The 108,930-nt window shown below is 36.6% G+C and overlaps 3 protein-coding genes and 1 long non-coding RNA gene across 7 annotated transcripts; 3 read left to right on the forward strand and 1 right to left on the reverse strand.

Moving 5' to 3' along the window:
• The first annotated feature begins 3,486 nt into the window (after positions 1–3,486).
• On the forward strand, positions 3,487–61,547 carry rmdn2 (regulator of microtubule dynamics 2). 4 transcript variants are annotated; one of them, XM_055170347.2, is made up of 11 exons: positions 3,487–3,637; positions 8,536–8,966; positions 27,087–27,261; positions 27,339–27,441; positions 30,384–30,444; positions 52,360–52,435; positions 53,627–53,704; positions 53,956–54,054; positions 56,658–56,711; positions 59,747–59,827; positions 59,943–61,547. In XM_055170347.2, exons 2-11 carry the CDS (start codon positions 8,545–8,547, stop codon positions 59,988–59,990), a joined length of 1,197 nt encoding a protein of 398 aa, XP_055026322.2. In that variant the 5' UTR covers positions 3,487–3,637; positions 8,536–8,544; the 3' UTR covers positions 59,991–61,547. The 4 variants fall into 4 exon arrangements, 3 of the variants coding, with proteins under 3 accessions (XP_055026322.2, XP_055026321.2, XP_055026323.2); XR_008635165.2 differs by lacking the exons at positions 3,487–3,637; positions 59,943–61,547 and adding exons at positions 5,426–5,566; positions 56,332–56,447 and having other exon boundaries at positions 59,747–59,828; XM_055170346.2 differs by lacking the exon at positions 3,487–3,637 and adding an exon at positions 5,429–5,566.
• Positions 61,548–66,367: 4,820 nt separating this feature from the next.
• cyp1b1 (cytochrome P450, family 1, subfamily B, polypeptide 1) lies at positions 66,368–70,561 on the reverse strand. Its single transcript, XM_055170808.2, has 3 exons — positions 70,375–70,561; positions 69,204–70,196; positions 66,368–68,019 (listed from the first exon to the last, which is right to left on the reverse strand). Exons 2-3 carry the CDS (start codon positions 70,190–70,192, stop codon positions 67,428–67,430), a joined length of 1,581 nt encoding a protein of 526 aa, XP_055026783.1. The 5' UTR covers positions 70,193–70,196; positions 70,375–70,561; the 3' UTR covers positions 66,368–67,427.
• An 8,445-nt stretch (positions 70,562–79,006) lies between these two features.
• LOC129415700 (uncharacterized) lies at positions 79,007–89,129 on the forward strand. The gene is made up of 3 exons (XR_008634953.2): positions 79,007–79,249; positions 79,633–79,709; positions 88,810–89,129. It is a non-coding gene; the product is annotated as an uncharacterized lncRNA (long non-coding RNA).
• Positions 89,130–106,350: 17,221 nt separating this feature from the next.
• nanp (N-acetylneuraminic acid phosphatase) lies at positions 106,351–107,877 on the forward strand. The gene is made up of 2 exons (XM_055169791.2): positions 106,351–106,517; positions 107,007–107,877. The coding sequence occupies exons 1-2, from the start codon at positions 106,428–106,430 to the stop codon at positions 107,643–107,645; spliced, it is 729 nt and encodes a 242-aa protein (XP_055025766.1). The 5' UTR covers positions 106,351–106,427; the 3' UTR covers positions 107,646–107,877.
• Positions 107,878–108,930: the final 1,053 nt, after the last annotated feature.

A 108,930-nucleotide genomic window follows, 5' to 3' on the forward strand; every position in this document is an offset into this window, starting at 1 on the left:
TTATGCAAATGTATGTTAACAACAGCCTGTTTACATTTTAACAGAATCACCAGCCATTGTTTTGTATATGAATTTTCCTTTCAGAAGATTTTTCTTTCTCCATTTTTGTTTGCTGCTGCATCATTTGTGACATGTGCTGGCAAATTGAGTCGGAATTAGCAAATTTAAAAAAAAAATAGTTGTTCATATTTTGACATTCTCTATTAAAACATAGAACAATGCATGATTTGTTGAAATATAACAAAATATGACAGAACTACACGTGTTTGAAGTTGAAAGAGTCAAATTACCACAAACATTTCCACATCCATACATTATATATTACCACATCAATACCTTAAAATCACTGGTAAAACTAATAGATTTAGCACACACAAAGCAAAAACATCATCAATGTATGTTCAACTTTTTTCCCTTTTGTTTGATTGACATTGAGACAGACTGCTTAAAATCTAAGTGATCTAATATAATGTTACACATCAGATAGTTTTACCCAACAGTTAACCAAACATTTACTTAAAACATAACAGATTATAGAGCCTACCTGCGTAAATTCTTATCAAAACAGATATTTGTAAAACTGTAAATTTGTGTAGATGTCTATATATCCGGGTCGCGCACGCGCTTCAGATATCAGTCAGTCAGCGTGAGGGGATCGCTTTTGAGTCTTGTCGCTCTTAATAACTCTTTAACATTGATCAGGTACCGAACTTTATCTCTCTTAATGACTCTTTTAACATCAAGCAAGTCCTGTAGTCTATTTTCTAAGTCATGCATAAAAGCGAAACCAAAATGAATTGAGACGCATTTTTGTATTAGATTAAGCATTAGGAGGACGGTAACGTTACACCTCTCAGACGTATAAATAAAGATCATATCAGATGTCCAACGAGCATTTAGAGCATTGGATTTGGTAGACGATTTGCTTAATGTTCTTATTTCTATGAAAACCTTTTACTCATTTAAAGAGAGTCACATTTGTCTGCGTCTCTGTTCATTCAACTATGGGCTGGACCAAGGGTCAAACAGAAATTGCGCGTTGCGTTAATCTCCGTTAATAAAATTAGTGGCGTTAAAATGAATTTGCGTTAACGCGTTATTAACCCGTTAATTTTGACAGCCCTAATATATATATATATATATATATATATATATATATATATATATATATATATATATATATATATATATATATATATATATATATATATATATATATATATATATATTAGGGATGCACCGATATGGAAATTTTGGCTGATACCGATAACCGATAACTCTTTAAATTTGGGGGCCGATAATAACCGATATCTATAGACCGATAAATATTCATATTATTTTCACAATTAAAAACTCGCAGACCGCGGACATTTTGTCTTTGCGCTAGACTAGCATACTCTTCTTAAGCCCGCAACATGTGTCATCTTAGTGCTATGTCACAGAAATCAAAACTCCACATGGCCAGCAATGAGCAAGTGAAGTGGTTCAACAAACCAAAATAATCCATAATTTATCGACTTTCATTTATCGGCCTAATTTTGCTATCAGACCGATAACCGATAATATTAAAAATAATATATATATATATATATATATATATATATATATATATATATATATATATATATATATATATATATTAGGGACCGCATACGTCATCACATTTCAGTTAAAATACATTTGAAAATTAAGATTTACTTCTTTTAAGACATACAATCATTGTATTTTCATTCTTACCTTGAAATGTAACGGTTGCTTTTCTGAAATTAAAACCCGAAACATTAAACCTTGATGACGTATGAGGTCGACCAACGCGACTTCCGGAGAACGAACCCGAAAACATGTTCGGGACGTGTCCGGCGGAACTGGCACGAATGGCCACCCTGCTGATGTAACATGGCTGCAGTAGGCGTAGTGATATTACGCACTGCCCTAAAATAGTCCCCTTGGTTACTTTCAATAGCAGGGGACTATTTTCGGGCAGTGCGTAATCACTACGCCTGCTGCAGCCATGTTACATCAGCAAAGTCCTTGGTTATTTTTTAGCGCAATGCAAATGGTCTAATCAGATTCAAAGGATTGTGCTAAGCTATGCTAAAAGTGCTAGCGCCAGACCCAGAGACCAGAATGGATTCCAAAACGGTAAAAATCAAACGCTTAACACTAGGGGAGCTGGAAAATGAGCATATTTTCAAAAAAAGTGGAATGTACCTTTAACTAGTGGTGGGCAGAGCGAGGCTTCGTGAAACACTGAAACAGTTGAATCAATTGTGCCGTATGTTTCGGAGCTTCGAAACACCAATCCGAAATTGCCTCCACAGTGACACTTAGCGGTATTTTTCATGTCTTTACATGAAGCAGCCTTGACAAGATTTTAGACGAGCGCTGACAAATTGTATCCCACATGTTGTTTGATAGACACACAAGTGATAGAATGGGAGAATGGATAGTGCTCTCGACTCTCATGCGTAACTTAGATCTTAGGATCGAACCCGGGAAATGCATGCGCTGCACAATCATAATAAAGTGCTTTTTGTTGTTGTTTGACAACTACATGAGCTTTTACGCTCACAATTGTCGATAACTATAGGCTATTCGGGTCTATTTAATTAAAAAAAATAGAATAGAGATATACCAAATAATAAGAGATTCATAAAATATATCAAGCCATAATATGCCACATTGTTTACATATAAAGATCTTTATTTAAATATATAAATCGTTGATAATGTGTTGATAAACTCAACCAGCTTCTTTTTTACATATAATTTCTCCAGCCTTTGAAAACATTCTCACACAAGGGACACTTGTTGCTGGCATGCATTTTTTGTAAGTAGCCTAAGTGTTACATACCTATGAGGAAAAATTACTTCTTTTCAGTAATTTATAGTATTTGATCTGGCCAAAAACGCATCTATGAGGTATTGTCAGATTTGTTTCATACCCTGTCAGTTTAAGATTCGACGCAGATTCGACAGGTACGCCACCTTTCGAAATACTTGTTTGGTGTTTCGAATCACTTCATCACGTGACATTGGTGTTTCGAATCACATTTCGGAGCAGTGTTTCGAAACATTTACGCTTCGGGATCTCGACACAGTGTCGAAACGTAGTTTCGCGGGAGCCATCCCTACCTTTAACACAAATCAAAGGGGCGCTGCAAATGTGATTCAATTCCAGTTATTTGTAAACACTGAACAAAAGTTGGCTAATTTGTTTCTGTCTTTATTTTTAAAATTTCGTGACCACGGTTCGCAGGGCAAGCAATAGCATCTTTTCAGCATTGTAGCAATACTAATCCAGTGTACTTCAGTTATGTAAAAAAAGGTATTTTAGCAACATGCAAGACAATATACATGCTTTATGTTTAGCTAAAATCTTTAAGTTTAAATGAAGTTTGTCTGTATAGTAAAACCTATTTGGATGTACTTTGATAAGTCGACCCAGCAGTTTAGTTTTGTGCTTGCTCTGGCAATTTTTTTTAAACATTTGCCCAAGGTTGCAAGAAGCCAATCAGAGCAGCTGACACTGCTATCACAGTTCAAGGTTGATCAGATACTTGTGTTTATGGAGTACAGAGAAACAGACAGAGTACAGAGATCCACAACTGTGAAGGCCACAGATCTGATTCACGACAGTAAGTTTCCAACACTTCCAACCAATGACATTGTTTTTATAGGTTTGCAGGTTTGTTTAATCTTTTTTTATTTTAAGGAAAAAGTAAAAATCATCATGTGTGCCTTTTATGGATATCATACAGTTTAAGTATATGGCAATTTGTTATTGTTAGTTGTAGACTACCACTTTTAAATACAAAAATTGGTTTTGAATCTGTGTATTTGTAAAGCATTAAGCTATGCTATAGACATTCCGAGCAGTTTTGTGAGTTTATTAATGATTGATTTGGATGAACTTTGGCTCTTTGCTTTGTTGCATATACGGACCAACCTGTATTATCAGGTTTTTACTTCTCAATCAATATATGCCCTATTGAAAAGACCAGTAGTCTTTTAGGTTGTTTCCCAGCTGGTTTAAGCTTGGCATGCCAGCTAACCCACCAGCTTGATCAACTAAAACAGCATTGCCTGGCGGGGAGGAACATCTTAAACCAGCTACTTCCATCTTAAACCAGCTAGGACCAGCCAACCAGCTAAGCCAAACTGGACAAACTTTGAGCCTGGTCAAGGGTCTGCTGGTCTCCCAGTCTGACCAGCTAAAAGTGTCCAAAACCCCTCTAAAACCAGCCTATACGAGCTTAGTCTGGTCTTTTCAATAGGATGTGAAGGTTCCCTTAGAAAAATTAACCATGTTTGTTTGTGGTAAAAGTGTAGTAACTATGTTTTTTTTTGTGGTAAAAGTGTAGTAACCATGTTTTTTTTGTGGTAAAAGTGTACTACTAACCATGTTTTTTGTGGTTAAAGTGTAGTTACCATGTTTTCTTGTGGTAAAGGTGTAGTCCCTGCTGAAAAAAACAGCATCAAACCAGCATGGAAATTATGCTGGTCTATGCTGGTTTAGCCGGTGGTCACCAGCATACCAGCACCAAAACACAACATATGCTGGTATGACCAGCATGAGATGCTGGTGCTAATGCTGGTTTAGCTGGTGCTAATGCTGGTTTGGTGCTGGTTTAGCTGGTGCTGGTGCTGATGCTGGTTTAGCTGGTGTTCACTTGCAAACCAGCACCAAAACACAACATATGCTGGTCTTGCTGGTATACTGTTTTTTTCGGCAGGGGTAACTATGTTTTTGTGGTAAAAGTGTACTAACCATGTTTTTTTGTGGTAAAAGTGTAGTAACCATGTTTTTTGTGGTAAAAGTGTAGTACTAAATATTTTTTTTGTGGTAAAAGTGTAGTGACCACATTTTTTTGCGGCAAAAGTGTACTAACCACGTTTTTTGGTGCATTGATTAGGCTACTATTAGCAAAACCATGGTTTTACTAGAGCATCCATGGTTTAACTATGGTTATTGAAAACCATGTTGTGGTAACCATGGTTTTATTTCAGTAAACATGTTTTTTAACTGTAGTAAAACCATGGTTAATTTTCGTAGTGATCACTAAACAGACATTAAAAAATAATTCAATATAATACACTATTTTCCAGTGACTATTTCTGTGCAAATGTTATGTACCATAGTATTGTCTGGTAGGCCTAACATTTACGTTACATGGTAACTGTCAACGTTTGAAGTGGATCAAAAAAGTTAATTTAAGCTGTCCTATGACAAGAATGGGTACACATTTTGGTTTAAGGACAACTTTAATAAAAGGTTTTGATCCACTTCAAATGTTGACTAGTGTATTATAGTCATGGGCAAAATGCTATTATATTTCTCATAAATAAAGATTTTTTATCTTTCGTTTACAACATTTTAATAGATAATCGTTAAATAGTCATACCGGTATGTGCTCCCGCTGGTAAACGTATTAAGTTCTTGTCTTTTTGTAATGTTTTTTTTTTCTGGAGCTGTAAATGTTGTAAGCATCAGGTCGGAACCTTCAGTGTTGTGCGCTCGTGCGCCACGGACTGTTTTTGTAGACGCACCGCTGCGCTCAAGAGAGGTTAGTTCAGGTAAGAGCAGATTTTTTTAACGAAATAGCTGCTTTGTTATGTTTATTTCAGTTATTTGTGATTTCATACGATTATTTCTAACGGGTGTCGTTTTCTTTAAGTCATGTTAGATGGCTTTTCAGCGCTGTTAAGTTATATGAATATATGTGTTGCTGTAGAGACCTTGACAGTTTATTACTGCTGCTGGTTAATATCAGTTTTGTACTTTGACACTTAACGTTATATTCTGTGTAAATGAAGATTCTGGCGGATCCAATAATGATTTGGTATTTTATCTTTTCTGCTGCTCGTCTGAACATGCATGTCTGATTTGGTATGTGATGGTCATCTTGTGCATGTATATGATGATAACCTTGTGTTGTGTGTTTGTGTCTGCTCTCATGTAAAAAAATTGTCAGTAAGTGCTTGTGTGATGTATTTAAGAAAATTCTCTATAAAAGTATTTATATGCTCTGGTCACTCTTGGGCACTTATAACTATTTACACAAAGGCATTGAAATAAACAGGATTGATAACAGGAAAATATAAGAGGTAAAGTTAGGCGTTGCATAGTGAAAATAAGAGCTATATAATATGAAAAATATTATATATTCCATAATATAAATATTCAGTTTTATTTATCTTTTATTTTTAAATTATATTGAACAGGGATAAAATGCCTTAAAGTGAAAAATAAGATTACTTACTTATTGATAGGGACAACTGTATAAAAAAATTATATAAATAAATGGCTGACAATAAATTATATAAACCATTTAATGTCATACTCCATTTTTCTATAAGAAATCATGTTTTGTTCAAAATATTTCTTCATCAGACAAAAGATGAAACACTTAAACTATTACTTATTAAATTGCATTCCCAAAGCATTATGGAATGGCAGTAATGGCCATGATGCAGCTCACCACTGTGTCAACCTAACCGTGATAAGAAAACTAAACTGTGAACTCCAAAACTACAATGTCAAGGGTGTACCAGTGTATGCGTGTAGCAGTTTACGCAACTCATTCAGTGTTAGTTATTATTGTTTCAACAGAGAGTGTTGTTCTTTTATATTTTAGAAATGAGTAATCCAGAGACTTGATTATTGCCAATGGTTTGAGGTTAACCCTGTTAAATAGTTATCTTTGAGTTGAGTTAATAACTACTTTGTTTGATTGACACATTACAGTGCATGTGGGAAAGTTAGTTAACAACTTGTTATTTAACAATTACTTTGCATGTATTTAACTGCACTGCAAAAAGTAAAAATCAGTAACAACATCTAAAAATATACTTTTCTTTATGCATTCATTCTCTCAAAATAATCTCATCTTGATGATTAGAGTTTATGACCATCATCATTTTTAAAGACTCATGCAATGTTTTTGGTGTTTAAATAGCTGTCATTTATGACCCTTTGGAATTTGTTATCATTTTTTTTATTATGATCAACAACTGCAAGAGACCATCTGATTATATATATATTGTATATCTTTAACATATTTTCTTCAGCGATTTAATAGGCTTTATTACATGATTATATTTTAATTTAGGAAGGTGCTTATGTGAAATAGAATATACTACAATAATAAACCAACATGGAACCAAAGGCTGCCCCCTAATAGTCAATAATCATTAGAGGATGAAAAGAGGTTTGGTTGACCAAAATATAATTCATTGCAAAGTGCAAAGTGAGGAAGTCATGCCATCTGTGATGGACATCAGTGAACATTTTGGGTAATGGATGGCCCAAAAAAGTTAACATCCAAACACTGTAGGCAAAGGATCATGTGTTATTCTTTAACCTCATTTAAAGGCATAGTTCACCCAAACATTAAAATTTTGTCATCATTTAGGTAGTGTGCACACAAAAGTGTTTACAGCGGTGTATGTTTTCAATAAAAGTGAGGCGCTTTTCAAAAACGCCAGCAGCTGGCAACTTCGGGTGAAAAGCTCAGCTCAGCTCGTCAATGTCACTTTTTACTCGGCAGTCCAATCACAGTGGAGAAGGGCTGGGACAAAATATCAAAACAACCAACTGGCTTGTCGTTCAATGATTGATAAACAAATCAACCAAAGTGCTCAGCTGAAAAAATCTGGCAAGCGTCTACAGTCGACATCCGCCTGGCGTTTTCAGCCGTGCTTAAAGGGACACTTCACCCATTTGCATTAAGCTTCGTATTGTTAGAACCCCAGTCATGTTTTTAAATGGTTGTGCATCATTTCTTCAGTTGCTGCTGAGTCAGGAGAAATACAGATTTCAGTGTTGCACTTCCTTATTTCAATGATGTAAAAATTATAATTTTGCATCACTAAAAGCAGGAAGTCCAATATCTTTGTTGAGGGGGTGAGACTACAAACATCCCTTTTCTCGGTCAAATAGGCACCAAATTCTAAATGTATGTTACATTTCGACTACAAATATGACACACTTTCAATAAAGATGAATGTTTCTACGGGTGAAATTCTTATTTAAATGCTTTGTGTACATGCCCCCTTACTCATCCTCATGTTGTTCTATACCTGCATGCATTTTTTATTCTGTTGAACACAAAATAAGATATTTTAATAAATAATGGTAATCACACAGATGACATTTACCTCCAGCTCTTGGGTTTGTCCATTTTTGACCCAACATTTAGTTTTCCCGAGGGGCATATTGCGATATAAGAAAACATTCACCGGATGACTTGAAAAGCTCAGTTTGGAAAGAATTAACTTCTGCCTTGCATTTCTTGTATATCTCATGAGAAATCTGTAATGTCTCTCTGTCATTTAAAAACATTTTTATATAGTGTAATACTGGCAAATGCATCCAAAATAGATTTGCTTTTGAAAAAAATTATTTGCATCATAAAGAATAAGCAATACCTTAACATTAGCTACTTTCCGTGGCTGCTAGCACTGATGCTAACTTTAACTAACATGTGTTATTTATAACGAATGTCTCTCAATCATTGTGTTCTTGTCTCCTCAGTTGTTTACTATGGCTCAAGCAGACAGCAAGGCTCTGGCTCTCGGCGTTCTGGCAGGAGCTGCAGGTATCAGCCTGGCCGTCGTCTGCTACAGGAGAGCTGGAGCTGGTGGTAGCAAAGTCCTACAGCGGACCAGGAATGCAGATTATGTAGATGGTTTTCTGAATCCGCAGACTGGTCAGGCAGAAGTGCTGGATCGGCTGGGTGCTCTGATCCAGTGCGTTTCTGAGCTCAAGGACGAGGTGAGAGCCCTGAAGGATGCGCTTCCACATCTGCAAGACAATGTCAGAGATCAGCTGAGGGGTCGGAGCGGGGAATATGTTGCTGCTCGCAGGGCAAGCCCCGTTCACAAAACTCCCACCCGGAGAAAACGAGCAGGTGCCACAGCTAGAAGTGAAGGACAAAGTTCAGAAGAGGCTGAGAGTGAAGGAGGGTGAGTTCCCAATTGAGTGTTTATTGAAATGTTTGTATTTTATAGGACCCTATGGTTTCCACAATGCAGTAAACATGGATGGAATCATGGAATCCAAGCATAAAAATGGAATTTACTGTACAACGCGGAATGTCACTGAATTTGGCCAGTCAGTCCCATTAACTTTTTCCCCGCCATTGACGAGTTATCTCGTCAATTAGGAGAAAATATTTCCCTGCTAATAACGCTTCCCTGGGGAGTTTTTACAGTAATCTGTAAATTCGCTATTATCCACTAGATCAGTGATTCCCAACCGGGGGTACAAGATTTACATTTTGCTTTGATCTCATTTTTTACTTTTAATAAAAATGTCTGTCGTTTGTCCAGTCATTGACCTACGATTGATTTTTGTGAGGAAAGCATTGTAAAAAGGACAACTTTGTAATTTTAATATATATCATTAATATAATTAGCCGTCAAGAGTAAATGCGCTGCATGATCCAAAACGCAATAGCGATGTCCAACTCAAGAACGATCCGACTATTTTTAATGAACCTGAATAGTTTCTAAAGACACAAAGTTTATTAACTATAATTAATGTTTAAATAATGTTATAATATTCATTCCCGCTGCCGTTGCATTTTTAAATTATGCAAAAAAAAACGTTTGCATTGTTTTTGGCTAACATATTTTGTCCCGTATGATGTCTTTTGTATTTATAGAGAATGCCTTAACACATTTTGTTTCTCTTTATATTTGAACAGAATAATGTAACTTTTTTGCACTCTTTAATTATCAGTAACTTAAATTGAGATTTTAGTAAATTTAGGGCATTTACTAAAAAGGACGTGAGAGCTCAATTCCAAATAAGCGCCAGAGTTGAAAATTTGTGTGTGATTTACTACAAAGACGCAAATAAAATACACAGGCACAATAATGACATAAGCACATTTCTCTAATGACCACTGCAATCTACTAAGAGCAGCGCAAATAAGTACAGGGACGCAAATAAGAGACCTCGGCAGGACATCGCAATGAAAATGCGGACTGCGGAGTGTGAAATTCCAGCTAAGTAAAAGTACAGTATGAATCGGAGGATGAAAGATAAAGGGTAAAATAAGTTTTGAAATACCTGATTTTACTTCTCCTCGTGACTTCTCATCTTTTCTCCAGCAAATTAAACATAGCATGGCTTGGCAAACTATATATTTATTTTAAAGTATGTTCCTCTGGCAAAATGTAATACTCTCCTCGCATTAATGTTAATGTAGGAAAACTTCCACAAATGCATATGCAATAAGGTCCCAAAAATAACACCTTTTCAGAGCTAAATATCTATTGCGTGTCTTTAGTAAGTTCAGTCATTATTTAACGCCAAAATAATGGTTTGCGCAAGCTGTTAAAGAATCTGGCCCTTAAAGGGGTCATATGATGAATTTTTTTAATTTGTAAAATAAGTCTTTGGCATTCCCAGAGTCCATATGTGAAGTTTTATCTCAAAACACCCTACAGATAATTATAGCGTGTCAAAATTGCCATTTTGTAGGCCTGGTCTTTTAAAATGCAAATGAGCTGATAAAATGCACTAACACTAATCGCAATGGTAGTGGTTTGTTGAAATAAACATGCTTCATCAGTCAGTGCTTTTTACTTTAATGTTTAAAATTAATTAATTAATTAAAATTACTAATTATTTGTCTTTAAATCACAACTTTGGTTTAGTTTCGATGAAGGGGTACTTGAGCCTTACAGATAGGGCTGTGGGGGGTACTTAGGGCTAAAAAGGTTGGGAACCACTGCACTAGATAAACCAATTTATAAAAAACTGAAGCAAAAACGAATTTTAAACTCTGTATGTTTTGATTTTCGCTCTGAATCTGATCTCTAACAAAATTCCTTTACAAAAATGCAATGACCTCAAAATTTGGTATTTTTGAAGAAACCTACCCATATTTAAGAGGTTATAAAAAGAGAACAAATGAAGATGTTTGTTTGAAAGCATAGGGTCTGTTCTTTCATTTGATCTATTTGTATGTTTATATATTTATACACTCTTAGAACGAATGTGTTAAAAACAACACATTAGTGTTGATTGTGGGACGACACACTAAATGCGTTGTCCCAGAATTCACCCATCACTGTGTTATTATTGAAACAACACATTTTGTGTTAATTTTAACACAACATGTGTTATATTTTAACACAAAATCAACACAAAATGACACATAGGGCTCTATCTTACACCCGGCGCAATGCAGCGCAATGCGCGACGCAAGTGTCTTTCGCTAGTTTCCACCCTAATTTTCACGTTTAGCGCCGCGTTGTTTAAATAGCAAATGCATTTGCGCCCCCTTTGCGCCCATGGGCGTTCTGGTCTGAAAAACGAGGTGTGTTCATGCGCATTGTTGGCGCGTTGCTATTTTGAGGCAACTAAAATAGACTACGCCATTGACCAACAAAAACCTGGTCTAAAGTCTAAAGTCAATGGCGCAATATGTTTTATGTTATTTAAAGAGCGCATTAGTAATATGCGCCTATAAACGGGAGGACAACGCGGGTTTGCTTATCACAAAGTACGTAAATGCGCAGCAGCACAAAAATGCTTTTAAATATGAAAGATTAAAGGATTGAATTTAAGAGATTATTATTGAGTCTCTTGGACATATTTATAAATTAGGACTGATTATGAGACGTTAGAAGGCGCAAAGAGCTGCTTCACCTGCAGCCTGATAAGTAAATAAATGCTTTGCTTTAAACAAATGCGTCTGTTTTTAAATGTTTTTTTTAATGCTACCTCACGGATTTATTGTATATGATGTAGCTGTGGATATGGCGAGATGAGAAACATTTGTAAGTAATGCTTAAAAAAACTCTTTGCTAAAAAAAACGCTGTCCAAAGTGCTGAAACGTGAGGAGAGCCGTTTGTAAATTCTTTATCTCCTGTTTGTTACAAATAAAGTATTTTTAGAGTACAAACCTTATCTTACATACTTGTAAATTATGTTTTGATGATATTGGATAGCCATACATTTAAAGCAATTACAAGCCTGCTTTTTACTTCCATGACTAAAAGAAAACGATTTTTAAAGGTTTTAATAAAAAAATAACAATTTCAATATAAGGGAAAAACAACACAATTATTTAACATTAATCTTAAACTGGGGATCTTCTACCTCCGCTTAGTTTTTCAGTGTACAAAGTCCGTCATCTAAATAGGGATTAGACATAGCGCCAGCGCAACATGCTTTTAAAGGGAATGAGAACTGAGACTCTCATTGGTTTACTGCACGTTACGCCCAAAATACTCCCATTACAATAGGACCAACCCTTTTCGACCATGCGCTCGACGCAAAAACGATTTTTCCCGTCGTTAAATTAGCAAAAGTGGATTCGGACACGCCCATTTAGACGTTGCGCTGTGCGCTTTAGACAATGCGCTTAGATCGTTAAAATAGGGCCCTTAATGTATTAAAATTACACATAATGTGTTGAAAGCTTAACGCACAAAGGTGTGTAAAAAATTAACACATCCTTTCTAAGAGTGTAGAAGAAAATTTTCCTGGAAGTCATTTCGTGAAACTTTTGTGGAAATCACAAAAAAATGCTGGCGGGCAACTTTTTTGCAGCGGGGAATGAGTTAAAACCCATTATAACTAATTTTCAAATGCTCGTTGTTTGACGTGGTTTCATTAATCTGCAAATAAAATGACAGAAATGCACAGCAACATTTTCCATTTGTGTAATGTTGGATGTTAAGAAAGGTACGTCCGTTTCTCGTCATGCATTGCAAACAATGAGAAGCGCCTCTGCCGAGCGCAAGCAGGTTTCGTCAAAGCCCGGGACACAGCAGACAAAAGAGGTACAGTTTACTTTCTTTCCGCATCCACCTTGTGTGCGCACACGTCCGCACAGCTTTGAAAGTATATTATGGGATCATTCACAAAATCAGGATTTTATTATCAGAGCAGAACAGCTGAACAGTGCATCAACATTTTGCACAACTTAAAGGCACACAACTTTAAATCGGATGCATTTAGTGACGTACAAACATTTGCACTTTTTAAAAGAAAAATTAGATTTGTGAATAGAAGGCTTAAAGCCCTTAATTGTTTTGGATGAAAATTATGTATCTGCTTCTCATGCAGTTGAAATCATGTCACATCCATATAAAGGAGTTGAACTCCGCTGCCTCCAGTCATTCATTTAAATCATTGTTCACTGATTTTTGGCATTAAGCATTTTCAAGTCTCTTCCAGTTTTAAATTCTGTTCCTGAAGCAATTTACAATATATCTGTTTTGCTTTTATAGCATCACTGCTTTTTAACTTGGCATTGAAGTTGCCTTCCTAAGCACTTTGCATCCCAAGCATTTTGTATCCAGAATGTGTTGTGTTAGGTAATTGGTTTGTGCATCTTTACCTCTGTTTTTATAACTTGTATTTGTCTGTGTGTTTGCAGCATTTTACTGTATTTTTATAACACGTATATGCTCTACTCTTTACATTGCATGGCCTAGTTAGCTCCTGCTAGTTGATGTTGTAGCAACATCATCTTAGGCCAAATTACAGAAACATCCTATATTAATCCTATGATTGTACTAAAAGTGGAAAAGTTTTTCTTTTGTGTTTTGGAAAAATTTCGTATACTGCACTCCTGTTTACATGCAGGATCCACTAAAATGACCAAAATGCTGTATTTTGCATGCCAGGCAGTAGTTAAAGATATTACTTTGTAAAGAAGCACTACATATCTGAGCAAATAAGCAATCTTTTCCAGAGTGATAAATACAAACTATAAAGATGGTCAAAAGCAAAAAGTTTAGTTTGGACAAACAATGAGGTAGGTTTACAAGGTAACTACACGTGACCCTGGATTTTAAAGTGTCAACATTTTTGTAAACTCTGTTGGCGAAGTGATAATAAACTCAAGATTTTAAATAGCATTAACACAAAATGGTTGTTATGGTTGTGAAATATGCATGCCTGTAGACTGGACACGTTATATTCATGTACTTTCACAGATCTGCATTTTGTCATTTACACAGGAAATGATAACGATGTCATTTTTTAAAATGTGCACTTTGAAACCTCCATTTAAAATTGATGTTGTTAGGACCCCAAAATATTGTTGTATAAACGAACAGCCAAAGCGCACAAGTTGGTTGAAAAAATATTGGTTGAAAAACGTCCTGTAAACGGCCCCTTAAACCTAAGTTAAAGGGATAGTTTGCCCAAAAATGAAATTTCTGTCATCATTTACTCACTCTCATGCGGTTACAAACTTCTATAAATTTCTTTGTTTTGATGAACATGAAGGAAGATATTTTGAGAAATGTTTATAACCAAACTGTTTATGAGCCCCATTCACTTCCGTAGTATTCTCTTTTCCTACTATAGAAGTGAATGGGGCTCATGATGAGTTTGGACACAAACATTCCTTAAAATATCTTCATGTTCATCAAAAAAAAGATACGTATAAGTGTGTGTATATATATATATATATATATATATATATATATATATATATATATATATATATATATATATATATATATATATATATATATATATATATATATATATATATATATATATATATATATATATACACACACACACACACACACACACACACACACACACACACACACACACACACACACACACACACACACACACACACACACACACACACACACACACTTAACGGCCACTTTATTAGGTACTAGTGCTGCCGCGAATAGTCGACGTAGTCGACGTAATCGACGATGAAAATTTGTCGACGGCAATTTTTTTAGTCGAGGAGTCGCATATTTATTTTTTTCCGTCTCAAACGGCCCACTGTAATTCTGTCTCATGTCTCAAATGGCTCAATGTAATTCACCTCCACACCAGTCTGTGCGCTGTGTGCGCCCTGCTGGTTAATCTGCTACGCTATCATCTTTCTTCCCTCTCCCCTGCCTTCACTGCTTTAATTTTGAAAAATTGGCGGTGGCAGGTGAGTCTATGGAATTATGAGTCGGAAAGCTTCCGAAGTATGAAAGTATTTTAAGCCAAGTTGTGATAAAAGAGTGGTCTGTTACACCGTGCCAAACGTCGCTGGTTTATCACGGGAGCACAACGACAATGCACGAGCATCTCAAACGAAAACACTCGGGAGTTATTGACGATACACCCACAGAGAATAGGACAACGTAAGTAACTGTTATATGATTATTAATGAAACGGCGAGCTAGTCAGTACTGTTTTATTAACTCTTTTGAGAAGTACAATGACTCTGTCTTTGGATGTTAAAGGCTATCAGTGTTTGCTCGTGATTCCGCCACGGAATCAACACTGGACGCAACAAATAGATTTTTCATGATTCCCATTTACATTTTTATTTTACTATTTTAAACGGCTCAATTCATTGTTGCGAGTGTTCAGCGCGTCTCTCTCTCTCTCTCTCTCTCTCTCTACTCATGTTGCTTGCAGTGCCTCGACCGCGCGCGCCTCTCTCTTACGTGACAGTGAAAAGGTGGCAGTGTTTTTAATGTACTTTCTTTTTTGCGTAAACGTCAACATTCACAGATGTCTCTGACAAAGACGACTGATCGAGTTAACATGACTTGAAGAAAGATTAGCAGTAGTGTGAGTCTGTGTGCGAGCTTTCTCCCTCCCTATGATGCTGTATGCCGTGTTCTGTAGTCTATGTAACAACAACAGTGTATTCTCTTATATTTCTGAATTTGCACCGAATTGTCTGCGCTATATCACTCGGATTTAAAATCAAGAAATGGCTCAAAACACAACAACAATTATGAGAAGAGCAACAGCAGTAAAGCTACAATGTAAATGTATGGTGATTTTTGCATATCTAAATCAGGATTTTAGCAGCAGTTAAAGGAACAGCTGGTTGGATAAAAAACGAGGTGATGGGTCATGTTTAGTCACTATTTTATAGGCTACAACAGAACAGATAATATGTAAAATAGCATTCAGTTGTGTTAAAATGCAATATAAGATCAAAGAGTAGAAGTGAAACATTTCATATTTCTGTTAAGCATCTACTTTGCACTGGAAGTTTTTATTATTATTTATATTGTTTACATTGTAATTTTTTATTTGGTAACATTTAAGTTATTCATATTGTTTGTGACACCGGTGGGTTCAAAATAAAATGGACACAATGAAATAACAAACACTTGAGTTTTTTTTAATAAGTCGTTTAGAATAGTCGACTATTCGAAAAATTAGTCGAAAGATTAGTCGTTAGAAAATTAGTCGTTAGTGGCAGCACTATTAGGTACACCATTCCAACTGCTTGTTAACGCAAATTTCTAATCAGCCAATCACATGGTAGCAACTCAATGCATTTATGCATTGTAGACATGGTCAATACGATCTGCTGCAGTTCAAACCGAGCATTAGAATGGGAAAGAAAGGTGATTTAAGTGACTTTGAACGTGGCATGGTTGTTGGTGCCAGACAGGCTGATCTGAGTATGATCTATTGGGATTTTCATGCACAACCATCTCTAGGGTTCACAGAGAATGGTCCAAAAAAGATAAAATATCCAGTGAGCAGCAGTTCTGTGGGGGCAAGTGCCTTGTTGATGCCAGAGGTCAGGGGAGAATGGCCAGACTGCCTCGAGCTGATAGAAAGGCAACAGTAACTCAAATAACCACTCGTTACAACAGAGGTACGCAGAAGAGCATCTCTGAATGCACAACACGTCAAACCTTCAGGCGGATGGGCTACAGCAGCAGAAGACCACACTGGGTGTCACTCCTGAGAGCAAAGAATAGGAAAATGAGGCTACAATTCACACAGGCTCACCAAAATTGGACAATAGAAGATTGGAAAAACATTGCCTGGTCTGATGAGTCTCAATTTCTGCTGCGACATTCGGATGGTAGGGTCAGAATTTGGCGTCAACAACATGAAAGCATGAATCCATCCTGCCTTGTATCAATGGTTCAAGCTGCTGGTGGTGGTATAATGGTGGGGGGGGGTATTTTCTTGGCACACTTTGGGTCCATTAGTACCAATTGAACGTTGTGTCAACGCCACAGCCTACCTGAGTATTGTTTCTGACCATGTCCATCCCTTTATGACCACAGCGTACCCATCTTCTGATGGCTACTTCCAGCATGATAAACCATCTCAGACTGGTTTCTTGAACATGCCAGTGAGTTCACTGTACTCAAATGGCCTCCACAGTCACCAGATCTCAACCCAATAGAGCACCTTTGGGATGCGGTGGAACCGGAGATTCGCTTCATGGATGTGCAGCCGACATATCTACAGGAACTGCGTGATGCTATCATGTAAATATGGACCAAGATCTCTGAAGAATGTTTCCAGTACCTTGTTGAATCTGTGCCACGAAGGATTAAGGCAGTTCTGAAGGCAAAAGGGGGTCCAACCCGGTACTAGTAAGGTGTACCTAATAAAGTGGCCGGTTTGTAATAGCATGAGAGTGAAAAAGTTATGACCGAAATGTCATTTTTGGGTGAACAATCACTTTATATCTACGTATCAACAAGTGTACATCAAAATTACCCTAAAATGTACTCAACCTCAAGCAATCCGAGATACATGTCCATCAACCTCTAGACGAACAAATTTAAAAGTTATTTTAGTAAATGTCCTTGGTTTTCCAAGCTTATAGCGGTAGAAAACAGGGATCAGGAAACAACTTCTGACTTTAAAGCCCAAAAAAGTGCATTTATCCTTCACAGAAGTAATCCAAAAGGCTCCAAAGGGGTTAATAAAGGTGTTTTGCAGTTCGTCAATGCTATTTTGTAAGAAAAATATCAAGATTTTAAACTTTATAAACTATAATAACAAGCGTCCGGTAATGACAGCATCTTGGACGCTAAAACTCCTATTTGAATCGCATTGAGTCTAAGATGGCACCGTTAATAGAAGCTAGTTACTACAGTTTATAAAGTTTGAAATATGGATATTTTTCTTACGAAATCCCATCGAATACCCACAGAAGACCTTTATTTACCCCTTGCAGCCGTGTGGATAAGGGCTGTCACAATGAGTAAATAATCGTCTCATCGCAATTGTTTGATGATTTCCGATCACCGCAATGATTGCACATCTTTTAAAAAAACACAAGGGGGAGCTGCCCCGCCTGTATAAACGAGACCATATCAGATTACTTTTTATTATGTGTTATAATATTTACTGCCAGATAAACTTTGCAAAAGATTTAATTTAAATAATCACAACAATGTGTGAAAATTATTTTATGAACAAACAAAAAATGTATGAGAATTAAATGTCAAAGCAAAAACAGACAATTAATCATCATAATCATCAAAGCCCTAAAACAGGAAATTAATTGTAATAATCGTCACAATTTATTAGGCAATTTACCGTCAGCCAAATTTCATAATCGTGACAGCTCTAGTGTGGATTAACTCTGTGAAGGATGAATGCACTTTTTTGGGTTTAAAGTCACAAGTTGTTCCTTGATGATGGACATATGTATCTTGGATTGCTTTAGGGTAAGTAAACCATGGGGCAATGTTGATATTTGGCTGGAGTATCAATGTTCACAAGATGTAAATGGGTTCCTAATTCACAGTGATTACTGAAACGATAAGATTGATTTCAAAGTTAGGCCATTTATTTATCAAATCTTTTCCACAGGCAGCATACAAATCACCAATATTTTATTCTGAAAAAAAGTACATTTCAATAATAAACTACTTAATTCACTGTATTGTCCGATAGTCCCTTATATCGAAGGCCTTGATGCACATAGCTAATGCATGATTCAGAAAGACAGCGTGTTATGGTATATGAGGAGGAACCCAAGTGCAGACAGAGGTTGATGAACACAAACACTTTATTAAACAAAAAACAGAAAACAAAGGCCCACGAGGGAGCAAAACAACATAAACCGGATAACTAATACACTAAACACAACTGGAAACAAGACTAGACTAAGACACTAAACTGGTAAATACTTCACAATAAACAGACAGAACACTCTTCTACAAAACACTGAATATCACTATACTTAACTGAGAGTATACACATGAAGGGACAACAATGCACAAACACAAGGACCTAAAATAGGGGAGAACTAATGAGGACAACAGGTGACAAGGGTTAAACAATAAAGAGGAGGATGACAAGGGAGCGGGGTAAAAGTGACAAGACAATGGGAACACGTGCGCTGCGTCCGAAAACTCAAGGCAGTGACTCGTTGCCTCGCTGCCTCATGAGAAAATGACTTCGGAGGCATGAAGGCAGCTCAGAGAAAGACACACTTCAAAGGCAGCGTGTTTGAAATTTAAACAGAGAGCGCCTTTGTGATAACTAATCACATATTTGAAAAGTACAATACTAATTACTTGCTAGAAATGCAATCAAAATGTGTAAAAAGTGAAAATCTACCTTTATTTACACTAAATTGGTGGTCCAGTCGCGTCCTTGGCCGCCATTTTATTTTTTCGAACTCGGCCGGGCTCGACCAATCACATTCTTAATGTACGTCCACGCATGGGTATCTCAGGAGACAGGAAGTAAACCAAACATTGAATTCGGACATGCCTTGATGCCTTCCTGCTTGGAAAGCTGCCTCAGAAGACAGCAATTTAGAGTTTTCGGACGCAGACGTGGTTTAGTAAAACCAATACTGAGCCCACGTGATCCCACACAAAACATGGGTCTGTCATGATTCTGCCACAAGATTAGATTAAACAAAGGACAAGATGGCAGAACCATGATACAGTGAGGTAATATTTGTAAATAGGAGGTTTTGGATGAAAATTATGTCTTTCTTGCATGCTGTCCAAATGATTTGTCATCTGTATAAATGTGAACTCCGTTCCCTCCAGTCATTCGTTGTAATGATTGTTTACTAAATCGAGCATTTAGCTCCTACAAGTCCGTTCCAGTCTTAATAAATTTTTACTCCTGAAGCGATTATCATTATATCAGTTTTATTGTTTGTAACTTCACCGTTTTTTTTTTTTTTACTTTTCAAGCACCTTTCATATCCAAAAATGATGTTATTTTAAGCATTTGTTTTGTGAAGCTTTTCATCCAGATAATTCCGTGTATGCCTTGGCAATGCCTTAAAACTATATGATCGTTTTTCATGAGTTTTGCTTGTCTGAATGTTTGCAGCGTTTTTAGACCATGACTGGCTTTTGTGTTCTGGTCGATTACTGTGTTTATAGTCAGCGCGTTCAGGATGTTTTAACACCACAACGCGCCGATTTACAGCTGAATGTTGTGTAGTTTGGTCCCAAAGCCCCTCGGGGTTCAAAGAACTATACATCTGTCAAAACAGTTTCCTCCTCGCTGTCTCTCTTTAAAGCACCGGGCGATCAATCAGAAAGCGTGACTGCTGAGTTATCACTGCCTAATTTTTGCAGCATCGTGCAGAAACTTGTAATTTTTGTCACTGTTCCCATGGCGCAGTCCCGGCTCGCCTTCGTTGCTGAAGGATGTTAAAACTTGCACGTTTTAAACGATACCATTTATTATGTGTGATAGTTGTAGATTTACAAGAAAATGGTTATTGTTTATATAGAGGCAGACAGGTCATATCATTCACGCTTGGAGGAGAAAAATGAATAAATGCTCTGTTTAATAAATCAACGTGGAACACAGTTCTGCTCGATGGACTGTGACGTTTGTTTGTCAGACTGTGCAGTGTTGCTGTATAGAAATTGTTTGTAAAGGCACAGACAGGACATTTTTGTGTGTCAAGTTTGTGTAAGAAAATATGTGCAAACTCACAGAGGCCCGAGGCATAAATGCTTATGGATGTAACAATAATTTTTGTAAAACCTTATATTTTGGCCTGCAAATAAGTGCCTACACTCAACCAATCAATGTTTATTGTCTGAAAGCATATGACCTTCCAGGTAATTCATTGTAACGACAAATTTACATTATGATTTTATCCAATATGCAGTTGATGAGTAGGGGTGACCGGGGCACAAACTAACGCAGGGTTAATTGTAACACAGCTACTTTATGTATTTATACAAGGCCGAGCAAAATGTTTCTCATCTCACCATATCCACAGGTACAGGGTCATCATATTTCCATAAATCCGTGGGGTAGCATTAAAAAAAACTTTAAATTTTTTTTTAAGGAAAAGCATTTTTAGCAACGCGCCAACGATGCGCCTGAACACACCTCGTTTTCAGACCATAACGCCTATGGGCGCAAAATTGTGCGCAAATGCTTTTTTGCTATTTAAACAATGTGGCGCTAAACGTGAAAATTATAATTGCGGCGGGTTGAAACTAGCAAAAGACACTTGCGTCGCGCATTGCGCTGCATTTTGCCGGGTGTATGATAGGGCACAAAGTGTTTATTTGTAGCAGAGATGTCTGTGTTGATTTGGTAAAAAAATTTGAAATCTAACTTAAATATTTTTTTAATGATAGAGCCAAAGCCAAAAAGGATTACTTTGTGCCCTGGGATTCGAACCCACAACTTTTGCAATGCTAACAATAGAGCTACAGGAGCATATGAGGGTTAGGAGATTTTTTTGGGTTCTGCTGCTCTTGATGAAGTCACTTGAATGTGTGCACAGCCCGTGACCGTTGTGATGGAAACCATGTTTCCTCTGAACAATCCTCCATTTGAAAGTGCCTGTGATTTGTCATGCATATTAAAGACTAGAGGCTCGAGTTTTAATCTGTCCTGTTTACGTACTTTGACATACTTTGGGCAGTGAAGGTGTTTCACCGTAACAAAACTTTAGGGTCTTGCTGAAGAAATGCTTATTTAATGCATCTAATTTATAGGCGAGATATAACTTGGTTCACTGTGAACTGCTGATTTAGTTTTTTTTTTCTCTTTGTCAACCTCCTGCTTTCCACCAGTGTGCATTCAGCAGGATAAATGAAGGACCATTGTCTGGGATGCTGACTGGGAACCCCTGTAATGATGGGGTTTCTTGAATGGCCCCAGAGGTTTTTCTGATTTTCTTCTTCTGATTGTTTTGGAAAATACAATGTGATTGAGGAAAATGTTTCTATTTTGGGTCAGGCCTCAGAATCTCATCTGTCATGTTGTTGTAATGTAGCTCTGTGGCTGGTTACATAAACATAGCCATAAGGTTAAGCCTGTCTTATGTCTTAAGAATCTGACCAACTAGCAATTAGTAAGGATTTAAATATAAATACCTTTATATGTTATGGCCATTCTTGAAGAAGAAAAATACATGACTAATGTTGTTGTTTCTGCAATTGGCCTCTGGTCAGACAGTATAAGACTCTCTGTCCCCTTATGAACTTCAAGTAAAGTATTATAAGTTTTAAGTTTATAATAATAACCTTCCTTTTGTTAAAAAGGACACCATTAAATATGTTCCACTTTTCTTTGTATTTTTTCAACCCAATAAGAGAACCCAGATCTCAACCCAATGGAGCATCTTTGGGATGTGGTGGAACGGGAGCTCTGTGCCCTGGATGTGCATCCCATAAATCTCCATCAACTGCAAGATGCTATCCTATCAATATGGGCCAACATTTTTAAAGAATGCTTTCAGCAACTCGTTGAATCAATGCCACGTAGAATTAAGGCAGTTCTGAAGGCGAAAGGGGGTCAAACACAGTATTAGTATGGTGTTCCTAATAATCCTTTAGGTGAGTGTATATCGTTTTTAAAACTATGAATAAAAAATATGAATTTTCATAAATGATTAACTTTAAATTAGTGTTGGGCGATCTTCTCCATAGTCAGATTGTCCTGTCGTCAAAGTTTGAGATTTCCAATAGACAATTTTATCGGAGATCAGGCAATAGTTTACTTATCTAATTTATCTTAGACAAGCCACTAGATTGGTTTGCTTACTTTAATGACAAAGTTAGAAAAATAAATGTAGATGTGAAACTATGACGTGACCATAGTAATAATATGCAAAATAATAATTTAAAGAGCACCTATTTTATTGCTAAAATAATGGTTAAAAAAACATAATTTTCCACATACCGTACATTTTTATAGCTCCAGATTCCACTCTCTTCCGGAAATGCAAGGATTTGAAAAGCTCTGTGTCCCTGATTGGCCAGCTAATCTGTATGTTGTGATTAGTCTGAATACCTCTGACGTCAGCTGGAAATGTGACGCTCCTTACCATGTTTGAAAGATTCGCTCACAATGCAATGCTAATAGACGTTAACTTACAGGCTGTGAGTCTGAAGCGGGAGGAATTATAATAAAGTCGGTCTTGTCTACATCACCAATCCCAGGAAGTAAACTGTTGCCTACAATCCGTGTGTTTTGTTGTAGTCCAAGAAAAGAGATTTACTTTGGAGATGATAACTCATGTTATCGTTTACTTTGGGGTTTGTACATTTGCATATCGTTATTATACGTACTAATACACACTTACATACCAAAGGAAATGTTCAATTGAATCGGACCATTGGTGCTCTTAAAACATTCATGGCAAAAATTGTCATGGCATCATCAAAAGCATCAGCGATTGGTGATTAACCTAATGTTTTATCGGCATAACCCATCTGAATATAATTTTTTTTGGTTTTGTAGTGTAAAATGCAAGTGCAATGGTCTACAAAATCTCTTTCAGTTTGTGTTTTCTGTTTGTTGAACAAATGACTAGAACAGTGATAATAAAGTATGGCCGTCAAACATAAACAGAAGTGGAGACGCAGCTTTGTGTTAATGATGTTTGCTAGTCTTCTTTTTTTACTGCGGTTGCCGAGTTGATGCTTCAGATTTAAGCCTACAGCCAGATACTTGACAGTTGTTGATCTTTGCTGAGGACAGATTAAGACATGTGCTCTTAAACGAACAGATTGCTCTTGAACGTATAGTTCTGCACAAAGAGGCAGATAAAAGATTCCCATCGGAATAATCCCTGCGGAAGATTCGGCTTTTCCTGGGCGCGGTTGTGTCCTTCGATCCAGAACTCAAGATGAGGGCTGGGTAATATAGATTATATCTCATGCACCGTAACATTTTCAGCCTTTTGAATGATGAAAGTACAGAAATCTGACCTTTTGTGCAAATGCGTTAACGTCACACATTTGCTTATCCGATTAGTGACCTAAACTTAAATACTTTTATGCAATATTAAACATTAAAGTGCCAAAACCTTTTGTTTATTTCCAGATATCGCAGACATTCAATGTGCATCACATATATTATGGCACACCTCACTACTGAACCTTCTGCTGTCCTGTTTATGTTTATATGGATCGCTTTGAAGACGCCAGCGTCTGATTACGCTGTCGGCCAACTTACTTGAGTTTTGGGATGCAGTTCAACTTATTTTGCAGAAGAGGAGTGCAGACTTGTGTAATTTGTGCTGAATTAGGATGTGAGAAAGATACCGTTGCACATTACAGCAGACACGCAGAAGAACCGGCCAAAATGACTCACATCTCTGGCAGTCCTTTTGTAACTGTAGCACCAAAAATGAAAAACATACCGGCACAGCTAGATTTGAGTGTTTACGATGGTTAGAAACTCATTCACCGGCGTTTTCTAATTCCTGGGGCTGTAGGTTATCGCTGATTGTCGAGCGACCTCATTGTATATAATGTGCCCTCGGAGGTTCCAGCTCCAACACATCCCTCCAGAAGTATCGCTCGAAGTCTCAAATGTTCTCACAAACCGCAGATGACGCACGTAGCGTCTGTGCCAGCTCTTAATGGAAGCCTTTTATGTCTTTACTTTTGCCCATTCAAGTCTTTCATTTATAGTTTAGCCTGTAATTAATGTTGAGTTTTTACACACTCCTCTTGGCCGAGGAGAGCACAGGGTGTTAGTACACACTTGGGGTTATTGAAACGGGACTTTTTTTGAAGCCTGTAAAGTTAGGCAGGTATTGCGTGCTTGAGAGCGAGTGAAATAACCAACACTTAAAAGTGTTTGTACATAAAAGCCTTGAGGTGTCTGAAAGCGCCAGTTCCAATAAACAATAAATTGGCCTGCTTCACGTGTACTCCGTGGATGTAAACATTTTTATGAACGTCTACCGTTAGCGGCTGCATCCGTTTGACCTTCCTGTGAAAACACCTTGTTAGGTCTGGATGTTGATTAGCTAATTTGTGCTTGGCCTTTACAGGGAATTCCTTCATCCCCCACACTTTTAAGGAAACACACACGATGAAAGATTATCTTTCAAGCATGTTTTTCATATTTCTCTTTCATTAGGACTGAGCCAGGCCCAGTTTTTTTTTTTGTGTTAAGGAGATATTACAATATCTATGCAATATTTATCTTTATCTAAGACTAAATAAAATTGTTTATTAAATAAAATTGTTTATGTAATTTTAAATGCACAAAGACAAGCTTTCAAATAACGATTACTAATTTGTTTAAAATAAGTCAAGCAACATAATATACAAAGATAAAGTAAGTACCATCTTTGTTTGAACTGAATTTTGTTAACTATCAACAATACTTATACAGCATTTATTAATATTCGTTTGTTAATTTCAGCATTTACTAATACATTTTTAAAATCAATATGTGTGACTGACTGTTAACATTAGTTTTCGCAAACACGAACTAACACGTTGTATTTGGCAATGCCATTAACTAACATTAACAAGATTAATAAATGCTGAAAATCTATATTGTTTATGGTTAGTTCATGTTAGCTAATACATTTACTAATGTTAACATACAACCTTATTGTCATTTATTTTATACCAGGCAGGTTTACATAAACAGTGTAGTATAAAACTTGATATGTAAGGCCCTATGATATCTGTTTTTTTCCAATTTCCGTTTTATTTATTCTCAAATTCCGTGTTTTCCGTTTTTATTTTTCTGGATTATGCTTTTAATGGTTAAATTTAATTTTAGTAACCAAAAAGCATATCTTATCAAGTGAAAACATTAAACAAATACAATTTAACATCAATTTATTGAAAGTTTTATTTATAATTACAGTGTATTTTGTCTGTCACTGTAACTGCAATGTACTACAACAATGGTACTGACAATTAGCCAAATGTTTATTTTTTTATTTTTATCATAAAACTATACTCATTTTGTTTAACCTTTCAGTATTAAATGTAAATATATCAATTATTAAACTGTCTTTCAACAATCTATGATCACAAAAGGAAAATGTTTTGGAAGAGCTTGTCAAAAAACTATCATTTGAAAATGAATTATAATGGGTTTTAAAAATGACTGAATCAAATATTTGCCAAATTCCGTGGCATTCCGCGTTGTAAAGTAAATTCCGTTTTTATCCTTGGATTCCGTCCATGTTTTCCGCATCGTGGAAAATAAAGAATAAAATAAAATAAAATTTCAAAAAAAAATGGAGTTAAATTTTTTTTTTTTTTTTTTACTTTTTTTTTAAGCCAAAGTCCTTCCACACGGCTTTGAAAGCTGCAGGTGTTTAAAAATTTTCTGCCATTTTCTCACATGCGCTAACTTAAGACATTGGCCAAATGGCTGTATATAGCAGACAACTGGGCAGCGACAACTACAGCAGCGGCGGAGGAGGTCGTTTGACGCACACAACGGGATTTGATGGGTTTTTAGAAATACCGACAGTAGAGTTTGAAATATCGATACACTATCGTGAAAAAATTATCACGATAGTTAGCTGTATCAATATTTTGCACAGCCCTAACCAGAAGTTATGTTTGTTCCACGAAAGCCGTTTGTTTATGTTGTTACTGCTGAAACTTTCTATAATAGACAGGAAAAGACACATGAAAAAATACAAACATGTAATCATTTAGCAGTAAACACAGCTGCGGCAAAGAGTGATATATTTCATAAGGTGCTATGAGAATTACAATTGAACTCAGACTCAGTTTGGCGGGACAGTCCTCTTCTGTCTAACATTATGCTTCTGACTAGTTAGTTTATTGTAGGACTGAGTGATATTAACCAAAAATCTAGGTAATTATGGAATAGATTGCAATATATCTCAGTTTTTTCTGCAAAGTAAAATTAATGTTTACATTCAAGTCAAAGCCTTATGTAAGATTAAACTGTCACAATCACCTTTATTAAAACAATGCATGATAAAAATAAAATTCACTGTTTAAAGAGGGAGGGTCAAATCAGACCACACCAATATTCTTGTTGTCCCGCTGGGAATAAAGGCCAATATATTCCCAAAACTTACTCAGTCCTAGTTCAATGACATCTTTGTGTTGTGCTGCAGGTATATAACCGCGCTGACAGATTCAGAGGAAGACCAAAGTGATGAAGATCTGAAGACAGTGAAGGAGCCAGTAGATGAACTCACAGCCCTTCTGCAGAAAGCCGACCGTCTGCACAACCTTAACGGGACGGAGAAAGCAGAGGGCCTGGACATACTTCTAGAGAAGAAAGACGAGGTGTGTGACTTCGGGTACATTGATATTTGTAGATTTTTAATAAATGAGTGACATACATATCATGTATTTGTTTACAGTTCGATCAGAAGTGCCAGTATCTTTGGCGTTTGTCCAGAGCATACTCGGATGCCCACGATTTCGCTGTGGACCTTGCTGAGAAAAAAAGTTTTGCTGAGAACGGTAAGCTTCTTTCACACAAATCTAACCTGAGGCCACACCTACTGATGGCACTTAAACTCAAAATTTACAGCATGTAAATAATATTTCTTGTTAGAAGACAATTAAACGATGTTAGTGTAGTTGCCCACATGTGATCCTGTCTGTGAAAATCATAATCAAATTGGAGTTGGAGCATCAAAGTTTGATTTCAAGCAATTATTTTACATCAATTTCAATCTTTGACATGACCGTACTCAGTCAATATTAAAGATATCAAGGTTATATTTTCATTGAATTTTTCTTACATTACTTACAGTAAGATTTTATGAAGAAAACAGTAAATCTCACAAAAAAAGTTATCAGTTATCAGCTCCATGTAAACAACTTACCGTAATCGGAATTAAAGGAGCCAACTTGCATAACTTCATACAGCACCAGTGGCAGCAGGTGAAGTGCGCAAATTAAAAATATGTGTTCGGAGTGTCATGTGAACCATGTGCATCATGTGTCTTGTCAAAATAAGTGCCTGCTGCACACGCGTTGAAACGGTTTATGATCAAAGAGACGCTTACGTTCACAAAATACTCGCAAGACACTCACTTAACACTAAACTCTGATTACACATGAGATTGAGAATCTGACAAATGCAAGCGTCACTTTTATCATAAACCCTTTAGACGCGTGTGCAGCAGGCACTTATTTTAACAAACCGCATTATGCACATGGTTCACATGACGCGCCGAACACATATTTTGAAATGATGACCCACACACACATGACTGGCTAAATACACGTTGTGACGAACTTTGCATTGTGCACCTTCAAAAAAGAAGTCACCGGCAGCCACTGAACAGCGGCAAACTTTATATTTGTAAAATGTGTGCATGTCAGATGATGAAATCTGAGTTGAAACTCACGTATGTCCAAAACGGTTACTTTTCAGGAAGTGGAAAAAAACACAGTATTTCAAAAGCAGTTGAATGTGGCGTTGTCAATCTTGGTACGGCATCTTTACATGTAACCATATTCTTGCCAGTGTAATGATATAATCCACATTTGACCAAAATTGAGTTTAAATGGACATACGTGCATATTTTACAGTAACGGTGGTCGATACGCGTTCTTCCGATCATTAATTAGAATGGCCAAGTCGCGTTTCATATTGACAGTTTAAAACGCTCAGTTTATTAAATAGCCTACGTCTTAGTTAAATACGCTTAGTTTATTTAATATTAATTATACATTTATTAAATGTCTCTTGCAAACTATGAAGGGACAATGAATCAATACACTGACATGGTAATGCTAGACAGATACTTTGTTTGCACAGTCCTACCGTAATTTTGTCACTCCTAGACGTACGTCTGGCGTCAGGGGGAAACGTTTACCTTGATGAAGGAAAGTCATTGTCTCAACCGGCTATGTTTATTTGACTATATCCAGTGCTGAGCTTCGATGAAACTTCACGAGACCGGCAAGATGCCTCCACAGGGCGGGAGATACACGGCGTGATTGACAGCTTTGACACCAAATGGATATACGTGAAAATCAGATGACATGATTTCACAACTTTTCATTGGCCATTTAGATATGTGAAGCATACTGTATACGGAAATGAACCTGTACATTCAATCCGTCGAAAAATCACAAAATCTGCAAAATGGACATACGTGGTTTTCATCGGACAGTGACGATATAATCATGCACATTAATCTGATCACATTCGTTAAGTTTTCATGTAAACACTATAATAGGATTTATCAATCAGAATGATATCATTCCGATTGAGGCAAAATGTGTAAATGTAAACGTAGCTAGTCACATAAACTTTTTGTTACTAATATTTGGTGTCTAAATGCTAACTAACTAACCAATTCAGTAATTTTAGATTAGTTTCTTTAAAATTTCTTTACAATAACACCTCTGGCTTAGGAAAAGTCGATTTTAGAGTAGAAATTGAAGGGAAAAAAGACAATTTCTTAATAAACCATAAGATTTGAGTTATCTTTGAGAATATACATTTAAGCATTCAGCACAGCAGATGCTTTTATCAAGGGATGCACCAAAATATCGCCTGCCGAAAATTTTCGGCCAGAAATGGCATTAATCGTTTTTTCTGCTGAAAGTAAAACAATTGGCCGAAATAAATGGCACTTCGCTGCATGTGTTATCATAGCGCTACACAGTAAAGCGCGATCGGTTTGTAGTCCAACTTAATTAAAATAATAATGATTATTACTTAAATTATTATTTTATATTAAAATTATATAATTATACAAAAACTTGCAATCCAGAATTTTCGGTACAAGTTTCTTCCCAAAATGTTCATTTTGTTTCTTCACTACTTTTATCCTAAACGACTTACATTGCAATCAAGCTCTTCATTACTTTTGTCAAGATGTGTGTTCTCTGTGATCAAACTCATGACCTTTGATGCTAATACAATCCCAGTTGAGCTGCAGGAACTTATTGCTTAAATACAGTACATACATTTAGACAGAGGCAATGTGTTGACAGTTTTATAGGTTATGAAAGTCAGCGTGCCTTGTGTTGAGCTCTTCATTTCTGTTCATCTTTAAATCACAGTGAGATGCGAATCCCAGCAATTAAGTGCAACACAATAGCTGCTCATTCTCTGTGTGTTTGGAGGGACAGGATTAACCTGTTTAGTTTCAGATGCGCCTTAAATCACTGATCTCCACTCAGTTCTCTGTGGGTTTGAAGGGACAGGATCAACCAGTTCTTGATGCTTCTTCAGTAATGCCACTTTAATCACAGATCTCCAATCAGTTCTCTTTTTGATGGCTTCAAAGACAGACAAATGATCACTTCATGTAAACCTTCAGGGTTCCTAAAAATACTCTTAGTAACAGCAGAGGAAGTGTTTTCTCATTTGTACAGACATGATATGTGATCACCTCATCTGCTAAAACAATATTATCATGTTTCTTTATTTTTTCCAGGGAAAACGATTGGCGAGAAGGCAATTTCCATCGATCCACTGTGTGCTGAAAGTCATCAGTGGTGAGTTTGTGTGTATGTATATATAAAGAGTTCAGATGCAAAACCCCCAAACCCATTTTACTCCTTATGGTGCATTCACACGGGGCGTCAGCGTTAACGCTTCCCATTCACTTTTAATGGGTGACGTCATGCGTTGCCAAACTGATTTTTCAATAATTTAACGGCCCGGAGTCAACAAAGATTTTTTGGGACCACTTCAAGCGAAGGGTTAAGAAATATCCCAACATGACTGCTCATGCGAGTATAAGTAAGGTCTTTATTTTCGCATTAATAAAGTTGACAAAAATAATTTGTTTTATGTTACATTCAATCTTGTGTTCATATTTACGATCATGTAATTTAAAGAAACGTTTGCAAAAAAATACATACACTGCGTTAAATGCAATAAAGTAGCTGTAAGTGGACTGGCCATCTGAAGCACCAGGAGTTGGGCTTTTATCCAAATCACACAAATTTTGGCTGAACATCTAGAGTCCCTCATAAACAAACCTTATTCAGTGAATTGGATCCACATACTGTACATTTGTAGCTGTGGATTTCAATACAGTACGTGTATGTGCACATGTGGGGATGTGGGTACGTGCGGATCGCCTGCACCGGAGGTTTTCTTTTGGCCTGTTGCATTGCTGGATAAACTCACTCATCTTACAAAACTCTCGTGATAGCATCACCACACCCCAGGAATGTAAACACATGCAAAGACAGCCCCAAGCTAACATGTAAATACAGATGCCTGTTTAATTGCTTCAGGTTTTTCTTTGCATTACCCAGTGCATGTTCATCAAATGCAAAGGCATGTTTACAGTTTTTTCCGATTGCTTACACACGAAATCTTTTCATGTCACACGATTTTTGAAACCTCTCACTCAAAGTGCAAAACTACATGCCAAATCTTCAAAAAGCATAAGCTATTTCTCAGCCTTTGACTCAGTTTTCAATTGCATAAAACACTTTTTTCAAAACACTACACACAATTCTCTACCTAAAACAAAGATCTATGAAGAAGTGACTTGCTTTCCTTTTCCAAACACAACCAATCAAAATGCTACACTTATTTACCAGGTCACACAGACACACTTCTCACATGTGCAAACACTAATTGCTTAAAGGAATAGTCTACTCATTTTCAATATTAAAATATGTTATTATTACCTTAACCAAGAATTGTTGAATCATCCCTCTGTCGTCTGTGTGCGTGCACGTAAGCGCTGAAGCGCGCTGCGGCGCTTCGATAGCATTTGGCTTGGCCCCATTCATTCAATGGTACCATTTGGAGATAAAGTTAGAAGTGACCAAACACATCAACGTTTTTACTATTTGAGACGAGTAGTTACATGAGCAAGTTTGGTGGTACAAAATAAAATTTAGCGCTTTTCTAAGCGGATTTAAAAGAGGAACTATATTTTATGGCGTAATAGCACTTTTGGGAGTACTTCGACTCGGCGCAGTAACACCCTCCCTCTCCCATTATGAAAGTGAGAAGGGGAGCGGACTTTTCAGACAAGTCGAAGTACTCCCAAAAGTGCTATTACGCCATAAAATATAGTTCCTCTTTTAAATCCACTTAGAAAAGCGCTACGTTTTATTTTGTACCACCAAACTTGCTCGTATAACTACTCGTCTTAAATAGGAAAAACGTTGATGTGTTTGGTCACTTCTAACTTTATCTCTGATTGGTACCATTGAATGAATGGGGCTAAGCTAAATGCTATCGAAGCGTCGCAGCGCGCTCCAGCGCTTACGTGCACGCACACAGATGATAGAGGGATGTATCAACAATTCTTAGTTAGTTAGCTAGGTAATAACATATTTTAATATTGAAAATGAGTAGACTATTCCTTTAACTGATCACTAACCAATCACTGCTTTACTTTACAGTAGTATAGCCTATAAATAAGTCAAAGGTCAGATTACCTGTTTTGGCAATCTGCACCCCCCCCCCTCCAATTCCTGGATCGGGACCCCACACACAATTTACTGTGTTCTACTGAAAATAATATACTTTTGGTTTACATGTTTATAGTTTTGTTGTATGCTAATGTATACAACAGTAATGTTTGGACTTATAAATATTTTCTGTTTCTACATTGCATTGCCGTTTCCGATGTACTTGTTCCCCTCTCAGCAGATTACTTTTACTGTAACAATGTATTGAAATGTATATATAAGCCTATGAAAGATTAAAGAGCTTTAGATTTAGAACAGCAGTGTTTACATGGTATATCCAAAAATGTATTATTATGAAAGATGTGTTTGCCATTTGATGCAAGTGCTTCATTCTGACGTATTTATGGCATTTTGAATGCAGTGTTGCATTTTGAAGGAGATGTGAGCTACTTTGCATTTTGTGTGTGCAGTTTTGAGAATTGTGTGTAGAGTTTTGAAAAAATGAGACTTAGTTTTGAAAACGGGTGTAAGCAATTGGCAAAAACTGTAAACCTTTTTAAAGGTACTTCAATTTTGCGACACGTTGATATAAATTATTTTTATAGTTGATAAAGTTCTAAAACCCTAAATGGTTTAGATGATTGGCAGACGAGGCCTTCATGTAATTTATCATCACACCATGCATTTCAAAATATTGCCCTTAAAGAAAACTATAACCTAGTGCAGATTTAACTCTTAAACTTAAATACGTTAGTATGCAAGAGAAAGTTATATTGTTTATTACAGATTTGTATTTCGTTTGACCTTTGATGCCTTGAGACGTTTTCGTGTTAGAGATGAATGAAAGTTTATATATGCAGGAATGTACTGTACTGTATTTCTTTCAGTCAGCTCCTGTCTTATCGCTTTTTGTCAGATGAGGAAAAAACTTATTGTAAGTTATTGTAAATATGTCCATAAAAGAGTTTGTTTGATTTTTTTAAATCTTGTCTGCAACAAATATTAGGTCTTGGTGTAAACAGGCCTTTGGATGGTGATATGCATGTGTTTTTTTCTCTGTGTCTTGTTTGTGCAAAGATTTCTGTAGCCAGAGAGCAGGATTAACAGTACAAAGTGCCGATAGGAGATACTATCGTCTATTGACCTTTGTCCTTTTGTCCATCGTCTATTGAGTCTTCATGACGCTAGTTGGCATTTTTGTCCATTCATAGTTTTAATTATTATAATTACCATTATAGTTTCACAATAACATTCTCATTGCATGCTTTTTCTTGAATGAAAGTGCTTGTGGACATAACAAGCGAGAGAAGCGATCTCACAGGCTGACGATAGGAAAATCTCACTATGGGGAATTTCGCGCAACACTAGTACAGATATGAATAAACTTTACAAGCGAGCGTATTAATAATGTAACATATAGAAGAGGGTGCTAAGTTAAGCCAATGTCGGCTGACTCTCTGGGGTTTAAAGAGAGAGTTCGGCCAAAAACGATATTAAACCCATGATTTACTCACCCCCAAGCTGTCCGAGTTGCATATGTCCATCGTTTTTCAGACAAACACATTTTCGAATATTTTAGAAAATATTTTAGATCTTTCAGTTGATTAAATGTAATATTACGGGGTCCAGCCATAGTCCACGACCTTCAAGTCCAAAAAAAGTGCGTCCATCCTTCACAAATTAAATCCAAACGGCTCCAGGATGATAAACAAAGGTCTTCTGAGGGTAATCTGTGCGGTGTTGTGGTAGAAATATCCATATTTAAAATTTTATTAACGTAATTAACTACCTTCCGGTAGCGCCGCCATCTTAGACTCATCCGGATCCAGGATGAGCGCTTACGCAGCGTACAGCGGTTTCTCTGCTGCTGCTCTGTCCCCCGCCCTCCGAATTTGTCATACGTCACTAAGAAAAGTGCGTACACTACGCTAATACTCTCTCCTGAGTCTAAGATGTAAATATTTATTTATTACATATTTTTTAATTAGTTTGGCTTCTTTTAATGCATGTTAACATTTTAAACCATAATAAAACATATCAACAAGTAAAATTTGTAAAAGAAACATTTTTGAGTAGACTGTATTAAGAAGTAGCCTTCCAAATTGTTTTATCCATTGTGGTAGCTCTTGCACACAAAAAGGTTGGAGACCCCTGGTGTAGCACAATGACTTATGCCTCGCACTTTTGTCATTATATTTGTATAAATTCCATTTATAAAGTTGCTGACAGTTTTCTGTATGAATCAGTGTTATAGACGGCAGAACAGAGTCTCGATTCACCTGACAGCCTTTATATTTTTTGCGATTATGTTAATTTTTTCATCTCTCACATTTTACGTTGAACCGTATCCATCTGCCTAAAGATCCGGTTTTCAGTAGTGAGACTGAATGTTCACCCCAAGGTGTTGAGACAGAACTTTCTGTTCTAAGCGAAGAGGTGAAAGCAATCTCTTTTGTCTGTCGAGCAGTTAGACCTTTTTGTTTGTGGCTAGTTGCTCAGGGGATTTCTGAAGCCCATGAGGAAAATACTGATTAACCTTATATAATCCTCTGGCAGCCACAGCTCTTAAGTTCTGTTGTTGTTTTTTTCTTTTCTTTCTGTGTGGTAAGTGTCTGTGTTTGTCTATGAGTGTACATGGTTTCTAGGAATTTTGTAATGTAGGTCTGTATAATATTTCAACTCATTAAAAGACAACCCACTTTTTCTTATGCAAATCCTTGTCTTCATCTCCTATAAGGTCGCTTACTTTCTTTATTAGCTTGCTTTCTCTTTCTGTCGGGAAACTTGGCTAAAGCAAAGATCAGGGAGCTCATTACTATCCTCATTGAGGCTGAGATCATTCACCAGCATGACAGAACACTCAAAAAAATGAACTTGGTTGGAGTCAGTTTTACTAAATAATTTCTTGTTCACTTTACTTAACAAACAAAAGTAACGGCATATGATTAATTTAACTTAGTAATTTCAACAAAAGACTGTGTCTTGTCAGCTTTACTTCAAAATTATTTGTTCAGCCAATATAACATTGTTGCGTAAAAGTAACAGATTGATAAAACCAATACACACTTGCATCTCATTGGCTGATGATGCTGCAGTGTATTATGGGTAAATTGTTGTTCTGGCAGAATTGTTGTACCCTCTTGCAAAAGTGTAGCACGATTAGATAGGTACCTGAGTAATAAGTGGCCAAGTATAAGTTAATTAACTTGTTCTGATATATTTTAGAACAAAACAACCCAACAAACGGTTTGAAATGTAACATTGCATTTCAAATTTGTTTGTGATATGTTTGATAAACTGTAATTAAATAAAGGTTGTATTGAGCAGCTGCACTCTGATTGATTGATTTATTGTTATGGAGATATTAAATCATTATTTTTTTATTTTGTTTTCATCAATTAAAAGTTTCATAATAGTGACATTAGTAGGATTTCTTTAGTCCATGCAACATTTAAATTGTCAATTTTACACAAACTTTTTTAGTAAATACAACTTTTTTTATTTTATTTGTTGACATTACTTAACAAAGCTATGTGGAACCCACTTGACAAAGTTTTTTTAAGTAAATCCAACTTTTTATTTTTTTGAGTGAATGTGCAAGGTTTCTCGAGAGAAGAATACGGATAATTAGCAAACTTCCGATGTTGTAGAAAAAAAACTACCAAGTGCAGGACGATAAATGCGTCATGTGTCTTTACCAGGGCTGGGTTTCCCGATAATGATTGAACTTAGGACTTAGGGGCGCTTTCTAGAAGCTACTTAACGAACATTTGTTGTTAATTTACGTGCGTTTCCCAAAGATGCACATAAAACGATCGCTCGCAGCTGGGTTTTAAGTGCTACACTGTAAAAAATAAAAAGTTGACTTAACTTAAATTTTCAAGGCAACTTGCTGCACAGCTTTTTTGAGTTTACTCAACTCTTGGATGATGTAGGTCACCTTACTCAATTTACTGAGTAATGTCAACTTACACCAAAAATTAGGTAATAAGCAAATTTCTATGTTTACTCAACTAGTAACTAAGTTGGGTAAAGAGTAATTTAGTATATCCAAATTTAAATAATCTACATGTTTTGGACTGTACACAGAAAGGTCTCATAAACAAAGCCTTTGTCTGACTTAAACCAGAGACCTTTTTGCTGCCCTAACTCATTGTGCTGCGCTCTACACTGAACACACAATTCTCAATCATGGTAACAATGAACAAACATAATTCTTTAAAAAATACTCTAAATACAACATATAACTAACATTAACAACATAACAACATAAATAAATCCAGCAAACATTAAAACAGTCATCTTTTTTAGTGAATATAAACCAAAGAAGTGAACATGTCGCAATGCATGCTGGGAACCATTCCGACCATAGTTTTTTTTAATTGCTTGTTCAGATTACTTAGTTTGGCAAGTTGGGTGAACGAATTGAACAAAAACTTATACATCTAAGTCCAATCAACAAAATAATATTTGTTAGCTGAATGATTATGCTCTTTTCATTCAGTGAACACAAAATAATCAATTGACGCCCTTCAACAAAGAAATCTTTGTTCAAGTTACTTAATGTTCTTTGTTGAATGAACATTTTAAAGTTGGATTTTTTTACGAGTCGCTATCCATTTGTCAAGTGCTGAAATGTCACCAATAGAATACTCGTAATTGTAGCAGAAGCTTGTTTAGGCTACTGATCTTCAGCCGATGTGCATTAATTTTTTTTTAAATATTATTAATTATTGTTCAATGACTATTAAATGTTTTAATAATTTGTGCATCATGAAATATTCTTTTTTCATATTTAGTTAAGACTCGTCCCACTGCGCAATGCCATCTGAATTTTATATTATAGTGTAGATTATTATTTTTATTTGTTTTTTATTGTCTTTGTTCATTTATTATTATGGATTTCTGCATTGTACCGTACATATTTATATTTAGCACAACCTTTTGAACCGTCTGAGAATAAATTCAAATTTAGAGCCAAAAAAAAGGCTACAGTTTTTCTACAAATCATGTGTTTCTTCAAGTATTGCCTTCTGAATTTAGAAAAGATGAAAGGCAGTGTGTGATGTGTGAACATTATAAAAGCCTAAAAAACTTAAATAGTATGGTTTCTTTAATCAGATGCCATTTCCCTTCAAAAAAATTTTTTATTGTTAATGAAATATAGCAGCAATTGGTAGGAACCATTTATCAATTTGCTAGTACAAACTTTTACAAAAATTGTACCAAATACGTTTTCTTCATTTATTAATGTATATGTTCAGTTATTGAAATTTGATTTCTCATTTGAATTTATACTAAAGCAACACGTTTTTTTACCTTAAAATAACGTTTCCAAAAAAGTCGTTCATCCACTCGAAATAGGGTGAATGACACTTTCACATTCGCTTTGCAGCCCTCTATCGGCCAAAAACGCACGAAAGAAGTTTCCAACCGTCGTGTCGCAGTCCTGTAGTTCGAGTGAAAACTACAAAAACTTGACCTAAAGACCTACAATCCAATCAGAGCCAGCTTTGCTGCAGTAGGCTAAATTATTTACGACAGTGGTAATGAACAATTCTGCTTCCAACCTGTAGGGGGAGCAAAGAGCAAAAACTCTTTAGTGTTGCTTTAAAGTAATTTAAACAAATAAACAAAGAAGAACCCAATAAATAAATATACATTTAAAACATTACATTATCGTCATTGCAGGAGTGCAATTTGCTGGTTGTCCTGCAGATGACCTTGTAACTTTGTTGTCTTACGACGCACTTATGAAGCAGAGCACTCTTAGATCTACCATGATTTTCAAGTGCTACTTAAAGGAATAGTCTACTCATTTTCAATATTAAAATATGTTATTACCTTAACTAAGAATTGTTGATACATCCCTCTATCATCTGTGTGCGTTCACGTAAGCGCTGGAGCGCGCTGCGACGCTTCGATAGCATTTAGCTTAGCCCCATTCATTCAATGCTACCATTTAGAGATAAAGTTAGAAGTGACCAAACACATCAACGTTTTTCCTATTTAAGACGAGTAGTTATACGAGCAAGTTTGGTGGTACAAAGCAAAACGCAGCGCCCCTCCAAGCGGATTCAAAAGAGGAACTATATTTTATGGCGTAATAGCACTTATGGGAGTACTTCGACTCGGCGCAGTAACACCCTCCCTCTCCCATTATGAGAGTGAGAAGAGGAGCGGACTTTTCAGGCGAGTCGAAGTACTCCCAAAAGTGCTATTACGCCATAAAATATAGTTCCTCTTTTAAATCCACTTAGAAAAGCGCTACGTTTTATTTTGTACCACCAAACTTGCTCGTATAACTACTCGTCTTAAATAGGAAAAACGTTGATGTGTTTGGTCACTTATAACTTTATCTCTAAATGAATGAATGGGGCTAAGCTAAATGCTATTGAAGCGTCGCAGCGCGCTCCAGCGCTTACGTGCACGCACACAGATGATAGAGGGATGTATCAACAATTCTTAGTTAAGGTAATAACATATTTTAATATTAAATATTAAAGTTTTAATATTAAAGTTACGAAGCTTTTGGGAAACGGTCCGTAAGTCTGAGTTGATTCATACAATCGTTTTTACGATCTATTTAGCCTTATGATGCTTTGGGGAAACCCGGACCAGACCTATACAGTATGCACACACAGACTCTGGAAAATTATTGGCAGTGTGAATGAACCAAAAATCAAACGATCTTTGACAAATCCTGGATGCATTTTCTGTGTATTTTCCACAATCTCTGTGTGAAAAGGGCTTTTCTTTATTAGTTCTCTCTCTCTCTCTCTCTCTCTCTCTCTCTCTCTCTCTCTCTCTCTCTCTCTCCCTGTCACAAACACACACACACACACACACACACACATTTTCAGATAGAATAAACTTTACAGAAGTTTCGCTGAAAAAAAATGTGGAAACTGCCTGAAGCTCTCAAACTTCCCCAACCTGTTCTAAGTAGGGATGCATATCAATTAATCGCGATTAATCTATAGCAGAATAAAAGTTTTTGTTTACATCATATATGTGTGTGTACTGTGTATAATAACTTTGTATAGTTAAATGCACACACATGCATGTATATATTTTAGCAATGTTTACATGTGTATATACATTTGTATATTTGTGTATAATTTATATTATATATAAAAATAAATACTTAATATATAAATATATTTTTTTCTTAAAATTATACATGCATGTGTGCATATTTATATTTACATAATTATTATACACAGTTCACACACATATATGATGTAAACAAAAACTTTTATTCTGCTATAGATTAATCGCGATTAATTGATATGCATCCCTAGTTCTAAGCATGAAGAATTAATAGTGACAAACATCTGCTTGTTCCCTATCAAAAGCTACTCTCAATGCTGCGCTGCTAAGCGCTATGGGGAAACGTCTTTATTGTTGACCCGCTGAATATAGTGTGCAAACACGTCAATGAAATTGACCCGGAGGTATTTATAGTCTCGGTTGATGACGACATCAAAGCGCACGTGAAGCGAGACTATAAATTAAATGAAAACAGCTGTGATACTCAGGTCTTTTGTCTTCAGACCGACATCTGTGTATGTGTGCTACACGATCTAAAAAATCATCAAAAACTATCTCTTACCTTTTGAACTCCACTCGAGATCTTTGTTAGGAGTTAGATTCCAACTAGATAGAGTGCAGTCTTTCTCTCTTTCCGATATTACAAGAGTTTAAGTTAAAAGAATGAGTAAGAGGAGCCACAAGCAGTCTAAGGTGTGTGTTTGTTCTCGCGCTATCGCTAAGGACGACACACACACTTACTGCTTTGTGTGTCTGGGGGAGGAGCATGCGGTCACGGCTTTACAGTCAGATGAGTGCGAGCATTGCGAGTCATTCTCTATAAAAATGCTTCGTGCTCGCCGTGATTATTTCTTAACCGCACCTAAAAGTTTAGGCTCATGGGGCTCCCAGATGGATTTGGCTGATGAGCAAGAGACAGGCGCGTCCTCTTCTCTTGCTTTATCTCCAAATCCATTTATTCCTTCACATGATCTTGAAGCGCACCCTGGTGCTTCTTCGGTTCATGTGGGGGGAAAAGATGATGATGATGATTATGATGATGATTTTTCTCTCGGTTCTGCGGACTTTGATAAACCAGCCTCCGAGCGTTCCTCGCACGATCATAGATCGGTCGAGGAACTTCTCGAGGTGGTAACCCGTGCGGTGGCCAGATTACAGATTGACTGGCCTCGCGAACCAGAGACGCCCAAAACAAATAAATTAGGTGATAGGTTTCTGTCTGTTGGCAAAGAGGAGAGGACGAAACATGAGCCTCTCCCCTTCTTTGAGGATCTCCACGGTGAATTAGATAAATCGTGGAAGAGACCATACTCTTCACGTGTTTTCGTGCCCTCGACGTCGGTTTATTCGACTATCGTGGGTGCAAAAGCACGCGGATATACTGAGATGCCACAGGTGGAAGAGACGCTAGCTAGTTATCTCTCGCCTGGCTCGGCATCAACATTAAAGAAACCTTCCCTTCCTACAAAGCCGTGTAGAGTAACCTCAGCTTTAGTGGGTAAAGCCTATCAATCTGCAGGTCAGGCTGGTGCTGCGCTGCATACTATGGCGGTGTTACAGGCGTATCAGGCTGACTTATTAAAGGATTTGAGTGCGGGCGAGACTATTGACAAAGAGGTGTTTGATGAGCTGCGTAGGGCTACAGATCTGTCTCTCCGTGCGACCAAGCAAACGGCTCGCGCTATCGGCCGTTCTATGTCCGCTTTGGTTAGCACGGAGAGGCATTTATGGTTGAATCTGTCTGGTATAAAGGAGAAAGATAAAGCGTTTCTCTTAGATGCTCCTGTTTCCCCGTCAGGGCTGTTTGGCGATGCGGTTGACTCCGTCGTCACAAAATTTACAGAGGCTAAAAAACATGAAGAGGCTTTTTCGCAGTTCTTGCCTCGCCGCGCACAAGGGGAGGGGCTTTCTGTCACGGTCACCCGACCTCTTCCCGGTCCTTCAAAGCGAAGGGACGCGAAGAAGGAGAGTGTGGCGAATCGTGTTCCCCCGCAAAGAGCTTGGGGTTCGACTCGCCGCCCTCAGCAGCCCCCCAGGGCAGACCTCAGGACTGTTATTAATAGGAAAAAGCAGTCCTGACGGTTGCATCCACTCTAGGGCTCATCGGCGGGGCGGAGCATATCGCTTTACATCCGATCGCTCCGTCCCGTTGCCCTCACGAAACCTCCCCACCTCCGCCGCCTCTGGGCTTGCGGATGGCGGTGGTTTCCAGCCAAAAGTTAAAGGCCCCCTGTTCTCCTGCTGTCATTCAGGAAACAGGTCTTTTAACATCCCCCCAAGAAAAAATATTAAAGCTAATACCATTATCAGAGAGTCTGGCAGCGTGGGAACTTCTGCCAGGTATTTCTGGTTGGGTAATAAGCACAGTACACATAGGATACAGAATCCAATTTATTCGTCGTCCTCCGCGCTTCAACGGCGTGATATTTACTTCCGTGAGACCGGAGCGGGCACATGTACTGTTGCAAGAGATACAAACTCTGTTGATGAAAGGGGCCATAGAACATGTTCCCCTCCCAGAGAGAAACTTGGGTTATTACAGCAGATACTTCCTGGTTCCCAAGAAAGACGGGGGGTTGCGTCCAATCTTAGATCTTCGAGGTTTAAACAAAACAGTAAAAACTCTCAAGTTCAAGATGTTAACAGTCAAGTCGGTTGTGGCACAAATTCAACGTCACGATTGGTTTGTCACAATCGATCTGAAAGACGCATATTTTCACATAGAAATATTGCCACAACACAGGAAGTTCCTGAGGTTCGCTTTTGCAGAAGAAGCATACCAGTTTCGGGTTCTTCCGTTCGGCCTAGCCTTATCACCCCGCACATACACGAAATGCATGGATGCAGCACTGGCTCCATTGAGACTCCGGGGCATCCGCATTCTAAATTACATAGACGATTGGCTAATACTAGCGAAATCACAAGAGGTGGCGCTCCAACACAGAGACATTGTGTTAGCGCATCTACTTTCTCTAGGGTTGAGACTCAACACCAAGAAAAGCGTTCTTTCTCCTGCCCAGAGAACGACATATCTAGGGATAGTCTGGGACTCGATTACGATGCGAGCACATCTGTCTCCCGCACGGATCGCGACCATTCAGCATTCCTTGAGCAAAGTCAAGCTAGGCCAGGACCTCACGGTAAAACAATATCAAAGGATATTAGGGCTCATGGCTTCAGCATCCACGGTGATTCCTTTGGGGCTGTTGCACATGAGACCATTTCAGTTGTGGCTCAGAGCCAGAGGGTTTCATCCAAGGGCCAACCCTCGGAGGCTAATAAAAGTGACGCGCCGAGGGCTTCGTACACTAACTATGTGGGTAAGACCCCGGTTTCTTGCCTTGGGTCCCACGCTAGGGGCGACTTGTCGTCGCAGGATGCTAACGACAGACGCCTCCCTGACGGGCTGGGGTGCGATCTTAGATGGTCGTCCAGCTCAAGGGAAATGGGAGGGTCATCAACTCAGTTGGCACATCAATTGTCTGGAGCTGATGGCTGTATTTCTGGCCCTGAAATATTTTCTCCCCCAACTGAGGGGCTGTCATGTCCTAGTGCGGGTGGACAACACAGCGACAGTCTCGTACATAAATCACCAGGGAGGTCTGCGCTCGCGCAATTTGAACAGGTTGGCGAGGCGGATCTTACTCTGGGCTCAGGACAAGTTCCTGTCGCTCAGGGCAGTCTACATACCGGGGAACCTGAATGTAGCGGCGGATTCACTGTCCAGAGAAACGTTGTTGACTGGGGAATGGAAACTCCACCCAGACATAGTTTCTCAGATATGGACCAGATTTTACAGAGCGGAGGTGGACCTCTTCGCCTCTTCTCAGACAGCGCAATGTCCCCTTTACTTCTCTCTGAGTCCCCCAGCCCCCCTGGGTCTGGACGCAATGGCGCATATATGGCCCAACAAGCGCCTCTATGCGTTCCCTCCAGTTGCACTACTCCCGCAGGTCCTAGCCAGAGTTCGCCAACAAGGCTCGTGCCTCTTATTGATAGCACCACGTTGGCCGAACAGAGTATGGTTTTCGGAGATAATATCTCTCCTCAACGGCTCGCCGTGGGCGATTCCGGAGAGGAGGGACCTTCTGTCTCAGGCGGGGGGCACGATATTTCATCCCAGGCCCGACCTGTGGAATCTTCATGTTTGGCCCCTGAAGGGCACCAACTAAGAGGCACAGGGCTCTCACCTGACGTTATTGAGACCATTTTAAGTGCTAGGGCCTCCTCCACTAGAAAGTGTTATGCCCTTAAATGGGGTGTCTTTGAAGCATGGTGCATGACACATAATGCAGATCCTGTTAACTGCCAGATTGCTACAGTTCTGAGTTTTCTGCAGGAAAAGTTGTCAGCAGGTTTATCCCCATCCACTCTCAGGGTTTATGTGGCCGCTTTTTCGGCTTGCCACGCCTTAGTGGACGGGGCACCACTCGGGAGGCATCCTCTGCTCGCTCGCTTTATTCGTGGGGCAAAAAGATTAAGGCCTCCAACAAGAACTAAGATTCCTTCGTGGGACCTAGCTATAGTCCTTGAGGGTCTGGTTCAGACCCCTTTTGAACCTCTAGAGTCAGCGTCTGATAGACTTCTGACACTAAAGATGGTTTTCCTAATCGCAATAACTTCTCTTAAGAGAATTGGGGATATACAGGCTTTGGCGGTCTCGCCATCCTGTTTAGATTTTGCCCCAGGTATGGTGAAGGCCATTCTGCATCCTCACCCTGATTACTTGCCTAAGGTTCCCTTCTCGGCTGCACATCCGGTCATTCTTGAGACTTTCTGCCCGCCGCCATTCGTTACGTCGGAGCAGGAATTACACCACAAATTGTGTCCAGTCCGTGCTCTCCAGGCCTATGTCCGCCGCACTAGCCAGTGGCGTAGGTCAGAGCAGTTGTTTGTCTGTTTTGGGGGCCGCAACAGAGGTGCAGCTGCCACCAAGCAGTCTATATCTCACTGGGTTAGGGATGCTATTGCTCTCGCTTATGAGGCGCGCGGTCAGGTTTCGCCAACGGGGCTGAGAGCCCACTCCACCAGGGGGGTAGCCTCCTCTACGGCTCTAGTAAGAGGTGCCCCCTTACAGAGCGTTTGTGATGCGGCAGGCTGGTCCTCTCCGCATACATTCATAAAATTTTATAGCTTGGATGCTCATGTCACTCCAGGTTCCCATGTCCTCGAGTCAACATCACAAGCTACTGTCTAACTATTTGCTCTACTTATAGGTGTTAGTGAGGCGGCAGGAGTATCCTTTCCGCACACACCCATGACTTATAGTTTGGCTACTTATGTCTGAGATTTCCTTGCGTTCTTTGTGCGCACACCTACACACCCGTAAGGGGTCCAGACATCTCCAAGCACGGCAGCGTGGGTATTGTCGTTCCCCATAGCGCTTAGCAGCGCAGCATTGAGAGTAGCTTTTGATAGGGAACGTTGGGGTTACTTGACTGTAACCTTGTTCCCTGAAAAAGCGGAACGAAATGCTGCGCTGTCTTGCCGTGCAGTAGATGAACCAGGACTGGTCTTCAGACAAAAGATCTGAGTATCACAGCTGTTTTCATTTAATTTATAGTCTCGCTTCACGTGCGCTTTGATGTCGTCATCAACCGAGACTATAAATACCTCCGGGTCAATTTCATTGACGTGTTTGCACACTATATTCAGCGGGTCAACAATAAAGACGTTTCCCCATAGCGCTTAGCAGCGCAGCATTTCGTTCCGCTTTTTCAGGGAACAAGGTTACAGTCAAGTAACCCCAACGTTTTCTTTAACACTATTGGCATTTGTGTAACTCAACATGATATTTCCTGGACAGATTAAAGTAGTCTTTGAGGAAATTCAAGGTGATCTGCCTTTATTGGCCTCTTAATTATGAAACTACATTGTATTTGATGTAAAAATGATCAATCGAAATTTGCAATGCTGCAAAAGTTCAGCGTTAAATCGGAAACTTTGCCGTTTTTGTGAATCTCGACATGTGTTTTATTTTACATCAGCTGTGTCATGCAAAACCACACCATCTTTACTGTTACTGTATAGAATATATATATATATATAATTTAACATCGGATATGATTAAATGTGGCGTTTCGTTGTTAATTATTATTCACCCATAATGCCCCTGCAGAGGGAAACCCCAGATTCCTGAAACGGGGCGATGTGTCAGGTGTGTGATGTGCTCAATCAGTCAGAAGATGTTCTTCCATCAACTTCCATTGCTTTACTGTGGTTAAATATACAGGCCTCTGGGTATTGCCAGAACATGACAGCTATGAATAAAAACATACTGTGATAGGAGGAGAAAAGAATTAGCCGCGGGAACATTGAGCAACATTCTCCTCACCTGAACAATCTCTGCCAGGCGTTCTTATTAGTAATCACTTCACTTATTGTCCTTATTTCCCCGTGTTGCTTCAGTTCACGTTTATTCACAAACAATCATATTTACCATAGACCCATTAAGATATTTTTAGTGCAGATTTCCAACCTGCTGTCCATGCAAAGCCACTATTACTGTACGTCTGCTTGCATACTACAGTACAGTAATCAGGTTTGTATCATGTTTCGTTTTGGCTGTTTTAACTCCGTCAGCTCTGTTCCAGAATCTGTTTAATCTTTTACATAGGCATTTGGCTTGTAAAGCAGTATACAGACTAACAGTTCATAATTTATTGATTTGGCAAAATAAGCTCATTTATATAGCATAGGAAACCATTTGTTTTAGTGATATTGATTTTGGCAAGCTTATAATCTAAAGGTTTGATACGTTAAAGGTAGGGTAACAGATTTGATCCTGAAACATTTTTAGTTATGCTGGTTAAAAGTCTCCTCACATCCTGATAGCAATCACTGTGTTAAGTTGTTTAAATGTATTTGTAGAAATTTATGTCATATGTGAAAGGCGTAGGACCAAAAAATGTTCAACAAATCATAGACTTCGGTCCGAAAGGACGTTTCCTTTTTTGTCCCTCATACGTAAGCCTAATTTGAATTCCCACTGCGCAGCGAGTCCACGCAGACACCATACGTCATCGGCGCGTTCACGTGCGCTCACCTCCTGTCTGTAAACAACGAGAACGGCAAACTTTTCTGCTGAAATGACAACCTGTACAGGAGGCACAAAACTAAAGGCATCTTTTATAACAACAACAGCAAAAACTGCCTGGATCAGCAAGAGCAAAAACCCAAATGAACATCGGCAACTTTACTGCTTTACCGCGAGATGCAAACAGCTGCAGGAGGCAAAGAGTCTGAAAGGGTCGTTGAACTGTTTATTTTGGTAAGGTAGGTACGTGATATGTTTGTATTGAGATGGATTCAGATATTCTACTTTGATGAAACATTGTGTTGCTTATGAAATTTGTGTTCGTTTACGAATTAGCGTAACGATATAGTTACTACATCTACACAACCGAACGTGTGCTTAAACTAATTCTGATGTAAACCAGTTGTTTATGTTGGTTATTTTGGAAGTGTTATTAACTTTGTACTGCAAAGTTTTCTCACTGGTGAATGAGACATGAGACGTGACCGTCTGATCTGTGCGTGTTCATGTGTTTTGAAAGAGGCGTGACTTTGGATGGCGGTTTGACTTGAGGGTGGGATCGAGATTTCATTGCTAGGCGGCTACCGTTAGCATTTTTCAAAATGTGTTACCCTACCTTTAATTAGCATGCACTGAAATACCTTTTTAACTACAAAGAAACAGAAAGGTTTTTAAAGAATTTTTGAAGGTTTATGTAGCCAAAAATGGTTCTTTTGTGACTCATAGAGCATCTTTTTTTAAAAGTTTACACAGATTACATCAAATTTTTAAGTAAACCAACTTTTTTAAACCAAATATTGTAAGTTAAGAACATTTCTAAATTACAATGAATCTAAACTCAAAAGTTTTCACTTCATTTTATTTAAAGCAACACTATGTAGTTTTTTACCTTTAAATAATATCTCTAAAATTATTTCAGTGATAGAACAACTTTTAACTGGACAAATTGTACTGTTGCTGCAACCTGAGCAGCCTCCTAGCTGCTACAAACACACTCTGAAAGTGGTGGTGGAGGGTAGAGCACACAGCCCCGCCCCTCCCCCTGCCTGTGTTTATGTTTCACATGTAAAAAACGTGGTATTTTTACACAATTGACTTCTCTGTATACCGCTGTTTTCAATGTCCTCAATACGAGCTGATGTCTTCCTTGTTCTATGAAGTCCCTCCTTCAGAAATACGTAACAAGTTCTGATTGTGTAGTTTGTTTAGTGTTTTTTGATTCAATAGCAGCTTAGCTTGCCGTTAGCTTAGCTGGCGACTGACGTATTCCTGTGGGCGGAGTTTAGTCAACAAGCTGTTCTAGTGACGTCATTAAAGCAGGAAGTAGAGGGCTGTAGTCCAAACCGGCCGTTCACTGTAGGCTTTAAAAGGCAAATTCTGTTAAAGAAAATATATTGCCTGGCAGTGAACATTGAGCTTTATCATTTTACAGGTATTATTTATGCTATTATAGCAACATTACACACAAACTAGGGTTTAAAAAATGGGATCAGAAAGAACGTGACCTTTAAAACTACTGTTTACCATATATTTTTTGTATACTATACAGTACTTATATACTACTTTTTACCATTTAATTTTTGTTCACAAGTCACAGAAACACATTATGTTTTGAGTTAGCTAAGTTCTTTGACTCATTTTATTTGAGTTTGTGGAACTCAAAATGGTGAACTTGTTGAACACACATAAAGCCTTTAGGTTTAAAGGAAAACACCACTGTTTTTCAATATTTTACTATGTTCTCACCTGAACTTATACAAATTAATACATACCTACAGTATCTTCAGTGTTGTATAAAGTACTAGAAAGCAGTACTTGAGTAAAAGTACAAGTATTGTACTAGAAAAAGACTTTGGTAGAAGTGAAAGTTGTCTTTTAAAATATTACTTAAGTAAAAGTCTTAAAGTATCTGATATATACTGTACTTAAGTATCAAAAGTAATTTTCTGATATTTAATGTACTTAAGTATTTGAAGTAAAAGTAAAAAGTTTTTTTTTTTAAAGCAAGCGGTTAGAACTTTGATTGTGAACTTTATTGTGGCTTTCTTATAGTAAAGCATATTCAGGGTTCCCATTATCTTCTTAATCTCAATCATCAAATAAAAATCGGACTTTTTAGGCACAATTCTCTAATGTTCAAAAAGCAAACAGCATATTTTTAGAGCTGACATCAAATAAAAAAGCAGAAATTTCACTTTTGTATGAACTTCAGGTAAAAATGAAAAATACATTATAACTTATTTCTTTCGAAACATGAGCATATTTTTGAAAAAAGTGGAGTATCCCTTTAAGTTAGCTGCTCTACTAAGAAAAAAATGCCAACTTGTTGTGTGGTAATGAAAGCACTGGGACTTTGATCAACAATGCAAGTGTACATTCACAATGTATAACATTAGCACAACATTATCCTATAACCACTGAGTTTTGAGTTAATTAACATAAAAGGAAATCTCAAGTTTGACAAAACGTATGCTTTTGAAGACGTGAATACAGTGCTTAACACTTTCTTTCTAACCTGCCACTGATTAACATGTTTTTAACAAATATTTCTCAATCTAACATTAGCCTACCGGAGGGAATATTCGTCCGGCAGTTATGCTATAATGTTACCATAAACAGTTAAGCGTGTTTCAGTTGAGAGTTCTCTGTGAATTAAATAAATCCATGGGAAAATCAGCGGTGTAACGTTAACGTTGACGTTTATTAAACATGCGCCTGGCCATCACATTAGACAGATAATTATCTAATACGGCTTATGATAACTAATGTTTAATCACATTGACATTGGGGCTTTACTTAATAACTATTATTTTAACGTACCTTGATTTGATTCTTCAGGTTGGACGGGGAGTTTTTAATTGACAAAATTTAAGTGATTTTCTGTAGCATAAGAGGCACTTTATTCGGTAATCGGGAATCTTTAATTCCAATGTACAAAAACATTTATTACAAATAAGGCCACGGCTGTATAACTTTAGCTTTCTCACCCTGTTCATCATCGGGATGGTCGATTACGATAACGGGAGGTCCTCCAGTAGGTGCATTCATTGCAGTTACAGTTGTGCTTCCTCATCCTTTGGCAACACTACGCTAAAATAGAGTGTGCCTGAAATAGAGTGTGCGGAGCGTAAATCAATCAAGAAGCACTGATTCGCTAAAACCTCCTTTATTGAGGTCGCACACATTTCTTCTGATTTTATTTTGTAGTAACGAGTAACGAATATGCTTAGTGAAAATATATCGGAGTAAAAGTATACATTTTATCTAGAAAATGTAGTGAAGTAAAAGTGAAAGTTGACATAAATTTAAATAGCGAAGTAAAGTACAGATACGTGAAATTTCTACTTAAGTACAGTAACGAAGTATTTTTACTTCGTTACATTACAACACTGAGTATCTATAATACATAATTTTTCAATGCGTGCACTTTTATTCTTTGTACATTCATTCCTTAGGATCCAAACAGGGATGAATTTAGAAGCCACCAAACACTTCCATGTTTTCCCTATTTAAAGACATGAGTATTGTGCACACTGGTAAGTATAGTCCTATGGATCCTAAGGAATGAATGGGGCTTGGCTAAATTCTAACACATTCACGAGGCGCTGTACAAAGATTAAGTGCATGCATTGAAAAAAGATAGGTATGTATTAATTGGTCTAAGTTGAGGTAAGAACATAGTAAAATATTGAAAAACGGTGGTGTTTTCCTTTAATAAACCTTTTCACCGGTTTGAGTACAGTTCACTCATTTTAAAGTTTACAGGTTTACAGTGTACTTTGTACCTGTTGTCAGGACTTAGTGCAGGTCTACTGAATGCACTTGATTGGAAATGGATTGGAGCAATAACAAAATTTTACTATTTTCAAAAAAAATCTGACCATGGCATGAAGTTATTCTCCATTCCCAGCATGGAGTAGTTCTCGTATTCATGGCAAAGTTCTCAGCTTCATTTAAAGTAGTGAGTCCTCTGCACTTTTGATTCACAGTAGCCAGAGAAATTACTAAAACATGCCCAAGTGTTTGTTTGCTTTGGGAAGCAGTTAAAGTACATTCATCAGAGACTGTCTGTCGTGCAGCGCTGCCAAGCTTATAAAGCAAGGAAAACAAGGTGATGCAATGTTCATTCTCAGTTATCCTCTGTAAGGTAAGCTAAGGTAAACTTTATTGTCCCACCTGGAGAAATTTGTCTTGGGCCATCACCCCATTCTGCAGCCACACAGTTAACACACATTAATCGACCATCACAAACAACAACAGCCGTGCATTATTTATTATTATTCAATAAATAGTTTTGCATAGCCATATTTATGAGCGAGAGCATAACATCTGGTCCACACTGAAGCGTGTTAGACCAAGAGACCTCCAAGAGAACTCCAATTTGTTTTTTATGCTCAATTTAGGTTGAGGTTTATTTTTAAAAGGTTATACAGTGATTTTATATATTTAATTTAGTTTGTTATAGAGTTGTAGTTTTTTTTTGCTGGCCACACGCACGTATGAGCCTTGTGTGGGCCGTTTTGGAAACGTCTGCTAACAGAGCTCAATATCCACCATACATTCACCGGTGTAACAGTAGTACAGTAAAGCCATCCATCAAGATACAAAGACTTGGTTTTCAGTTTCTCCACGACTCGGTCGGCTTGGTAAAGTCTTTTAGCTAGAGGCTCTGTCACCCAATCACACCAAACGAAACGGAGCCCCTCCCACTCGTGACAGTCATTTAACCTACTCACCCCTTGATCGTGAACATGAAAGGTGTTTGTGCCTGGGTGCATTGTCTCACTGTGAGTACCAGCAGGATTTACATCACGATGGCGGAAAAGCTTTGATCACTTCTCAACTAAAACTACCCCTGAAAACTACACCGCGCACACACATGCACACACACACGCACGTAACGCACCCACATGCACTTCTACAGTAAATGCTCTTATCTGATTGGACAAATCGTTTATCAAAATTAATTAAGCAATTTTAACTTGTTTTTAAATATGTATTCTGATAAGTTAAACTGTATTTAAAGTTCAAATATAAGTTCAAATCACACTGCAAAAAACCCACCGGTTGCACATAATTTAATAAAGTTTTCTTAAAGGGGACGTTTTAGTTCAAAATACCATGTAGATCATTTATTATAGCACGTTAAAATTGCCACTTTGTAGCAAAAAGTGCCGATTTTGGGTATGTCCTTTAAAGGCGGAGTCCATGATGTTTGAAAGCCAATGTTGATATTTGAAATCACCCAAAGAAACACGCCCCTACCCCGGTAGAATCTGGACCTTCTGTTGGTAGACCCGCCCCACACGTGCGCAACCCGGCATTTGATTTGATTGGCTATAAGTATGTTTTGGTGGTCGGCCCGTCTCCTTTTCCAAAGCGTTTTTCAAGCATCGTGGACTCCGCCTTTAAATGAAAATTTGTTGATCTCTGCACTAAATGGCTGTGGTTGGATAGTGCAGATTAAGGGGGTGTATTATCCCCTTCTGACATCACAAGGGGAGCCAAATTTCAATTACCTACTTTTTCACATGCTTGCAGAAAATAGTTACCAAAACTAAGTTACTGGGTTGATCTTTTTCCACATTTCTAGGTTGATAGAAGCACTGGGGACACAATTATAACACTTAAACATGGAAAAAGTCAGATTTTTATGATATGTCCCCTTTAAAATTAAAAAAAAAAAAACGTGTTGCTCTACGTAATTCAGTTATGTACACCAGCTCAACATGATTGCTCAGCCAGTTTGATTAAGCTTGGGAAATAAATACTGTTCATACCTAGATATTTTAAAATGAATCAAGTGTGTTTGACACATATTTAGTTTGCATTCTTTTTTGAATATTTAATGGATAAAAGCCATTGACTTTAGACCACAGATACATAAAACAGCCGTTGCATATTGGTGATATTCATTTTCTCTGTCTCTCACTCCATAGGTATGCTATACTCTGTGGACTTCTGTCAGAATATGATTCAGTCCAGAATAAAATAAAAAATGGCTATCTTTTTAAGGTGGGTATCTTTTTAACGCAGTCACATGTATTTGTTTGCACACGTAGAAAAGTGTTTTTACATCAGTCTTCTAGGCTGTCATTGATAAAACTAAAGCGGCTCCTCTCCGCCTCATTTATGTTTCATTTTGTGAGCGTGTGAAAGTTGCGCAAGCTTATTTTATCAATTGCACTAAAAAAATCTGAGAAAGCTCTTATATACATGTACAAAACTTTGTGCAGCATGTTTAATAACAGCACAAGCTGCGATACTTTGACATAATATTAACAGTGTTGGTGGTGACGCATTGACGCGTTGGTGGTTGGTGCATTACGTAATAACATTACTTTTCTAAAGTAACGCATTACTTTATAAATGTACACATTAATATTTCAGTTACTAATGTGAGTTTTCAAATTAATTAATTTTATTAAAAAAATATTAATGTACTATATTAAACTGAACGTAGTCATGTAGAATTACGCACTCTATGCGTGCGAACCTGAGTGGGAACAGTTTAAGTTAGAAACGGAGATGGCAGGACAGAGCTTGACATTTTTGCGATGGAAATATACAATTTCTAAATGCAGAACTTCTCAGTCATAAAGACCACCTGCAAGGCCTGAAAGAGATCAAGCCTCAGCGAAGTAACAAAAAGTAACGCAAAAGTAACTTAAAAGTAATGTAAGTATTACTTTCTATGAAAAGTAACTAAGTAAAGCAATTAGTTACTTTTTTGGGGAGTAACTTAATACTGTAATGCTTTACTTTTAAAAGTAACTCTCCCCAACACTGAATATTAGTGTGCGTCAATATTAGTATTCGTAGCTTTTCCCGTTTGTCTTTTAACGACTTGCCCATAGACCACCCTCTTGAAGTAATCAGGACAAAAGCGGGCGAAATTGGACCGAAGAGACCGATTTAAAACATTTGGTGTGAACGGACATGTGTCTCTTTCGTCAACTTGTGATCCAATCAACCAATACACATCTTATCAGCAGGTATAAACAGGGCTTTAACTGTCAGCTGCTGTAGGTTTGCAGACCCCACACACCTGCAGAGCTCTGACTGGTAAAGCTAACAGAGAGAGAAAATATGAATAACAAATGTGTGGTTGGTTTTATATATTCCTATGAGATGGTTCTGGAAAAATATTTGAGGAATCTTAGCTGTCATGCAACAAATCAATAATCTCTCTATCATTCTCTCAAGGATCATCTGGACAAAGCAATTGAACTGAAACCTGAGGATCCTTTGTCCTATTACCTGCTGGGTCGCTGGTGTTATGCTGTAAGTGAGAGATCATTCAGCATTTTATTTGTGTCACGTGTTGTCGTGAAGCAATGTGTTATTATTTGCTCTTCTGTATTAAAAGATTCCACATTGGATTAGCGCGAGTGGAAATTCATGGAGCAAATTTTATGGGAAAGCTTTTGCATTAGCCTCATTGTTGCATATTGCACATCCTGCACATCATTGATAAACTAAATTCACATCGATCACTACTTTACAAATGAACAATAAGCATGTCGCATATGCAGGTGTCACAATGTACATGGATTGAGAGGAAAATCGCTGCTGCTTTATTTGGAGAGCCACCCAGTGCCACAGTCCAGGACGCCCTGCAGAACTTCCTTAAGGTAAAACACCCGTGACACATCGACTTGAACTTTATTACTCATTTCCTTTTTTAATTACACTAATGTAATTATGGGAATTATTTAGTAAACCAAAAAATGCTATGTGAAAACTATCAAAATTTAAAGTTGGTCTTAATTATACATGTCTACATTAAGAAACCTAAACATTTTGAAGGCTGCATCCTTTGGAGGTCGCATTTGTCGGCTGCATGAAGGTTTATGATGTCAGGTTTTATTTCAGAAAAGCAATCGTTACGCTTCAAAGTAAAAATAAAACAGTGATTATGTCTTATCAGGAATTAATGTTCATTTTATATTGATTTCTTCCGGGGCGCAAGCTTATGATCTCTGTTCCAATACTGAAGTGACTCAAACTGCAATTCATCGACTGGCCACTAGAGGCTCTAAAAGGAAGTCAATCCCTTAAACCCCCATGTTAAAATGCCCAACTTTACAGCAGAAATAAATATGTTTACAGCCCAGTACAAAAAGTGTTTTTGGTCTATATAGCTCAATTTTGCCCTTCATGACACTTCAGCTTCACCCACGGCCCGCCTCTTTACCCCTTTTTTGGTTATTGGCGAGTGATTCGCGGTGATGCCATTCAAAGAAGGCGACGGCAGGCACCACCTTAGAATTAGTCCATTTTCTTAGGAAAAGGTCCAGATGGTTTGCTCACACCGTGTCGTAAAAAATGTTGATGTTTTTCTTTGTTCGAGGGGAAATTGTGTTTTTTGAGGAGAGCATTCCAGGATTTTTCTCATTTTGGTGGACTTTGATGGACCCCAACACTTTCAAAGGACTCTAAACGTTCTCAAACGAGGCATAAGGGTCTTATCAAGCGAAACGATTGTCATTTGTGGCAAGAAAAATAAAAATATGCACTTTTAAACCACAACTTCTCTTCTTCCTCCGGCTGTGTGATGTGCTAGCACGACCTCAGCGAATACGTCATCACGTCGAGAGGTCACGGATGACGTGTGTGAAACTACGCTCCAGTGTTTACAAGTGTGGGGAGAGAGGACCGTTCTGACGTTGTTGTATGTGGAATGATAATAATTAATGTCTTTGTGTCAGTTTATTGTTTAAAATGGTCCGCAAATGTGCGTTTCATATATGTAACACGTGACCTTTCGACGCCATTACCCAATTACGTGAGGTCGCGCTGGCGTGTCGCACGACCGGGGGAAGACAGGAGGTTGTGGTTTGAAAGTGCTTTTTTTTTTCTTCCCAGAATGGCTGTTGTTTCGCTGGGTGAGAGCCTTGTGTCTCGTTTGGGATCGTTTGGAGTCCTTTGACACTGCAATTTTAAACTGCATTGAAACTGTTAAGTGTTGGGGTCCATTAAAATGAGAAAAATCCTAAAAAAAAATCCCCTGGATAAACATAGTTTCTTCTCGACTGAACAAAGAAAGACATTTTGGATGACATTGTGGTGAGTAAATTATCTTGACCTCAATGATGTATGCGACCTACAAACGCAGCCTCAGAAGGACACGCAGCTAGTGTAGCTGTAGTTTAAAATGAGAAGTAGTGTAAAATGAGGCACAGCTAGTGTAGGTCTTGCCCCTTTGATTTTGACCAACTTGAAACCAACCAATCACATTCCCAGATCTTTCTGCCATAGACTGAGCTTAATTCTATAGAGATCTGTGTGCTACAGAGGAGTGTGTTTTGGGGGTCTTGTTTAAATAACAAGCCGTGTTGAATTATAAGAGCTTATCCTGCGTTCCTGCGTTTAGTGTCTTTCTGAAATTTTCATATCCTTTGAATCACAACCATCACTTGTTTTTTAAAGGACCTATGCTTAGACTTGTTGTACTCTGCCAAGACTTCTCTCCATACATCTGCTCTGATTTCTGATAAACAGTGTTATACAACAACTAGACAGAGACCAAGAGAAATGCAGACTTTGTTATTTTTTATCGTGAATTCAATCCTTGATTTTGTGCTACAAACACAAATGCAAGTACTTCACCAGTGTATGTCCAAACAACTCAACAATGTGTCTGAAGTCACAACTTTCATGCTAATTGACTACATCCTTGCTTTTTAATCTGGGTCTTCCTATAGCATTTAACATTTGCTTAAAAATCACATTCAGAGGACACCTGTAAGCCACATCAGTCGAATGTTTAAATCACTGTGGTGGTTTGTGAGACGGTCGCCCTTACACGTACGGTAGTTTATTTTGTAGAATGTCTGAAGTGTTTATCTTTCATGTGATTGTGCAAGTCTTGTAAATGTCGACGGTGTTATTTACCGCCCTGATTATAGGGTGGAGGTTTACGACCTGCAATGATAATTGTTTAATATCTCATTGAACAATCAAAGCGCTGAAGAATGCTCTAAAGATGCTTGGCTGAGAGCGCTATGGCTCTTTTTCGAGACAGGTGTGTTTTTCATTAGTCTACGTACAAAATAACTACACTACACCTGAAATACCATCAAATCTTGTTACATAAACAGTTCATCCATCCAAAGGGGAATGGTTGATTGATTTATCTTGACTTCAACAAAGATAGATGAGTCAAATAATACAGATATGTGATTGTGGATGATTGATTACATTTACTTACTTTGTCACATGTTTTATTCTGCAGGCAGAAGAGATCAGTCCAAAGTACTCCAAATTCAACTATGTGTTTTTAGCCAAGGTAACAACATTTATTTGTGATCTTAATTATTTTAATACTTATTTTGTTATTATTATTTAGTGATGATGTAGCTCGATTGGCAGAGCTGATAAAATGTGACCATGGACCACAAAACCAGTCAAAAGGGTCAATTTTTTGAAATTGAAAAAATATGATGCGAAACGGGGAGAATCCCGAGCCTCAAAAAGTGATGCAAAATGCTCGTCAAAAAGTGTCGGTACAGTAGGGAATACCGTCCTGTGTGCGTTTAAAACTGACCTGGGGTGAGTAGTTTGCTTTCTTTTTTAGGCTATCGCACATCGGAGGCACGGCTGCTAGTGTGTTGACTTGTAAATGTGGCACAACACGGACGTGCTGTTTGTGACCCCCTTCACATAGTGTAACCGTGGGTTCACGCCAGCTGCATTTGAGGCGTCAAATTCGTGTCTACTGCGTCTAGTTTGCCGCTTGAACATTTTGAGTTTACTCTCTTCATTCACGCGGAAATTTGCGTATGGGAGGGGCTTCTGCAACTCCGCTCGCTTCCTGTAATAACGGCACTACTAGAGCAAGCTCCTGATTTGTTAACGCGACTCGTTTTTCGCCAAAGTTCAAAATATTTTACCTTGCGTGTTTGCCGCGGGCAACGCTCAATTGGTGCCATTCGAGCAAACTAGATGCGCGAATGAGGCGGAATCGCGTGTACCATGCCTCACTAAACGCCTTATTCACCCCGCGAGACCTCCAGATGCGCGTCAACGCGTCTTTACATTGACTGAAAGGTCCTGTTCTTTCTAATCCTATTTTTTAAACCCTAGTTAGTGTGTAATGTTGCTATAATAGCATAAATAATACCTGTAAAATGATAAAGCTCAAAGTTCACTGCAAGGTGATATATTTTCTTTAACAGAATTAGCCTTTCAAAGCCTACAGCGAACAGCCGGTTTGGACTGCATTAATGACATCACTAGAACAGTTTGTTGACTAAACTCCGCCCACAAGAATACGTCAGTCGCCAGCTAAGCTAACGCAAGCTAAGCTAACGCAAGCTAAGCTGCTATCGAATCACAACAAACTAAACAAACTACACGATCAGACCTCGATACGTATTTCTGAAGGAGGGACTTCATAGAACAAGGAAGACATCAGCCTGTTTTGAGGACAGTGAAAACAATTGTGTGAAAAATACCGCGTTTTTTTACACGTGAAACATGAACACATGTTATATTCCGCACTGTAAACACAATCAAAGCTTCAAAAACACAGAAAGAACGGGACCTTTAACATTGAAATCACTCGCACTTGACGCCTCTACCGCGGCTGGTCTGAACGCAGCATAACTGCATCTAAATGAACATATGGTCTATCTGACGTGACGTGATTGCTGTTGCGATATTCAAACATAAATGGGCTTTTACATGATGCATCTTGAATGAGAGTTTTTAAATCTAATCTTTTATAATGATTTTTTATATAAGATTTATAAAAATTATTTTTCACAGTAGTCCACCACTGCCTACGTGAACCACCAGATGGCGCTCCGGGGACCATTGAGAATTGGTTGAGAATCACTGATTTAGGGGCCGTGCACACCAAAGCTTTTGAACGTGGCTGAAAACACCTGGAGGATGCCGAATGCCAGCCGTTTTTTTCAGCTGAGCGCTTCGGTAGCTGTGATACTTTTGCTTTGTTTATCAGTCGTTGTACGATGCGCCGGTTGGTTGTTGTGATATTTTTCCCGCCCTTCCTCCACTTTGATTGGACAGCCGTGTGAGAACTGACATCGACGAGCAGAGCTTTTCACCCAAAGTTGAATATTTTTCAACTCTCAGCGCTCGGCACTCACATACGCTGGCCACAGGTGTAAAAGCTTTGGTGTGCACGCCCCCTAACTGCACCACACATGTACAAAACTGAATCTGTGAAGTCTTTAAAGGGACACTCCACTTTAAAAAAAAATATGCTAATTTTCTAGCTCCCCTAGAGTTAAACATTTGATATTTACAGTTTTGGAATCCATTCAGCTGATCTCCGTGTCTGGCGCTAGCACTTTTAGCATAGCTTAGCATAATCCATTGAATCTGATTAGACCAGTAGCATTGCGCTAAAAATAACCAAAGAGTTTCAATATTTTTCCTATTTAAAACTTGACTCTTCCATAGTTACATCGTGTACTAAGACCGACGGAAAATTAAAAGTTGTGATTTTCTAGGTAGATATGGCTATGAACTATACTCTCATTCTGGCGTAATAATCAAGGACTTTGCTGCGCAACATGGCTGCAGGAGGCGCAATGATATTACGCAACAGCCGAAAATAGTCCCCTTAGTATCTTTCAATAGCAGGGGACTATTTTCAGATGCTGCAACTTTTCATTTTTAGTTTTAAATAAGAAAAATATCGAAACTCTTTGGTTATTTTTTAGCGCGATGCTAATGGTCTAATCAGATTCAATGGATTGTGCTAAGCTATGCTAAAAGTGGTACCGCCAGACCCGGAGGTCAACTGAATGGATTGATGATATAATGGATGATATAAAATGTTTAACTCTAGTGGAGCTTAAAAATGAACACATTTTCAAAAAAAAGTGGAGTGTCCATTTAAGGTTTTAGCTAGCCTGAACCTATACAAGAAAAGCTAGATTAGCAGAATTTAGTTAATAAATAAAGTGACGTTAAGAATTTTCAAAACTGAAAGATTTTCCTGTATCTTTCTCAATTTTCAGATACATTTTTGTTTAATTTTGTCTGACATTTTTGTTCCACTGAGCTTTTCGCCGTGCATTCTTTGCTATGGATACGTGCAGTGTTCCTTTAAATTTTGGCCAAAACTTGAAAAGCAACATAATTTCGAAGCCTACCTTTTGGACGTGGCTTTAAGACCTGAGTGCTCCTGTAATGTTTCAAAGCGCTGTCTAGTAGTTAGGCAGCTCTCGAGGTTTTGGAGCGGAGCCAATACTGCCATTAGGGAAGAGTGAGGAACAAAGCACATCAGCACTTCTGGTAATGGTTTGCCGTAATGAAATATAACACTATACATCACTTTTCCCCCGTCAGTGTTACAAAGACTTGGGTCAGAAGACTCGAGCCCGTCAGATGTGTGACGCTGCCTTGGCAATGTGCATCGTGACTAAAGAGGTGCTTTTCTTATTCAGATGATTCACACACCTTTGATGTAACTTTGTCTCTTCATTACTTTATCTTGCCGTCGAAAATCTTTCCCAGAACTGATTTGTTTTCGCTTTCTCTAAAGGACGAAGAAGCGCAGAAGGAGCTAGACTCTCTCGTCTCATCTCTATAATAAATCTCAGGCTAAAGGGAACAAAAGCGTCTTTGTGCTCCATCTCCTGTTTGGAACGGTGGCCAGACTGTAGCTGTTTATCAACATATGAATACTGCAACACATAAACTACAGATGATGGCCATTGAAGAAATATGGAAAAATATGTGGTTTTTTTGGGCACCCATTTGAAGGAAACCCATTAGCAATACTGTTTTTACATGACAGGGTCTGTTTTCTTACAGGTTACACATTGAATACGGTATGCACTTATTCAGGATAGTTACTTTTCATTCCTTTTCGGTTTATTTTAGAGGTGACTACACAAACCTATTGGATACGCCATGAGCTGCTGTTATAATGCATTCATTCATCTCTATATGAATACCTAATCTCTTGAAATACCCACAAGACACAAGGGATGATGTCATCTTCTTGTAGGTTATGTATAAAGGTAATTCTCAGGTAAAATGCCCGGTGACCTATTTACGGTTAGTGAAATGATACCCACGGACAAAGAAAATCCCTGAGCAAGTAAAAGAGGTTTTCAGAATGTATAGACTTATATTACTAGATTTCTTTGGCTTTTGTTAACAGCCTTCATCCTTTAAGTATTATGTAGCCACTTTTGATAAAGTCTGGTCCGGTTTACAGTTTATTACACAAGAGATTGTGATTGGTTTTGCATGAAAAGTGACCAATCTTGGTTTGTTTTATGTGGTATTAGGAAATATATAAACTAAATAGTTATAAACAGATTATTAAACACAAAAAAAATCAATATTGTAATACTGTCTATTGTAAAGTATGCTGGGTTTGCTTTAACACATTTTTGGGTCAAATATAAGCTTTTCCAGGCTTAATTTAACCCAACATCAGTGCTTGTCCCTTTTTGACCCAACGTTGTAAATAACCCAGCATTTTTATTGGTTAAACAAACATGGTAAATGTATGTGTATATATACATTTTTAAATAATTGCACAGCGTTGCAAACTACGACTACGGTAGGAAGTTTTTTTACAATGTGTAAGTCATTAAAGGATCAGGATCCAAATCTCTCCATTTTCATGTAATCGTATTTAATTTCTGGATTATCGTTGTGGATTATATTATTATTATTTTTCATACTTTGATAAAACAATTTGGGATTTTTGTTCGTTTTGATTCATATACATTATTTTTTGACCAAAGTTTCCCTTCCACTGAAATGGGGGCGGGTGTAAGTGTATGGTTTAATTGTTTTCATCCTTTATGTCATTGCAATTATATTTTTGTTTTGTTTACAGTGATAATCCAGCATTAAGAATGTAATGGGTATTATAATTTAATGTGATGTCACTTTATATGATAATGGTGCATTTTAGATGAATAATTATGTGTATAATGCATTTAAAATTCATCACATTGGTGAATGTATGATAAGGATCATGATTGCTGGTATAATATACACTAAGGTGAATTGCTCATGTTTCTTTCTCATTTCTGTGTATTGTGAAGGTGAAGTTTGTAATTGTCATTGCATCAGAATGAAATTGCGGTCAGTTTTATTCATAAAGCTGTGACTTGTGTAAAACTTATTTGCAATGATTTTTTTGCTTTGATAAGCATAATGGCAAATGTCTGCCTCTAGGTGGTGTATTTGCATTTTTTGCTTAATGTATATTTTGCCAATGAACTTCTCCCAAATTTTGTCACATTGTTTACATTACCATCTTTTAAATTTGCACTTATTTTAAACTTTATGAAAAGACCCTTTTAAATAATGTGATGTGCATATAATCCTTCATGACAAAAACAATGCTTTAAAAAATTGCTGACACAAGTAAATGAAATTTGGCCTATTTGCACTGTAAAAAATGATTTGTTGCTTTTCTTAAATGTATATATATGTTTGTGTGCGTGTTTAAATATACATAATATTTACACAGATCACAAACTCATATATTATGCAAAAAATTACTTTTATTTTGTATGAGATTAATCTAGATTAATCAATGCCCAGCCCTATCATTTATTTATTTATTTGGTTGGTTAAATCAACAATCATTTTAACGTACTATTATTTACCTTAACTAGGGGTGAGTTGTTATAACTTAAAAAAATTGTTGAAATAAGTCAACTTCATTTTATGAGTTGTAGCATCTCGTCTCTAGTTAAGACTGAAATCTGAGTTGATTTGATTAAAAAATTTAAGGCAGCAAATACATTTTTCCAGCGTGCATTAAATTGTATGCACATTTTTATGTAAGCAATCTGAAAATGAACACCCAGATTCGGCCAATAGGGTGTGGTTTTCACAGAATTCATTGACAAGATGACATCTCTGATATGTTATGCTGTATTTGGTTGTGCCACACACTGTAAAAAATACAGTATGAAGTTCAAACAAGTTGTTTTTAAACCTACTAAGTTTTGACAAGTCGACATTGAAGTTGAAATTGTTGTCTTTTGACACTGAATTTATGTTTGTAATTCTGTTTAGTACATTTAGTCCCTTTGCACAACTCTCATTTGAATGTGCCAAAGGTTTCCAGACAATATTTTGCCTGTATATTCTTGTCCATCAAGTAGCCAACCAGGGGAACGTCAAAACCAAAGCCACTGAAAAAAGAGGGCTGATTTTTGTGTAAAACAGAAGGTGGTATTACAGGCCGCTCACATGAGTCAATGCTCATCTGTTGTTAGCAGAAGTCAACTTTTCATGTCTGGACATCTGCCTTTTCGTTACATCTGTTCCCTTAAGAGTTTCAGATGCACAGCTTTGGTTTAATGAATGTTTTCCATAGCATAGAGCTTATTGTAAGATCGCCCTTCTGCGTGGACATGTTTTATGTGTAATGACATAAAGGTCTTAGGTCTGAGTCAGTCCTCAATACAAGCCAACGTTCAGGGAATCATGGCTGAGCTGATATTCAGGTACATTTAAAAAAAGCTCTTTAAACAAAAAGTTAACAGAGTAACTTATGTTTAAGACACACGTTGGCCTCAGTTTGCTGGGTCCTGAACGTCCTTCAAAACAAACGTATAGATGAAGCGGAGAACTCTGGCGGTACCCTTTAATCTGTATTAGGTACACATTAGGTATACATTTAGTACCAATATATACATTTGGGGTACTAATATAAACTTTTTAGGTGAAAATGTGTCATTTTTAAAAGGGTACTCACCCCAGTGACAGCTAGGGACATTTTTTTTTATAAAAAACAAAGTTTGACTGTACTACATCAAATCCATTATGATACTTCAGTCTGTTGAGGTTGTGGATCATCTCTGCAGGTGTTTATGTGTGCACTTTGTAGTATGCATTATAAAGTGTCTACCAAGAGGTCAATTTTTGGATTTGGTCCAGTTAGCCCATGCTGGTAGACGTTGCAACTACACCAGCCTCCAAAAATGACCTTGGCTTTGTCCACTATGGTGGCTGTGATTTGTCAGAGTAATGCTAGCAATTGTAATAGAAAAGTTCTCAAATATTAGAGGTTTTCTTTTTGGCTTCCAGCTTCTTCCTACATCTGATCTGGCGTTTTCCTCAGGAACTGAAAATCATTTTCCAGTTTCTCATTGCGTGATGTGTGTAGATCAGCAGAAATAAATACTTGCAGGATATGACCTGTATTTCTGGACATTTACAACTAATAAGGTGTAATAAATATCTTTATGTGAGAAGAGAAGGTGTGTCTTTCAGTAAGAGTTAAAGCTGTGCTGTGATGTAACATATTAGTCATGTATTATGTGAATATTCAGAATTGTTTAAAGTGCACCTATTTCATTGCTAAAAACAACTTTATTTTCTGTGTTTGGTAATACAATGTGTTTATGGTTAAAAAAACATTATTTTCCACATACCGTATATTTTTGTAGCTACACATTTCACTCTCTTCCTGAGACGTACGGATTTGAAAAGCTCTGTGTCCCTGATTGGCCAGCTAATCTGTACGTTGTCTGTGGTCTGAATACCATGACGTCAGCCAGAAATGTGACGCTCCTTACCATGTTTTAAAGATTCACTCACAATGCAATGCTAACAGGAGTTAAATTACAGGCTGTGAGTCCGAAGCGGGAGGAATAATAATAATGTCGGTCTTTACTACATCACCAATCCCAGGAGTAAACTGTTGCCTACAATCCATGTGTTTGTTGTAGTCTCAGAAAAGAGTTTTATGTTGGAGATAATAACTCGCGTCATCATTTACTTTGGGGTTTGTACCTTTTGCATATCGTTAAAATACTAACACACACTTACACACCAATGGAAATGTAAAAACGTAAAACAGACCATAGGTGCCCTTTAATGATTGTATTCGTGTAGTTCTTTACACATTCAAAGCCATTCCTGTTTGTTGAATGTAAAAATAAACCACAACAAAGTTTATGCTACTGTATGTCATCAAATATATTCCACAAGCCTACTATTAAAGGAGAAATTTCACAAGACTTTATAAAGATGTCAAATAAATCTTTGGTGTCCCCAGAAGTGAAGTTTTAGCTCAAAATACCATATAGATAATTTATTATAGCATGTTAAAGCATGTTGGGTGTGTCCTTTAAAATGCAAATGAGCTGATCTCTGCACTAAATGGCAGTGTTGTGGTTGGACAGTGCAAATTAAGGGGCGTATTATCCCCTTCTGACATCACAAGGGGAGCCAAATTTCAATTACCTATTTTTTCACATGCTTGCAGAAAATGGTTTACCAACACTAAGTTACTAGGTTTTTTCACAAGCACTGGACACTTAAACATGGGAAAAGTCAGATTTTCATGATATGTCCCCTTTAAATTAATAGTTCACCAAAATAAATCAGCCCCTATTTTACTTACCCCCATAAGCCCCCTATAGGTATATGACTTTCTTCTTTCAGCCAATCACAGTGGGAGTTATATTAAATAATAATAGTGCCTCAATTTTAAAAGCTGACCTTTGACCCAACATTACAAAAACCCATTGTTTGACCACAAAAGACACTGAATAAGCATATATATGGATTAGTTTGGGCACCATCCAACGCTATTATAAAGCTGAACAGAGCCAAGATATTATTTAATATAACTCCCACTGTGTTTGGCTGAAAGAAGAACGTCATATACACCTATTGAGGGTGAGTTAAATATAGGCTCATTTTTTTTATTTTGGGTGAACTAACCTTTAAATGCTACAATGGTAAAGACTGTTTTCTTTTCCTCAACAGGGCCAGGGAGGGGAGCAGGCGGCTGTTGTCGTATCAGTAATCAGTTGGCTTTATCTGGACTTGTCACGCACACATTCAGAGCTCTGCTGCTGGCTACAAACCTCTGGCTGATCAGAACAGGATGTGCTGGGAACGTGAGATAAAGCACTTTTCAGGGAAGGGTCTATCCTAGATGCTTTCCTCGTATTTTGATGTGCAAATGTGATGCCTGCAGTGCAATGAATCTTTTTAACTTTAGTTTTTATACAATTGTAAACGGGTAGGTTTTACAGACTTGCCTTGGCTCTGGTGAGCTGCCTTGCTTTCTATTACGTACCTAGGCTATCCTAAGTGGAATAGTTAATAGTAGCGCTCCAAATAGACTATAGGCAGCATAAGCATGCTCTCTTTGCAGAAAAAGACTTGGTGTTTTGTGTCCATATGTTCATCTAAGACAGTGGTTCCCAAACTTTTTCAGCGTGCGGCCCCCCAAAGAAAATTTGTTACAAAAAACTGTTCTAAAACTCAAAATTGTAATTAAAAAAAAAAACATTAAATTAGTGCTTTTGGTTAGTAGCCTTATTTTTTTAGATTTAATTACACAGAATTCATGATAAATTAATGTATTTCATAAAATGTCATAAAACTGGGGCCCCCCTGGCACCATCTCGCGGCCCCCAGTTTGAAAACCACTGATCTAAGATATTGTCTACAGTATGTATGTTTTGAAAGTAATAAAAGTCAATACAGTAGTGTGGTATCTTATACAAGGACAAAACCAACACTTTGTGTGATATAAGAGTAAATAAGTATTATAGCAATACAAACAAACATTTTTACAGATTGAATATGTTTATTAGCCATGAAGAGAAAAACAAAACATTTTAATTGCACTACATTTCATCACATAAACTATAAACTGCACACTGCATGCAGTTTAAAATTCACACAGCAGCCAAATGTCTGAGCTTATATGAAGTATATAAAAATATAATTTGTATCACATAATGGGAACTAAATATAACAAGTTCAATTACAAACTTAAAATGTACATCTAAAACAAGGACATTACAAATCAAAACTATTACAGCAGTCTGTAGAAATCAGCAAAAATTAGTTACCATAACATATACTCTCAACGTTAGGTAACAAACCCTGAAATTCCCTTTGACCCAAGGGACAACAAATGTTTCCTGATGTGCACCGGAAATGAAACATCACATCCGACTAAACAAAAAATAAAAAGATTTATTTATGCAGAATAGTTTGACTAAAGTAGGTATAAGAAAGCACAATGTCTTCCGCTAAAACATCACGTGATTCTCCTGATAATGTTCAATTGGAAGGGAGATAAAGAAAACTCAGCGAACTGTGTTTGTTAATCCTAGATTAATGCTAGGAAGTCGATAATGACAGGGCACAGACTTCAACAAAATGCTGAATTGAAAATCCGGAAACACTATCAAGGAACACAATGATTAAGAACGACAATGTGTAAAGTGCTGTAATATTATACTGTACAAATTTCTCATTTTATGAGCCTTATATATGACATAGACAATGCAGCCCAGGGCTACAGTAGTATGAACTAAAGTACCCTCAACAACAACTAAACTAACAGAATCTTTGAGCTCAATAGTCATAACAAAACATTACAAAAATAGCACAGTGAAATATTTATCACTGTATTTTTAAGTCAAAATCAATCCTGTTTCATTTTCAAATGTGCGTAAATTATTGCGTATTTATTATTACAAATAAATGTAACACATCCAAGTGCTGTTGAATATCGGCTCATCCGCACATAACCGCACAACCTTCAATAAGAACTCTTATAACCTCATTACACATGTTTTGTGTGACAAAGACATTTTATCAAAGCTTTATGAAGGCAAACCTCCTCAAACTGAGACTTAATTTACTGCAGTCCTGTTACAAGCATTAATAATGATTATAAGATTTAGTTGCTATGCACATAAATGTCTCGATACTTAAACAGAAAAGCTTTCATTTGTCTAAATAAAGTAAACTACTATACAATATCAGTGAGGATTGACTGGACCTGTTCTGTGTTTTGCTTTTTTCTACCCTTGCAGAATATAAAATAAATCAGTGCATTATTTATTGACATTTCAAATGAATGTGTTATGCCTGAGTATGACGTCTTTAAATATATCGATATTTATTCACACTTGCTAGCATTCAACAAAATGTTCCTCAGTCTTTGTTTACTTTGCCACCTTCATTCGGCAAAGTTTTCGCAACTTTATACATGTGCTTTGATTTCACTTCAAACGCTTTGCTTTTTCGCTATAGGCGTTTCAGACGTTTCTACCAAACTCTTCAGAAGTTCTGCACTGTCACGCAGTGTGACGGCCACTTTAAATGGTTTTGGTTTAAGCGTGAGCCCGTACACATAGTCCATGCTGGGAGTTCCTTCAGCTGTAAAATTGCACTGATGGACCAGCAAGGAGGTAAAGAGGAAAAGCAGTATTTTGGACATATCTTCTCCAATGCACCTGCGCTTCCCCACCGAAAATATCAGCACGTTGGACGTTAAGTCTTTGTTAAGAGCTCCGTCCTCATCCAGAAAGCGCTCTGGATTGAATACCTCTGGCTCGTCCCATTTGTTTGGATCGTGGTTCAAAGACCACTGGTTGACAAAAATGACAGTGTCTTTGGGGATAGGATAACCATTGATGGACGTGTCCGTAGTCGTGCTATGGGGAATCGTTAAAGGGGTGAATGAAGTAAATCTCATGAATTCGTAGATGAAGGCCATGACGTACGGAAGCTGAGCCTGGTCTTCGATGGTTGGAAGGCGACTGCGATCTGCAACTCTGTCGACCTCCTCCTGAAGACGTTTCTGAACTTTTGGATACCTGCAACATAGGCAAAACTTTTAATATTTTGTACAACTTTATGTGCATGTCTATTATAAATTTATTATACATTGGTATCTCATCAGTGTATCAGGCAGACTTTGGGTTTGCAGAGTTTTATAAAGTTGCCTACATGTAAGTGTTAGTGGGTCATATTTCATTGTGTGTTGCTGTAACCTGCCCTCTTTCCTTGCCAATACCTGCACGGGAGAGTTACATAACACACAAGTGCTCCTCTCCGCTGGTCCCTCCTTACTCTTTAAATCTGTGTTATTGAGATCTATCTTTCTCATCTGTTTGGTGTATCGTGGCCCTTGCTTTACTCAATGAATGTGTTGCATAATTCACCCCAAAAAAGTGAAACTGTCCTTATATACTGTCTTTGATTGTTGCAAACATATATTATTTTCATTCTTTGCATAACACAAAATACCATATGTTGTAACCATTTAATTTTGATAAAATGTTTCTGTAAAATTTGGCTTCCTTGTTTCAAATAAAACTAGTTCACCTAAATTAACAATTTATTCACCCACATGTCTTTCTGAACCTATCATTCAAAGGATTTTTTTTTCTCAACCAGTGGGTCCTCAATGAACTTCCAAGATGACTCAAAATTATTTAAAATATAGCAAAGCAAGCATTAAAACAACTAAAAAGCAAGATATTTCTTATATTTTGGTTAATTGTACAACTAATATCTTTCTAGTTATGCCAAGGTCTATACAATAGCTTCTAGATGGGGTCTTCAAATATTTTTGTGGACATAGAGGTAGAGCTGTCACAATTAAGTTGATGGTTAATTGCCTAATAAATTGTGATGATTATTATGATTAATTTCCTGTTTTATGGCTTTGACGATTATGACGATTAATTGTCTGTTGTTGTTTTTTTGCTTTGACATTTAATTCTCTTTTTTTCATGAAATAATTTTCACCCATTGTTGTGATTAAATATTTTGCAAAGTTTATCTGGCAGTAAATATTATAACACATATTAAAAAGTAATCTGATATGGTCTCGTTTATACAGGCGCTGCAGCTCCCCTTGTGTTTTTTAGAGAGACGTGCAATCATTGCGGTGATTAAAAATCATCGACAATTGCGATAAGAGGATTATTTAATCATTGTGACAGCCCTACATAAAGGCTTGAATAAAAAAGTTAAATATTAAGTTATTATTTACCTAACGAGTAACAGAATGGCCCACTGCAGAGCTGTAGATAAAGTATCTTGACTAGCCCCAAAAATGTCTCCAATGGTCGGTGTCACAAACTCTTTATCCGTAGAGACCCCATGGCCCCCGGCCAGCCCTTTGTCCAGAGCAAAGATGAACGCATCGGTCATATCACGGGTGAGACTCGATGAAATCGTCTTACGATGCTCGACCACTTTGCCGTGGATAAAATTCATGAACTCATGATTAAGTTCTTTAAACTGCACAAAGAGAGTTTTTATTGGATTTGGAAAGTACTGCAACCATGGCATCACATCTACCATGCTTCCCGCTCCGACTGTCCTAGTGAACTGGTCGTTCCTCCCGACCACCTGCTTGAACTCCGCATCATCGTACGAGTACCGATTCCCGAAGCACACTGCGCTCATGGTGTTCGCCACAGAGACCACCAGGAAACTGTGCGGTTCGAAGTATTTCTGCTCTCGGGTTTTATTCAGAAACAAATGGATCAGCTGCCCAACCTCAGACACGACGTGCTTCTCAAAGGTCTGTTTGGTTTGGATGTTGGCCGTGGAGAAGGTCCTCACGGTGCTCTGCGCGATCTTCCGATGTAGCTTCCACCACTGGCTGTAGTTGCCGAACGCCATGCTCCGACCACCGGAGACAAATGAGAACGACGCAAAATCCGGGCGTCCGGCGAAATCCACGGACTTCTTAATCAAAGCCTCTTTGACCGCGTCCCCGTTCAGGACCACTACGGTTCGGCTGCCCAGTTTGATCTGGAACACGTCGCCGTATTTCTTAGCCATACGGGTGAAGAAGAAGTGAGGTGAGGTACCGAGCTGAGCGGCGTTACCGATGATGGGCCACGGGAAGGGACCCGGTATCGGACCCGAGCGACGCCAGAACATCACCATCAAACACGCCAGCAGTGACAGCAAAGCGCTCCGTAATGTCAGTCGGCTGAAATCTACTAACACTTCAATTAAATCCATCATGCACCTGCAAAGAAAGGCTTTGTTAGTGTATGTGCAAGCTCAAAATCCATGCACACTAGCTAAAAATCCATGCATACTAACTTAAAATCCATTCATACTAGCTAGAAATCCATGCATACTCAGTTAAAATCCATGCATAGTAGCTAAAAATGTATGCAAAATAACTCAAAAGAAGTTCGTACCTTTAGTTCATCAGCATCCGAGTGAATGAGTTAAGTCGTTCAGTGTTGAAGTTTTCAGCATGCGCGAGGAGTCTGAGTGATTTACATGAAACACAGAAGAGTCTAAAGTTTCTCTCTATGGTCCAGAGTGAATTTATTCAGAATTGGTCCAAGCATAAATAACATCACAACTCACAGTCTCCTCCTCTACAGCTGAACTCTCTTGCACTCTTTTGCGCTCTCTCTCTCTCTCTCTCTCTCTCTCTCTCTCTCTCTCTCTCTCTCTCTCTCTCTCTTTATCATGAAAGCAGTGTTTTCAGCTTTTCACATCAACCACATAGTTTATTATACACCTGTATACATATTTGTTAAGAAAAAACGTAAAAATCTGCCTCCCTTTCTGTCAAACTATGCATATGTACTTTGTCCAGTGAAAGAACATGTTGCTTTAATAAAATATGTAGCCTATTTGTCTATACCTATTCTATATTCTGGAGAAACGTGCAAATGTGCTTGTGTACAGATGACCAGAGATTAGCTTACTGTTCAAAATTCCCCTTAGGGGTAAGTTTAAGATATTAGAGGTTGAAATTTTTATTATTTCACCATCTACTTCTGTTTCCACCTGTTACCACTAGGAGGACCCCATTTCATACCAGTGCAACATGATATGATACAACGTTTGGTAAAAAAATTAAACATTTATAGGCTTAAATCGATTCATTTGTTAATACAGATTTTTTTTCGTATTTTGTATTTGCTCCAGCAAGTGTAGGTAGCTTAAAATTATAGAATAAATATTGCATAATATTTTTATTAATTGTATTATTTAATTATATTATATAATTAAAAAAAAATTCTTACACTCACTGCATTTGATATCGTAAATATCATTATTAACCCAACTTCGATGTACTTACAAAGCAGATAGACAACTACTTAATTTGAGACCTGATTAAAAGAGTTTGTCGGCATTTTCTGGGATATTTATAATTTATTTTGTGCACATTACATTTCACGTGTTGATCTGAAAATAATTAACCCTACAGTTGTTCGAGTTAAACAAAATGTTCGGAATGAATAATCTCTTCAAACTCGCTTTAAATATATGACTTAGTTTAATCTTAGTTTAAATTATTTACATTTAGGCATTTAGCAGACTCTTTTATCCAAAGGGACTTAAAAAGATTAGGAAACAATAAAAGCCATGTGTCGTAGTGAGGCAATAGTACAAAATGTTCTTATAACAAGATACAAGTTTTTTGCTGTACCTGTTGAGAGAAAAAGAAAGAGTTAATGTTTATTATAAAATTATTAAAAAAATATAAAAAAACTTCAAGTCCGTTTATGTTTGTTTAACAAATAAAAAAGAATTAAAATAAACCTATTTAATTAAATTATACTTTTTATCTCATGAATATGAATAGCTAACAAACGCGAAAGCTCGAGGCTTCAGTACCACGGACAGCGCGCGAGCACTTTTGTATACATAAATCCGATCACATAATCAGACTTCATTAATGCCCAGAGAAAAAAATATTTATTTTCCTGTTTACATGTACATTATAGGCTATTAAAAGAATAAACTTGACAATAATTGAATTCAGTGTAAAAAAATAGCAATGTAAAGTATTATATCACGAAACACATTCATCAGGATTTGGGAATTGTTGACAAAAATGTTTATAGGATACAGAATCTTAAACTTTAGCTTGTGTAAAGTATATACTATTTGACAGCGGTTATATAACTCTTTCCTCAAACAAATTGCTTTTAAAAAAAATATTTAAGGAGTGCCCATGTAAACTTGCCCTTCCTAAAATATCCGCCCAGTTCATTTATTTGATAATATAACTGCTTAAAAAAATGAATGAAAATTTTAAATAATTAAAATACGTAGGCATTTATATTTGTTTGCCAACTCATTTCAAACAATTATGCATAAGCTTTTAGATCAGAAGATCACGAAAAACGATTGACAAAGGTTAACATTAATCTTGACGTCAGGATAAGATACGGGTGTATAGGCACGCACATACTGTAGTATTATAATGCTGTTTTATTAAAATATTGAAGTGCCATATAGGTATCACTGATAAGCCGACACTTGTGCTGTAAAAACTGAACCTTTGATCAATTGTTTGAAATAGACCGCGAGTTCTTTATTACAGATCTCAGAACATTCAAAAGTTATTAAATGACACACTGATGGCCAATTTGCTTATGTGTTTCCTTAAACATGATATGCAAGCTCTCAAAAACTTTTCAATGGTAATCTTTTACGGATTTACTGGCTTTAGGACCCAGCGAAACTAATGATCGCGTGCGAGCTCATCTGTTAAGAGATTCCAGGTCACGAGCACAAGAAAAATCCCATGCACGCCTTCAAATTTACACTCACGCAATAACTGACAATGGTTTATTTGATCTTTGTTATCTTTATTTATAGCTATATTATTATTACTATTATTATGTATTTTATTATTATTATTTGTTATTATTTGTTATTATTTATATTCATTATTTATAATTAATAATAATAACAACAGCGATGATAATAATAATAATAATAATGCTTGTCCAAGTACAATTTAAACTAAATGTTTCACAAAAATTACATTTAAAATGTAGGCTACTATGGCTCTTAATGTTTGTGCATTCAGTTTTGATCATACATTAAAAAGTTTTTTGTTTTAACCGGAGTGTGTAAAATATGGTTATTTTTTGTGTGCACAACAAAAAACAACGGCAAACATCGGTTCTATAAAAATACTTCGATAATCAGATAAAGATTTTTTTTTCAAAACTAAGAGCAATTACCAACATAATATAACATAACATATGCAGTTAATAAATACATAATCAAAATGCTTTTATTCGTTATATGTTTAAGTTTCGATGTATTTCTTTTATGCACGTTACCGAAAAGTGCCTGCATCTGTCTGACATTACCTGAACCTCGTGCATGGTCATCCTTTGAACAGACACCGGAGCCGCAAGCCACGTACTGTATTAGATAAAAGACCCGGACCAGGCTGAGACAGGCTCTGACACACACATAGCCTAATGCTTTGTTGTGGTTCATGTAATTGTAAAGCTGATATTGTATTTTGAATAGACGAACGATTTGTTTGTTGAAATTTAAGATAATTGAAGACATGCACCATATTCTCATTTTACCTATTGCATATGCACATGTCTAAATTTGATTGGTTAACAGACTTCACAATAAGTTAACATTAAGACAATGTTGCATGCAAGTAACATTACTGTGCTTTCATGTTTAAATGAGACTGCATGTTATAATATTTCAAGGATTGAGATTTGATGCTTTGAGGTCAGTAATTAGACTGCAGTCTAGCTCGGTGTGCTTCAGGTGCTTTATCTTTTGGAGGAAACAGATGAACAGAAGAAATTGCCATGGGGCGTTAAGTTGTGGGCTGCAGTCACGCAAAGGCACTTTATCATTAGAAGTGACAAGCGGAGCTGCATGCTTAAAGCTTTATTGTCGGAAAGATCTTTCTGCTGTTGAAGATCCTTTGTCCACATGTATGTGCTATAAATGACCATCAGAAGACATTCTGTCAAAATCTCAAAACATGCATGTAGTATCATGCTGGTGATTTTTCCATTTTTTTTATTACTGGCCTGCAAACATCTGAGACCTCTTATCAAATGGTTATGTTTTGCATCTGTGAAATCAAAATCTTACAATCTAATATTTTCAAATTTTACTAACATCAAATTTTGACATGACCTATATATATATATATATATATATATATATATATGTTCTTTGATGATTATATAAACTTTAGCTGGGACTTTACATGGGTCACAAATGTTTTATTTTTATTTGCTTCAAAATTGTAAAACAAACATCAATTCACACGAATTTCAGAAATTTTTAAACTGATAACATTAGAAACTGTCAGTACTGCCAATAAAGTTAAAATATAATATTGTTTATAAATAATAGAGAATGTCCTCTTACACTGCAAAAATAACTTTAGTAGTATTTTTGTGTTGTTTTCAGTACAAATGTCTAAAAATTCTTAAAAAAAAATCTTGAAATAATTTAACTTTTTTCTTAAACACTTAATTCAAAAAAAAAATTTCTTACCCCATTGTTAGATTTTTTTGGCTTGTTTTAAGCATAAATTCACTTAAATTTGATATTTTTTGTCTAAAAACTTAGACACAATTTTTTTTTAGTTCATTTTGCTCATCAAGAAAATGCATCTTGATTTAAGAATTTTAGATCAAGACTAAAATATAAATAAGTAAGAAAGACATTTTTGCATTTTACTGTGTATCAATTATGATATTATCTTCCCCTGCTGGTGTCTCTTACTGTAAACACTGTGAAATATGATACTGTATATGTGTCCATTATAAGTGGATGAGGTTATGGAAGTTCATTTAAAAAAAAAAAGTAAACTTTCAGAACTTTCAAAAAAATGCTGGGTTGTTTCAACTTGATTGACAATAACCCAGCAGTTAGGTCATTTTAACCCAGCAGTGTGTTCTGTCCAATAGTGGTTAAAAACAACACACTTTTTAGAGATGCCTTATCTTTGTTATTTTCTGTATTTTGAAGTTTGAATAATAAAACTACAATGCAAAAGCAAACATGCAAGCAGGATATTTGTATTAATTGTTCATTGTTTGTAAGTTTAAAACAGCAATTCTCTCTTAAAAGGTAAAGATGCTTTTGCGGTGCATCCTTTTTGGTTCCAGAGAACCATTCAGCCAAAAATGGTTCTTTTACTTCATCGTGAAGCACCTTTATTTTTAAGAGTGTTGGTGTGTCATTGAGTTCATCTGAGAGCATCATTTTGTCTCAGTCTGCCCTCTTTCCCTTATTACAATACATAAACCCTTCTAACGGCTCGGTTTCCCAGGAAATGATAAAACCCCTTATTTTCCCCCCTCTTCAAAAACATACTAAAACGAATGAAAAGCCAAACAATGCTAATGAGTTTTCGAGGTATCCTAATGACCCCTCAAATTAACAACCAATTGAGAAACAGCCTCTATGAGCCTGCACTGCTTTTTTTGTCCAGCCAACTGTTGCAGAGGCCCTTGCCAAAGCGTAGCCACCAGTCCGTGAAGGCGTCTACTTTTTCCTGACACTAAGAGGGCATTTTCCCCCAGAATCCCAAACTGTCGGTCACGTCAGATTTTCATTCTTTCCGATTCTTTTGTTGTGGAGGGCAGGTTTGCAGCAGACTTCTAAAATGGGCTCTTTAGAAATAATGTGCAGGAAGCCACATGGTAGTACGTGATCAACCGCATGACTGCGCTTTAATTTCAGCCAACAACAGTGCACTGGAGCTCTTCTCCCACGGTGGCTTTCTGCTGGTTTTAAAGCAGAACCCATATACAGCTTGAAATGGCTCTTTGTCAGGTAGTGAGGTTCTATTAGGTTCTATAATTAATTTTCACAATATTGTCTTTTTTGAAAAGGATGTAAGGGACATAGATGGTTCCTCCTTTTGCATCACTGCAGAAATCCCCTTTTAGCAATCACTTTTTGGTTGGCTATAAAGCATAAACGTGCACTCTAAAAATGTCTGGGGTATTTTTGACCCATAATGGGTAAATATTGGACAGAACACATGCTGGGTTAAAAATGACCCCGTGCTGGGTTAAAAAATACCCAATGTTGGGTTGTTGTTATGCAACCATGTTATGTAGTTGGGTTAAAATAAGCATTAGGTACATTTTTAACCCAACATGTGTTCTGTCCAATATTTACCCATTACGGGTCAAAAATAACCCAGTTATTTTTAGAGTGCATAAAAAAGAGTTGCATTAATAATTTAATAGGCTACATACTTCATTCTTAAAAGTAAACAGTGCCTTAAAAACCGGGGTCCCGAGGGTCCCCCTGGAGGTTCTAAGGGTCCCCAGAAAATTTCAGAGACAAAACACAAAGCAAAAAGGATAAAGGTCTGTATAGCCAGTTATTTCAGTTTGGAAATATGCTGTTTTTATAATATTAGAATAACTATGGCAAAAAAAAAATTATTTGACCAAAAAGATGTTAATATATACTAAATAAATTTTGTAGAAAGTAAAGCTTGATTAAATATATTTTTTTAAGTATAAAATGAAAGTTATAAATAAGTATATGTATAAAGTATAAGTATAAAATGAAATTATAATTAAGTATAAAAGTATCTATAAAATATAAAATTATAAGTATTTTTGAAAATTGATAAAAAATTTATTTAATTTGAATCTTTTCAAATCTGTTATGTTTGCAGGTTTTTAACATTTTTTCTTCCAATGCGACGCAAATATAATTGCTTTATAATATATTTATTGTAAACATATTTAAACATATATTTTTCCATATGGGTATTTATTCAACAAATGTTTCTTTATGCAACAAATAAATAAATAATTTAAATGGATGTATATTTTAGCAAAGGTTCATCATATTTGGGGGTCCTTGCCATCATGAAGTTTTAAAAACCTCCTGCTGTAAATACCATGTTTGGTGTATCATGACATTTAAAGAACCTTTCTGTTGTTTGTTGTGCAAAAATACTGTTAGAGGAAAATATAAATGTTTTTTTAAGAACCTGTTTCCACTGAAATTGATTTTCTGGAGTTTGGAGTTCCAGAAGTCCTGAAATTTACATACAGGGTCATTTCTATTTATATGTTCCTCTAACATATGAGTAACACCTATTATTAGTTGATCTGAAGGTGCAAATTTCATGCTATTGTTGTGTTTTTATATAGGGTTTGTGATACTCTAACTCTATTTTATTTTCTTTAATTAATAGAGGGCTCTTCATATGAGAATTCATGGAATAACTCAAAATGGTGTCATGAAAAGTTAGTTATGTGCTAGTCCTTTAGTTATTGAACGTTTCAGTGCTTCTACGTAGCAGATCAGAGACAAGAACGCACGGTTTGCCCTCTGTATTTTGAGTAAAGGTACTGAACACAAATCAGACTGAGATCCACCCTGAACAAAATAGAGTTTTCCGTGTCAGTGCCGTTCCCCTCTTCACCTCCTTTATTTTATCAACCCCCTCGTGAGAGGTCAGAGGTCACAATGTGCTCAAAGAAAACTTCTGTCTGCCTCTCCGTGAGTTTGAATGTTTTCATTAGCAGTTAATGATGAAGGACTGTCACGCATGAACACTAGCAGCCCACAGTCACGCAAAGCCCTTAGAGAGGACACATAAGTACTTGCTTAAAATAGCACGATGAGATTCCAGGGTATCTGAAACAGCATATCAGACATTAGGTAATTATTCTTACAAAGTCACATACAGGTTTTTATGAAATTGTTTGCGAAATCTACAAATGTGTTGATAATAGCCCAAACCTCCATCACAACACTTTTTTGAAAGGTTGCCATAAAATAATCATTTGTGGCTGTATGATTACATAAAGAAACAAAAATGATTATTTTAAGAACCTTTGACTGAATGGTTGTTTGGGGAACCAAATATGGTTGTGAATTTTCAAACATTTTTGTCTGCCAAACCTCCTTGACCTAAATGATTTAATTAAAGTACCCCCTACGATTTTAAGTGAGTATTGCGATAGACCTGATTGCACATTTGCATGTTTAACTCCAAAAACATATTTTTAATCCCTTTTTATATTTTATATTTGTTATTATTATCTGTTAATTATCTGTTAATTATCTATCTGATAATTTTTTACATTTTTTATTTTTTTATTTATTTATTTTTTTTAATTCTTAATTTTTGTTTAAAAATAAAACGTACTGAATTTTCAGTTTTTGTTAGTGTTTAGTGTTTTGTTTGACATGAAGATTAAACAAATAGGCTAAAATATATATTTTTGTTACTGTTTTGTGTTTTATGTGACATGGTTATTAAACAAGTAGGCTAATATATACATTTTTTGTTAGTGTTTTGTTTGACATGAAGATTAAACAAATAGGCTAAAATATATATTTAGTTAGTGTTTAGTGTTTTTTTTTAATTAAAATTAAACAAATAGGCTAAAATACGTATTTTTTGTTAGTTTTTTGTTTTGTTTTATTTGACATGGCGAATAAACAAATAGGCTAAAATATATATTTTTTGTTAGTGTTTTGTGTTTTATGTGACATGGTGATTAAACAAATAGGCTAATATATACATTTTTGTTAGTGTTTAGTGTTTTATTTTAAATTAAAATTAAACAAATAGGCTAAAATACATATTTTTTGTTTGTGTTTTGTGTTTTATTTGACATGGCGAATAAACAAATAGGCTAAAATTCATATTTTTTGTTAGTGTTTTGTGTTTTATTTGAAATTAAAATTAAACAAATAGGCTAAAATACATATTTTTTGTTAGTGTTTAGTGTTTTATTTGACATGATTAAACAAATAGGCTAATATATATTTTTGTTAGTGTTTTAATAGACATGGAGATTAAAAAAATAGGCGTGTGTTTTATTTTATTTGTTTTATTTAGGTATTTATTTTATTTCTAAATCAAGCAAATCACTCGTGAACTGCAATGTCACGCGCTGATCGTTTTGCGCAGGCGCAATGAAGTTAAGCCTGTGAAAGTTGAATATGGCGCTTTTTGCTGAGAAAGACAACTAAACGTTCTTTTTAAGTCTGTGTGTGTGTGTGTGTGTGTGTGTGTGTGTGTGTGTGTGTGTGTGCGTGCGTGCGTGCGTGCGTGCGTGCTTGCGTGCGTGTGTGTGTGTGTTATCGTTATCTTAGATAAAGTGCTGTCAAAATACTTTTGAAATAATTTTGCGTTTGTTTTCAGAATTAGATAACTCCTTTGTGTTTGTTTTGGTATTTTCTTTGAGTTTTGGTTATTATGAAAACACATCATGTTGAATGGACACATCCGTTGCGTGCATAGCTGTGACTAATCAACACTCGTGGTAATTAATGGTAAGTAAGTTGCACGCATGTTTTTCTTGCGTTTCTTTCGCTATTTCAGTCTCGCTTGTGTTTCAAGGAACTTGCGTGACATTGGACGGATCTAGAAGGAAGAAAAATCCCCTCGTGGCAATAAGCAGCCCCACGCTGAATGCTCCCTGCAGCTAGTAATATCTGAGGTGTAGTCAGTATTGTTTTAAGAAGGAATTTGTATCATTTCCTTTGGACTTTTTGTTGTCGTTAATATGTCAGTCATTTTTCATCAGATAAGGTGATAAGATTTAGAGGGTTTTATGAAGGTAACACCCCTGTTGTACAGGCCAGATTGGGCTTTGTGTGTTCAACAATGTCTACCGGTGTTGCTGTTGACATTTATATTGTATTTATATCACCAGGTTTGCTAGGAGAGTTTACGGATCATGGGCATGGTCCTAAAATGGAAGTCACCGTGCCATTATTAGAACAATGCTAGGTGAGTGCTGAATCTGCACGTCCACACATACACACTTATGACCGGTTGGCATAAATCCACGCAGACTCGACACCCAGAATTCCCACTGAAAACAAGACATTTCCTCTCCACCCATATCCCTCTTTACCGGGTTGATAAATGGAGTCCTGCAGCAATAGGAAATCTTGCTCCAAGATAAGCATGCAAGGTTTTAAAGTTCCACTGAAATCAAAACTGACAATTCTTATTTTTTAATGCAGTATTGCAGTGTTTATTAGAATAAATTTTTTCCATCTTTTTTTTCATGTGCCCCCCTGAACTTCGGCCCTCTTGTGGCGACACAACGGAAGGCCCGCCTCTCTCCGCATTCGATTGGACAATGGAAAAACGTGAATGACGTCAAGTGCTTTTCCGCTCGGAGTTGACTTTTTTTAACTTCAGGTGCTCAAAGAGCCCCTGCAAACACGCATAATGCGGCAGGCGGCAAAAACGTGCTGCGTTCAATGCACATACGTCGCGCATAACCCTCACTGCTCATACAAAACAATTAAAAAAAGGTGCCTCCCACTGACATAAACGTGTGTTGTGTGATCCGCCCCTTAGATGGTTCAGGTGGGAGCATCCGTTAACTCCGCCCCCTCCAACTGTCAGTCTGCTTCCAGTTCCATTTCTGAATATAAACATCTACTTTTCTATATCCAATCAAAGCACATCACTAAACACTGGCCGTCGAATAGACGTGCAGATCGGGTCCGTCGGTCCATGACTTATTCTGGACATCTATTCGATGTCCAAACTAGGTCCACTATTTGGACATCCAACCATGACATTGTTACATTTATTGTAAAAGTGTATAGGGTCACTTAAGACTGATGTAATAGTCAACCATTTAAGATATTCGTGGCCTAGTGCAGTGGTTCCCAAACTTTTTCAGCTTGCGGCCCCCCTGGTGTACAGTGCATTTTTTCGCGGCCCCCTGAAAGAAAATTTATGACAATAAAATGTAATATTTTAATTAAACAAAACATATAAAATTACACCTAGTAGTGCTGTTGGTTAGTTAGCTTATTATTTTTTTAGGTTTAATTACACAGAATTCATGACTTGAAGTGGATGGGTGAAATGCAGAGACAATCATGTGTTTTTCACTTTATACCCTTTTACACGGATGTCCCACAGACGTGAATATTAGACGTGCAGAAGACGTCAAAAAAAAACGACCCCTTCAATGGACCGAATTTGGACGCCAAAAAAATACATGATAAAGACGTCACTCTGACGTCACATTGCGCAGTGGGACAGTGGAAAACACAAGCCACGCCCAAAATACATCACAACCTAAAAGTAAAGTCGATTTCGGGTCACGGGGACTTTAAGAGTGGACACAACAGACAAATGACAAGTTGAAAGGCCAAAGTTTTCAGATTTCACAAACTCAGTCCAGCTTTTGTTTTATGCTTTTGGTGACACACTGAAGATCACATAGCCCAGTGCTTCTCAAATAGTGGGGCGGGACCCCCAGGGGGGGCTCGAGGCGACACCAGGGGAGGCATGCGAGACCCCGGGGAAAATACTTTTTCAGGAAGTGATTTTTTTTGCACTGTCACTTAAAGACATTACACCCCAATCACGCTGATAAGCCGCTTGAGTTTTTATTATTATTTATTGATTAGGCCTATATTTAATTAAATTTTTCAGTATCAAGTGGTCAAAAAATATTATACTTTAAATAAGGATTGTTTTTTTTTCCAGGCAAATTTATGCATTTTAAGACTTTTTTGTTACAGACTAAAAAACAATGGTAATAAAGATATTCTTTGTTGTAAGTTGATCGATATTTCTATTTTTGTGTTTTCTTTAATTTTAATAAGAATACAATGTTTTGTCATTTTATAGACAAATTGTACTATTTACAGTTGCGGCGGAGAGTTGGGGGACGCGAAATGTTTACTTCTTCCTAGGGGGGGCGTGACAGAAAATAATCGAGAAGCACTGACATAGCCTAACATTATTAAATGTCATGTAAAACATGCACAATACACAAAGTTTGATACCTGCATCTACGATAGTAAAGAAAAGCCTATTCAGTTCACATTTTTAAATCCATAGATGCCAAACAATGTAAAAGAAATGCAATTCAAATTCAATTTGTGTTTGACTTATCACACAAATCTATCTTTTATTCCTCTTTATAAACATGTGCAATGTCATTAAATCCTGTCACATGCAAAAATTTCATGGGTGAAGGTCAAACAGCGAAAAAATAAATAATAATACAGTGGTGGCCAAAAATATTGGCACCTTTGGTAAATATGAGCAAAGAAAGCTGTAAAAAAATGTGCATTTCTTCTTTTAAGCTTTAATTAAAAAAAATCACAAAAATATGATGTTTCAATTGAAATAAAGGGGGAAATTACATTATGAAATACACAATTAATGGAATTCCTAGACATTTTTATGTTATAGTAATGTTTGAGTATTTATAATGCATATAATGTCTGTGAATAATGTTTTCTTCTTTGTTTTTTAAATAAAGGGTATGTAATATTCATGTAAGAACTGAATATTTGCGACACTAATTTACGGCATGACGGCAAGTTGTTGTGCGACTGTTGGCTTTGCGTTAGTTGTATCACATGTGAATATTGCTGCACATTGTTAGTAAAGCTCCAAGTTTATTTGGTATTCGCTGTACGTCTCCTTATTTCAGACTGTATGCCCTGTGCAACATTATAGCAAAACGAACAACAATACATGGTAAAAAAAAATCTGTAAAGTATATTCCCATTAATATTAACATTTTCTTAACACACCAAGGTGACTTTTTTAATGAAAGTTAAAAGTAGAAACCTTGTAGATTCATTTTCACAACTTTCTTTCCTCATATTTACCAAGGGTGGCAATATTTGGTCACCACTATACACTAATAAAATCTGTAATACTATTAATAATAATAATAATGTGATCTGATGACATATGTGAACGTCAGCCTGATCTCATGGGAATTTGTATGTATTTCACAAGTCGCAAAAGTGAATCATACAAATGCTTATACAGTTATAAAAAATAATGCAATAATGAAACTCCACCCCTAACCCCGCCAATCAAATCACACAAAAACGCCCGTCCCACTCTGCTGTTCCAGAAACTCAAATATCCACTAACAGCAGGAGCCAGCAGACTGCTCAAGCAGGACGCTTTTTTCTCTTTGTTGCCATAACATGATAGGAATGTCACAGCATTAATGCTGAATGTGAACAGCACGATCCATTCAGAAGAGTTGATGTGAATGAGTCATAGAAATGAAAAGCAGTACAGTGACTTATCAAACCCGTTGCGTTGACAGATAACTACAATAAGTCAGCTGTGGTAGTTTCACTAGATACTTTGTAATTAAGTAATAATCTCAAACACAGTCACATGGCAATTTGTAATTATTTTATGAGGTGGCTAATTTGTACGACCACATTCATACAGTTTTGTACGCATATTTGCATTTGCCCCGATAAGGTTGGGGTTTAGGGTGGGGCAAAGGCAAATCGTACAAAACTGTACACTGTAAAAAATACTTTGCTGCCTTAAAATTTTTTGTTAAATCAACTCAGATTTACAAGTCATGTCGACAGAGATGAGTTGTCAAAACTTATAAAATATAGTTGAGAAAAGTCAATTTAATTTTATAAGTTATAACAACTCACCTGTAGTTATAACAACTCATCTCTAGTCAAGATAAATAATAGTAAGTTGAAATGACTTGTAAATCGGAGTTGATTCAACAAAAAAATTAAGGCAGCAAAGTATTTTTTACAGTGTACGAATGTGTTCGTAAAATAAGCCACCTCGTAAAATATTTACCAATACTGCGTTCGTCATTGTTTTTTTATGATAATCGTACACTGTAAAAAAAATCCGTAGAAATTACAGTGTTATTGCAGCTGGGTTGCCGGTAACTTACCGTAGATTTAAATTTATGTTATTTACTGGCAACATTTTGTTCAAAGTTAAATGAACATTAAACATTTACAAGTCTTTGTCTTTACAGAGTAAAACTAAAAAACAGCATCAAGCAAAACATTCTGGGAAACAAAATCTGAAAGCAGAAAAAGGTTGAGGATGATTTCTGGTTCCCAGAATGCTTTGCATGAGGCTGTTATTGTATAATTTTATTCTGTAAAGATAAAGACTTGTTCATATTTAAAATTTATTTAACTTTGAACAAACTCTTGCTTGTAAATAACATAAATTTAAATCTACGGTAAGTTACCGGCAACCCAGCTGCAATAACATTGTAATTTCTACGGAATTTTTTTACAGTGTATGTTTTTGTACGATTCACTTCGTATGAATTCATTCGAATTAGCCAACCTGTAAATTACGCACAAATTCTCATGAGATCATGCTGGAAATAACACTATTGTTTTGGTTTGTAACTATCAACCAGTGGTCTCCAACATGGTGCCCACCAAAGCACATTCTACTAACCAAAAGCCTCAATTTTAATATTTATAAAAAAATGTGTGTTAATATTTTAAAAAATGATAAAAAATATCAACAAGTAAAACAAAATACAATCAATCAGTAAAACAAAATTTTGAGTAGACAATATCAAAAAAGTAGCCCTCCAGATAGTTTTGCTCACAAATAGGAGACGCCTGCGTATGAACTAGGCATGTGCCGGTATATGATTCTGGCGGTATGATGACCTTTAGCAAAAATACCACGGTTTCATGTGTTGCGGTATTTCCATTGCAACACTAAAATATGTCTTTTTTTCATAAATAAGACCTTTACATTATATGTTTTAAAAATATATATATATCATATTTTCGTAATGTATATTAAATGTAAACATCAAATCAATCACATGACTTAATGGTTTAATGAATTTTGTATAAACACAGCTCATGAGACGGTATCACAGAACATTTTAGTGGTTTTGAAACCTTGACTGTTTCGGTATACCTTGAAACCGGTAACCGGCCCATGCCTAGTATGAACTATGCTGTAATAATAATTATCTATCTGTATTCAGATTGCCCATTTGTTTTGTAACAGCGTCCCCTTTGTGGCCCCATCAACAGGAACCCAAATTCACCTCATCTCATATTCTCTGCACACAGACACATGGATGTAATTTTGGGATTTTACACTTTTACAAGGCCTTACTTTAACAATCATTAAAGCACTTTTAGTTGTAAAGATGCCATTTAATGCACAATATAATTTATGCATTTCTTGTCCAGGGATGTCAGAGAGAGTCATAAAAAATAAACTATGACCATTTTTTTTATGCCAAAAAGACTTGACTAAGACGGCCATCGTTGAAAAATAATTTTCCAAATGTGAGATGTGATATATGAGCTGTAAATCTATATTTAAAGATTCCAAATGTTGGCCTGAAGAGAAGAATACATTTCTTGGACAGATCGGTCAGGGTCCTGTGGTTTTGTGAACTTTGGATGCATGCATGTTTAAAGTCGGTCACCTCCGTAACGGTTGCTAGGGGAGTATTTGGTTGCTTTGTTTCTGCAGTGATCCGGGTAAGAGAGGTGTTGCCACAGGTTATCCGAAAGCAGAAAGGCTGGCCTGTCAGTCTGGATTACTTTTGTCTCGCTACACTTTGATGTGCCATGACAGTTTCAAGCAACATACATATTGCTGCACTGCTGGCTTGTTTGAAAAACTTTCTCCGAGTTAAAAGAGATTAGATAATAGCCGTGCATTTGCATGCTAATGGCCATGCTGAAATGTGTATTAACTTTAAATATTATATTATCAGCAGAACGATTAAAGTGAAAACTTTACATAAATGTAAAGTATTTAGGCATTTGTTATGGACAGGACCTGCAGGTTGCACTGAATGCAGGTTTGTGCAAATCCCTACGTTATCCGAGATTGTTCCTAAAAACAACTTGTGTACTTTAGTGGAAACAAATAAGTCTGAACATTTGCACAAATTAACACAATTATCATCAATGCAACAATTGATTATTTGATTCAGTAACCTACAGGTTGTATATGTTAACATTAATTCGTTTGATTTATGGTTAAAGAAGCACGTTTGCAAAAACAATTATGTGAATTTATGAATGATATGCAAGAGGACCCTCCTCTCTTTTTCATTGATAAAAAGCTTTTTCGGGGTGTGAGGCAACAGCGGCGTGGGTGTGTAAGTGTGTGTCAGTCAATGTAAGATTTTTGTAGTTTACACTAACAGGTAATAGAATCAGTGTCTGTGTAAATGAAACTCACCAAACCGGATCGGCCGGGTAAAGAGACAGTTTGCTCACACGCATGCACGTACAGTACATTACTCCTCTCTTTAATTATCGCTGGTTTTATTCAGCTCTCGCCACCGTGCCTCTGCAAACAATGCAATGTGCAAAATAGCTGAGAACTTGCACATCATTTGCACTGTTGTATTTACTTCAGGTGTATGAGAGCGTGTCGCGTGATTCAGTCAGACAAAACTTTGCTGTATTGTTATGGCTTTTTGTCAAAGTACATGCAGACCGAATTAGAGCTGCCATTGTGTTCTTATTGTGACAGTACTGCCATCACTTGTATTTGCTCCACCTTGGCAACTCCCTAGCGACCGTCTTCTCACGAAAGGTCCAGTAAAGAAGATATTCTTCCTTTCCTTTAGGCTATATCATGGTTTTCGCTAATCTTTGAAGTGAAACTGTAGATTTTAATTGCTTTATTTTTTGTGCGTGTCCTTGAAATGATAGTTGTAACCACCGAGATGGCCTGAACAGATTTTTTGGTCATTGCTCTTTCAGTAAATATATTAAATTCATGTTTGAAAACATGCACAACTCTTGCAGAACTGGCAGTTTTTTGGATCGCAAAATCAATTCTTTATTAAAGACTTTTAGGACGTCTTTTACAACGTTTAGTTGTAAAATGAAAAAAAGATATCCTGCTCTTCTAGATTCTGCAAAGTAAACTAAGCCATAAAAACAAAAAGATTCCTCGCTTTCGTCGAAGCACACACTGTAAAAAATACTTCGCTGTCTTAAAAAGTTTTGTTAAATAAACTCAGATTTACATGTCATGTCAACAGATGAGTTGTCACAACTTATGAAATATAGTTGAGAAAAGTCAACTTAATTTTATAAGTTATAACAACTCACCTGTAGTTATAACAACTTATCTCTAGTCAAGATAAATAATAGTAAGTTGAAATGACATTTAAATCTGAGTTGATTTAACAAAAAATTTTAAGGCAGCAAAGTATTTTTTACAGTTGCACTAAATGCATGCATTAAAACAAATATCAAAATTTTCATTTGAAGTTTGAGTTTTAAATTATTATTATTATTATTTTATTATAATACATTTATTATTATTATTATTATGATTATTATCATTAAATGTCACTGTACATTGTAAAACAATGCAGCATGAAGTTAAAACAACTTGTTTTTTTTCTAAGTCAACTCAACATACTATTTTAAGTTTTGACCTGTAAATAGTTGTTGTAACTTATAAAAACTATTTTTTAAGTTAAAGTAGCATAAAATATTTGTTAATTTGACAAAAATGCTGCATTATTTTTTACAATCTATCTGTAAGACTGTACGCAGCTTATTGTTCTGGTACAGCAACAAACGCTGAAAGACGTGGAGAGGAAGTGCAACATTTTTCAGACATAAACTTGCATGACCCCAGCCTCTATTCAACAATATAACTACAATATTGCTTTTAAAGTGTTTAGTAACACAATCTTTTTTGCGTTTAAATGTTTAAGTTAAATCAACTAGGATTTACAAGTCATTTTAACTATCTTGATAAGTGATGAGTTGCTTTAAATTATTAAATCAAGTTAAATTTGCTTTAGTTATGTAACTCATCACTCATCACTAGTCAATACAGTTCAGATTTTTTACAGTGTACTGACTATTCACTCATTAACATATATAACATTTCTCTGTTATTAATTATTGTTGCCTTTATTTGTTTAAAAAAGTTTAATCCTTTATATGTCATTGCTGTTTCCAATTTTTGAATGACATTGCTCTATTGATCAGTGCTTTTCTCAGCATAAATCAATAAACTATTTTCACAGTCGATATAACACTCAACATACAGAATACTGTAGAAAAGTGAAAAGTTCGATTAAACTTAAAAATAACATCTAAAAAAGATAAGTAATTTCAACTTAAAATTTTACTTTTTGTTGAATAAACGTAAATTTTTTAGGTGTTACCAATCAAAGTATTTTTTAAAGTTGAACTATTCACTTTTTACTATATGCAAAATGTAAAATGTTTTCTGTCAAGCTTCACCGTATACTGTAATTTTACTACAAAATTAAGCTACAAAAAGTTTAGTCGTTCAAACCCTTCTGCGTTGTTCTGCTCGTATTTATACCTCGATTGTGTCGATCAGCGTTTTTATTGAAAAGGACAACAAACCTGTCCTCTAATAGACCTTTTTATTTCTCTTTAAAGGGGATTATATCGTGATGAATCGAATTTCCCTTGATCTCACGAGATAAAGAAGTTCAGGGTTCAAAAGTGTGAAGTTTCAGAATTGAAAATGTCATCCGCAGTCAAAAGAGAACTAACTAGCTTGCTTAATCTGTACTTCCGAAACTTAAGGGTGTCAGACAGCTGAAAAGATTTAGATACATGAACACCCACGCATACATGTCAATGACAAGTATTTAGTGTTCAGAAACCTGGCCCGCCCTGTTACAGATCAGTAAGGAGGAGAAACCAGCTACTAGAATTCCTTCAGCAGCTGAGGAACAAAAATTATAAACATTAATGATAACATAGCTCAGATCATTCGGTCTGGGAAGAATTTGATGAGTAATATTTCAGCTCATATGGATGTTTCATTGTAAATCTTTCTTGCAAATTTGCTCTCCAGTCATTGCTGATATCAAGATATTTTAATGCCTTCCAAATCAGTTTAGATAAACTGTGATTCGTGGGTTTTAAGAAGACGCCATTGCATAATGGGCTCTCCAATTTTGCACAAACATTTCTTCTTTCTTACATGCCACTTTTTTAAATCTCACATAACATCATTGTCTGGTGTCTGTCCAGCTATCCTCTTGCAGCACGAAAACATAAGAGTGCATGAGTGATATTGTGTTTGTTTTGCGCAGATCTTCTCATTCATCCTTGGCTGAAGATTGCATAGACTTGTTTGTGCCAGGCAGTGTGAATTTGCTCTGGTTGAAAGGAAAAGCAACCAATCCTGATGTCTGCTCGACAACGCTCTGGTGCCATTTTGTCTGTGTCTATTATCAAGCGATTTGCAACTTCCTTGTATTTAGGCTTATCCAAAAAAGCCAAGCTGCACGAAAAGGAGAAGAAAAAATAGATGCTAAGGATTTGATTTCAAAAGATTTAGTGACATTTAGATTTCCAGGTACACGTTCACTTGGCCCTGTTTAAAGCTTATGTATACTAGATTGTTGGACAATGTTACCTCTACAGTATATATTTTTTGCTACATTAAAACAAAATGTGCTTAAAAGGTTCACCTCAATGGCTAAAAGAACCATTTTTTGGTTCCCTAAAGAACCATTCATTCAAAGTTTTTTTTAAGGTTCTTCAGATGTTAAAGGTTCTTAATGGAACCATTCAGACAAAAATGGTTCATCTATGGCATCGTGAAGCACCTTCATTTGCAAAATTTTAGAATGATCGTTTATTTGTACCATTTAGGTACAGATGTGTATACATTTGGTACCAGTATTTACCTCTGAAGTTATTCCTCACTGTTAATATGTAAGGAATAATTGACGAAGGGCCATTGAATTATACGAAAATAATTTTAAAATAATTCAAAGGACCGGAGTCAATTTTTTATTATAGCACGGTTACCACAAACATTGCTCTGGTGCCTATTTTTAAGACATTTGACAAGTTAGGTGGGCGGATATCGAAAAATAATGCATACCCACGGAACATTTCTCAACCAATCAGAATACAGCATTCACAAAGACAGATTCTGCGCGATTAATTCATATTTGCCATTCATGAAACTGTGTTTTTGATTGCTCACCACTGTTTGCAGACTTGCAATGCTTTTGGTAGTATTTCAGCGCAAAAACCGTGCCAAACGTGTAAGCGCGGAAAAACTCAGATGCATACAGTTCGTACTTATTTCGAGTAAATATGAAGTTTCAGTTTTACGTAAATTACACTTAAGATTAATAGTACAATGATGCAAAACTTGATTTCTTACGGTTGCAACTTGATTTACATCTTTACAAGTTTTTTGCACATGCAAATGTATTTTACTCTTGCAATGTCACGTACATTCCTACAAATTTTATCCTGCGCATGCAAATCATTTAGGCGCTAATTTACCTTCATACGCATAACTTTCAAAAACACAAAATGTATGTTTTGTTTGTTTAAATAGATGCTGAAGTGTACAGTGTAGACGTATCTGCAACATCTTCAACTTTTACAGCTACAGAATATAAAACATTTACAAATCTTTCATACCATAAAGATTGCTGTATAATTTCCCTTTAACCATTTTATTAATAATGTTAAAGGAATAGTCTACTCATTTTCAATATTAAAATATGTTATTACCTTAACTAAGAATTGTTGATACATCCCTCTATCATCTGTGTGCGTGCATGTAAGCGCTGGAGCGCCCTGCGACGCTTCAATAGCATTTAGCTTAGCCCCATTCATTCAATGGTACCATTTAGAGATAAAGTTAGAAGTGAACAAACACATCAACGTTTTTCCTATTTAAGACGAGTAGTTATACGAGCAAGTTTGGTGGTACAAAATAAAACGTAGCGCTTTTCTAAGCGGATTTAAAAGAAGAACTATATTTTATGGCGTGGTGGCACTTTTGGGAGTACTTCGACTCGGCGCAGTAACACCCTCCCTCTCCCATTATGAGAGGGAGAAGGGGAGCGGACTTTTCAGGCGAGTCGAGGTACTCCCAAGGGTGCTATTACGCCATGGAGTGTGGTTCCTCTTTTGAATCCGCTTGGAAAGGCGCTGCCTTTTGTTTTGTACCACCAAGCTTGCTCGTGTGTCATGGCAAACAAATTCAATATTACAAAATGATTAAATGATTACAGAAATGTTATTTATTTGAAGGTTTTAAAATGTAGCCTTGTTTAATATTGTGTATTTGTGTAAATACGACTGAAAACACACTTAAAAAATTTACTGTAATTATGCAGCTGGTTGCCAGTAACTTACTGTAGAAGACTGAAAATGTTTCACGTTCATTTAATTTTGAACCAACTGTTCCGAGAAAATAACATAAATGTTAAATCTACAGTAAGTTACTGGTAACCAGCTGCCAGTAATACTGTAATTTCTACATAATTTTATTACAGTGCATGTCATCAATACGAGTAAGAAACGCCAATGCCTGCGATTTTTATATTTATGAACAGGAATATGTACACATCTGTACAAGTGTGTAAAGCTGTTAATACGTAAATATTTAACTTATTAGTCCTGACAACATGTCGATATTATAGATTTCAGTGTGAAACGTAAGTAAATGTACGTGTGGTACAACCTTTACATAAAAATACATACGTATTCTCATGAGATCACATTGTTTTGAAACGTGTACAGCCATAGTGAGAGCTAGGATCATTTTTGACCATTTTTCTGACAGTGTGAATTTGCAAACACACAAATAATTGCTGTTCATTTTGATATAAACAAATCATGCCTCGTGGGAAATTTGATTTTCTTGACATCATTATGTTTTAAGAACGTGCTGGTAAATATTTTCCACATGTGCATTGCTCATACATCATCATTTGACAGAAACAAACACCTTACCTTTGATTAAACAGTGTGTCTTCTATTTTGGGCGCAAATTGTATGACTTGTGACTGAAATAGTTTTATTTGGAAACGAGCCAGTGATGTGATCCAGAACCTTTAAATAGAGCATCATTGTTCCTGTTCTGAGGTTTCACGAGAGCATCAGGAGTTCCCCTCACATCAGCTTTATGTTTCCATCACTCACAGAAAGAGATTAAGTGTCAGGACGAACATCCATCATTAGATTCCTCATTAATGTCTGTCTAAAGCTTATAATGACTGTAATTACCTTAATGTTTGCCACCATTATCTCAAAACAGAATTATTAAAAAATATTTTTAGATTTCCTTAAACGTTTCAAATTACACGTTTATGTTGTTCATTATTATATTTAATTTTAATTTTGAGAAATATTACAACAAGGTAAAGCTGTTGGAGTGGGTGGGTTGGTTAACACACATGCAATAAATTTAAAAGAACTTGTGTTGAAATTCCCCATAATGGTGGGTGGGTAGATGGTGATGTCATTAACACAACAGGAATGACAGTTAAAAGTATTTAATATCCTGGACATCCCCGTATCCACGCAATGACATCAGCATGATTGATACACGCAACATATTTTAATTTTACCGGTTTATCTTCCTCGTTCCACCAACATGCAATCCTTTAACACGCACACTGGATTTTTTATATAGCTCAGTGATTTTTTCATTGTATGATTTCATTTTAATTTTTAAATATTAAAGGTGCAGTGTGTAATTTTTTAGAAGGATCTTTTGACAAAAATGCAAAATAATATACAAAACTAAATTATCAGGGGGTGTATAAAGACCTTTTATAATGAACCATTATGTGTTTATTACCTTAGATTGAGACCTTTTTATCTACATACACAGAGGGTCCCCTTACATGGAAGTCGCCATTTTGTGCTGCCATTTTTCTTCAGAAGCCCTTAACGGACAATTTTTTTTTACTAAGTTGTCTCCGACGATGACATGTTTGTCCGGTGGCGGCTACCGTAGCTTCTCTATGAGTTTCAAAAGCGAGGGATGAGCCGTGGACTAAGCCGTTGGTTGAAATTCACAACCTCGCCACTAGATGCCGCTAAAATTTACACACTGCACCTTTAATTCTTCCTACCATAGACATTTGGAGACTACTATAGGGAGATGCATCCCCCCACATCCTTCACATTAGAGGTAAACCAATTTTTTGATATTTCATTGGCCTTTCACCCACAATTCTTCGTTATAGAGTTCGGACTTAAAAATCCAACACTAAACCTCCACGTTAATTCATTTATATTATTATGCATTTGGTGCACATAATGCTAGTGACTTACAGTAAAGTATACATTTAAAAATGCAGCATGTTAAAAAAACTTTTGCAAGTCAATTCAACCTACTATTTTAAGTTTTGGCTTGTGATAAGTTGACATAACCTATAAAATCAAGTTGAAATTGTTTAATTTAATTTTTTTAAGTTAAAGTAACTGAAAACTTTATGATGATTTGACAAAAATGCTGCGTATGAGCTTTATGGCAATGCTTATTTGAAATGTTGCAGACTGTCTAGTCAATGTCTGTATCATCCATCTAGTTTAATATGTGTGCATATCAACTCTTGTTCCATGACTCTAATGGAAACGTTGACTCGGGTATCAAAAAGCCCAAGGAAGGAGAAAACTGTTGGTTATCAGCTGAAATAACTTCATTGTTGAGTGATATACACTTATATCACTATTCATAACGGTTACAGGAACTTCCTGTCTACATTCTTTTCTTCTGACTGTCGACCTCTTTCACGTTTGTGCAAGCAACCAGAAACCGTTTCCGCTGAAGGAGCACAGATTTTTACATTTATAATCAAATCGGCACACTTGATTCTTGGCTAGATTCCAAAAGGCCCACACAAGAGTCTGGATATTTTGGTACCACTATGAACAAGAGCTATTGTTGGTTTTATACATCACTGATCACACGGTGATGATCTGACCACTGCTGAGGTTCAGTGACTGGTCACGACAGCTCATCTGGAACTGAAATCTTTGTTAGGATAAAAGAGACGGGTACTTGGCTGTTTGCCAGACAATAGCACACACGTAGCCTACTTCACTTCAAGTTATCGCTCAGTTTTTGCTCCTCTGCAGCTCAGGATATCTGATTTTATTCAGCATAGTGTCAGAGGTTTCTACTTATGTTGCTAAGGAGAAATTAGAAACAAATGAGGCAATTGTTAAATAATGCAATTAATAATGCATTATTTTGTGTAGATTGTATAAGTACAATTATCTGGATTTGGGCAAATTTGATGAGAAATATTTGAGTTTATAATACAATCTTCAATAATATTGACTTTCAATGGCAAAACTAAGCTCAGTTTGTGATATTGTTGAGATCTCTGGTGAAACTCTAATGGAGACATTTGTGAGGTCTTTTGCTCAGAAGAAATATCTGAGATGCAGGAGACAAACATTTTAACAAACTTAAGGGGAACATGTGTGTCAGATTTAATTCAGAGTAAAGTATGACTTAAATTTGGACTGTTAACCATAAAACTGTCACTCGACTTTATTAGAATATAGCAACAAATGTACAAACTACTTTTATTTTGCTTTCACATGGCGTGTTTGTGCTTTTTAGAGCTCCAGTGTCTATAATCTATAGTGTCTATATAATTTAAAAAAAAAAAAAACAATTAGTGCGTTTACATGCACAGAATAAGCGGATAACTATTAAAAATGTGCTTATTATAGACCGCTTCAAGGTTTGTAAACATTGAATGACTATCGGGTGTGCACGCAGCATGGGGTTCATACCATCCAGGCTTTATCATTTAATCTAACAGGGCTGAAAAATGATGACTTACCTGAAATGAAGTGAGCACTACAAACACAAGCCTTTTTGATATTTGCATTGTTCCAGTCTGCACGTTAATTTCTTGCAGCCGCAGATGTTGTTTTTTTTTGTTTTTGAGATTCTGCATGAATCGCGAAAACTTAACGGAAGACCTGGTGCGATTTTCAAAGCCCACGACGTAAGTAGGCATTTTTAACGATACCGAATAATACACAACTCAATCTGCTGTAATGACTTTTCTGATCCCGACATGCACAGTGGGAACCGCCTGGGACGTGAACCGTGAAGGGGTCTATAGAAACCTGTTTTCATGCATTTACATGTAAAGCAATAAACCAGCTATGCAGAACACTGCGTTTACATGCACTATAAAATTTAACATACCATATAAAAACAAGTTGAAATTGTTTAACTTAAAGGGGACATATCATGAAAATCTGACTTTTTGTCAGATTTAAGGGCTATAATTGGGTCCCCACTGCTTTTATCAACCTAGAAAATGTAAAAAAGATCAACCCAGTAACTTAGTTTTGGTAGATCATATGAAAACATATGTCATTGAAATTTGGCTCCCCTTGTGATGTCAGAAGGGGGTCTTATTTTAATAGTACCGCCCCTTAATCTGCACTATCCAACCACAGCACGGCCATTTAGTGTAGAGATCAGCTAATTTGCATTTTAAATGACACACCCCAAAACGGCACATTTTTGCTCACACTTACAAAGTGACAATTTTAACATGTTTTAATAAATTATCTATATGATATTTTTAACTTAACTTCCCATACGTACTCTGGGGACACCAAAGATTTATTTTACATCTTAAAAAAGTCTGGTGAAATGTCCCCTTTAATTTGTTAAAGGCGGAGTCCACGATGTTTGAAAGCCAGTGTTGATATTTGAAATCACCCAAACAAACACGCCCCTACCCCAATAGAATCTGGACCTTCTGTTGATAGACCCGCCCCACACATACGCAACCTGGCATTTGATTTGATTTGATTGACTATAAGTGTGTTTTGGTAGTCGGCCCGTCTCCTTTTCCAACGCGTTTTTCAAACATCGTGGACTCCGCCTTTAAGTTAAAGTAACATAAAAATATATGTTAATTTGCTGTTGCTGTGCGAAGCTCGTAACAACATCTATTTAGCCCTTCACGTGTGTGGTTCGTCATGTCAAAATAATTTGTCGTGAACCATGTGCATCATGCGTCTTGTCAAAATAAGTGCCTGCTGCACATGCGTCAAAAGGGTTTATGATAAACGAAACGCTCGCATTTGCCAGATACTTGCTTAATATCATGTGTAATCAGAGTTTACTGTTAAGTATAGTGTCTTTTATCATAAACCCTTTCGAACCATTTGCAGCAGGCACGTATTTTGACAAGATGCATGATGCACATGGTTCACACGACACTCCGAACACATATTTTGAATTTGCACTTATTGGAAGAGAAGTCACCGGCAAAACATCTCAAATTTTTACAGTGTGGGATTTCTCGCAGCCAGTGATGTAACAGTCTATAGTACATATAGTTGTTCAAATTGCCGACAGGAAATCTGTCTGAAGCTAGTTTTGTATCCTGTAAATACAACATGAGCTTTTATTCTTGCAGTCGAGCGCAGAATTTATGCGTTACTTTGCGCTTACTTCTGCGTGTGCCGTTTATCTTTCACACACAGAGACATGCACACATAAATAAAACTGAATGAGAGTAATGAGCAAAAAAACTACTTGTGCCGTTTGGTTTTTGCTTAAGCCGTTTTATTCCCCAATAAAATAAAAACGTTTACGTGTTTACATGACCCCACATGTTATCAGTTTATTAAGCATAATCGACGTAAGACTGTGCATGTAAACACACTCATTGTGAACATTTTTCTAAATTGTAGTACTCTTTGTGTTGTTTCACAGGAAAGTAAATCATTTTTGTGTGAACTATTCCCCACTAAAGATGTGTTTCAAAACAAAACATTTCCATAAGGTCATCTCATGCATGAGTACAGTTAGTGACTTTATTTGCTGTTTGTTTCTATAATTATATAATGAAAATATTAGGCAGTAAAACAAACCAAGAATCTGGAATGAGGGAAGGTGATTATATTGTAATGGCATGAAACCTTCACCAAAACTGATATCAGACAACATTCTTCAAATCAGATCTGTAGCCTAAACACATTAGATGTAAAGAAAATAAATTTTGTCATACCTTAACCCATTCTCATGAAATACGTATAAATAGCATGATGTGTGAAAAGTCGTGCAACACATACCCTAAATTCTAATTTTGTCCTTCCTGTTCCCTTAATACGGTGCGTCTTTTTGTGACATTTATGTATTGGTTTCTCTCTTTTTTTCTGTTTTTTAAATCATTGTCGCTTGGGTTTGGGGGTAGATTTGGGATTTTAATTTAATATATAGGTTTCTTCATGTTTTTCTCTATTTTTAAGCCATGGAGTTGGGGTTAGAATTGATGTCATTTTATGTAACAAAAAGTTGCTCTAACCCCAAACCCAAGCGACAATGGTAAAAAAACAGAAAATAAAGAGAAACCAATACATAAAACAACACGAAAAGATGCGCCGTATTAAGTGAATAAGAATATCATATGCACGCAAAATTGGAATTTGGTGTATGTATTGCACAACTTTTCACATGCGTGGGCTGGATAATTTCAGTTGTTAGTGTTTATTGTATTCATTGTATTTATTTTATGGTACTTTGACTTGCTCATAACAATGCATTTTGATTTTGATTTTTACATGGTTGAGATTTGTAAGTGTGCATTGATATCCATTTCACAACCACATGCTGATGCAAGGTGTGGAAAAGTACATGACACCTGCAGATCTCAGGTTACATAAATGAAACTTTGATCCAGTATGAGCCAGTACTCACACATGGATGTGTTTTCCAGGAGTGAGCCCACTTATGGTCTTTCTTTTGTCGAGCAATAAACCCGGTCCAATATTAGCAATTGCAAACCCAATATCGATTAACCAACATTAAGCAACATTACAACAATGTGTACTTATTTTACAAACTGGCTAATTTATATGAATTTCTGCGAAGTGAATTGTACAAAAAGCAACAATGATAGTCCACCCCTAAACCCAGGTCACAAGGGCAAAACCAAATCGTATATAAAACTCAAAAAAAGATGAGAAATAAAATTATTCTTTCAAGACCTAAATAATTATTTGTAGAACCAAGAAAACCGCAAAACTTAATTTTTTTAGATCGGCTCTGAACGTGTGGTATGTGAGACACTTCTGATAAAAAAGGAACAGGGACTGTCAAACCAGACTTTAAGATGCAAAAATAAAGGATACGTGCCCCCATGCTGCATGTCTTGTTGCACAGGTGTTATCTGAGATATTTAAACACACGGTGACCCAAGTACAGAGCTTGTATGTGGGGGAGGCTTGAGCTGAACACAGAGATCGCGTGTGACTGAAGCCATGGCCACCCACTTAGATGAAAAGCAAAACATAGAGCGGTGTGTCTATAGGACAGAGAAGAACGGCAAAAGATTTTCACTGTCGTATAAACTTGATGCTGACTACCCTAAAAATGGTCATAAAATGGTTACAAGAAAAAAAGGTGGCGCTGAATAGCACCTAAAGTGGTTCACTGGCTCGTAATCATATTGGGGAACCATTTTAGGTGCCATATAGCACGTATGCAGCACCTGTGAACAACCATATTGTGCTCGGTAGAACCATAACTGGTGCTATAATGGTGCTTTATCACCACGTATGGTTTTTATAGGTGCTATGCCAAAAATGGATCCCCTTATGATTATGAGCTTTTAGTGCTATTTCAGCCTGATCTCACGAGAATTCGTACATATTTTATGAGTTGGCTAATTCGTATGAATTCATACGAAGTAAAGCGTGCAAAAATGTAAAATTCTCATGAAAAAAAACAACAACGAAACCAAACCCCTAACCCGCACCTAACCCCAACGTCACAGGGGTCAAGGCAAATCGTACAAAAACTTACGAATGTGGTCGAATGAATTAATATGAATTAGCCAACTTGTAAAATATATACAAATTCTCGTGAGATGGCGTTGGCTTTTTAGCACCAATTTTTTGTGAAGCTGTTATTGCATTACACAGTCCCTCCAGAAAAACGCGATTATGCGACTGCATGATTCAATGTATAATCAGTCAAAGTCTGCATATTTATGCGGGGACTGCAATTTTTTTTAAATACGCCGCACTTTTGCCGCATTAATTGGAGATTTCTGTTCACAAAATATGCAGGGATTGTGAATTCATGCAAGCCCCGCATATTTTGTGAGCAGAAATCGCCAATTTTCGTAGCAAAAAGTCATATATATCTTATGCAAAGTTGCAAAATATTGCATTTACTTCACATTTGCACAGCCATGTCCCCTGTTGTCATGGGAATGTTATAAAACATGAACATCAATCAAAAACTGCAATCAGTTTTTGCAAGTTTACGCAGTTTTTGGGAAGTTCTCACAATTTCATTGCATAAAATTGCATAAATCCCACATATCCCATCGCATTTTTTTAAAAATGTGCCGAAAAATCAAGGATTTTTGCCCACAACAGTCAGAAAACCCCCTTTAAAAGGTCCTAATATGTACCATTTGGGGACATATATGTATACATTTGGTACCAATATGTACCGCTGAGGTTCTAATATGAACTCTTTGGGTGCAAAGGTGTCATTTTTAAAAGGGTACTGCCCCAGTGACAGCTAGGGAACTTTTTTGACCATTTTTGACAGGCAGTGCAGCAAGTCATATTGACTAAATATTATTAAAATACAGAGCTGTTTTAAAAGAAACACGCCCACATTTTGGGAATTTAGCTTATTCACCGTAACCCCCAGAGTTAGATAAGTCCATACATACCTTTCTCATCTCCATGCGTCCCAGTATGTACACTGTTAAAAAATGTTCGTGTTGTTTTGTCGCTTGTTGGGAGCAGTTTGCTGGCTGGAGCCATTCACTTCCGGTCTTTGTGCTAAGCTAAGCTAGCAGGGGCTGCGTAAGACAGAGTAACAGCACGCACAGAGATGAGAAGGGTATGTATGGACTTATCTAACTCTGGGGGTTACGGTGAATAAGCTAAATTCCCAAAATGTGAGTGTGTTCTTTTAATAATAATAATAACTTTATTTTGTATAGCACCTTTAATAATAATTTCTCAAAGTGCTTTACATAAGCAAAACTGAGATGCATAAAATGAGCACAATAATACAAATTACAAAATGCAATATGAACAATAAAGTAAAAAAAATAATATAGGAATTAATTTTAATAATATATAATTTGTATCTTACAAACGTTATTAATGTGGCTATAATTCTGAATGCTTAAACATGTTTCATGAACATTATTCATAAGTATGCAGTGTCATAAGTACATCTCTGATGTTTATAACAAACCAAACAGTTTGGAAATCGGTAGAAATTTGAGCAAGTTATGGTTATTTAAAAGTACATGCACTATTAAAACACAATGGTACGAGTGAGCGAGCTGACTGAGACAAGATGGCCGCCATTTGCGGACGTCGACCTCCATTGGCAAGCAGCGTGGACGAGACATCTAGCCTTTATTATACATATCTATGTTGATAACCTACTTCCCGTGTTTGATTGGTGTTGGAGCTAAAATCTGCAGGACGGTAACTCACCAGGAACAGGGTTGTTTCATCCCATGGTTGGGTGGAATTTGGACAAACCCAACCTGTGCTGGATTGTCTTAACACATGTTTGGGTCAAATATGGACATTTATCGGTTATTTTAAACCAAATGTTGGGTTTGTCCATATTTTACCCCTCTATTGGTTGAAACAACCCATCATTTGTAATAAAATAAATCATAACTCATCAAATCATCAAAATCACTGTACTTAAGCCTATAATGTGACTCAGTCTATGAAAACTTTTTTTGTTTCTACATCAAGCCATGTTACATAATGTAAAGAACATTGTATGAAAATAACCTTAATATTGACTGAGTAAGATGGACAGTGGAGGCATTGAAAGATAAATAGCTCGTAGACAAAGAGAGCCGAGATTTGAGCGTGCACGCTGTATCTGCTTTAGTGTAGCTATAATTGCCGCAGTGTTTGTTTTGGTAGCTATCAGCAAACTCTCTAACTCTCTCACACTTCCACTCCCAGAAACTTCTGTTTACAGAGCACGTTCTGTATGGGACAGTACATGAACAGGAATTGTTTAAACAGAGGCTGGTATCCGTGCTATGAGCAGAATCCACATGCGTGAGAAATGCTCCAATTTCTGATCGTGCCTAGAACGAGAGCAGAGCGCAGTGACACATTTTTGCGTGTCAACGTTTGGCGCTCGGCCAGGTGTAGGTGCACGCAAGGTTACATAAGGAACGATACAGAAGAGTGAGAAGTGTCATTTTATAGCTCTGAGTAACAAAGCATGACACTTCCTCTGGATACGGTACATACTGACAATGGCTCATGCGAGCTGCTCGTATGTGATGAACAGATAACAGGACTGCATGCGTGTCTCTTTATTGTCATAACACAGACGGGTATTTTGATTTAGGAGTATCAAAATACATCTCTACAAGAGTGGGAGATTTTCAGTAATTCGTTTCATGGAAGTGGAGGAATCGAACCTAACATAGCTGAGCATTAAAGATGCTTTCATATTATAGCTATTAGGGGTTTGCATTTGTCGAATGCATTAATGAAAACATTATAAGTACGGTCAGTTGTTAAATTTAAATATGCAAATCAATCAGTTCATCAGCACAGACGTTAAGAAATGCTATGCATACACAGAGCACTACGGTTGGATTATATATTTTTTTAAAGGGTTAAAAGGGTTGCATTTTAATGGAAAATTAGTTATTTGTACGCATGTCTGTTTGGGAGATCTGGGAGAATGTTGTTGATCAACGTGTACTTTTTTCGGGCTGTTGGTTAATAAAAATATTTCATCAAATTAACTGCATATTATATATTGAATTGAATTATCTGCTGTTAATCACATTTTTTTACTAAGAAAATCCCCCCCAGGGTACATTATTGCATTCTTGTGTCAGATAATAAAAATTTTGAATAGATATTAAAAGTAATTTTAATTAAAAACATCAGTCTGCTTCACAATTTATAGTGACCAATTCAGACAAAGTAATAACTTTTCTAGTTCTGATACACCCGAGCAGAGCAAACTTTCATGAGAAGATCTATCAGACATTTAATCCATTGGTCCATGGCCATGGCCATTGCGTAAAGTGTACGTAAGATACGGGCGTACTGATTTAAAGTGGGTTGAGACCATAGACTCTAAAAAATATGGGCTTAGTGTTCGTGTTGTCACCCATAGGTTTGTGAGAAGCTTTTTTGAAGCCAATAGTTGGCGGAATCTGACGTTGCCATCTTGGCATCGCTTCACTGAAAATGGGTAAAGAGGCGGGACGTGGGTGAAGCTGAGGTGGCTGCTTGCTTAAACCACGCCCACCTAGCTCAATGGTAGTGACAGCAGTGACAGTTCACCCTTCACTCAAATGACCACACCCTTAATTATGTAGAACTTTAAGGCTTAATATAATTTAAACAGATCAGTTACAAAAAAAAATCATCCCCCTCACAGTTATCATAAAGGGCAAAATTATTTTTTGCACCAGGTTGTAAACACATTTATTTTTGCTGTAAAGTTGGGAATTTTAACATGGGAATTGACTCCCTTTTGGAGCCAGCTTCTAGCGGCCCGTCGATAAATTGCAGTTTAAATGGGTCATGTCAAAAGACTTTTTAAAGATGTAAAATAAATCTTTGGTGTCCCCAGAGTACATATGTGATGTTTTAGCTCAAAATACCATACAGATAATTTATTATAACATGTTAAATTGGTCAAATTGATACTTTGTAGGTGCAAGCAAAAATTTGGCGTTTTGGGTGTGTCCCTTTAAATGCAAATGAGCTGATTAAATGCAAACACTGATCACCATAATGGTGGTTTGTTGCAATTGAAACTCAATTGTGCTGTGAATTACTTTCTCTCTAGACAAAATGGCAGTGGCCTGGTTGGATAGTGCAGATTAAGGGGCGGTATTATTATAAAAAGATCTCCTTATGACATCATAAGGAGAGCCAAATTTTAATGACCTAATTTTTCAAATTTTCACCAAAACTAAGTTACTGGGTTGATATTTTTCACATTTTCTAGGTTGATTGAAGCACTGGGAATCCAATTACAGCACTTAAACATGAAAAAACTCATGCCATGGCCCCTTTAAGTCATTTCAGTGTTGGCTTCATCAGAGAAACCAAAAGGTTGGCCCTTAGACTCAACGCTGGCCTGAAAACAACCCAGCATTTTTTTTTTATGTGATGCACATTTCATTTATGATTTTTTTTGTTACTTTGTGTGCATATCATTTTCAGAATAAAAATCCCCATTTATTCCAAGTGGCATGCAAAACGCAACCGGTGCTTTCTATTTAAACTTCGTTTAGCTTTTATTCCATGGAAGAAAGTAAGTCATACCAGTCATTTAAGTCATTTAGGTGACATGTGGATGAGCAGATGATGAAATGTTTATATCTGGTTAAAAAATTTACTTTAAGAAAAACTGAATGTGAAAACTATGTAGGAATGAGGAGTGAAAAGCCCCGAAGGTGTGTTTGTGCTGAGTGTGAGAAGTAGCTAAGCAATTCAAATCACTGCAAGGTTATATGAGGTGAGCTTGCTATTAGAAACTGCTGATAAATGGAATGATGGGTAATTCATTTATGCACATGTGCTTGTCCACAACCTGTTTCTCTTCATTTTATGGCTTTGACTTCATAATTATGTGAAAATGAACAATTATGCACAACACAACCAATGTGATACATAAACATAAAGAAAAAATGTATGCTTTGATCTTTATGTATAGCGACATAGCTGTACAGCACTAGGTTATGTATGCATCATCATTCACCACCCCCATGGTGTTACAATCTCATAGGCCTACTAAGTTTTCTCATGTGGATAAAAAGCAAAATGTTTCCATACAAGAAAAATATATAGGCCACATATGTCAAACTTAAAAACTTTAAACGTCACCGTGTCTCTATTGCATTCAATGTGGCGATGCTGAACAAACAGTGTTTCAGTGATGACTGGAGGCCCTCATGTGGTCACAATTGTCAGTGTTTTCTCATTTTAAAAGGGCAAAACCCAGACCCATTGAAGTGGACCAAAAGTTAAACCAAATGTCCAAGATTTTCCCGAAAGAGGATTTGGATCCTTACTTTTTTTTGACCGCACTTAAGCATTAATGAGAACTTAGACCTCTTTGTGTTCATGTTTCTTTTTGGGACTCAATGCAGTGCTGTGCATAATTTGAATGCAAACCAATTTTTATCCTATTTAAATAATTTTATATTAGTGAAACAACAACAATGTTGTTGCTTATTATTACTGAACATATTGTACGTTTTTTTATTGTTTGCACAATACTGCGTTCCTATTCTTGCACTATAATATACTGTTTATTACATGCATTTGTATTAATCTCTTATCTTTTTCATGTATTGTAAAGCAGCTTCACATTAATAATAAGGAAAAAACAATTATGCAAACTTTAGTCTGTTCAGTGTTAATTTAATTCTGTCTAGTAACATTCCAATAAATTTTGATTAATTTGAAATGAAGTTGATTTATTGTTTTATTAAAATGTGTCAACCCTGCAAACCTCTCTGCTCAGCTGCAACTGTGATGCACATTTACTTCTTAAGCAAACAAATGACTTAAAACCCCAGATTTACTGTTCTCAAAATCTGTTTGCAGATAATTTATCAAAATAAATGAGACGCTTAGGAAGTTTCTGCTGAAAACTCAATGCTTAAAATTACACCTTGGTTAAGCAGAAAATTTCTTTACAGGCACATCATCTGACATCATCTGAATTCCTTGTGGGATAGAGACAAGTTTAAGATTTCTGTCATGCCAACCGTTCTCATCTAAAATCCTTCACACGAAACAAACGCATCCTATCAGCATATCTCGTCAAACTGGGACATAAAGGCGAGTGTTGAAAACTGAACATGTCTTGGCTTGGTGCACAGCAGTTAAAAACTGTGAGTGAGTGTCGGATGTAATGAACAATTTCCTGTCAAAGCCTCAACATTGGTTCAAATTGTTTTCTAGCAACATTTATTATTAGTACAGTTTTATACCTACATTGAAAATATTTGTGCATTTAAGTTGGTTCTAAACATCTATTTATATAATACAAAATGTGTTTCAATTTAAATTTTAAACGTTTATCTTAATATCTGCACTACTATAAAGTTGCAAATTTATAGTACGTGTCGTAGATGAAGAGACGACTTCTCTGAAGTCAGCACATCTCACACGTACACCCTGAGATGAAACCTCAGCATGAAGTTCACGCACGGCGCTTTCTCAAAGGCCAGCGCATATAATCTGATCAGAACGTGAAAGAGAGCATGTTTGCTGTAAACCAACCCTGAGAGTCCAAGTAACCTCGCACGTATGCCTACGTTCACCTGTTGATATTATACCTGATTACAGTCTTCTGTGTTATATATACACTGAAAAAATTATTCATTGAATTTACTCAATTTTTTTAAGGTAAGTGGTTGCAATCAATTTATTTGAGCTACATTTAAACAGATTAGTAAAGTAAAATGAAATATAAAACTTTTGTTTAAATGTAGCTTAAAAAAATTGAGTAAATTGAATGAATCATTTTTTTCAGTGTAGTAATCCTGAAAATCTCAAGCATTAATATAAAGAAAAATGTTGTAAAATAGGCCTAGATATTGTGTATCGTTTTCATATCAGTTGTTTAAAAAACTGTTTAATTATACTTTTATGGCATTTTTTAAAATACTAGTTATGCATTTAATGATAAATGTAGCATCCAAAGGTAACAAGAGTTGCATAGTGACTTTTTTCACTTTGTCGTGCTTACTCTAGTCTAGTGTGTAACTCTCAGTGATTATTATCTCTTACATTTTTGATAGGCTATTTATGTCGAAGCACATGGGCCTACTGTACAGTCTCTTTGCTACAAAAAAGGCCATTGACCCTGTTTTGGTTTTAAGACTACCCATTGTGTGCCAAGTTGCTTAATCAACAATTAGTACAAAAATATGATGACATTTATTTTTTATCCAAAGCGACTTATAGTGGATTCAGTTAATAATTTTTTTTCAGTTTGTCGGTTGTATTTTTTCTGGGATTTTTTGTAAAACCATGCCTAAAGCACATATTTTAAAAATAAACCATTTAATTTCACAAGTTCTATGTATTATTGCATATTTGTATTATGTTGTACATGTTATATTACTGTATATACACTGTATATAAGAATAATAATACTGTACAATTTTAACTAGGACTGGGCATAGATTAATCTAGATTAATCTCATACAAAATAAAAGTACTTTTTTGCATTACATATGAGTTTGTGCTGTGTGTAATTAATATACATAATATTTACACACAGCACAAACTCATATATTATGCAAAAATATTACTTTTATTTTGTACGAAATTAATCTAGATTAATCTATGCCTAATTTTACCACTTATTTATTTACTTGTCGAATAATACTAAACTCATCAACACCATGGAGTAACATAAATTTAACTATGGGAAATATGACTTAAAACATCATTAATCAATCAAAATATATATATTTTGTTATACATCTTATATCTTAATATATTTTATCTTCAAAGTACATTTGCCTAGAATATGCAAAATCGAACTTTTTGATAAAAGCTTATTGCTTTTTTGGACTCTTATGTGCTGCTTTTTCTTTATTATTTGGTCCAAGTAATCCATTTTTATTTTTTTATGAATAAAAATTTTGTTTAAAAAAGAAATTCATATTTTTAATATTATTATTTTTAAACTGAATTTTAAAAGTTGTATTATTTTGATAACGACATTTAAGAGACTCGTTTTAACCCCGTAACTTAGTTTTTATGTCGAGAACTACAGCTCCCAGCATGCAACTACACACCACGTCACCACACCTGTACGACGTCACCAACCGGAGTTCCGCGTGTTCGGAAATGCAGTGAATAATAAGCGTGTTAGTGTAACATAATGGAAAACCGAGGAGTTTTAGCGATTATATTTGATCTGGATAATACACTGATCGATACAGCCGGCGCTGGACGAGTGGCCATTCAGAAGGTAAGCGAAAATATAAAATGAATGAAACACAATGACACTTTTACACAGACAAACCGAAAGAAAATCGTCTCATGATAATAAAATAATTGACCGCTGTACATAAAGTCAGTAAAACAACCTTAAAGAAAATTAGCCGTGCTTTTACTACGATTACCATAGTTTTACTATTGTAGTAATAGTAAAACCATGGTAAACACAAAGCTGTAGCACACAAAACACAGCTGTTTTTTAACAGGGAAACATAGTTACTTTTTCTATACCAAGATATGGTTACCATATTTTTACTATAATTAAACCATGGTTACTCCTGCAAATATAACAACCATTATAGCAATTGGTTATAAAGGAATTGTATTTTGGTTTTAAATAAAAATATAAAGGACTGTGTTGTACTGGTAAGGAAGAAAGTACCATGGTATTACCATGCTTTCAGAGTATTTCCTGATGTTACTCATATCCTCTTTATTTAATACTGTATTCTCGATGTAGGTCTGTGATCTGCTGAAGTCTACATCTGTGCAAGAAGACCACATCAAACACATCTGTGAAGGTTTTTTAAAAAAGCTTCTCCATGAACAGTTTGACCCATCAAAAGGCAGAACGATAGACGACGTGAGGATCCGTCACTGGTACGAAGCCCTGCAGGAGACGCAACGCACAGACCCGGATCCAGATCTGGCTTCCAGGTGCTATTACACGTGGAAGAACACACGTTTGCAGGTGCTGAATCTGTCTCCTGAGGTTCAATCTTTGCTGAAGGAACTCCAAAAAAACTACAAACTGCTGCTGCTCACCAACGGTGACAGTCAGACGCAGTGGGAGAAGATAAAGGCGGTGGGATGTGAGGGTTTCTTTAGTGCGCTGGTCGTGAGTGGAGATCACCCCGAGGAGAAACCGGCTCTCTCAATCTTTACCTACTGTTTTGAGAGTCTGGGAGTTCAGCCGCAGGACTGCATCATGGTGGGCGATTCTCTCAGTACGGACATCCAGGGTGGCATCAATGCAGGAGTGAAGGCAACTGTGTGGATAAACAGTGGCAGTAAATGTATCCCACAGAGTCATGTGACTCCAGACTACACCATACCTAGCGTATTGAATCTAATGGATGTTCTAGCTAAACTGTCTTGACGTTAGGGCTATTGAATGCTTTATTCTGATTGGCTGAGATACGGTCCACCACGGCTATGCATTATTTTTCGACAAATGCACACCGGACCTGCCAAATGTTTTAAAATAACCATCAGAGCAATGTCTTTGCAATTTCTGTGGTAATCGTGGTATAAGCAGAATAATTGAGTCCGGTCTTTTAATTTTTAAAAAAAATATTGCACACCCACGGTGAAAATACGGTGCAAGTGTTTTTGCATCTCTAGCCAGTGTTTAAATTGTCAAAGATTTTAGGGGTCCCCTAGATTAGCCCCCCTCATTATTATAGGGTCGCCGTGATTTCACAAAGAAAGATATGATTCTGAAGCAACATTTTCTTTGCAAAGAGTCAATTGGGACAAATTAATGGACAGTATCGCTTTGTGGCAGCGCAGCACGGGAATTTTAAATTTATGTAGTTTTTTAATTTTAATAAAAACCAGGGGACCCCCTTAATTGATATTTTTGTGCTTTATTGGAGGTCTGGGACCACCCCAGGCCCCCCTCTCAACTTAACACTGACTCTAGTTTCACTAAATTAATCAGCAAAATAATTATTATATTACAAACTGGTAAAATTTAACAGATTACTTGAATGACAGGTGACATTTATGGTTATATCATTTAAAATTAATGTCAATGTACCTCTGATTTGATTTTTTTAATATTTAAATTATTTTAAAACAATCTTAAATCTTGATTTACTGAATGACACGTTCAATGTCTAAGTAAAATGTATTCAATCTTCAAAGTCTGAGCAAAATTGTTGTGCAACATTTTTCTAATTTCTTATCTTTGCTGCAAAAACTTTCGGAACCAATTACAAATAATTTGTTGAAAAAAACTTTTGTGTCTTTTCTTGTATATAGGGTTCACACAAGGGCAGTTCTAGACCCTTTTTTAGGGGGGCTTCAGCCACCCAGTCTGTCATCTTAGCCACCCTAATTTAGCTTTAAAGGGACACTCCATTTTTTTCGAAAATATTCTCATTTTTCAGCTCCCCAAGAGTTAAACATTTGATTCTTACCGTTTTGCTGCTGTAACTTTCAATAGCAGGGGACTATTTTCGGGCACTGCGTAATATCGTTGCGCCTCCTGCAGCCATGTTACGGCAGCAAAGTCCTGGATTATTACATCAGAATGAGAGTATAGTTCCTAGACATATCGGCCTAGAAAATCACAACTTTTAATTTTCTGTCGGTCTTAGTACACAATGTAACTACAGAAGAGTCAAGTTTTAAATAGGAAAAAAAATATTAAAACTCTT

The sequence above is a fragment of the Misgurnus anguillicaudatus genome, chromosome 11 (genome assembly GCF_027580225.2).
Source record: "Misgurnus anguillicaudatus chromosome 11, ASM2758022v2, whole genome shotgun sequence".
In the NCBI taxonomy this organism is placed as follows: Eukaryota; Metazoa; Chordata; class Actinopteri; order Cypriniformes; family Cobitidae; genus Misgurnus; species Misgurnus anguillicaudatus.

Coding starts and splice junctions, on each gene's coding strand:
- rmdn2 (XM_055170346.2), top strand. CDS start 5,453: ATGTTTTTTTTTTCTGGAGCTGTAAATGTTGTAAGCATCAGGTCGGAA. Junction 5,567..8,535: donor CACCGCTGCGCTCAAGAGAG/GTTAGTTCAGGT, acceptor TTGTCTCCTCAG/TTGTTTACTATGGCTCAAGC. Junction 30,445..52,359: donor TGTGCTGAAAGTCATCAGTG/GTGAGTTTGTGT, acceptor CTCACTCCATAG/GTATGCTATACTCTGTGGAC.
- cyp1b1 (XM_055170808.2), bottom strand. CDS start 70,192: ATGATGGATTTAATTGAAGTGTTAGTAGATTTCAGCCGACTGACATTA. Junction 68,020..69,203: donor GCCATTCTGTTACTCGTTAG/GTAAATAATAAC, acceptor CCTATGTTGCAG/GTATCCAAAAGTTCAGAAAC.
- nanp (XM_055169791.2), top strand. CDS start 106,428: ATGGAAAACCGAGGAGTTTTAGCGATTATATTTGATCTGGATAATACA. Junction 106,518..107,006: donor GACGAGTGGCCATTCAGAAG/GTAAGCGAAAAT, acceptor TTCTCGATGTAG/GTCTGTGATCTGCTGAAGTC.